At 49.3% G+C, this 142,190-nt stretch overlaps 5 protein-coding genes across 7 annotated transcripts in view; 2 read left to right on the top strand and 3 right to left on the bottom strand.

The window, feature by feature from the left end:
- Window positions 1–56,261: 56,261 nt before the first annotated feature.
- FICD (FIC domain protein adenylyltransferase) lies at window positions 56,262–62,805 on the top strand. Of its 2 annotated transcripts, XM_059895721.1 has the most exons (5): window positions 56,262–56,437; window positions 56,911–57,003; window positions 57,858–58,216; window positions 59,086–60,268; window positions 62,021–62,805. In XM_059895721.1, the coding sequence occupies exons 3-4, from the start codon at window positions 57,916–57,918 to the stop codon at window positions 60,159–60,161; spliced, it is 1,377 nt and encodes a 458-aa protein (XP_059751704.1). In that variant the 5' UTR covers window positions 56,262–56,437; window positions 56,911–57,003; window positions 57,858–57,915; the 3' UTR covers window positions 60,162–60,268; window positions 62,021–62,805. The 2 variants fall into 2 exon arrangements, with proteins under 2 accessions (XP_059751704.1, XP_059751705.1); XM_059895722.1 differs by lacking the exon at window positions 56,911–57,003.
- On the bottom strand, window positions 61,977–95,499 carry SART3 (spliceosome associated factor 3, U4/U6 recycling protein). 2 transcript variants are annotated; one of them, XM_059895719.1, is made up of 19 exons: window positions 95,173–95,499; window positions 86,982–87,108; window positions 85,396–85,500; window positions 83,483–83,667; window positions 82,262–82,367; window positions 80,863–80,987; window positions 76,560–76,715; window positions 75,728–75,866; window positions 75,132–75,239; window positions 74,368–74,445; window positions 74,186–74,244; window positions 73,107–73,216; window positions 70,386–70,498; window positions 69,395–69,471; window positions 68,625–68,793; window positions 66,489–66,949; window positions 65,800–65,952; window positions 64,774–64,964; window positions 61,977–64,098 (listed from the first exon to the last, which is right to left on the bottom strand). In XM_059895719.1, the coding sequence occupies exons 1-19, from the start codon at window positions 95,482–95,484 to the stop codon at window positions 63,936–63,938; spliced, it is 2,937 nt and encodes a 978-aa protein (XP_059751702.1). In that variant the 5' UTR covers window positions 95,485–95,499; the 3' UTR covers window positions 61,977–63,935. The 2 variants fall into 2 exon arrangements, with proteins under 2 accessions (XP_059751702.1, XP_059751703.1); XM_059895720.1 differs by having other exon boundaries at window positions 82,262–82,313.
- Window positions 95,500–96,911: 1,412 nt separating this feature from the next.
- ISCU (iron-sulfur cluster assembly enzyme) lies at window positions 96,912–103,406 on the top strand. The gene is made up of 5 exons (XM_059894684.1): window positions 96,912–97,084; window positions 98,625–98,738; window positions 99,628–99,738; window positions 101,290–101,368; window positions 102,883–103,406. The coding sequence occupies exons 1-5, from the start codon at window positions 96,971–96,973 to the stop codon at window positions 102,966–102,968; spliced, it is 504 nt and encodes a 167-aa protein (XP_059750667.1). The 5' UTR covers window positions 96,912–96,970; the 3' UTR covers window positions 102,969–103,406.
- Window positions 103,407–120,931: 17,525 nt separating this feature from the next.
- Window positions 120,932–127,438, bottom strand: TMEM119 (transmembrane protein 119). Its single transcript, XM_059894100.1, has 2 exons — window positions 127,357–127,438; window positions 120,932–123,074 (listed from the first exon to the last, which is right to left on the bottom strand). The coding sequence occupies exon 2, from the start codon at window positions 123,060–123,062 to the stop codon at window positions 122,214–122,216; it is 849 nt and encodes a 282-aa protein (XP_059750083.1). The 5' UTR covers window positions 123,063–123,074; window positions 127,357–127,438; the 3' UTR covers window positions 120,932–122,213.
- Window positions 127,439–140,656: 13,218 nt separating this feature from the next.
- The window catches only part of SELPLG (selectin P ligand), a 13,072-nt gene continuing 11,538 nt past the window's right edge, over window positions 140,657–142,190 (bottom strand). The window contains exon 2 of the mRNA XM_059894132.1: window positions 140,657–142,190. This exon is cut by the window's right edge and continues 506 nt beyond it. Within this exon, the coding sequence (XP_059750115.1) occupies window positions 141,339–142,190 (852 nt within the window). The 3' untranslated portion in view covers window positions 140,657–141,338.

Below are 142,190 nucleotides of genomic sequence, written 5' to 3'. Positions count from 1 at the left end.
ACACCCTGAGGGAACCCAGTCTTGAGGCCCCAGAGCATGAAAGGAATTCTTTCAGCCAGGCTTAACCCAGAGAAAAAAAGTGACTGTGGTGTTGAGTCCGAGGAAGTGAGATGCTGGCTGGGGTCAAGAAAAAGAAACTTGTTTGAGAGTTTTTAAAAAACAAAGGGGGCTTCCCTGGTGGCGCAGTGGTTGAGAGTCTGCTTGCCAATGCAGGGGACACGGGTTCGAGCCGTGGTCTGGGAAGATCCCACATACCGCGGTGCAACTAGGCCCGTGCGCCACAATTATTGAGCCTGCGCGTCTGGAGCCTGTGCTCCGCGACAAGAGAGGCCACGATAGTGAGAGGCCCGCGTACCGCGATGAAGAGTGGGCCCCGCTTGCCACAACTAGAGAAAGCCCTCGCACAGAAACGAAGACCCAACACAGCCATAAATTAATTAATTAATTATTTAAAAAAGTAATAGCTTTATTGAGGTTTCATTACAATTCCTCTATTAAAGTGCAAAATTCAATGGTTTAAAAAAAAAAGGAAATTCGGGACTTCCCCGGTGGTCCGGTGGGTAAGACTCCACGCCCCCAATGCAGGGGGCCTGGGTTCGATCCCTGGTCTGGGAACTAGATCCCGCTTGCATGCCGCAACTAAGAAGTCCGCATGCCGCGATGAAGATCCCTTATGCCGCAACGAAGACCCGGCGCAGCCAAAATAAATAAAATAATAAATAAATAAACATTTAAAAAGTAAAGGAAATTCAAGTTAAAACAAAAAAGGAGGGAAGTGGTTAGGACTCGGCACTTTCACTGCTTGTGGGCCTGAGTTCAATCCCTGGTTGGGGAACTAAGGTCCTGCCAAAAAAAAAAAAAAGCTTTAAAAAAACACAGAAGGATATCCTTTTTGCCAATCAGATCAACAAAAACAAAGTGGTGGAAACTGCCCTCCGTGGACAGGGCAGAGGGTACCAGGAGTGAAACTCACCATGGTGAAACCTGTACAGCCTTTCCACTGCAACAGCAACTCCCATCAAAATTCAAAGCCTGCATAACCTTCTACCCTCCCAACTCTACTTCTAGAATGTGTCCTTTCTACAGAAACACATATGCACAAATATGTACGGACAAGAGTGCGCATGAAACAAACGCTCACAAAAAAAGCTGGAAGCAATTAAATGTCCATCAATGGGAAAATGGGTCATATTCTATTGGAATATTAACTATCTCCTTAGAAAATGAGCCAGATCTCCTTGTGCTCACAAGACCTATTGATAAGTGACCAAAAGCAAGTCATAGATCTGTAAGTAAATTATAATAAGTAGTATTAACAAGAAAAGAAATGCACAACTGCATAGAGGCACATGCCCATACTCAGGTATATAAGTGCATAGAAAAACCTGCAAGGGTGTGCTCCAAGCTGTTAAGTAGACACCAAGCAGGGAACAGGCAGGTGTGTTGCCAGAGCTGCTCCATGTCTTTGCTCAAAACCCATCAGCCTCCGCCTTTATTTAGCAGGAGTGTCCCTGCTCACAGCCTGCCAGCGCCCCCCCTTTAGCAGGAGTTAGCATAAATCTTTAAGTTCAAGGGCCCAGAGATGAGAAAGAAATCTCCCAACAAAGAAATCCAGACAGAACCAGCTGGGGCCAAGTTGGCCTCCAATCTGACCTCCAACAGACCCCGAGTCGCATTATATGCTGATTTTACTACATTAGCATATTAAGTGACACACCTACCGGCATCCAGGACTGGACATTAAGGACCAAAAAAGGATAAAAAGGAAGTGGCACCCCACTCCCTCGAAAAAGCCCCGCCCCTTCCCCGGTAGACTAATGCCTGCACCTCCCCATCACTAGCCTCACTCCTCCTCGTTTTGTCTTTACTCTTTAAAATTACATCCCTCTCCCGAGGTGGGCAAGAAGTTGATCTGTGAACTTAGTTCCTGGTTCTCCATTCTTTGACCACTGAATAAAGCTTGTGCTATGTCAATCTCAGCTTCCGTTTCCTTATTCACCTACTCAGACCCTGATGGAAAAAGAACCCTCCCCCACCTAGGCAGAGAGCCCAAGCAGGGTCCGTATGACTCAATTCGGTAACAGGAGCACAGAGAATTTTTAGGGAAGTGAACCTATTTTGTATGACACTACAATGCTGGATACGTGTCCTTATACATTTGTCCAAACACCAGGAGTGAACCCGAATGTAAACTGTGGACTTTGGGTGATGATGTGTCAGTGCAGGTCCACCCGTTGTAACAACCGTCCCCCTCTGGTAGGGGGTGTTGATGGTGATGCCGAAAACTCAGCCTCTGTGCTCTGGTGCCGAATCAAATCTCGGAGACAGAGTTTTGGGTGAAGTAGAGAAGAATAGCTTTATTGCTTTGCCAGGCAAAGGGGGACACAGCCAGCTCCTGCCCTTGAAAACTGTGTCCCAACCCAGGAGGATTTGGTGAGAAGTTCTATAGCAATAGTTCAAGGGTGGGGTTGCCGATAAGAATAGGGTGTGTGCAGGGCCTGCACTCCTTTAATCTGGTCTCAGGTAATCTCTTGATGAGCTTCTCTGGTTCCTTTAATCTGGCCTCAACTGGTCTTCTCTGGAATGAAGAATGCTACCTCTTCCATTTGTTGGGTTTTAGTTCTGTAAGGAGCTCAAAGATGTTGTCATGTGTATCCTTTGAGGGGGAACCAGGACCCTGCCCCAAGGCGGCACTATTGTTTCTTGTCTGCTCCCCCCCTTGTCTCTGCATCCTCTCCCTTCCCTGCTTAGCAGCTGTTTGAACCTGCCCTTTGGAAGTCAGGGAAGGTCATGGAGGCTGCATAGAAAGGCTCCTGGACCCAGGAGCCCCCCAGGGTCCGGCTCGGTTTCAGTGGCGGAGGTGTGGAGGCAAGGAGTGTACGGGAAGTCTCTGTACTTTCCTCTCAGTTTTGCTGTGAGCCTAAAACTCCTCTGAAAAAGAAAGTCTGTTTAAATCTAAATAAATATGAAAATATTTCTAAAAATTGGATACATCTGGAGAGAGGGGAGGGAGGACTTGTATTTTGCATCCTATACAAAAAGGAAAAAACCATCTAAGCAGAAAAAACATAGAAATGAGGGAGGAAAATGGTTTATCAATTGAAAAACTTTTCCCTTCCAATGCCACCTCCCGTAATAAGAAGGTAGATTTAGGTCCCAGTTTTAAATATTTGAAAGGCTTTCAGACATGTGCCTTGCTTTGTCTTCTCTGCCCACTCCCCAAGCCTGCATCTCCCTGGCCTGTGATCCATTAGAGCCTCCCTGTGGGGCTGTGCTATTCACCACAAGGAGCCCCAGACACAGAGACGGTCTAGGCAGGATTTACAAATGATGCAGTTACAGTCTGGCACAATTTCCCACTTGTGTCTTGTAAATCTTTATTTAAATTTCGTTTCCCTTTAAATTAAGTGCACATTCTCTCTCCTTCCAGATGTTTTTGCGTTGGCTCTTGTAGCCTTTAAGACGTTCTTGGTTGCAAGTGAAAGAACTAAGTTAGCAAAAGGTGGATTTTATTATAAGCCTTCAGTAAATGTTCGTTGTTGCCACTGCCCCTGCTGTTGTTATGAAAGGCAGGACTTGGGTGGGTTTCAGGAACAGCTAAATCCAGGAACTGGTACCTGGATAAATGTCTTTATCTCTGTCTGTTGCTCATCTCTGCTTCTGTTTCAGTAGAGTCTCTTTCACTTGTAAGTGAAGCCCAAGTCACCAGCTTTAGCCAAAAAAAGTGGTGGGGGTGGGGAGGGGGGTGCTTATTGTCTCATATAACTGTGGCTTCAGAAACTCCTTCATATAGGTACAAAAACTATATAAGTTAGACTCTCACCCTGCAAACAGAGTGTGGAATCAGTTCTACCCAGCCCACATGAACTAAGAGTGGGAAACAGGTGGTTCTTGCCAAGGCAAATCAGGGTGTTATCCCTAAAAGAGGTGGAAGGGATGCTAGGTAAGAAGAAACAACACACGTGGACCACGGCTCATCTCTCTGCTCATTCTCTTCCGTTTCTCACTCTCTCTCATCTCACTCTCTTGCTCTGATAATTGGCTTCTTCAAACACTGATCTTTATGGTGGTAAATATGGCTGCCAACAGATTCCAAATCCACTTGGCCTGACTCTCAATCCCAAGCCCAAAAGTCTCAGTGAAGGTTCTTATATCATTTATCTACTGCTGCGTAACAAGTTATCCCCTAACTGAGTGGCTTGATACAACAACAACATTTATTATCTCACATAGTTTCTGTGGGTCAGGGATCCAGGGCAGCTTAGCTGGGTGGTGACGGCTCAGGGTTTCTCATATGCCAGAAATCATCTCCAAGCTTGACTGGGGCTGGAGAATCCATTTCCAAAATAGTTCACTCTAATGGCTGGCAAGTTCATGCTGGTTGTTGCAGCTCCTCACCACATGGGCCTCTCTGTGGGCTGCTTGGGTGTCCTCACAACATGGCTGTTGGCTTCTCCTGAAATGAGTGATCCAAGACAGAGAACATCAAGCAGAAACTATCCTTTTTATGATCAGTCTCAGAAGTCACATACCATCATTCTATTCATTAACGGTAAGGCACTAAGTCCAGCCCACATTCATGGGAAGGGAAATATTTCACCTTTTGAAATAAGGGATGTCAAAGAACTTGTAGATATATATTTAAACAACCACAGCACTGACTAGTCCTTCTTGGGTCAAGCTTTCATCAAGTTTCATCAACTAGGATCCGAGATAGAGTCATGTCATAACATGGTTGCTCCCTCCGCAATCTTGTGGAAATGGGTGAGAAAGAAGTTTCTAGAAAGGAGAGTTGCACAACCAGAGAAGAAAGGGCTCTTTTCCTCCAGCTCCAGAGAGAAAAATTCCCAGGGAAGTATTCTGATGGGCTGAGCTTGTATCACATGCCCCTCTCAAGAGCCATCAATCACAGTTGTCAGAGAGGCAGGGTCTGGTGCTAAATAAAGGAATAGAAAAGGAGTCCCAGATGGTCATGCATGATGGTGTCTATACTGCATGACCCTAGACAAGCCACTTAATCTGTTTATGTCTTAGTTTCAACATCTGCTAAATAGGGATTAGAAGGCCTTCTGCATAGACAACTCTTATATTAGGTGGTATCTGTAAAGCACAATGGTTAGCCACATGAAAGCCTGTTAAGATCCTTACTGCTGCAGATACCTAAAACTCGTCTCAAACTGGCATCTTATCAAAATAATATATAATTGGAAAGTCTCAAGGCCCACTCTTCATTTCTAATTCTCTTAGTCCTTCGTTGACGTCATCCACAAAAGGCTTTCCTCATAAAAGCAAAATAGTTGTAGCAGTTCCAGCCCTCATGTTTGAAACCCACACAATCCACAAAGGAAGAATGTCTTCCTCCCAACATTACAAGCAAGAATCCTGACATTCACTTTGATGGGACTGACTGAGGTCACATGCCCACCCCTGAATCAACCAGTGTCCAGGAAAATGAAATGGGCCAATCAGCTTAAGCTAATCAAAATCCACCCCCGATGGTTGGAGGTGGAGTCAGTCTCTCAGGAACACAAGGGAGGTAGAAGGAAAATCAGGCCCTGTAGGAAAGAGGGTAAGAGAAAAGGAATGTTGTAGGCCAAGGTCAGCTGGCCTGCCAAATCCAGCCCACTGCCTGTTTTTGTAAATGACGTTTTATTGGAACACACCCACAATCATTGATCTACATATTGTCTGACTGCTTTTGTGTTACAATAGCAGGATTGAGCAATTGCCACAGAGCCTAAAATATTTGCAATCGCCTGCAAAGCCTAAAATATTTACTATCAGGCCCCTTACCAAAAAAAAAAAAATTGCAGGCCCCTGCATATAAGCAAACACAATTTCCTTCGCAATAGTACTCAAAATAATATTCTTTTTATTCCCCCCCAATCCCTCCTCTGTTGAGAGACATCATGACAAACCAGCAGAGCAAGCGTCTGTAGGCGGGAGAGTCCTCCCAGGGTCCATCAGCTCTCACCCCGTTGCCAACGACTAAACACAGAAGCCTGCGAATTCACATCAGGCAGAGGACTGGGTTGTGAAGCGCTTTCACGGCCGCTGGAGCGTAAGGGCTCCAACTCCATTACCCATCGCGGAACTTCACCATTCAAAGGTCAACGGTGTGCAGCCTCAATGGTGCTGGCAGCCCAGGGGCTGCGGATTCCGATTTTTCCTCTATGATAAATGAGGAGCAATCTCCAGGAGCTCTAGCCTGGAAGACAGCCCTAGTTAAATTACTTTATCGCCCAGCTGAGAGATGGCCGGCCTGCAGGGGATGTACTCGGGCAGCACGCTAGCATGCTAACTAGAATCAGCATCAGCACCCAGGCGCTTCCTTAGAGCAACAGAATCCTCCCTCCTCCTTCCCCGCAAAGAGTGGAAGAACTCCACACTGGGCTGGACCTGTGGAAGCTGCTCTCCCTTGCCATTTCTACTGCAAAGAAGACGGGGTGTCTGCATAGTCAATGCTCGCCTTGCATGCACACGTCCAGTAAGATCACTGCCTTCAAGCTTGTCAAGTGGCAGAGAACCTGAACTTCATGGCATCCTTGCAGACACCCGAAATGCTGGTATATCAAGCTTAGAAGAAAGCTTAGAGCTGCAGCTAAGTGCACAGGCATCAGAGAGGGAGGGAGAACAGGGTTCAAATCCCAGCTCCTCAATCTACTACCTATCGTGGGCAAGTGTCTCTGTCTGGGATCCCACAGCAACTTACTCCGAGACAAGGGTTCAAGTGCAGGTAGCTGATTTGGGAGATGCCCTCGTGAAGCGCCAGCAGGGGGTTGGGGAAGAAAAGGAGCCAGTGCAGGGTGTGTATCAAGGAAGTCACCAAGGTAGCTCAGCCAGGGAGCAAGATGGCAACTCCTATAGGTCATTATTCGAGGGCTGCCCCCTGGGGGCATTAACTCCCTGGCACTTCTGGCCTGCTGTGCCTGGGGACGCTGGTGGTCCAGTGAGAGCCTTCAGGCAAAGAGCTGACCATGCTGGGGTTGGAAGACCAGTCCACGAACCCTGACATGGTAAGACCATGTCAGGGTATGTAGAGTGGCACCAGCAACATTTGCTACAGCAAGCAACCTAACCTCTCTGAGACTCGTTTTCCTCACTGATAAAATGCAATAATATCGAATACCCTGGGGTTGCTTTGAGGGGTAAAGACAATACCGTAAATTAAAATATTCAGTACAGTGCCTGGCACTAGTAAACATTCAGTAAATGATAGCTATGTTTACAAGACCCAGCCTGAAAGATCAAATATACAATGAATGTCGTGCTCATGTTTTTAATCCACTCTGAGCCCCATCCTGTGGAGTTGGTAAGAAATTCAATCTCCATATTTTGGGGTGGTTCTTCCACCTCAAAAGGTCACATTGGAATCTGAGAGGCTTAACACAGGGCTCAGGAAACAAAAGATGGGCCTCTGGTCTTCAGTCCCCTACGTGTCCCTGATGGGCTATCATCCAACTCTTACAGAATCAATTAAACTTGGCTGTAGGAACTGAGAGCCCCAATGTCTGGGGTCCATCTTCCTTCAGTGTACCGCGGCCATTCCACACCTCCCCATCCTGACCCCCAGTGGGGCTCCAGCCATCTCCCCAGGATCCCGTGTAGGGTCACGGTACCTACAGAGCTCCAACCGACACCTTTCTGGTGTTGAGGAACCTCCCTCCCACTCTCACTGCTTCTGCCTTTTCCCCACACCTCAGAGTCACTCATCTCCTTCTCTCCCTTTTTGAGACCTCAGCCAAGAGCTGCCAGCCGAAGGACAAACAGAATGGACTGAGTTTCCTCCCTGAGATAACGAATGCCTTCTTGGAATGGGCTGCCAGCATCATCTGAGCTGCCCATCCTTGACCTATAAGTGGTGACGGTCTGTGACGGCATCAGAGCCCCGCACTCTCCTACAGCATCCCTGAAAGCTCTTATCAACCCAGTTCCTCTGCCTGATGTGGATCCACAGACTTTGTATGTAGGTCATTGGCTACGGAGTAGGTTTTGACTCTCTCTGGGACAGTTCTGCCTGCAGACGACCGCTCTTCCACTTTGTCACAAGACAGAAGACACAAGACGGAATGTCTAACAAGACAGAAGAGGAGAGAGAGAAGGAAACGAACCTCTACTGAGCACCTGTAGTAGCGGAAATTGCATGTCTGCCTACCTAGTGCCCATTCTCTTTCCCCCTTTCCTAACAGTTTCCGGCACAGAGGAGAATTTACAAATTACTCTCATGATTCTTTTCCCGTAGCAAAACAAAACAAATTAATACCTCAGTGAATTATCCTGCCTCATAAAATTTTGTGCTAAATCCACTATCATCTCATACCAAATTCTAATACAAGCTAGTAGCAAGAGCCAATGATCTAGCAGGAAAATGATGGAAGAAAAAGCCAAAACTATAAATTCTATTCATTCAGGATTTGGTTGGTTTTTTTCTAAGAGTTGGAAACAAGTTAATTTCTGTAGAGGGGAGTGTCTGGTATACAGTAAGTGCTCAATACATGTTAGGCTCAACGGAGCGGATACATATGCCATTCTGAAGACACGACCCCACTTTGAGAAACAGAGTTGTATTATTTCTCTGAGAGTGGCCAGATCCTGGCTTCTCAAAACAAAGAAAATAATTTGTTTTCCCAAGGGGATGGGAGAGTGATCCAGGAAAATATCACCTTGCCTTATCCCCGTCAAAGGTATCAAATGCATGAAAATTTAATACAGATAATTTGTATCCATTGGGGACTTCTAGCATTTCAAAGTGGTTTCACCTCAGTTGCTACATTATGCAAGACTGCAAGTGTCAGAAAACCAACTCAAAGTGATTGATTAAGCTTAAAGGGGAATTTACTGTCTGGTATAACTTGGAAGTTCAAGTGCGGCTTGATCCAGGTACTTATAAGACAGCATCAAGACGTGGTTCTTTTCTATTTGTGACCTTAGGGAGGTGTTTACCCCAGCATAACCAAATGACTGACAGAAGCTCCTTGCTTACAATCCCACCAGCTAGGGACCCAAGAAGAAAAAGAATGCCTCTGTGTCAGTAACTCTCTTAGAAGTCCTGGAATTCACTCTGATTGGACCAGCTCTGTGGTCACAGGCCTTACCTGAACCAGTCATTGTGCTGGGGGCTGCAATAAGTGCTCCGATTGGCCTGGCCTGCCATTGCCTATCCAAGAACCTGGAATGGGGCTAATCCAGACCCCAATAATTCAGAGCAGAGATGGCTCCCCATGATAAATCAGAGTGCTGTTACCAGAAGAGGGGAAATGTATGCCAGCCAGGCAGGCCCAACTGATGCCCCTGCAGGATCCCCAGCTATCATCTGATTCCCACGGGGATCTATGATCCCCAAAATGATCGTTCGGGATTTTACTCTTTTTAAAACTCAAATTCGGGGCTTCCCTGGTGGCGCAGTGGTTGAGAATCTGCCTGCCAATGCAGGGTACACAGGTTCGAGCCCTGGTCTGGGAAGATCCCACATGCCGCGGAGCAACTGGGCCCGTGAGCCACAATTACTGAGCCTGCGCGTCTGGAGCCTGTGCTCCGCAACAAGAGAGGCCGCGATGGTGAGAGGCCCGCGCACCGCGATGAAGAGTGGTCCCCACTTGCCGCAACTAGAGAAAGCCCTCGCACAGAAACGAAGACGCAACACAGCCATAAATAAATAAATAAATAAACGTGAATTTCTAAAAAAAAAAAAAAAAACTCAAATTCGTACACCCTAGTTGTAATAATAACTTTCATTTTACAGGTGGAGAAACTGAAGTTCAGATGGGTCTAGTAACACTCGAATTCTCAGCCTGTCTGACTCCAAAGTGGGGGTCCTTAAACCGCTGAGCAGATCTGCCCACTGTCTTTTCTTACAAAGTCCATTTACGGGCCCAGGGGTCATTTTCAGGCTTGTCCAGACTCTTCTACTGCATATATAAACCAAAGGAACCAAACCTAGGTCCCACAACCCAGGGAAAGCAAATTCAGGAGCCTGTTTACAGCAGCCCAGATGGGGAACTGATCACTGAGGCAGTAGTTCTGTGTTGGGCTAATGCAAGAGTCACCTGGGCACTTTGAAAAAGGTGACCCCTGAGCTCTACCCCACACACCTGTGAAATCATGCTCTCTTAGGCTGTGACATCCAGCCTCCAAGATGGTCCCCTGTGATTCCTGCCTCCCAGTGAATTCCTGGTATTCACATCCTTGTGTGTAGCCCCCTTCTACCTTGAATAGGCCTGACCTTTTATCTTAGTCAGATCAGGCTGCTCTAACAAAAATACCATAGACTGGGTGATATAAACAGCAAACACTTGTTTCTCACAGTTCCAGAGGCTGGGAAGTCCAAGATCAAGGTGTCAGGGCTCACTTCCTGGATCACAGACCGCTGTCTTTTTGCTGTGTTCTCATCTGGCAGAAAGGAGCAAGGGAACTCTCTGGGGTCCCTTTTATAAGGGCACTAATCCCATTCATGAGGGCTACTCCCTTATGTCCTAATCACCTCCCAAAGGCCCCACCTCCTAATACCATCACACTGGGGATTAGGGTTTCAATATATGAATTTGGGGGGATGCAATCATTCAGTCCATAACATCTGTGTAACCAGTAGGCTATTGTGGAAGTAATGGAGTGACTTCTGAGGTGAGGTCATAAAAGACATTGCATCTTCTGCCTTGCTGTCTCTTGGATCAATTGTTCTGGGGCGAAGTCAGCTGCCACATCACAAGGATTCTCAAGCAGCCTTGTGGAGGCTTCCACATGCTGAGAAACTGAGTTCTGCCAAGAGCCAGCAGAGACTTGACAGCCATGGAGAGACACCTTGGAAATGCATCCTCCAGCCCTAGCCAAGCTCTGACCCACACCTTGACTGCAACCTCATGTGAGAGCCCAAGCCAGAACCAACCAGCTAAGACACTACCTAATTCCTGACCCTCAAAAACTATGTGAGGGGGCTTCCCTGGTGGCGCAGTGGTTGAGAATCTGCCTGCCAATGCGGGGGACACGGGTTCGAGCCCTGGTCTGGGAAGATCCCACATGCCACGGAGCAGCTGGGCCCGTGAGCCACAGTTACTGAGCCTGCGCGTCTGGAGCCTGTGCTCCGCAACAGGAGAGGCCGCGATAGTGAGAGGCCCGCGCACCGCGATGAAGAATGGTCCCCGCTTGCCACAACTAGAGAAAGCCCTCACACAGAAACGAAGACCCAACACAGCAATCAATCAATCAATAAATAAATAAGAATGTGAATTTCTTTAAAAAAAAAAAAAAAAAAACTATGTGAGGCAAAAATTCATTGTTGTTGTTTTAAGGCATTAGGTTTGGGGGTAATTTGTTATGCAGCAGTAGATAGCTATTGCACAGAGTAAGCCTGGGAATCTACATTTTTTAAAGCCTCCTGGGTGAGTTAGATACATACTTCAGTCATCTGGCCCTCAATCCCCAGCTCTTGGGGAGCAAATGTCTGGATAAGAAAACACACCCCATCTATCAAGAGCAAACAAGCACACTGGAGCAGCCCAACTCTCAAGTTTGGAGAATGTACCCAGCCTGCCAGGGTACATTCTGCTAACACACACAGCTAGCTTTGAATACTCTTTAAAATAGTTAACAGTTCCATCTGCAGCTTCAACATTTGGGCTTTTAGCACCTCCCCAAGGACGACAGACAGGTATTTTTCTTTTCTGCTCACACCCAGAATCAAGAGGTGGTCTTTCTCAAAGGTAAACTCCAGGCTCCTTCCTGGAAAGCAGGAAATGCATATAATGTATTAAGTGAAGGTTTTCCAAGCTTTGATTTTTAGAAATGTGCGAGTTGATTCTACTCCAGGTACAATATTAAATATGCATTTATATTTTTCATTAATTCAGCAATATTTACTGAGCACCTACTACATGCCAGACATTCCTATAGGTGCCGAGGAAGTGAGGGCAGCAAAAAGAAGCCAAAACTCTATAAGTATCACACTCTAGTGCACATGTGCATAGAATAAAGCCTAAAGAAGATTTTTTTTAAGTGATAATGGTTACCCGGAGGATTGAGGTAATAGCAGATCTTTATTTTTTTACATTTTGTGTTGTTTAAAATATTTCCATTTGGAAAAAAAACAGTTTGAAAGAATATAGTTGTGGGCAAATGCCCACATGAAAAGAACAGAAGAATATGCAAAGTTCACTATTTTCGGTAAATATATACGTAGTGTGTATGTGTGTGTGTGTGTGTGTGTTGCTAGTGTAATTTTTGATTGGAGAAATTCTAGAGGAATTTTGTATTTAATTTTCTTTTTGCCCTTCTGTGTTTTCCAAGTGTTATGCATTGAGCACACACAACCTTTTATATATGGGGGGGGGGAAATATTATTTAACAACCCGTACTTGCTACCTAGCCCTAAGTTCTTCTATCCCTTGCTTTATCAGAATCCCTGAAATTTCTCCATTCGAGTCACTCATTTGATTCAACATTGTGTTCCCGGAGGCTCCTGTTAGAATACTTAGGACGAATGGCATACTGATCTCTCATCACCTGTGAAATGGAAACATGGACAAGGGAGTCCAAAAATGAATTGTTGTTTTGGGGGAGCGTGTCCTCCCTGGCTTGGGGAGACACAGACAGCTAGGGCAGGTGATGGGCGAAGTCTGGACCAGTGTGGAATCCCTGTGGCGAATGAGGGCCCTCGGCTCTGACAGAGGGAAGGAGGTGGCCAGACAAGAGGTGGGAAGAGGGAAGCGCCCCCATCCATCCACACCCCTCCACCTACCCCCACATCTCAACACCTAACAGTTATTCTGGAGGTGACGTCAGAGCTAATGAACAGACTAACGAACAACCTGTTTGCTGAAGGAGAAGGAAACTTATTTGTAAGAGGGTTTGTCTGTAGCGAACAGCTCTGCCCAAGTTGCAGCAGCTCCATCTGGTAGTAACATCACTCTCGCCCGTCACAGCTGCCAGAGCTGGACGTTACAGCATCACCCAAAGCACTTGCTCACCCATCGCTCCCTCACTATAGCAGCGGAATTGTCAACCGGGGGGACGGAGAGTGGTCACCCGAGGACACTCGATGACCACTTATCTCCAGGCTGCCAGCTAGCCTCGACCTGGACCAGCTGGAGCAGGGGGATATTAACGTGTTGGGTGGTGATGATCTCGGGTGGCCTCGGCCGGCAGTGGCTTGAAGCAGGGTTTCGGTTCCCAGCCAGAGATTGAGGTCAGGCCGAGGTGGTGAAAGTGCTGAATCCTAACCACTAGACCAGGGGTCAGTGACAAGGCCCTGGCCCTTCGGCTTTTGCAGAAAAGAATTCCCACAAAGGCAGAAAGTAGTGAAACAAGTAAAGTTTATTAGGAGGCGAAAGAGTACAGTACGTGTGGGCACACGGGTGGGCTCAGAGAGAGAGTCACGCCCTCGGGTAGTTTAAATCACTTTCACGGGGAATTTCTTCTGGGTTTCCTTTGGCCAGTCATTTTGATTTGCCTGGTTCTGAGTCCGTATTTGGTTTATCTCAGGATCCTCCCATGTGTACATGTGCATCTCTTCGCCAAGATGGATTCCAGTGAAGAGGCCTATGGGTAGCTTGACATCACTCCCCTTTTGACCTCCAAGGAGCTTTTTAGTCAGGAAGGGCTCCTTGACTTCAAGAATGAGGAATATGTGGCCTCTTACCTCTTATCTGGGCAGGGCTCAGCCTCCTCTCCTATCTTCATCTTGGAGTATCGGTCCACAGCTGCTCACCCTGGGGCCCATCCATCTGCCTCAGTGGGACTGTTTTATGTTCAATACGAACCTCCAACGTTGAGGTATCCATTAATTACTGACTGCATCAAGGCTCCTGTTTTATTAAACTTTTACAGACCATCCGAGAAAGGAGATATTGAGCTAAAAATTTCACTCATCTTTCATTCTTGCATCCAGTATCTTTTCGAAATACTTACCAGGGACCGGGGTTCACATTCAAAATTCCTTGGAGCTTTAACGCATCTGAGAACATCTTGAACTTTCGAGAATACACATTTGATTTTTTAATTGTGAAAGTAACACCTGCTCATTGTCATGTGCTAGAAATTTAAAGAAAAAGTCAATAATCTCCCCCACTCCATTCTCCAAGCCCACCCCTGTGAAGTTGCCAACGTTAACAGATTATTGTAGAGTTCCTTTCTCTGTGCCTGTTTTAACTTACAAAAAAGAATCATACTATACACATGATTCTACAACTTGCCTTTTTTTCACTTCATTATGTATTAAGGATGTTCCATCAGGGTGACACAGAGATTGACCTTATCCTTTTTCACAGCTGCATAGTATTCCATAGTGTGGATATGATATGGTTTATTGGACAAGTCTAGACTGATGGGCAGTTAGGATGTCTCCAGATGAGGAGAAGATTCATTAAACATCCTTGGACATAATCATGATTTCACGGATGTCTAAAAAGAGGTTCCCCAGGTGGGACTGCTGAGTCCCAAGTGTACACGTCTCACAGTGACAGAGGGGCCCTCGATGCCCCAGCTCATGGGAAATTTCCTGGAGGCTCTGGTCAGTTGCCCCTAGTTAGGAAACAAGATTACCATTCTCTCCCTCTCCCCACAAGGTTTCCAAGCTCCCTGCCCTCTCTTTAGGGGGCTGGAGAATTGCCAGAATAATTGTATGGCAAATTATTCCCAAAGGATGGGTCAGAAGGTCAGTCCCCCCTACCAAGACTGCTCACCACTCAGCCCCTGGCCCTCTTCTCCCTGGTCATCATGGTGGAAGCGCTCCTCCCTTCCAGTGGCCTCCATGCAGGCCGTTCCGCTCAGGAAGGCTCTCAGAATATCCTCTCCTTCTCCCCAGTGTCTTCACACATTCTTTGAGCCTGGAGATGGGCAGGAAGCATCCACCTATCACTCCGTTTTGGTGCCAACTGACAGGGGAGAAAAGGGTCCTCAGAACCACAGTGAGAAAAAAGAGGGAAGAGAAGGGCCGGCCAGCAAAGAGACGCAGACTTCCTGCTGCAGTCTCACCACACGCACGTCTGTCTCACTGCTTTCCACACTCCAGAAGTTCACGGTACCTGAACTCAAGTTATCCTCGAAGCCTCGCTCTGCTCGACACTATGATCCTGCGTCTTTCACAGGGGAGACACGGGGGCCAAGGCGGGGAAGGGTCGTGGTTCAGCCAATATCCCTTAACAAGTCGTAGCAGAGACAGGGCTACAACCCGGACCTCTGACATCAGTTCCCTCGCGTCTCTGTTACGGTCCGTTCCTCCCGCCCTCTCAGGAATCTGAGGCGTGATAATATTAATCATGATAGAAAGGCTAATATTAAAATAGAATTGGGCCTAAATGAAGACAGACAAGTTCAAATCTGTCACCCTTACCCCAATCCAGTCAACCTGTCAGCAAGTCTCATTGGCTGTTCCTTCATGATACATTGGGAATCCAGCTCTTCCTTTCGACTGAGGCCACCTGGGGCCAAGGCGCCGGGAATTCTGCAGCCACCTCCTCCCTCTCTCCCAGCTTCCACCCTCGCTCCTCCCCAGGCCAGTCAGTGACACACAGCAGCCAGAGTCCTCTGTTTAAAGTATAAATTGGATCATGTGTCTGTCCCCGGCTTGGAGCCTCCAGCGAACGACTTCTGGCTGCACTTAAAATAAAACCCTCATTTCTCACCCTGGTCTGCAGGGCAGGATGTGATCTGTCTACACTCTGGACCTCTCTCCTGCAGTACTCCCCTCACTCACCCTGTGCTTCTTACTCTTGCTGGAAACCCCCAGCTCTCCACCCCACCCCAGGGCTTTTGCACTTGTTCTACTCTCTCCCTGGAATTCCCAGCCCCCCAGGTGCCTGCACAGCCAGTCTTTCTCCCCTTCAGGTCTCAACTCAGATGTCACCTCCTCCAAGAGGCCCTCCCTGATTCATGTAAAATCCCTCCCAGTCACCCCCATCTTATCAGCTGGGTTGCTCTCTCAAAGAACTTCTCACCACATGCAATTACCTGTATGTTTATTTGTTGATGGTCTGTCTTCCCAGAGTACCATATAAACACTACTGGGCCGGGGACCAGGCTTATTTTGTCCAAGCACCCAGTACTTAGTAGGTGCTCAATAAAGATCTGAGAAGAAAAGAAGGAAAGACTGGGAGTTGGTGGGAGGAAGAGAGAGAAAGGGAGACCCATGTGGGCTCCACATGGTAACTAACGTCCGTGCCCAGCACCCAACACCCAAGTAAGAGTCAGTTAACCAAACTAGCCAGCAGGCCCTGACGCTGGTCCCACCTCTCCATCGACCCCCCAGGGGGTGTTGTTTGTCACTTGGCTTGGGCCCCCAGTGAGTCTGGTCCTGGCATATTTGGTACAGTCAAGGCTTCTCCTAATGAGATGGGTGGGGACTCAGCAGCCATTGTCTCTTTGAAACTTCTAGCATCATTGTGAATGCTTCTCTCTGAGTTGGGTTTGTGGCTCTTACCTAACTGTCATAACATGCCATTATAAGTCTGAGAAAAACAGCCAACACTTATAGACTTTCTGTCTCCCAGGGTCTGGCCCTGTACTAAAATGCTTTAAACGTGTCACATACCCATGACTGCGCTGTAAGGGATGTACCATTGTCATCCCCATTTTACAGATGGGGAAACCGAGGCTCCAAGTGCTTCCATAACTAGCCCAAGGTCACAGAGCCGCTCAGTGGGTGAGCTGAGATTCAGACGCAGGCAGGCTGAGTGCAGAGTCGGTGCTTTCACCCACTTCCCAGGATATGTCCTGGCACTGGGGAGGCCACGGGCTGAGTGATGTCTCCAAGAAGTCTCCCAGCTTGTTTCTGCCTTAATTTTTTTGACCCCAGGGCCTTGGGTCCTGGGGTCCACAGGTGGCCATATCACAGTGAGCTGGGGAGAGGGCCCTTCTGCCCTGTGTCAGAAACCTCTTCCCTTTCCTCTGCAAGGAGCAGGGACCCAGGTCAAACCAAGCATGGCTGATGCCCCAAAATCCCACTTTATTCCTCAAGCAAGGAGAAAGCAATATTGATTCTGCAGGCTCCAGGGATGGTAAATTCGCCCCTGTCAGGCAGGCTTTGCCAGGCAGGGGAGCAAGCAAACCACTCCAGCACCTAAATCTAATAAACCTGGGAGAGGTGGCAGTGAGGATTGTTGCCGGGAGGGTGGGGCAGGGGCCGGGAGAGATTTATGGGACAACAGTGGGAGAGAGATGGGGGTGGTTTAGCTCATTCTTCTGCCAACCCCAGATTTATACACTCCAGACCTAGTTCACTGCCCCCGTGACCTCAGGGAAGAGATCTCTCCTCCCAGGCTTGGGAAGATTAATCACACAGAGAGGAGGCGAGTATCGGTGTGTCGTTGTGGGTGTGAGTGTGCCTGTGTGTGCTTGAATGTATGTGTGAATTGTGTGTCTTTGTGTGTTGGCCTCAGTGTGTTTGTGTATCTTTGTGTATGCATGCATTTGAGTTTCTGTCTGTGGCTCCGTCTTTCAAATATATAGCATCAGTATCCCTTTCAAATAATAGCCTTTTAGGAGTTTGCTACAAGGTCCACGTTCCCTCCCCTACTGAATGTCATGAAGCCTCATCTTCAATTCCTGAATGTCAAGGCATCTTCTCCCCTGCTAACCACGGAGAACATCTTGGAGGTAGTCTTGGGTTATATTTAGGGATAAATGAAAATCTGTGATTGCAATATGCTAAGAAAAGGAACTGGGTGGTCCCAACCCCCTAGCTGGTGAATACCCTCCTCCTTCCTTCCTGCAAGTCAGTTCTTGTTTAGAGCAAAGGTGTTTAAATTCTGCATCTATAGTCATTGTTTATAGCACATACAGCCCTTTGATTCTCTCTTCCCCTGCCTGAATGTCCTGGAAGCTACACAATGAAATGGCAGCATCACAAAAAGCAAGCTGAGTCCCTGAGCCACTGCATGGAGGACCACCACCCTGGAGGGTTGACAGACCCTTATCAGAATTTGGGTAGGAAAAATAAAACTTTGGTGCACTAAGCCACAGACGTTTCTGGGTTTGCTTGTTACTACAGCGTTAGTGAGCTTATCCTGACTAATACAACACCTAAATCATCTTATATATCCATGCTGATAGACACAAAAACACTTTGGGATATGTTGGACTTGACTATTTCTACGGTCCTATTCATCTCTGATACTTGAAGATCCTAACCTCTTATGATGTCATGACCCTAATTCTTCCCCCAGATCACACCCCTGGAGTCTCTGCAAAGATAAAATCCCCTCCTAACATCGCCATCCAACCTCTGGAGTCTGAGGAGATAAGTCTAAAGATGCTCTCAGGTCCTCCAAGAATGGCAAAGCGTGACTCTGAGGGTTTTTTTTTTTTTGCTATGACTATGAGGCTTCTATATTTACTACCTCAGGATTCAACCAACTGCATGTCACCCTGTGCTGAGTAACTGTTCCAAAGTGAACCCAACCCTAACCCCTTCTTTCCAGATGCCTTTCTATGATCCCAATTCTCCTGACTATGGAAACCACTTTGAAATTAATCACAGCAGAGCCCTAGAAGTGCCCTTAGGCTTCAAGCAAGCTGAGTTTCTTGAAGGGTTTATCCTGGTTTCTTGTCCAGTTGAACTGGACGCTCATGTGCAACTGGAGTGTCCGTAACCTGGGTTCAAATCCCAGCTCTGGCATTTCCTAGAAGTGTGAACTTTGACAAGTTACTTAGCCTCTCTGGACCTCATGTTCCTCATCTGTGAGATGTGGATAATAATAGTGCCTACCTTGTAGGGTTGTCCTGAGGATATAGAAAACAGTTCTCCAAGGTTACGTGAATAAAAGCAGCTCTTCGTGTAAGCAGAATGGGGAAACGCACCTGGATTCAAAAGTTCTTTTCCTCCACGATCTGGCAAAGTGTCAGTCCTTTTGCCTTTGGAGTCATCAGTTTAGATTAGGATACTGCCTCCAGGAATAAACTTGACCTGAGACAATAGCTTTTCAATTCATTATCGCCCTCTAGCTAAGATTTGCTTCTTAGATGTGTCATTATCAGTGGTGAGGGGGAATGAGACAGAGGACTGCTAGATTTGGATGAAGGGGAGGAGAGTCAGTGCCTGGGCACTGCTGGAGAAGTCCAGTGAAGTGATGAGAAGTCCCAAGCCCTAACGAGACAGCATGAAGGTAGTACATGAATCACTTCTCCGTGTGACATCCCCATTTCCTCCTGAGTAAAATCCATGGGATGTACATACTGAGGGTCTAAAGTGGCTGCCGCACGTTTTAAACTGTGATGGACGTGTGAAATGTTATCATTGCTATTGCCTTTTTTTTTTTCTCGGCCATGCTGCGCGGTATGCGGGATCTTAGTTCCCCGACCAGGGATCGAACCTGCGCCCCCTGCAGTGGAAGTGCAGAGTATGAACCACTGGACCGCCAGGGAAGTCCCTACTTCTCATTATTATGTAGCCTTTTCCCCATAAAAGTCCCTGCAAACCACCGCTCCCCACGCCTTCTCCTCCCTGGAGCCCTACACTGTGTGGCTGAATGTATCAAAAACCTACACTCTCCAATTTGTAGGCTCCTCCTGGAATCATTATCTGTTCTCCAAGAGGGTAGCTTTTAATTCCTCTGTAGGTGAGAGCCTGGCTTTCATTTCCCCCTCTGCTGTCATGGAAACCAGTGCCCTGGCAACTTGGCGTGGAAACAAGAGCACTGTTTTCCTCTTTCACCACGCAAAGGAAAGGCTGGGATAACTTCAGGCAGGAGGAGGAGCCCTTCCTGTTGATGTGATCTCCCTTCGTCAAGAATCAGCCACCCAGAAGATGCCAACTGGGGAAATTTCTGCACAACCCTGGACTAACTTCAGGACCATGGAAAGCTTCCTGGGGAGTTAAAGGTTGAGTGAGAGAGGAGGACAAACCCAGCGAGTAGCTACACCCTATCCTCAGCTTCTACAGAAGCTATATTCTTAAAGGTGCCAACTATGCTATGTTTAAGAGCACCAAACCACAGAGAGGAAACTTTAATTATCATTTATTTCACAGTTCCTCAAAGTGTGTTTCGAGGGCCACGTCGGTAACCTGGAACATCATTTCTTCCAACATCTGAATCTTTCTCTACAGGGAAGAGCCCTGTAGTATGTGTTTTAACATCACCCCCAAACAATTCTGATGTACATTAGGCTTGAAGCCAACTGATCTAGTGCCACAGCCACATTTTGCAGGTGGGAAAATGGGTTAGTCAAGGTGAATTACATTTCCCAAGTTCAAACAGCAAGTTGGAACCAGAACCAAACTCATGTCTCTCAATTCCAAGATTTCTCTAAACCACCCAGCACTGCTTTGGGTCCTACCTCAAAACCCTACCCTAAGGACCTGTGTGGGTGGCCCTGGAGAGACAAAGAGATAGCCATGACTTTGGTCCTCTGTCTCAGAGTTCTCTTCTATGATGCGTATTCTCCTTGGGAGAGGCGTATCCTCTTGTTACCTTATTTACATCCCTGGATCCTAACGCACACAAATACCTGATACATGTTGATGAATTAACTAATCAATTCATGGACTAATGAACAAATGAACCAGTGCTGCTCAACAGTGGAGGGTGATATCTCTTAATGGAGCTATAATAATAACTCACATTTATTGAGCAAATACCATATGCCAATTACAGGGCTAAGAAACTGACATTCATTGGCTCACGGAATTTGCACAACCTGATGAGATAGAAACTATTATCATCCCCAATTCAAAGATGAAGAAATGCAACTTGGAGAGGTATAGTAGTTTACCCATGGGGCACACAGTGTGGCAGAGCTGGGATTCAAACCCAGGTGTGCTGAATCCAAAGACTGAGTTCCAAGCCACGTTCTCTGGCTGCACCCAGGAAAAGGAGCTTGTCCTTACGAGTGGCCCTTGCGTACCGGGAAGAAGGTTAAACAAAAGAACATTCAGACCTCTGTGATGTGTTTGGTCACTAGCCAGAGCCTCTGCTTGGGGTTTACCAAAGAGGGGTTAAATTCATTCATTCATTCATTCATTTCTTCATTCTGCAAATGTTTGTTAGTCACCTAGTATGTGCCAGACCCTGTTCTAGATACCGGGGTAGAGAATTGAATGATATAGACAAGGTCCCTGCTCTAGTTGAGGGGCAATCAGTACACAATGAACTAACAAATAGGTATTTAAATATCAGGCAGTGATGAGTGCTAAGAAAAATACAGCAGGGTAAGGGGCTGGAGAGTGACAGGGCACATAGGGAAACAGCAAAGAGAGCCACTGACACACAGCAGCTGTGTCTGCCAGAACCCCAAGCAACCATCTAAAGAAATAACATGTCAGGGGCTTCCCTGGTGGCGCAGTGGTTGAGAATCTGCCTGCTAATGCAGGGGACACGGGTTCGAGCCCTGGGCTGGGAAGATCCCACATGCCGCGGAGCAACTGGGCCCGTGAGCCACAACTACTGAGCCTGCACGTCTGGAGCCTGTGCTCTGCAGCAAGAGAGGCCACGATAGTGAGAGGCCCGCGCATCGCGATGAAGAGTGGCCCCCTCTTGCCACAACTAGAGAAAGCCCTCGCACAGAAACGAAGACCCAACACAGCCAAAAATAAATAAATAAATTAATTAATTAATTAAAAAATAATAATAATAACATGTCAGGCAACCCACTGTTTGGCATCAAAACCACCAAACCTTCTGAGTGATCTTCTCCACTAGCCTGATCTTATGTTTTATTTTCTTCTATGTTAACAGAATTGTCCATGGACAGATAGAAGTAGAACCTGAGAGCTGGAGGCTACAACTGATGCTCCATTCCGTGGCCCAGGCTGGGGCTTTCTTCTGGTGGAGACAGTGCTGCCTTGGACAGCGAGGATGGGCAGGAATGTCCGCCCAGGTCTCAGAAATAAGAACAGACGCCTGGCCATTGACAGTTGCGTTAGCTGGAGCTCTCTAGATGCAGGTAACAGAAGCCTTCTACATCTAACGTTAGGAATAAAAGGGGATTTCAGTATAAAGATATAGAAGTGTTTCAAGGAACCCAGGGCAGGACGTGCCAGAACCCAGGAGAGACTGAAGGAGAGGCAGAAAGCCCTCAGGATGTCCAGCCCTCAGGCTGTTTCTCTCTTGGCACTTGGGCCACCCAGTTTATGTGACAGAAGATAAGATAGCTGCCTACAGCTCCTGAGTTTCGCTCAAAAGCATCCCTTTGACACTGGGCCTTCTTAGTCCCAATCCCAAAATCCCAGGGAAGAGGATCTAATTGGCCCATCTGGAGCTAGGGACACCCCCTTTGGCCACTCAGCTCTGGCCAGGGAGAGTAGAACTTCACTGAACAAATGTAGCCACTTGGATACACATCCCAGGGATCTCATGCATCAGAGGGGCAGTGGGGGAGCAGTTTTCAGGAAAAAAGGGAATCGGTGTGAGCTGTGCAGAATCTCATATACTTGCCAAGACAATGATACATATTGGATCCTAAAAACAGATGTGTACTCTAAGGGCTGAGCGATTTGGTCGGGGAAGAGTGTGGGATCCACCCTACATGGAAGCCAGTGATGGGGGTGAGAGAGTTAAGCTAAACCCGTGAACTCTGAAAAGTACCCACACCCCACTCGTACTCATTGAAATAGCCTCCATAAAGCTCTGAGGCAAAATTATAGATCATCATTTTAATTGAGTGAAATTGGCTATACATTAATATTCATGATTATTAGAGCAGCCAATTTTCCTCTTTATAGAAAGTGAGTAGGGGATCATTTCAGCTGCTACTTACTTTTCCCTCCCTTAGATTTCTGCGGGGGAGGTGAAAGAGAATAAAAGGCATGGCACTTGGAACCAGCCGTCAATTTCTGAACGTTGGGTAATTTTGAAGGATTTTTAATTACTTTGACCTCTTAGCGGCGGCTGGGGAGAAGCATCTTATGAATATAAAAAACACAGGCACCCATGAGCCTCTAGGATGGGTTCCTTTGGCCAGATCAAAGCAGGTTGTCTAAATGAGAGAAGCCCCCCATCTATTCCACTGCCCCATCAACCCACCAAGAATGATCATAACAACAACAACAACAGTAATAATAATAATAATAATAATTGCCATCAGAGCCCAAGAGTGATGAGGAGGGTATCTGCGTGAGGGTAGGGTGACAAGGATGTCCATGTAAATAGGAGTGGCAGCCGTAATAGAGTTGTTTCATTGATCCAACAATTAAATATATTGAGGAGAATGGCAGTGAGATTTCTCACCATGAAAGAAGGAAGTTATAAATATGGAGAGAAAACTAGAATGAACTCCATGGTAATGGATTAGAATCAGAGGTATTAATGTGACTTTATGGTTTTCAATACATAGAAACAAATCTAGAAATAAATATAGATGTCAGCACACACATACACATGCATGCGCACACACACCCACACATCTCCTAGATCTGTCCATTGAGAGACCCTCAGAACAGCGATACCCCAATAGCAGTAAACACACTAACACAAAGATCTTTATTTCTAGATATCCTCCACTAAATTGAATCAGGGCTCCTTTGAGAAATGGTTGATTCCAGGGGTACCTCAGGGAAAGAACAACAGGAGCCTGGAACATTGTTGTGCCAGAAAGCAAAAAAGGGCTCAAAGCAAAAGGGAAGTCATGTCAAGGGACATGGAAGGCAGCTCTCATGTGCCAATAAGGAGGCTATTTGAGCATCAAAATAAATGACCATAGGAATGGATTATAGCCCACTAAAGAAAATAGCAAAGAGTTAGTTCACACTGGTATAAATAAATGAATGAATAAATAAAAATATGATGATATTTACATCATCTCAAAGAACCTTCCCACAAAAATACTTACTAAGGACAAAGAGGAAAAGGGTAACTAGAGAAGCTTGGCAGAAGCCACCGTAGTCACATGACCACAGAGAACATCACCAGTGATGGGACACACGAAGTCACATGCCACGTGGCAGGACTGGATGAGAAGGACACAGCATCGTTCTGATGCTATTCCTGCCAAAGACCCATGACCTGAATCTAATTGAAAGGGAATGTCAGAAAAACCCAAACTGAGGGACATTCTACACAATGATGGGCCTGTCTCTTCAAAAGTGTCCAGTTCCTGAGAGTCAAAAAAAGATTAAAGAGTGTCCCAGACTGATGGAGACTCAGGAGACAGGACCACCACACACAGCGGGTGATCTTGATTTGGACCCTTTACTACAAAGGACGTCACTGGAACAAATGGTGGGTCCTCAACGGGTTCCGAGGATTAGGTGGTAGTCACGTATCAGGGTTAATGTCCTGATCCTCATAGTTTTATTGTGATTATCTGGGAGCCTTCTCGTTGTAGGAAAATAGGCTACTGTATTCAGTTGTGATGGGGCTTCAGGCTGGCAACTTTCTTTCAAATGGCTTAGAGAAAAAAAGTTACTTGCAAGTATTGAACTTGAAAGTTTTCTGTAATAGTAACTGCCAATTTGAGTACCCACTGTGCTGTGCACTTTTCATAACTCTGTTTCTACCTTACAAATGATCTTAGCAAATTATTTCTAGTTTATTCCCATTTTACAGATGAGGAAACTGAGGCTCCAAAGCTGTTAAGCATCAAGCACTTCTTTTATTCTATAAGACCCTTCTTTTATTCAATAAATATTTTTATTGCATCCCTGGTGACTGTGCCAGACACCGGGCATATAGTGAGGAATAAAATAAGCATGCCCTACCTTCTTGAAGTTTCCAGTCTAGGAGGGGCTGTAGGTAATAACCAGGAAAGCAAACAAGGAAAGATGGTTGCAGGTGGTGATGAGGGCCATGAAGGTACAAATAAGAGGTTGTGAAGGAAGATAATGGTGGGGAGCAGCGGGTGAACCAAGTCACATGGGTCTTTATAGGTCTTAGTAGAATTTGGATTTGATTCTAAATCAATGGGAAATCATGCATGGACATGGTCTAATTCCTACTTTAAAGGAACCCCCCGAACTGCAGAGAGAGATTAGACAGGGAAAGAAGAGAAAAGGTCGGGGCCATAGAGCTAGTAAGGGACGCAGAGCCAGTGTCCCTCACACCCACCCCAGGGTCTGTCTGACTCACTCTCTTGCCGCTTGAAGCAGGCACTCCAGGAACCCTCCCTATCCCCCCACACTTACCACGTCTGGGCACCCTGGCCCAACTTCCCACTGCTGTGCCAGCCCCTGCATCCCTGCCTTGAGCTTCCTCTGGCTGCCCACGGCAAGTCAGCAGTGCCTGGAATTAATGCCGCCCGCAACACCAGGAGACCATCCCTCAGTGGATGACTTGTCAGCATTAGTGGACACATACCACAGCTCCCTCGCTCAGGGAACATTGAGCAAAATAAGCCGCTTTGTAGCAGCCTCGGGCAGTCCAGGTTACACAGGGGTTAAAGATGGCAAGGGGGGTGGGGGGCGGGTTCTGGAATTAAATGAGATCTGGGTTCTTACCCCAGTTCTGCCACTTAGTGGGAGCCAGAAGTGAGAGGTGTCTAGGCTCCTTAAGCTGGAGCCAGTAAAGACCCTCTCCTTTTTTTGTTGCTTGAATATCTTCCATTTTAAGTCTCCCTAACAGTTGACACCAGAGTTACCCAACAGAACTTTCTGTGGTGATGGAAATGCTCTGTGTCTGTGCCGTCCAATATAGTAGCCACTAACCACACGTGGCTATGGGGCACTTAAAACGTGGCTAGTGCGGCTGGGGGACCCAATTTTTCATTTTATTTCAGTTTAACTAATTTGAATGCAAATAGCCACATATGGCTAGTCGCTGCCACATTGTATAGCTCAGCTCTACACGCTGGGACAAACGCTAGGGCACGTCCTGCTGGAACGGACGCCCTCACCCAGCTCCAAGCTCTCCAGAGAAGGCAGCCGGTGGGAGCAGCCCACCGCACACCCAAGGCCTGAGCTGTCCTTTGCCACATGACCCGCGCCCTCTGGTCCCCGGGATCGTCCACAGGGCTCCTCTCTCCTTTGTCCTGTTGAAACAGTGCTATCCCTTTACAACAATGCACAATCATTTTAATGAGAACATACAGTGCTAAATTGCATCTCTCTCTTTCTCGTCTCCTGGCACAAGTCTCACTCTAATAAGATTTTCCCCGGCTAACCCATTTTCTCGGCCGCTGTTCTAAAAAGCCATCTTCTGATTGAGCTGTGTCTTATACAAGGTGGCCGTGGGGGTGATGGGAGAGCACGAGGCACAAAGCCAGAGGGATTTAGGCCGATTTTCTCACCTCTTTGGGGACAGCCAGATAATATAATCAAGCCAAAGTCCATTTCCCTAACACACACTGCGAGGCCAGCTGAGCGGCACCTGCCGTGTTCCGTTGTAATTGGTGATCCTGCCAGCGGACAGCACCTTGGCCGTGTGAGAGGGAGGCCTAGGCCCCTCACCCCTCTGGAGCGAACTTTCTTTTGCCTTCTATGAAAAGTGAAAACAGAGACCCATATCTTTTTTCTTTTTTTTTTTTTTCTGGCCTCACCGCATGGCATGTGGGATCTTAGCTCCCTGACCGGGTACCAAACCCACGCCCCGTGCACTGGAAGTGCCGTCTTAACCACTGGACCCCCAGGGAAGTCCTGAGGGACCCATTTCTTTTTTTTTTTTTTATTTTTTTTAATATTATTTATTTATGGCTGTGTTGGGTCTTCGTTTCTGTGCAAGGGCTCTCTCTAGTTGTGGCAAGTGGGGGCCACTCTTCATTGCGGTGCACGGGCGAGGGACCCATTTCTTAAAAGAGGAACAGAATTTGTTCTGTAATATGAGATCGTGGGAGGAATTTCCAGCCCAATCTGTGGTCTGGAAAGCTCTTCAAGTACAGACCCAGGTAAGCCTAGCAGAAGTAATTCTCTCCTGTATCCCTAATATCCATTTGCAAGTCATGGCCTCTTTAGCTTCAACTTGTAACTGACTCATTCCTTTTGCGGCCTCCCCCCGGGGCAGCTCCCTCCAAGACCGCCCAGAGCAACTGTAGCGGGCAGGACAGGCCACATCAGGCACACAGGCAGAACAAACAATCCCCCAAATTAGTTACTTCTAACAATCCGGGTTTATTTTGTGCTCATGCTCCATTCAGCTAAGACCTCGGCTCCCCAGCCCCACGTGCAGGATTCAGCCTCCGCCTCAAGCCTTGCCAGTTGCAGTGGCCCGAGGCAGAGGGGAAGAGCCATGGAGCATCGTTCACCAGCAATCAAATGCTCCAGCCCAGAACTGACTTCTGTCATTTCCGTTCCCAACTCATCGGCCAGAACTGGTCACATGACCCTGCCCAATGACAAGGGGGCAGGAAGTAAAAACCCTACCCTGTGCCCTGAATGCAGAGAGAACGTTAGCCCTGGACAGCATCTTGGAGATGATCAAGTTCAACCTGTTTGTTCTATAAGCAGGAAAACTGAAGCACAGAGAGGAGAAGTGAATTACTCACAGTCACAGAGCAGGGTAAAGCAGACATGGAGCTTCTGCTCCAAATCCAGGGGTTCTTTCACCCATCGTTAAATATTTATGAACAACCTACTATGTACTGAGCACTGCTGGACAGATGGAAATGAGGAAGACAGACCACATCTCTGCTCTCGCCAAGCTCCCAGCCTAGCCAGGGAGGCAAATAAGTAAACAGTCAGTTTCAGCCCCATGGGATGAATGCTGGGTGTATACACAGTGCATAACCCTGTTTATTGTAACAGTGCCATCGTTTTTGCCAAGGGTCATGTGGACAACTCATGGACGTTCCCCAAAAGACACACAGGTCAAGGCAAGGAGAAACTACACAGTGACCTCCACAGGACACCCATGAGCTATCTGATCTCATAATACCTAGAGTAGGGAAAGGTCCCTAAGAACATCTCACCAGCCAGGCAGGGCAGGGCTGATCCAGCTTCCCTTTAATTCGGGAAAATGGAAGAAATGAGACGTTTTGTGTGCCCTAGTGTCACAGGGTGGATCCATACTCATTTCTAAAGTTGGGGTGAATCACTTTCCCCTCTGGGATTGAACAGGGTGTGGGGAGCAAGGAAGGGGGGGATCACCCCACACCCATCAGCATCCTTTGGTTGCTGGCAGTGCCTTAGCAGGGAACATAGTATATGCTCAGTAAATCCTGGTGAATGAATAAAAATAGAACAGAAGGAAAAGCTGAAACACCAGGCTCCAGAAGGGCAGCTCAGGGAGGGGGAGGGGAGGTGTCCTAAGTGGCAGAAACTAATGGGATACATTTGGGACATCTGCTTAGAGATTAATGAACTCCGGTTGGTTTTTTTGGTCTTTGTGTTCAAGATCCAAATCCCAGGAAGACAGCCCCTGATTGGCCCACCTCCGAACCAGTATCCGCCTTTGTCCTTAATTGATGGTGGCAGCAGATGCTCTCGGTGATCGCCACATCCTCCCTGCACGTGTGCAAGGCCCCACTTCCGACTTCCATCATTTGCCTGTGTTTCCTTGCCTCGGGGGCCTCTAGTCCACACTCTCAGCGACAGAAGTGCTGAGAAATGAGCCATCTGCCAGGTTCCTCCCACGAGAAGCAGTTAATTTGCCCTCCCTCCCCCACTGATGGTGGGCTTGGTCATGTGACTGGTGCCAACGGAATGCTAGTGAACAGGGCACATGCAAAGACCTAAAATGTGCTTCGGCCATCGGCACAAGAGGAGAATGCCCTAGATAGCCTGCTGGTCCCTAGAGGCCAGAGGTGTGGAGGAACCTAGCCCAGCCGAGCCACAGCTGGCGGCACCGCGGGTAATCAGCACGTGGATCAGTGAGACGTGGATCAGTGAGACGTGCACGGTCAGGCGGTAACCACTGCCCTGCAGTGCAGTTGCTTACGCAGCGTTGCTGTGGATATCGCTGAATGATGCTTCAGGACATCTGCAGCAGCACATCTGGGCTTCCTGGAAGACGGGGGCCTTCAATCTGGTTGTCCAAACTCTGGCCTCAGGAGCTGGAGCCACAAGAGTGGTCTCTGGGCTGCAGTCCTGCCCGCCCCTAACACCCTACAGCCCACTCAGTGTGGTGAGGGCAGGTTTCTGGGGCAGCAGTGACCCCCTGTGCATCTTGGCAACATTGCACCGGGGTCTCCTCCCGCCACCCACCAGGAAGGAGTGGACAGGAGACTGAGAAGGGCCATACACCTCCCTTGAGGACTCCAGGTCAGGCAGGAATTGGAGTGGAACACCAGTGCTTCCCAGGGCCCAGCGCTGTCACCTGCTGAGCCCGACAGCGAAGGTGTGGGGACACTGCTGTCAGGGGGCCTCAAGGCTCTCGAAGTTCAGAAGGCAGGGGGCAGCCACCGAGGATTTGCTGAACATGAGCCCAGGTCACGCTGGGCTCTGGGGCACAGTGGCGAGCAAGACGGGCCAGGAACCACCCCTCCCAGAGCTTACAGTCTAATGGGGGGAAGAGCGACCGCAAACAAGTACATGGCAAAGAAGCATTCAGTTCCAGATTTTGACAAGCATAACATCGTTTCCAAGAATACGGGTTCTGCGACCAGACTGCTTGGGTTCACATCCCAGCTCCACCTCTTATTATCGTGTGACATAACCTCTCTATGCCTCAGTTTTCCGGTTGGTAAAATGGGAATTTAACAACCAGTAAAAAATAGCATTTGTCCCATAGGCGTGTGGTGAAAATTAAGAGATGGTACATGTAAAGTGGTTAGCAGCGTGCCTTGGACATAGTGAGGGCTATTTCAGTCTTAGCTATTCTCATCACCATTATTTTAAATGCTATAACGGGAACAAATTGATGAAGGGATAAAGAATGAGGGAGGGAATGTATTTAGTTAGGGTGGTCATGAAAAGCTTCACCAAAAATTTCATTTCAGCTGAAATCTGAAGGATGAAGCTGACACATGGAAAACCTGGAGGAAAGAGGGAACAGTAAGGAAAGAGGGAACGGCAAAGGTCCTGCGGTGGGACAGAGCTTGATGCTTCTAAAAAACTGACAGAATGGCCGAGAGGGGCTGTGGACAGAGCAAGGTCAGTTCCTCCACCTCAGTGCCTTTGCACATGCTGTTTCTTCGTAAACACTTCTCCCCTCCCTGTCCCCATTCTCGCCTCCAACCCAACTCCTTTTGCCAGCTGAACTCCTACTTACGCTACATTTGCCAACTCAAAAGTCACTTCCTCACAGAAGCTGTCCTTGATTTCCAAATGAGGTCGTAATTTGTTATTACACCTGTATTAGTTTGCATGGGCTGCCATAAGAAATCACCACAAACTTGGTGGTCTCAAACAACAGAAATTCACTCTCAGTTCTGGAGGGCAGAAGTCAGAGATCAAGGTGTCAGTAGGGCCCTGATCCCTCAGGAGTCTCTACAAAAGAATCCTTCCTTGCCTCTCCCAGATTCCGGTGGCTCCAAGTGTCATTTGGCCTGTGCCTGCATCACTCCACCCTTTGTCCTTATCCTCACATGTCCTTGTCTCCTTCTCTCGCTCTCTCTTTTTTTTTTTTGGCCATACCACACAGCATGTGGGATCTTAGTTCCCCAACCAGGGATCAAACCTGTGCCCCCTGCAGTGGAAGCACAGAGTCTTAACCACTGGACCACTAGGGAAGTCCCTCCCTTTCTGTCTTATAAGGAGACCTGTCTTGGATTTAGGGCCCACCCAGATAATCCAGAAAAATCTCATCTCAAGATCCTTAATTCCATCTGCAAAGACCCTTTTTTCCCAATAAGGTCACCTTCAGAGCTTCCTAGGGTGAGGACATGGACGTATATTTGTGGGGTCCCCCATTCAGTCCCCTCTACATTTCCATATCATCTTGAGTCTCTCCTCAAACCTTAACCACAGTTTGCACTTTTGTGTTTATTTGTGAAATCATTTGGCCATGCCTATCTGCTTAGTAAACTGCAGACAACAAGAGGGCAGGTCTCATAATCTCTGCTATTCACCACTGACCCCCAGCACCCAGCACACAGTAGGTACCTGCCTACTGTGTGTTGAACCAACGGGCCACTGAGCCCCGAGCTCCTGGAGGATGCCTCTTTTCAAGGACACAGGCCGGAAGCCATCAGCAAGGCCTCCAGCCTGCAACATGCTGAAGACTTTACAGCCTCATAAATCCCATGGCTGGCGGCGTGATTAGGATTGAGTCAAAATGCAAGAAATTTAATTTCCTGATGCTCAGCCTACAGGGCCTTGTAAACTCACCCCTCTAAACCAGTAACCATAAATGTTTGATAAAATACCATGCGGCCTCCTGTTTCCCAGAAATGGTTCCCAGGCCCAGGGAAGAAGCCACATTTGGCCTCTGCTAGGCGTGACTTGAGCATTGTAATTAATGTTTGGTAGAGCTCTTCTTAATGGCCTGGGCTCTTTGTGGCTGTGTCAATACCGATGACATTCACCCAGCCAGTGAAGCCAGAAGCAACTTCAAACATCACAAGGTCAAGGAAGGTGGCGGTGGATTTTATGGCACTTCAGGCTTTCATCCTACATTCATGTCCTTGATCTCACTTGACCCTGGCGTTGGGTCTATGGGAAGAGCAAAGCAAGAATTGCTAACTCCATCTAATGAAATGTGAAGCCCAGAAAGGGAACTTTCCCAACTTGTGGAGCTCATCAAAGCCCTAGGACCCAACCCCGGGTCCCAGGACTCTCTCACACCATTGATGATGATGATGGGAAGAACATTACCATGGCAACCATGCCTAAACAGCAGCAGGAAAGAGGTGGGTCAGGTTCGAGGAATACCTTCCCGACCAAGAGCATCCTACAGTACACAACCGCCTTCAACATCCCCCTCTTCTGCAAGGTTGTAAGGGAAGAGAGAGCCCTTTTCAGGGCTGACTGGAATCCTGGCCAGATGTAAGAATGGAGCATCTCACAGGCACCGGAAAACCTGTTGTCCCTGGTTTAGACGAGAACCTCTCACAATCCTCCAGGGACCTTGTTCACAAGCAGATCCCAATTCAGAAGGTCTGGGGTGGAGCCTGAAATTCTGCATTTCTGCCTAGCTCCGGGCAATGCTGCTGCGGCTGACCTCTGGAGCACATTTGAGTGACAGGTGGTAGGGGGTCTGTGCTAGGATGCGGCAAGCTTGGAAGGGTCGTTGTTGGGTAAGGTTCCGTCTCATGAGGTGTTGGCTATGAGCCACTCAGAGACACAGAGATCAGCGGGAACACTGGCCACACACCCCCTGAGGCTGTGGAGGACGTGGATGTTTCATGCTCAGAGACTTTCGGGACATGGACTTGTCTCCTTGAGCCTCAGTTTCTCATCTGTGAAATGCAAGCTTGGGAGGCAGGGGGCTGAGCTGCCTAGCCCCTGAGTTCTCTTCGAGCTCTGACATCCCAGAACTTCAGGAATAGAAAATGCACAGTAGCCTCTGAAACTCCATCTATAAGATCCCTGCCTGGCCCTGGGGTTGGGCATCTGTTGTTCAGGTCTGCTCAGCACCCATTCCCCAGTCTTCTGACTTCAGAGCCTCAGTTTCCTATGGGGAACCTCTCCCTCTCTCCCTTGGTAGTGTTTAGATGGAGTTGACCCTGCCTCCATCTCCAAGGTGAGCCCATGACCCAGGTCTGGCCAATCAGAGTGATTCGGTGGTAGGCATGCGACTCAAGCTAAGCCAATGAAATAACAGCCGTGAGACTTTTGCTAGAACATCTGAGGAAATGGCTTTCCCTTTCTATCTGGCTTACTAAACTAGTAAGATAAATGTCTGGTGCTACTGGCAGTCATCTTCACCACTGTGTAGGGAGAGCCTGCCTAAGAGCACAAGCCAACCTAGGGGAAAGCAGAGATAAGAGACAAAGAGACTAAGTCACAGTGCCTTCTGGTGGACACCTGGATCCAGCCATGCCTGAAGCTAGGCCCTGGAGTTTTCAGTCCCTTGAGCTAACAAATCACCTTGCTTCAGCCAAACTGAACTGAGTTTCTGAGGCTTTCATTCAAAAGAATCCTGATTCACACACTCTGGATTTGTCCCCAAGATGAAGACAAGGAATTGGAGCAAAATAACCTCTCACACTTAGACACACAGGCAAGGACATTATTGGCTTCAGTAAATTCCAGAATGTCAGAGCTGGAAGAGCCACCTCATTATACAGAGGAAGAAACTGAGGCCAAGAAAGTGGACTTGACTTTCCCAAGGCTACACAATAAAGTGACCAAACCAGGACTCACACCCAGTTCAGAGTTCCTTCCTTTACCTGCCGGCAGTGAAGGCATCCAGCCACATAACACATTCGAGGAGCATCCCAACAGCATCCCCCAAGCACACACCAAATCAAAGTGGGACCTCCCGCTTCCCATCACACTGCCTGAAATGCCACCAGAGAAACGCGTTTCTCTCTGTCTTCTGTCTTCAAGATGCATCTTTTACAAATGCATAAACCCAGGGAAGGAATTACACCTGGGCTTATTTGTAGAGGGATACAGCTAAAGAGATCGTGAATTATCATTGAGTAGCTTTACAGTGGGGAATGGGACCATGACTGGCCTTTCCACTTTCACAGAAGGATTTGCCTACAGCCGACTGAAAGCAGAGCTGACACGTCTTTGGGAATGCCATCCAGAGGGAAGAAGGAGGTAGGAGGAGCCCATGGTCAGAGGGTGCCAACTTCCCCAGTTTGCCTGAACTCAGATGGGCCAGCTGGAAACATGAGGACCACACTCTGACACAGGCTCTAGACTAGACCCGCCTTCCAGTAAGAGTCTGAAGAACTCAGCAAGCCCGAGTCACTCTTTCTCGGTGGTGAGAAGGGAAGAGAACATCGTATTTTGCCCTTAAGAAATGGGCATTGACATCTCTTTACACTATTAGAAAAAGTGCCCAGCCAAGAAATAAACCATCACTTTTATTTACAGTATATTTCCCAGAACTCAGAGAAATGCCGTGCTATTCTGCATAGACCTCAGACCAAAGCATAATTTATCACAATACATCATACGTTACAGTACATAAAACTCCCCCTACCTTATAAAAAACATACAAGGAATTTCTCGCTCTTTACATAAATTACTTAAGAACATTCCTGTTGAACACATCATTTTGAAAGGATTTCCATTACTTGGAAGAGCTGCTTCCATCAGTGGTGATCTTTGCAGAGGCTCAGGGAACAATTAAAATGGGAAAGAGAGAAGGAACAAAGCACTCTATGGGAAACGACCCATCCCAGATCAGCCCAGAACAGAATGTGTTGTTCTAACCACAAAATAAGTCACCTCCTTATTGAATTCAATCTTTCAAGGTGGGCGATAGAAGTAGGAGCAATATTGTCAACAACCTAAGGGCAAGGACTGTATCTGATTTTGTTCACCATTGTATCCCTGCCACATCGTAGATGCTCAATAAATGAGTTGAAGAAGGAGGGAGGGAGGGAGTCTATACAGAATGCAAATGTAGCTGTTATCTACTGCTATAATAATGCTATGTAACAAACATCCCCAAACCTCAATGATTGAAAACAACTATTTTTATTACTGCTCACAAGTCTGCAGGTTGGCTGGCAGGTCTGGCCTCAGCTGAGCTCACCCACATGTCTGGCAGTCAGCTGGCTGTTGGCTGATGGCCAATGGCCTCAGCTGGAAGAGCTGGGCTCTCCCACGTGCCTCTCACATGCACATGCCTTTCATGTTCTGGTCTGGACACGTCTGCCGGCGAGCCCAGGCACATTCTCGTGGTGACTGCAGAAGTCCATTAGAGCAAGTGGAAATAGGCAAGCACTTTTTCCAGCATCTGCTTGCATTATGCTTGCTAACATGCCATTGGCCAAAGAAAGTCACACAGTCAAGCCCAGAGCCAGAAAAGGAGGGGAGTGAGCATTATAAAACGAACTGCATAAATACAGGTAGAACATTAATTGGGACCATTAATGCAACCAGCCTACCACAATATTGATGCCCGAGTCCCACAAACGCCCACCGTCACCCCAAACCCCACCCCACAGTCAGTGATCTTAAGCTCATGAAAAGAGAATAGAAAACAAGATTTTACTGACCCCATTCTCCATATGGAAAAAGTAAGACCCCACAGTCGGGCTCTTCAATTCGAGTCATATTTATTTAAACCAGTAGTTGTAAATCTTAATATCTACGGGGACAGGCAGGTACTAATTGCTGAGCCAGACCAGGCAGGGAATGGGATGAATCAGAGACCATCACCCTGTTTCCCCAGGGGTGGAACCTCTGCCACCCAGGCCAACAAGCCTCACAAGAATACGAGCCTGGGGCCGCAGCTCATCTGATTACTTCAAGAGAAGCTGGAACTAGGCATTTTTAAGTGAAATCCTATTTTCAAATTAGCCACTATTTTTAAAACTTTTAAGCATAATCCGGGCCCCCCAAAAAATATAGCCATGAGGCAGACCCAATTGTTAGGTCTGGGTGTACCAGCTCTGATTTCAAACATTGTATTTTGGGGATCTTAAGCTCAATCTTGAGCTTATTGATTTTGCTTCACCGTGAGTGAAAGGTCAGATATTTTCCAAGGAAATGAAGGCAGGAACAGTGTCTGCCTTGTTTCCCACTCAGTTCCACAACTCTGAACAGGGCCTGGGATGTAATACTGGTCGGGAGGAGGACGGCGGGTGGGGGGAGAAATTAACACGGAGCATCTGCTACACATTATGCAAGCATTTTACATACGTGCTATGGACCGAATTGTGTCTACCCCACCCCCCATCAAAAAAATTCATACTTTGAAGCCCTGTGACTGTATTTGGAGATGGGGTTTTTAAGGAGGTGATTAAGTTAAATGAGGTCATAGGATGGGGCCCTGATCTGATAGGAGATTGGTGTCCTTATAAGAAGAGGGAAAGACACCAGATCCACCTCTCTCTCCCTCTCTCTCAATCTCTCTCCTTTACCTCCCTCCCTCCCTTCCCCTCTCTCCCCCTTCTCCTGCCCTCCCCCCATGCTCTCTGCCCCTCTCCCCCGCCCCATGTGCACAGAGGAAAGAGAACAGAGCTAGAAGACGCCATCTGAAAACCAAGGAGAGCACTGTCACCAGAAACCAACCCTGTCAGCACCTTGATCTTGGATTTCCAGCGTCCAGAACTGTGAGAAAATGTATTTCTGTTGTTTAAGCACCGCCCCTGCCCGCTGCTCTGCCCCAGTCTCTGTATTTTGTCATGGCAGCCCCAGAAAGCTAATACAATACATAATCCCATTTGATTTAAAATATAGAACAAAGGCATGAAATAGATAAATCCTCAACACAGAGAAAGGAAAACACCTGACATTTGTGTCATGTTTTACAATTTACAAAGCCCTGGGGCAAGGGGTGGGGGGGGACAAGTAGTTGCCTCCATTTCTCAGATGAGAAGACTGGGGCTCAGAGAGGCTCAGAGACTTGCCCGAGGTCACACAGTGACAAGAGAACACCGAGTCAGTCCAGAATTTTTTGATGTCCAGCCTTTCCAGTACATCCCGTCATCTCCTACCTTAAACCTGCTCTGTACCAGACTATGTTGGTGCTCTGCTTAGATCCAGTCGGATCCCTTTTTACCTTTACGTTCGCTTCCACTGGCCAGTCCCTGGGACTCTTCTTTGGAGCACCGCCCTCGGCTGCTGGAGTTTCTCTCCTGGCACCTGCAGGGGCCAGAACTGCCCAAGTGTTTCTCCCAGGCAGCCCTGAACTGATGACTGCCAGGTGCATGTGTATGGAAGCCCAGCCCTCTTCCGAGGCATCGGGTGACTCTAGGATGTGACTCACACGCCAGGGCTCGCCTGCGGGATCAGGCTAAGGCTTCCCTCCACGGGACTTTGCTGAAGTTGTGCCTTGTTTGTCATCCTCCCTTTCCCTGCCCTGCCTTCCTCACTCCCCTGGGACACATAAATCCTTGTCTCCAGGTCTTCTGGAAAAACCAACCCAAGACCAAGTCCCCTTGGCTTTATTGCCATTTGGGTGAAAGACCTGGGCTTTTGCCCCAGTTTGGTTTGTTTTGTATATAGATTCATTTGTATTATTTTTAGATTGCACATATAGGTGATATCATATAGTGTTTGTCCTTCTCTATCTGACTTGTTGCACTAAGCCGAATATTCTCTAGGTCTATCCATGTTGCTGCAAATGGCATTATTTCATTCTTTTTTATGGCTGAATAATATTCCATTGTATATATATACCACATCTTCTTAAGCCAATTGTCTGTTGATGAGCACTTGGGTTACTTCCATGTATCTTTTCAAATTAGAGTTTTAATTTTTTTCTGGATATATATCTAGGAGTGGAATTGCTGGATCATATGGTAGTTCTATTTTTAGTTTTTTAAGGAACCTCCATACTGTTCTCCATAGTGGCTGCACCAATTTACATTCCCACCAACAGTGTACGAGGGTTCCCTTTTCTCCACATCCTCTCTAACGTATATTATTTCTTTGGAAAAATATCTATTTAGGTCTTCTGCCCATTTTTTGATTGCGTTGTTTGGGGTTTTTTGATATTGAACTGTTTGTATATTTTGGAAATTAACCCCTTCTCAGTTGCATTATTTGCAAATATTTTCTCCCATCCTGTAGGTTTTTTTCATTTTGTTGATGGTTTCTTTTGCTGTGCAAGAGCCTTTAAGTTTGATTAGGTTACATTTATTTTTGCTTTTATTCCTTTTGCCTTGGGAGACTGATCTAAGAAAACATTGCTACGATTTATGTCAAAGAATGTTTTGCCTCTGTTCTTTTCTAGTTTTATGGTGTCATCTTAGATTTAGGTCTTTAAACCATTTTGAGTTTATTTTTGTGTATGGTGTGAGGGAATGTTCTAATTTCATTGTTTTACATGTAGCTGTCCAGCTTTCCCAACACCACTTGTTGAAGAGACTGTCTTTTCTCCATTGCATATTCTTGCCTCCTTTGTTGAAGATAGGTGTGTGGGTTTATCTCTGGGCTCTCTGTTTGTTTCCATTGATCTATGTGTCTGATTTTGTGCCAGTACCATGCTGTTTTAATTCCTGTAGCTTTGTAGTATAGTTTGAAGCCCAAAAGGGTTACACCTCCAGCCTTGTTCTTTTGTCTCAGGATTACTCTGGCAATTCTCGGTTTTTTGTGGTTCCATATAAAGGGAGGACTTTTTAAGCATGATATAAAATCCAGATATACAAAGAAAAACCCTGACATATATGACCACATCAAAATTTAAACCTCTATGTAGCAAAAATAAATAAATAAGTAAATGAAACAGTGCAAAATAACAAACAGAAAAAGTATCTGCAACATACATGACAAAAAGAGCATTTAAAAAAAAAAGTCCTTCAATCCATATGAAAAATTGCAGAAACCTAACCCCCCAAAATTGAGGAAAGGGCATACAACTGCAATTTCGGAAGTATACAAATGGCTTCTAAACTAATAATCAAAGATCCATAAGTTAAAACAGTGAAGTGCTAGCTTCCCCTTGTTCACTTGTCAAAAATTCTAAAGGTTAATAATATTCAACATCAGGGAAGCTACGGAGTGCAAATTGCTTAGCAGCTTTGAAGGGCAACTTGGTGACAGTGATTAAACTGGTAAATGGGCAAACCCTTCAACCCAGGCATTACACCACAGAAAATTTATTCCCCCGAACTATTTTCACAACCAAAGACTCTTAGGTACAAGGATGTCCACTGCAGCACTGTTCATTAGAGTTGTGATGGTTACTTTTTTAATATAAATTTATTTATTTATTTATTTTTGGCTGCGTTGGGTCCTCGTTGCTGCACACGGGCTTTCTCTAGTTGCGGAGAGCGGGGGCTACTCTTCATTGCGGTGCGCGGGCTTCTCATTGTGGTGGCTTCTCTTGTTGCAGAGCACGGACTCTAGGCATGCGGGCTTCAGTAGATGTGGCTCGCAGGCTCTAGAGCGCAGGCACACGGGCTTAGTTGCTCCACGGTGTGTGGGATCTTCCCAGACCAGGGCTCGAACCCATGTCCCCTGCCTTGGCAGGCAGATTCTTAACCACTGTGCCACCAGGGAAGCCCTGATGGTTAATTTTATGTGTCAAATTGGCCATGGGGTGCCCGGATTAAACATTATTTCTGGGTGTGTCTGTGAGGGTGTTTCCAGGTGACATGAGCTTTGAGATCGGTGGAGCTTTGGGGTCGGTAGAGCAGATTGCCCTCCCTGGTGTGGGTGGGCATCATCCAGTCAGTTGAGAGACAAAAGGCAGAGAAAGGGGGACTTGCCCCTTTTTTCCTGCCTTGCTGAGGGAACTGGGACATCTCATCTCATCTCCTCCTGCCTCGGGCTGGGATTTATACCATAGGCTCCCCTGGTTCTAAGGCTGGATTACACGACCAGCTTGCCTGGGTCTCCAGCTTACAGCTGGCAGATTGTGGGACTTCTCATCCTTCATAACTGGGTGAGCCAATTCTTCATAATAGATAGATTATAGATAGATGAGATAGATGATGGATAGAAAGTTAGATGATTGATAGATAGAAAGATAGACAAATGACAGATAGATGATAGGAAGAAAGGAAGGAAGGAAGGAAGAAAAAAAGGTAGGTAGACAGACAGATAGATGATTTACAGATAACATAGATATGAAAGAGAGACAGCTCTCCTACTCGTTCTGGTTGGTTCTATTTCTCTGGAGAACCCTAATGCAATAGTGAAAACTGGAAACAATTTCACCAAAAGCAGTGTCTTTTGCACATGTAGTTGATTTAGGAACATGATCTCAGGGAGCAGGAGTGAGGAGCAATGCAGTGAATGGGGAAGGAGGAAATCGACACAGGATGCATTATCAAGCTGGCCACTCCCACCTGTGATGAGGGGCTCATCCCCACCTCTACCTGACAAGCTCTTTTCCCTGCTCTCTACCTGGCTCACTCTTTCCTTTTCCTCCTTTAAGGACCAGCATAAATGTCCCCTCGTCCTAGAAGCCCACCCCTCCCTCCATCATCTGACATAAAGCCCATCACCGCATTGTATTCTCTCTCATAGCATCTGGTTTGTAGTAATCACAGGACACCCTCTGAGTTTACTTATTACTGTCTGTTAGTCTCGCTAGGACAGATCAACACCCTGTTCACCACCATATACACAGCCCTGGACTGGTACATATTAGACACCAAAGATCTGTCAAATGAATAAATAGATCAGTGAGGTCATAGTTCAGAGGTCATCAGTGGTGGGTTTTCAGCCCCACCCTGGAGGCTGCCTTGGGCGGGTTCCCTAGAAGCAGGTCCTAAGATAAGAATTTGTGCAAAAGTGACTTGCTAAGAATTTGTGTAAAGGTGATGTATTAGGGAATGTTCCCATGACAAACCAGTAGGCAAAGTCACATGGAAGGTAGCCTTCACTCAATCCCCCAGGGAGCTCTGGGGACATTGCAGATCACATCTTAGAGTTGACCAGGTCAGAGGCGAGGGAGCTGAAGTATTTATCCCCCCTCCCACACATCTCTGTCACTGATTAAGGGCTGCGCACAGGGTAGGGAGCATAAATTCGAGCAAAACGGATTCTGGCAGTCTGAGGGCAGTGTGCTGGCAAAGAGACACAGGTGCTGGTTGTTGGAGAGAGAGCACTGGAAGGCAGTGTGCCTAAAAACAGTAAAGGGATCCAGGGACGCTAGCAGGGCACTGATTATGATTGCTGCAGAGGCATTAGGAAACGGGCAGAGTGTTTTGGGGTTGGCAGTGATCGGGAGGTTGCTGTTAGCATATGACACCCAAGGACCAGGGATGCTAAAGACTGTCCAATACCCCACCCAGCCCCACACGATGAAAGATCGTCCCACCCCAAATGTCACCCCCGTAATGAACATTTATCTACTTCCAATCTCTCATGTGACAGATGAAGAAATTGAAGCCCAGAGAGGGAAAGTGACTTGCCCAAGGCAACACAGCTAAAAAAGACACAAACCTGGTGGCCAGAATGCTGGTCGCTTCACAGTAGCCCTTGAGTCTTAATTCCTCCTGAAACCTAAAAGAGAACATTCTAAGCCCCAAGTGCAGAACCCCTTCTGGAATTCTAGAGGGGGCAGCCAATCCCATGTCCTGCCTGAGGGAAGTGAGGAGAAATCAGACTTGAAGACCTTGGAAGCTAGTGCCCAAAGCAGATGTACAAACACAGATAAGGGAGACAGAGTTTTCACCAGACAAATTCACACCCTGCTCAGTTTAGACATTAAAACGAACTAACTTAATTTCATGCCATATGCAAATCCTTACCAGCTGTCGGCTCTGTAATCACAGGAGACTTAATGTAATAACTAAACAAGAACAAAAACGCAGCAAATACAGGCTCTGGGCAAGTCCATTGACAGCGGGTTTTATGTTCCTGGAAACTAAGCAAGTACAGAGCATTTATGGCGGACATCTGGAAGTAGCTATGTGGCCAAATGCCTGCCATCTCCTTCACAGAAGTGCCTGCAACGATAATAAATAATGGCTAAGGACTGATCTGGCCGTTGTGTACCCTGAGCCCTCATGGACCGTGCACATTTCCATCTAGATGCCACGGCTTCTTTCCCGTTGTCAAGGTTCAGCTCAGTCCAGCCATCTGACCAAGTACTCAGAAGGAGCCAAAAGATGTCTCAGGCTCAATGGGTTTGAGTCCCACCCCCTCCCTCCCGCCCCGGAACCAAAGGGGCAGGAAGATGGCTGCTGGGTGGGACAGGGCTGGTGGTCTTCCAACCTGAGGACCCCAGTTCCTCTGACTGTCCAAGCTAATAATCATAATAGCCAACATTATCAAATGCTCACCGTGGGCCAAAAGCCAAGCACGCCTTCTATGCATTATCTCAGTGTTTCCTGAAGTGTGGAGGATGATTTAAAGTCATTGGTTCATTTATTCATTCAACGAACATTTGTTAAGCACCTATTATGTGCCAGGCACTGCGCTGGAGCTCTATCTGCAAGTGAAATACACAAAAAATTTTGGCCTTGTTTAAGAAGTTTAATTTCTGGTGGGACAAACACTTTTTAAATACAGTTACAACGTGTGTTAGGAAAAAACACTTTGCACCCGTGATGTCACCAACATCATTGCCTTAGGATGAAGCTCTGTGTTTAAAAGTTGATTTAAAGAAAAATGTTAAGTAAATAATAAAACAGGTGATTCACAGGTGGGCTAAAAGCATGATGGGGTTTTTTTTCCCATACAATCCTGATATAGGTTTTATTGTTAGTCCCACTTTACAGCTAGAGAAACTGAGGCTCAGGCAGGTGGAGTAATTCGCCTGAGGTCACATAGCTGAGACATGGTGGAGTCCACATTTGAACCCAGGTCAGTCTTCAGAGCCAGTGTTTTAACCTCCAGGCTGAGCCAAGGCGATCCATCAGGTGGCCCGTGTCACTCTAACGCTCAGCTCCCTGCTGCCAGCTACCCAAAATCCCTTCGCACATGGCTTATATCTCATGAAGGAACAGGAAGGGCCAGGGTTGGGGGCCTCGGAAGAATCTGCTCCCTTCCATCCAGCTCCAACCCCGGGGGCTAGTTTGGCAGCTGCATCTCCAGGCAATGAATTGTTCTTAAAGAGAATGGAGACACCTTTGTTGGAGAAACTATGGAGAACCTTAAGGAAGCAAAGAATAAAAACTCTGAAAGAAGCCAGTCACAAAAGACCACATATCGTGCGATTCCGTTTCTAGGAAATGTCCAGAATAGAGAAATTTATACAGACAGAAAATAGATCACCAGGGGCTGAGGGAGGATGGTGTGGGGAAATGGGAGTGACTGATAAAAGGGATGGGGTTTCTTTGATGGGGGGCGATAAAAACTTCTAAAATTGATTGTGAGGATGGTTTTACAACCCTAAATATACTAAAAACTATGGAATTGTATACCTTTAAATGGGTGAATTGTCTGCTCTGCGAATTATATCTCAGAAAAGCTTTTTTTTTTTTTTTTTAAGTTGCTTTGGCTCTAAACTTATACATCCAATTCCTCCAAAACCCTCCACCATCTGCCTGATTAGGGCTGCACTTATTTCACAATAATTTTTAAAGAACATTTCCTCAGTACCTGAATGAGACCCTTTGATGTACCTCCAAAGCCCTCCTAGGAATTCTTATCTATTTGAAGGAGAGGACTGCATTATTAAAAGCTTGGCTTTCTTGCCTACCAAGGCACCCATATCAATTTCCATGTCTCCACGTTACTATGGCAACAGGAAGTTTTCACGAGAGCTTTAGGGGTGTGTCCAGAGGGACGCTGATCTGCACCCAGGGGGTCTGCAGCCTTCTACCCAGCATCCCCCAGGTGCTGGCTGCCTCGCTGACAGATGCTGCAGGAAGGACAGCCTGGAATCAGGTGACGTAGGGAAATCTGAGGATGCAGGCAGTGGCACCTCAGGGTCCACACTCCATGCTGGCCTAGTGGCCACCCTGAGTCACCATCACCATCACCATGCGGGAAGAGGAGAGGGTGTTGGTCACATCTTTTAGAAGCTGTGATCTAAAGCAGCATCTTGAGTACCGGAGCCGGTCTCCATGTCAACACGACCATATTTTTAGGCAGGAGTAGGCAGCAACTCTGGCCAGTGAGAGTAACATGGCCAGAAAGCTTTCATTCAACAACAGCTGGGGGAAAGGCAGTTGGTAACTGGGAGCCCACTGTTCTCACAGGTGGACAAGGTCACACCTGCAGAAGCCCAGGGGACCTGAAGTCCAGGCTGTCGGGCTGTTGGGCAGACCTCTTGGGACTGAGTAGGGGCAGGGGCAGTGGGATTAGGGTAGGCAGCCTCCAAGATGACCCCCAGTGATCTTCACCTCTTGGTGAACCTTAGGTAGTCCCCTCCCACATTGCACCAAGCTTGGTCTGTGTTGTGACCCAGAGAGCTAGGCAGAAGTGACAGTGTGTGACTTCCAGAGCTAGGTCATAAAAGACATCATGTTCTTCAACCCCAAACTTTGGGAGCACATGGCCACCATATTGTGAGGAGGCCCAAGCAGCCCTGTGGAGCAACATACACGGAGAGGAACTAGAGCCCCTGGCCACTGGCCAGCACCAACTTCCCAGCCCCATGAGTGAGCCACCTTGGAAATAGATTCTCACCCCAGCTAAGCCTTCAGTTGACTGCAGACCCAGAGTGGACATTGTGACTGCAATCTCAAGAGACACCCTGAGTCAGAACTATCCAGCAGAGCTGCTCCCAGATTCTTGATACACAAACTATGTAAAAAATAATAAATGTTCATCATTGTCTTAAGCTGCTAAGTTTGGGGGTTATTTGTTACACAGCAATGGATAACATACAGAATGGATCCAGCTGCCCCTAGGATAGCCAGAAATTGAGAAGAAAAGATGGCTTTTTAAGATATTTCCCTCCTTGCTCCTCATTCCCTTTCCAAAAGTACTTTTACATAAGAAAGTGATGTACTGGGACTTCCCTGGTCATCCAGTGGTAAAGGATCCGCCTTCCAACGCAGGGGACACGGGTTCCATCCCTGGTCAGGGAACTAAGATTCCACACGCCCCTAGGCAACCAAGCCCGCACACCATAACTACTGAGCTCGCGCGCCTCAAATAGAGAGCCTGCGTGCCACACACTACAGAGCCCACTCGCCCTGGAACCTGCACGCCACAACTACAGAGCCCACGTGCCCTGGAGCCTGCGTGCCACAACTAGAGAAGAGAAAAACCACAGGCCACAACTAGAGAGAAGCCCATGCACCACAATGAAAGATCCCGCATGCCTCAATGAAGATCCCACGTGCCATAACTAAGACCTGACGCAGCCAAAAAAAAAAAAAAAGTGATCTACTGGTGGATAAGGAATCTAGAGTTTTGGATTTGTGTCCTGGCTCAGTCCTTCCCCTCTATCAGCCTCAGTTTGCCCACCCATAAAATTGAGGAGCTAAAGTGTAACCTGTCAGCTCTGAAATTGTAGGGTCTCAAAAGTGGTTAAAATCTGAGTTCTGAGTCAGGAGGACTGGTTGTGAACCTTGGCATTGCTACATGCTTGCTGTGTGACTTCAGGCTAATTCCCTAACTTCTCTGAGCCTCAGTTTCACCTTCTATAAAGTGGGTTTAAGGATATCTACTTCATGGCATCTGTTACAAAAATCCAATAAAATAATACATATAAACTACTTAGCACACGGTAAGTGCTTAATGAATGGTAGTTATCACTACCAATAATGAGATAGTGTGACAGCTACAGTTATTTCCACTTATAGTTAAGATCCAGAGAGTTTGAGTGGTTGCTTCTGGGTGGGGGTGGGGGCAGCAGGGTACAGGGATTGATAGACTTGAGGGAACTTTGGGGGTTCCAGTACTCTTCTGTATCTCCTAAGGAGTTTGCATTACACAAGCATGACATTTGTCAAAATCATCAGTGGTAGACCTAAGATTTGTACATTTTATTGTATTTTTTTGTAAGTAAACAAATATTGAGCTCTAGATAATAATTAAAATGCTGAAGTATTAGGGGAATTTTGGAGGACTTTATTGGCCTGGAGCAGCCCAAGGTAGGGGGTATATTTTTAAAAGTTCCCCAGGTGGGGACTTACCTGGGGGCACAGTGGTTAAGAATCCGCCTGCCAATGCAGGGGACACGGGTTTGAGCCCTGGTCCGGGAAGATCCCAGACACCGCGGAGCAACTAAGCCCGTGCGCCACAACTACTGAGCCTGCACTCTAGAGCCTGTGAGCCACAACTACTGAAGCCCGTGCGCCTAGAGCTCATGCTCCGCAGTAAGAGAAGCCACCGCACCGCAACAATGAGTAGCCCCCACTCGCCGCAATCAGAGAAAGCCCGCGCGCAGCAATGAAGACCCAACGCAGCCAAAAATAAAAATAAAAAATAAATAAATTTATTAAAAGAAAAAAGTTCCCCAGGTGATTCTTTGAGAAACTCTGCGCGAGAGAAGCTTCCACACATGTGCCCCAAAAATCATACAAGAATTTCACTACAGTGCTGTTTGTAATAGAGAAAGATTAGACACAATCCAAATGCCCATCAACAGGTAAATGGGAAATTGCTATATATTATTTAGGAATATATACATATGAATAAAAGCAAGAGGCCACGCATGGGTATAATAAGCTTTAAATTCAAGCTAGTGGTTACCTCTGGGAGGGGAAAGGATGTGTGATGGGGGAGGGGATGCCATGGGGCTTGCAGGGTGCATTGCTAATATGGTATCTCTTAAACTGGGTGGCAGGCACACAGGTACTCGTTGTATTATCCATGCCTTCTGGGTGTCTGAAATATTTCTTAATTTAAAAATAGATGTGCAGAGAAAAATGTCTTGCATATTTGTGCATGGGGTTTTTTTGTTCTTGTTTTTTTGGGCCAGGCCGCGCAGCTTGTGTGATCTCAGTTCTCCAGCCAGGGATTGAAGCCACACCACAGCAGTGAAAGCCCGGAATCCTAACCACTAGGCCACCAGAGGACTCCCTGTGTGTGGGTATTTTTTTTCTTGTTGTTTATTTGTGCCTTCTATTACATCTATAATAATCCCATCTTGCTTTTCAGAAATAAAGTCATTGGTTAGTTAATAAGAAAACCAGTTAGGTTTAATTTTTTGAAAGTAAGATATATGGCTTCCCCAAATGACTCGCTTTGAGAACAACACTTCTTTGCATGTCTGAGATCCATTCGATGCTGAAAATCAATTCAACAACACCGAATGACACGAGAAACATCCTAAATCCAGAGCATGAGCCATCAGCCCAGGGACACCTTCACGTGGTCTCCCAACCCCTGTCTCTCGGGGGGATGCCTCAGAAACTGGACCTGACCTTATACTGAGTATGTATAAGAAGAATTGATCAGTAGTCAGGGAGGAGGGCTACTGGAGCCTCTTCTTTGACAGCAGCATTAGGTTAGAAGAAGGGGAAAAAAATCCAGGCAAAGGAATAAGAGGAACCTGCAAGCGAGGAGAGAGAACCAGTGTAGGTGTATTTTCTTTTAAATGAAGGTGAGTCATTTGAAATTCGACTCTGCCAAGAGGAAGCACTTGACTGCTGTTTCTTAAAGACGCATAAGGGGTTTGGTTTTGTTTTGTTTTGTTTTGCATAATGGACACATTTCCCAGGCGGCCACTTTCCAGGTTCTTTGTCAAGTGTCAAGGTAAGCTTTTAGAAAACTCCTCCGTGGACCACGGGGAGGCAATTTCCACCCAATACAGAATGCTTAGGATGGAGAAAGCCCACTTTTCAATATTGCTTCAGGGACCATATTTTGTGCACAGCTGAATGTAGACAAAATAGAGAAAGAAAATTGAGTGGATCTCCCGAGAGGGGGATTGAATGGAGGAAGTGATGACAGGTGAAGTACTGCCCCCTGATGTCCACAGACAGTAGTGCAGCCATTTGCTGAGATGCTCTTTTGTGGTGTTTCTTCCTGTGTTCCCTACCACCATCTCCTGCAAGTTTGAAAAGCCTGCAACAGGGATTACAATCTGGCAGCCCTCTTTAGCCAGTGGGCAGACAGGCCAACTGTTTAAAAAATAAAGACATTTTGCTTTAAAATCTAGGCCTGACACTTCTTTGGAAAAACTGGAAAATCTGTCAACTTTTGGGCTGCACCCCAGCACGATAAATGTAGGCTAGAGCTGAGAAGCCGCTGCCCACTTTGGACAAGTGTTCTCACATTCTCCACGCTCCCCACCTCTCCCTAGTGTCTCACTTCCAGGCAGTATTTCTCATTATCAGGTCTCATATAGCTTCTAGGTTTGCTACTATGGTCTAAGCTCATTCAAGAGTTTACACTTGGCGTTCCAAGGAATGGAGAGAGGATGGTGCCTTTAAAAGCAGGTGATTACATCACCTTATGACTGGGAGGGGACAGAGGTCTACAAGCTCCATGACAGCCCACTCAGCGACGGTAAGTGCCCTGCTCAAGGTTATCCAGCCGGTAAGTGGAGGACCCTGCATTTGAACACACACGTCTGTCTGACCCCAGAGCCTCAGTGCTTTCCACTCCATCAGCTGTCCCCCATAATTAGCTGGCAGAGAAGGCCCTCCTCTGGGGAAGGCGTTTACAAGGACATCACTGCTTGTGCCATCCGAAGTGAAATTCGGGGCATTCCGAGATAACAATGTTCATGGCCTTTGTTCAAAAGATAGAAACAAGAAGCCCCAGAAATAACCACCCTCCTGATTGTGTATCTAAAAACTCCATGGTTTGTCCCACTTCGGATATTTCTTGTTCAAGTCAACAAAATTTCTCAGCATCTGCTAAGTGCTCTGCTCCATGCCAAGGGCTGGGAGTTGGGGGAAGTGGAGGCCAGTTAGCACGTATAAACAGGGAGCCCAAAGGGCAAGGGCCAGAGCTGTTGGGTCCCTCACCTTGCAGTGTGCCCCCTTCATGACAGCAACCTCTGGGCTGGGCCTGGACGCTTCCCTTTGAGCTCTGGGTCAGTGGCTTCCCTAGATTGGAATCAGATTGAGACCCAGAAAAGGACAATGGGGTCTCTCCCCAGTGGTTGGAGTAACCTAGCCGCTTTGACAGTTTCTTCTGCAGATAACAAAGCAGTGATGACTTGGTGTCTTTTCTGGAAATAATTGCAACAGCAGATACTTATCAAGTGTTTGTGCCAGATGTCCTCACACAAAACCCTATGAGGAGGTGCTGTCATCACACTACCCCCGTCTTACAGAAAAGCAAAGGGGAGATGAGCGAGGTCAAGTCACTTGCTGAATGTAACTCAGCAAGTAGCAGAGCTGGGATTTGAACCCAGGACTATGTGGCTCCTTCAGCGACACCCACAACCGCTGCCCAGTACTGGCTCCCCAGGGGGACTGTGTATCACGGAGGAAGGAGGTCAAATCTTGAAGTGTCAGGCCTCCTGCAAATCCCAAACTTGAGGGCAAAAGCGAGGAAGCCCGTTTGTCCCCATTTTGCAGGTGGAGGAACTGAGGCTTGGAGTCACTTGGCCAAGGTCACACAGAGCGGAGGTGACAGAGTCTGAATTTGAGCCCAGGTCTCCCTGACTCCAGAATCTGTACTGCTAACGTCTTAATGCTTAGCATTTCTGGGCATGTCCTGAATGTTTAATTTCAATATTTGTGAATTAAGATGAGGTTTTTCAGCTCTCTGCTTCCAAGAAAAAACCTCTGTCTCTCTAGGAAGCAAGAGAAACAGCCAGGCTCTTCTCGAGAGGATGCAAAGTAAAAAGTCAGGAGGAAAAGAGAGAAGGTGAGAGTTGGGGGAAGAGGGCAGCCCTGGTAGCACAGAGAGGAGGCTGAGAACGCCAGGCTGTGAAGTCAGACTACAGGCTGGACAGGTGTAAATCATCAGCATCCTCATTTGACACCTAAGGAAACTGAGGCCCAGGGGAGCAGCCCCAGGTGAAGCTGTGGGTTAAATCCACTCCACATGCCTCCACTAATCAAGATCGTTGGAAGACTTGTGTGTCCTCCAAGCAGCACGGAGCCTAAATAATATGTTTGCCCGAGTTGTTTTCTAGGAACTTGGAGTCAGCTGTGTCTAGTTCGAGCTGAGCCGGTTAAGACTGGATGGGACCACCCACCCTTCAACTGGGATGGGTGAGGGCCCCTTTGAACTATGCCGAGGCCTGTAGCTTAGTTACAACTGCATAGAATTATCACAGCTATTTCCAATCACCTTGCCCCATGCTCCCCACACCTGGAGCCACCCTGCTGCTTTGTTATTCATCCCATAAACACCCTGAGCCCCTTGCCTCGGAGGAGGCAAATTTGAGATTTGTTCTCTCACCTCCTTGCTTGACTGCCTCGCAAGAAATTGTCGAACCCAAGTTCGTGTGCCCAATGCACAGTGAGGCCAACCAAGCCAGAACGTCGGAGGTTGGAGCAGAGGAAGGTTTGCTGCAGAGCCGAGCAAGGCGAATGGGCGGCTTGTGCTCAAAAAATCCCAACTCCTGATGGTTTTCAGGGAAGAGTTTTTAAAGGAAACCTTTGGGGTGAGGCCTGCAGGGTGCACAACTTTCTTCTGATGGGTGGACAGCGAGGTGGTCCAGGGATCCTGTGCTTAGTGTGAAGCCCCCATCCTCTGCCGTGGTGGGGGGCCTTAGTTCCTGCAGAAGAACTCAGAGGTATGTATCAGGTTGTTACGTGTATCCCTTGAGGAGGAACTAGGACTCTGTTTATTGCACTATCGTTTCTTGACTGAGCCTCCCTTGTTTCTGCATTCCCTCCCTCCTCTAATTAGGGAAGGTCTAGGAGGCTGAAACCTTTTTCCTACACATAAGAAATGGGGGACACGGAAAGGCTTCTGTACCCAGGAGGGCTCTCTCTTTGCTACACATCTCGGCATCTCAGCATTTTGGCTCTTGTGTGTCAGGCAAGAACCTGGTTTGGAAGCAAATTTGGGGAACCATCCAGGAGGTAAGTCCAAACACACCTATTACCTGTGACTCATCAGTCCCTCACTGGTACTGGGAGCCTGTGGGCGAGTCCCAGCAGCTCCTAGTCTGTTCGTGTCAGGGACCCTCCCCCGGATCTCCCCAGCAAGGTGCCACTGACCTTTGGTGCTTCGTTTTGTTTTGCAACAAAGAGATGGTTTGGGGGCTTGGGGGTTTGGAAGACATCTTTGGGGTGAGTAATCTCATTAAAGAAACACACCTGTGCCTGGATTGTCTTTGCAGTGATCACCCAATTATGGGTTGGAGGCCCACCTGGTAGGATTTTGGAGCCAACATAAAAGATTCACAGCTACAAGTTACTCCATACCTGGGTAAAAGGCCTGGGGCTCTGGTATTTGGTCTTGTTTGTTCTGGTCTGGTCTTATCTATGTCCGTCTATGTCTGATTGTCCTGCTAAAGGTGGGCTATTGGGGACTGAGCTTCTTGGTGCCTGTAGCAAGGACCCTTAGAAAGATTTTGTTGCTGTAACCACCTGAAAGCAAAGCCCCTCCAAAATGAGAAATGTTAACTCAATTCCCCTGTGCAGCCCTCTAGCTGCATTCTCCCAAATTGGGAGACTTTGAGTAATGAATCCATGGAAAAGAAAAAAATGGTTTGTTTTGTTTGTTTAGTAACACTGCATGGCCACAATATCCTTTAGACTCTGGAGCAAAATGGCCTGAAAAAGAATCCTTAAATTACAATTCTACAACTAGATTTAGTTTGTAAATGGGAAGAAGAACGGGATGAAATGCATTATATACAGTCTCTGATGTTGTTGTGTCAGAATAAACCTGTGCAGAGGAGATATAGGGTTATGGTCCAACGGGAAGGGGAGACAGAGAAACTTCTTTTGCTTGATTCAGATGCAGAGGAGGACCACTTGCTGTGAAGCCAGTCAGACACTGCGACTGCTCCTTCTCTATCCCCAGGCGATGGTGTTCCGGCTCTTCCATTGCCAGAGCCTGAGCCACAGCCTCAGGCTCGAGTCCCGCCCCCTGGTCTCCAAGAGTCAACAAATAGGAATGGTCTCCCCCTCCCATACCTGCCAGGGAGCTACCCCAACTCGGGTGGGGCAATATCCCTTAAGCTAAGTCCCCATTGGGGGTGTGAATGCTGAGACTGGGTAGCCTATGAGATGGATATGGGTCCACTATCCTTTTTCGACTTCAGATTTATTTAATCGGAAGAACCATATGCCAGCTTACAGAGACGACCCAAAGAGAATGGAAGATCTTCTTTCACCGATCTTTGCAACCTCCAACCCAACCTGGGCAGATGTTCAAAATTCCCTGGTGGTCCAGTGGTTAGGGCTCCGTGCTCCCACTGCAGAGGGCACAGGTTCGATTCTTGGTCGGGGAACTAGGATCCCACATGCCATGCAGCATGGCCCCCCCCCCCCCAGAAAAAAGGTTCAGGCAAAGTTTATGAAATACCCTCCTCACTTCAGAAGGACATAGAATGGTGCTGGATAAAGCCACGGGAGAGGCAGATCAGCTGCACACAGAAATCCTTGGTAACCCAATATGAGCCACGGCAAGCGTAGCTGTACCAACAGCAGACCCCAGTTGGGAGGTGAATGCTGGGGATGGGCTAGAACTTGAACGTCATGGAGACTGCATTCTTGGAGGGTTGCCAAGAGGGGTGCCAAGCCAAAGAAGCCTCAGTGAAATACAGGAGGTAAAAACGAAACCGAATGAGGATCTTCCAGAATTTCTAGACTGGATCTTTAAAGCCTACAGGCAATATACAGGTATAGACCCTGAGGCCCCACAGAATTTAAAGATGGGTATTATGACTCTTATTGGTCAGAGAACCCCTGATATACAGAGGAAATGACAAAAGGTGGAAGGGGCTTTAGGGATGCCTATGTCTCATCTTGTTTAAATTGCCTTCAGAATTTTTCATGGCAGGGACCAGGTTCAGGAGAAAAGGGCACGACGGAGAATAAAACTGGCCACTCCACTGGTGACTGCCTTGACACAGGGAAGAGCCGGACCAAATGGATGACCCCCCACGAGGGACTCAGCAAAAGGTAAGAGGCCTCAAGCTCCCACTTGAATGGCGCATCCTATAGTGGGACCCCACCAGCGTGCATATTGTAAACAGGAGGGACCCTGGAAAAGCGTCCCATCCTCAGTAAGGCTTAAAGGTAAACAGTTGGCATGCCAGGTGATCAAGAATGACAGAGGTTGATTGACATATATATACTAATATGTATAAAATGGATAACTAATAAGAACCTGCTGTATAAAAAAAAAAAAAAAGAATGACAGAGGTTCTTTTAAATCCCATCGAGTACATCAATATCTCCCATATGGAGCCCCGGATGACTAAGACTATGTGGGGAATCAGCTTTTGGATTTTCTGATTGATACGGGGACCACTTACTTTGTCTTAAACACCTGGCCTTCCAAACTTTCTTCTGAGACTGTTAGTGACTGGGGTGTTGGGAGAAACCTTGAAAAAGCCCTTTCTCCAGTCACTAGACTGTCAGATGGGGAAAAACCATCTGAAGCATGGCTTTCTACGCATGCCTGAATGCCCCATTCCCCTTCTGGGACAAGACTTACTAAATACCAGGGTTACCTTTGCATCTGGGCAAATAGACATTAACGTACCCCCTGAGCAGGCTCGCCCACTGCAGACTCTAGTGTTCCAACCCCAAAAGACAGCCTGTGACCATTCCGGAAGAGATACTGCAGAAGGTGAGCCAGGAGGTGAGAGAGGATGGGGGTCTGGGAAGAGAGCAAAGACTGCTACACCTAAGATATTCACCCAGTGATCCCTAACCCATACACCCTGCTCACTACTTTGTCCGGAGATTTTTGTTGGTTTCCCATATTGGAGTCGAAGGATGGCTTTTTTTTTTCTTTTTGCATACCCTTGAGTTCTGACTCCCAAGAGTTGTTTGCTTGCAAATGGGAAGGTCTAGATACAAGAGTTAAAAAACAGTACTCCTGGACACTACTTCCTGGGGGGCGGGGGGATGGTTTAAAAATTCCCCCACAATGTTTGGAGAAATCCTGGCAAAAGATTTGAGGGACCTTCCACTAAAGAAGGGATCTCTGCTCCAGTATTGTGGATGATCTTCTGATTACCAGTAAGACAAACACCTAGGACCAGAATACAGTGTTGACTTTGAACTTCTTGATTGAAAGAGGCTATAATGGGTCCAAGAAAAAGGCAGAGTTCTCAGCCCTCTGTTAAATACTTGGGTTCTGAACTCTCACAAGGATAGAGAGACTTGCTGCCCGACAGAATGGAAACTCTAGACCCCCGGGGATTCCTGGGGGTGGCCGGGTTCTGCCCCATTTGGATCCCCAACTTTGGACTCATAGCAAAACCCCTTTTAGGAAGCTCTTAGGGGAGACGATGAACCTCTAGACTGGAATCTTGGAAGAATAAGCATCCAGAAAACCATATCCATCCTCACTGGACCAGACCTTATGGAGGAACATGATGGGGGAACAGAAACCATGCTTGCTGCCGAAGAAAAACTGGGACCAAGATCATCCAAACCTTGGCTGGTTCCAGACCCCCAACACTGACTTCTCCAAGGGGGCAAGTGAACCTCTTCATGGATCTTAAGTTTCTTTTCAGAAAGAAGCTGCAAGAAAGAAATCAAGGTGAGCGGGATTGCTGTAGTGGTGGCTTTGGTAATTCTCAGAAGGCAATTTAAATAACTTGTTAGATTACCAGAATGACTGTTCTCCTTTGTTATGCCTTCTCTTGGCTTCTAACCTCCCAGGCTTGGAAGGACAATTCAGTGATTACCTACTTTTGCCAAAATTTGAGAAGTGCTAATTCCTCTAGCTGTTGGACTTGTCATCCAAAACCTTTTTTCTGTATTGGATCATGCTGATCCCTTGACTGTGCCTGTCATTAATTTTTTGACTCTCCCTATTTTCAGTGTCTTCAGATGTAACATATCAGATTAGGCTAATAGAATTTCCTGTCCCCTGTTTTTTCTTGACTAAGCTGAAATTTGGTCCTCTCCTCATGTCCTTGGATTTTTAAAGACCTGGTGTCTACCCCTGGTGAGGTTCTACTTTGTCAGGATATTGTAGAAACTGTACTTAATTTTCCCAGGCTATGTCCCTTCCATATATAATATCTAAGAATGTCAGATGTCTGACATTCTGCATGCCCCCCTCAGGGTACATCTTTGTGGTTTCAGTTACCAATCTTGGGCCTATAAGTGCCTTGACAGCTGGTGTGTAGGTAGTAATTGTTTATTAAAATCAAAATGTTAACTTGAATCCAGGAATAAGAGAATATTTTCAAGTGAGTACTAAGCAGTTTGATTCCACAAGCTGCACCCCTTATCAGCAGAAAGTAGCCAGAACGGTTTTTGCCTTTATTCCTCAAGATTAAGGAATGATCAAAAATAGGGGGAACTGTAACCGTGAGTTAAATCCATTTCACCTGCTTCCACTAAGGTTGTTTAAGACTTGCCTGTCCTCCAAGCAGCCCATAGCTAAACAATAAGGTATTTGCCCAAGTTGTTTTCTAGGAACTTGGAGTCAGCTGTGTCTGGTTCAGCTGAGCTGGTTGAGACTGGATAGGACCACCCACCATTCACCTGGGCATGGTGACCCCCCCCCCCGGGCGGGGGTCCATCGGTGACCTTTTGAACGTGCAGAGGCCTGTAGCTTAGTTATGCCTGTGCAGAATGATAATTATCACCCCTTTTTCCAGTCACCTGCCCCCTGCTCCCCACACCTCTGCCCTGCAGCTTTATTCTTCACCTCATAAATACCCTGAGCCCCTTGCCTTCAAGGAGAGGCAGATCTGAGATTTGTTCTCCTGTCTCCTTGCTTGGCTGCCTTGCGAATCAATCCTCTTTGTTGCGAACCTCAGTTTCTCCGCATTTTGGCTTGCTGTGCTTCGGACAAGAGGAGCTTGCTTTGGTGTCAGGCCTTCTGCAAATCCCAAACTTGAGGGCAAAAGTGAGGTAGGCTGTTTGCCCCCATTTTACAGATGGGGAAACTGCGACTCGCTCAAGGGAACACACAGCCAAGGTGACAAAGTCTGAATTTAAGCCCAGGTTTCCCTGACTACAGAATCTGTACTGCTAATATTTTTTTTAAAACTCATGTACTTTAGCATTTCTGGGCATGTCCTGGATGTTTAATGTCAATATTTGTGAATTAAAATGGAGCTTTCAGTTCTCACTGTCAACTGAAAAACAAAACAAAACATACAACCTGAAAGTTGAATTGTTCTTGTTCAGGGACATTACTGAGGACTGCAGAGCCCTCTCAACTCTGAAGAACTGTTCCAAAGAGGTAAGGGAGGAGCCAGGATATGAGTTTTTGCGGGGGTTGGGGGCGGGGTTTGGGGGTGCAGTTGAACACTCAGAAGATTACTGCTAATCACAAAAAGCATCTCAAGTGAATGAGTTTAGTGCCTTTCTATAAGAAGATGGAAGAATCTAGGCTCACTGAAATTATTCCTTTGATATGCATCTGAACTATCTAGGACCAGTATCCTGTTTTTTTCCATCTTGAGTTCCACCTAGGGCACACAAACCCTCTGGGCAGCTGCAACGTAGGATGGCTTGAGGGATGGCCATAATCCATTGTATACCAGAATGGCAGGCAAAGTTCTTTGTTTGCTGAAATGGCAGGCAACATTCTTTGCCCACACCGGGAAGCAAGAGAACCAGCCAGGCTCTTCTCAAGAGGATGTAAATTTAAAAGTCAGGAGGAAAAGAAGGTGAGAGACGGGGGAAGAGGGCAACCCTGGTAGCACAGAGAGGAGGCTGAGAACGCGGGGTGTGAAGTCAGGCTAACAGGGTGGACAGGTGTAAACCATCAGCATTCTCACTTTACACCTAAGGTAACTGAGGCCCAGGGGACGGTGAGAGGGGCCCGCGGAAGGAAGAAACTTAAGGGAAAGGCAATCGGAACTTCGAGTTTCCAGGCCGTACCCAGAGTGACCCAAAACCGCAAAGGCAGGGGTTTTCCGCACCTGGGGCTCCCGCTTGTCGCTCAGGCCCCGCCCCTCCTATTGCTTATTGGTCCTTTCGGGCACGAGACCAATACAGGAGTCAGCCAATGGGAGTGGCCCACGGCGCGTCTTTCCCGGGAAAGCGGAGGCGGACCGGGAACCCGGAAATGCGAGGCGCAGACATATTGAGGAAGCCAATACGCTGCGAAGAGGATGGCGGGCCGACCAATGCAGAGTCGCCGAGGGAGGGGCCACGGGCTGACGGCTGACGGCAAAGGTCCCCGGAGCCGGCGGCCAGCCGAGACTGCAAGGGCTGAGAAGGCGACTGCAGAGTGCTGAGAAGGCGACAGCAGAGCAGGGCCGGGTAGTGGCGCGAGGTGAGGAGGGGGTGAACCGGGAAGGGTGCAGCGGGGCAGTGAGCCCTGGGTGGGGTTTGGAAAGGGGCGGCTCCTCAGAATGACCTTAGTCCAGTGTCCTCGCCTCTTGGAGCCCCTGTTTCCCCCTTAGTAGCTAGTGAGGGCTGAGAGATTCGTGCCCCCAGAACGCACGTCCTCCTCGGAGAAGTCCAGCCCCGCCGAGGAGCCTGCGCCGACCATCTGGACGAAGCAGTGACCCACACCCTTTCGTACCTCCCCATTAGAGCTCGTCCCAAGCCTTTTCAGATGTTCTGTATCAACCAGCCAGGCTCCCCCAGAAACCTTATCAGTCAGTTGTGGGTCTTGGTCCAGTACCAGGAACAGACGGGATCGGGTGCTTGGGCCCTGGTTATGAATAGAGGTGAAGACCTGGGTACTCTGGACCCAGATGCACTGAGAATTCGTTCCCGAATGCCTCTGTTTATTCCCTGTAGGTTGTCTGGGAATTGACTTGCTCTCTGTGTATCAGTTTCTCTCGTCTGTGAAGTGGAGCCTAGGGGTAGCTTTCCTCCGTGAGGTGGTGAGGGGTAAGTGAGATAAGGCATTGCTAGCACTCAGCTCAATGCCCAGCACACCATAGTTGCTTAATAAATGCTTGTTAGTATGATGGTGCTTGCAGACCCGATCCCTCCACTCCCACTGCCAGCCCCAAGCACCTGCTCATTGTCACAGAAGGCAAGTGGTCATCCCTCTGGCCCACAACTTGAGTTCCTCTTGAGATGCTCAGACTGCCCAAACTCTAGGCGGGATGCTTCCTGGACAGGCCAGGAAAAGGCGGCCAGAGCGGGGAACAGCATTGTGGCTAATACCAGGGTGAGGGCAGGAAGAGCTGACTGCCCAGGTGGCAATAAATCAGGCCTCCGAACAGTTGTACTTAGCAAAGAATGAGCCTCAGAACTACCTTAGCTGTTCTGGACATGTGTGTTATGTGTCTAGGGCACCCAGCGTTTGGGGTCAGAGGCCACAGAGATTTATTCTTAAGTGGGGAGGCTTTTGAGCCATGGGTTCCTGAATGCAAGACCGTCACTTGCTCACTGGGTGACTCTGGGCAAGGGCCTTCACCTCTCTGAGCCGGTCTCAGCTCGAGAATGGGGCAGCCTCAGCTCCTGTTGAAGATTGCAGGAGGGTACATGTGAGGTCCTTAGGGTTTAGCACAGGGTCTGGCACGCAGTAGGTGTTTAATAGCAGTTGGGTGGCGGCAGCACTGCTTTTCGCAGCGTCACACTGCCCTGGGGGCGGCACCTAATCCTTGCCTCGCCCCCACCCCTGGTCACAGTGAATTAAGAACCCTGGCATCTCCACACCTCCCCTGAAGCCAGAAATGTGTCATCAGGGTATCGGTTCCCCTGCTTCAACTCCTGCAACTCCTGGTTCCTTGCAGATCCTGCTCTCTCCCAGGCCACTGTGGACATGTGCAAGGGGCCCACCCCTTGGTCCAGATGACACTCATGTCGATGGCTTCAGTGATGGCAGTGACTGAACCAAAATGGGTCTCAGTCTGGGGCCGCTTCCTGTGGGTGATACTGCTGAGCATGGTGCTGGGCTCCCTGCTGGCCCTGCTGCTGCCGCTGGGGGCCATGGAGGAGCAGTGTCTGGCTGTGTTCAAAGGCTTCTACCTGCTCAGGAGCAAGTTGGACAGGGCCCAGCCTGCCATCACCAAGTGCACCAGCCCGTCCACGGAGCTCAGTGTCACCTCCAGGGATGCAGCACCGCTGGTGGTCAAGACCAAGGCCTCTCCAGGTAAGACTGGCCATCTCGCCTCGACGCTCGTTAATCCCATAGGTATTTATAGGGCCAGCTATGTCGTGTGTGCGGGGCACAGGGTCAGCCCTGAGCTCCTAGCTAGACAAGGTGATAGGTGGCTGAGATACATGTGGTGATATGGAAGCAGAGGGAGCCGTAGGAGCACACCAGGAAGGCTCCCTGGAGGAGGGGATGCCTGAGGAGAGACCCAAGGGAAAAGGTTTGAGGGGAGAGTGTTCCAGGCAGAGACCACAGGGTAGGAGAGCCCTGGGCACTTCAGGAACTAAAAGAAGTCTAGGAGGTGTGGCTGGCCCTGGGGGTGGGAGGGCCAGCAGAAAAGGGCCAGATGTACAGCAGGGTCCAGTTGAAAACCATTAGATTAAAAGAATTTTTAAAAGGCCCAGGGATGAGGAGGCCCCCAGGGTCTAGCAGCAGTGAGGAGCCTTTCACAGCCAGGGCCTAAAGGGGCAGGGGCGGAGGCAGGGGGAAGGGACCCGCACCTCCAGAAGAAATCACCAGAACGGCTGCGAGCGGGAGCAGACGTAGGGGAGGGCCACCTGACAGGAGCTGCGGCCGCAGGAGAACACAGCCGCTCAACGACGGCAGGTCCGAGGAGGGGGCCGGGGAGCCCCCGGCTGCTGCCCCCACGGTAGAGAACGGCTCTGGGGCTGAGTGGACAGCGACCAGCACGGGGCCCCACTGGGCTGCAGGGAACAAACATGTCTGCACAGACAGGTATGCGGAAGGGCGTGTACAACATGGCTGGGTCGAGCCCCCGAGGCCCTGGAGGAGACCAGCTGTCGGGCGGCACCTCCCCTGAACGTCCTCTGCCCTCTCTGACCCACGCCTCTTTGGCTCTTCTCTAGCCAGCAAGTTAGAAGCCAAAGCAGCTTTGAACCAAGCCCTGGAAATGAAACGCCAGGGCAAGCGGGAGAAAGCCCACAAGCTCTTCCTGCACGCCCTCAGCATGGACCCGGGCTTCGTGGACGCGCTCAATGAGTTTGGCATCTTCTCAGAAGAGGACAGGGACATCATCCAGGCTGACTACCTGTACACCAGAGCGCTGACCATCGCGCCCCACCACAAGAAGGCGCTGGTCAACCGCGACCGCACGCTGCCGCTGGTGGAGGAGATCGACCAGCGGTACTTCAGCATCATCGACAGCAAAGTGAAGAAGGTCATGTCCATCCCCAAGGGCAACTCGGCACTGCGCCGGGTCATGGAGGAGACGTACTACCACCACATCTACCATACAGTGGCCATCGAGGGCAACACTCTCACCCTCTCAGAGATCAGGCATATCCTGGAGACCCGCTACGCCGTGCCAGGGAAGAGCCTGGAGGAGCAGAATGAGGTCATCGGCATGCACGCGGCCATGAAGTACGTCAACACGACGCTGCTCTCCCGCATCGGCTCTGTCAGCATCGGCGACGTGCTGGAGATCCACCGGCGGGTGCTGGGGTACGTGGATCCTGTGGAAGCCGGCCGCTTCCGCACGACACAGGTCCTGGTGGGCCACCATGTCCCGCCCCACCCTCAGGAGGTGGAGAAGCAGATGCAGGAGTTCACCCAGTGGCTCAACTCGGAGGACGCCATGAACCTGCACCCGGTGGAGTTTGCAGCCCTGGCGCACTATAAACTCGTCTACATCCACCCCTTCATCGACGGCAACGGAAGGACCTCGCGCCTGCTCATGAACCTCATCCTCATGCAGGCGGGCTACCCGCCCATCACCGTCCGCAAGGAGCAGAGGTCCGAGTACTACCACGTGCTGGAGGTGGCCAACGAAGGCGACGTGAGGCCGTTCATCCGCTTCATTGCCAAGTGCACGGAGACCACCCTGGACACCCTGCTCTTTGCCACCACGGAGTACCCTGTGGCACTGCCAGAGGCCAGACCCAACCACTCTAGGTTCAAGGAGACGCTGCCTGTGAAGCCCTAACGCTCCAAATCCTCCCTTGGTGGCAAAGGATGTCCCAGGGGGGAATAAATCCAAGAAACTCAGCATTTCTAGAAACCTAGTCATCTCCCAGAGCAAGAGGAAGATGGGTAAGGAACTTAAACATTCTTTCCAAAAGCATTCTTTCCAAATGCTTCTTTAAAGAAGAAAACTAAATTATTAAGCCTTGTCCCTAAGATAACTTATAATTGAGCCGTTATTTATTTCCCTCTGAGCTGGTAATGTGTGGTGTCAGCTGTCTGTGCTGGTGGCCCCGATCCTTGGGGTGGCCCCAGCAGGCTTTGGGGGCATCAGTGCTCCTTATGTGACCAGAACACAGGTTCTGGAGCAGAATCTGCACTGCAGTGGGGGAGCTGTGGGATGAGGTCTGGAGGAGTAACTCCTTGCAGCCCTTTCTGGAACCGGCCGCGAGGGTCCATGACTACCTGAGAGAAGTCAGCACGGCTGAGGAGAACCCGGTCGCAGCTCTGAGAAGTGACTGAAAGCTTCCTTGCGTACAGGTGTTGGCTCCCCTACCAAGAGGTTAGTGTTGTGACTAATCCTTACCAGCAGAGCAAGTTTCTGAGAGATGAAATGAACGTTTACAATGTATCTAGTTAGACACCTCGCTTATTTCAAGGAAGATTCTTTGAGCCATAGTTTGCAAACTCCGGTACCAGAGGCTGTTATTTTGCCACATCGACCGTTTCTCTAATTAAGAACAGGGGCATGGCTGTCCTGGGTTCTTTGTATTGATGTTTCTCACATTTGCAGCAATTCAGACCAGATGTTTCAGTCTAAAGGTTCTTCTGGGTTTGTCACTTAACAATTAAATCCTGCTGCAAATCAGGCATTAGGACACATCTGAAGACAGATGCCTAGTCAGTACCCAACAAGCATTTGTGAGGAGTCGGAGCGCCAGTTCACAGGAGCCGAGAAACACCTTTGATCGCAGCCAGGATGCGTCCCTTTAATCCACTCACCTGCCCCCACAGCCATTGTCCCCTCGGGGAAGCGGAGCAGATCGCTTTGGAGTGGCCTTATGTTCCTAGCAACTTGTTAAAGGATAAAATGTTACATGTAAGGAAGCCAAGTTTCCAAGTTGGCTGCTGCTGTTTAGTCTGAATGGCTGGAAGCCATTGGGTCCCTTTTCCAGTGACCGAGCTGGCGATGTCTAACACTGTACGCACTTTGTCAGTGTCTGAATGCTGGTGAGTATCCACCGAGTGTTGTCTGATTGGAAAATTCAGATCCTTATAGTAATGAGGACACTATTCTGATGCAGTGTTTATACAGTTATTTAATTGTATAATAAGCATGGAGTAATTTTCTGAAAGATTAATAAGTGAAAAGATGTATGAAATGGCCCCAAGTGATAGTTATTCAAACCTTGATAAAAAATATTTTTGTATTTGTATGCTGCCATAAGGTATTTCTTAAACCTTAACTCTTCTATCGTCTTGCTCTTTATAAGCACACCAAGGAAGCCTGACAGAAGTGCTTGCTTTGTACTAGAGGGAGAAATTTGCACTTTAGCTATGTGAAGAGTATTATTTTAACAAATTACTAATAAAGTAAAGTATTTTGTTACATAAATGCCTGAGACTTTGCTACCTTATTCAAGAGAGAGATGTTCCCATCTATCCTAAGCGTGAGGGAGGGATTCTTTTCAGAACTTTAGCCCTATTCTTTATATTGTTCTGGGAGAAAAACAGATCCAAGATGGTAATTATTTCAACAAGACAACGAGACAGAACTGGTTGGTTATGCTGACAGGGATGTATTGCTGATCTTTCACTAAGACACGAGTAGCCGAAATGGTTTTTCATGTATCTATTTACAATCAGTTTTTTTCCCCCCAGGACTACATAAACCCACTCCTAGGTTCCTGAAAATCTATTTCTACAACAGTCAACACCCTGCACCTAAATCGGGTCCTGTTCGAGTCTGAAAGGTCCACCTCTGTAACAAGCCCCTGTGGACATTTGAGAGGGTGAAGTAAGGTCAGAGGACTGGCAACAGCAGGAGAACAAAACCGTTTAGCACCACATGACCTGGATTGCTAAGGAAAGGTCCATGGCCCCTTGGTCCCCCGACTGACCCACATCCTCTCACCCACGGAATGGGCCTCTCTGCAGGGAAGTGGATGGCCGGCCATCCCAGAGAACACAGTTTCTTCTGACTGCTTCACAGCCGCTGCTTGAATTCAAAAACACCTAACAACAAACGTTCTGTGCAGAAGATAAAGATGAGGTACAGAGAACCTATCAACTAAAAAACTTATTTACAAAACAACAAACAGGGAATTGGAGATTTGCCTGGATGGTTGATAACATTAAGGTATTACTGCTAATGTTTCTAGAAATGATAAAACCACGGCCTTTAAGTCCTTAGAAATACATGCTACAGTGTTATTGGGTTAGCACTAATGATGTCTGGGATATCCCTCCAGAACACAGGGGATACAAGAGGGGCAGGAGGTGGAGATGAAGACGGGCTACGAGCTGAGCAATACTGAAGCTCGATGACAAGCACACGGGGCTTAGTTTACTATTCTACTTATCTGTTTCAAATTGTCCATTAAAAATGTTAAGTTAAAAAATATAGGAAAGCCTGAATGATGCATAAAACCTTTAGAAATAGATAAATGAGCTGATTTTCATGACATAGGAAAGAATTCCGATTTTTTTCCCCAGAGTGCCTTTATAAAGTCAGTTTCCCCACTGAACTGCTATAAAGTCAGTTTCCCTACTGAACTGCCAATGTCACTTTCAAAGCAATAAATACTGGATAAAAGATGTGGGTAAAAAAGCTTGAAAGCTGTAAGCGCCAAACTGCTCTAAACTGAAGTTTAAAACCAAAGATATCACAGCAGAAATGGTTTAAATCAAAGTGCCAAGCGGATTTGACTTACAAAAGTTCTATTTACACACCCATTAGGTAAACCAAGGTACACCCATTTCAAAATACATATTTGAATGCACATCTGGGTACCTTTTGACAAGAAGTTTTTAAGAGAACTTCAGTTTAATAAACAAAGCTAAATGGGGAGAATTTAAGTTTGCACTTGACAATGCTATTTAAACAAAACCAAAGGGCTGAAACTCAACATTTAGACAAAGAACACAGTTCACTAGTCACTAGGCAAAGAAAAACGTCCATAGCAGATGGCGCACAGAATTCCTATACAAAACAAATGTCACAAGTATTTTGCTTTTAGGAAACAAAACAGTGGGTTGACGTGTCATTTACAAATACGTAATATAAAAACGCACAGCCCCCTGTGAACAAAAGCCCATCAGATGTTTTTTATGTGCCCCTTGCCCCCACCCCTTTACTAAAATAGGCCATTCTGGTGAATTACTAACATCTGCCATTTTGTCTTTTAAAAAGAGTGACGGGCACATGTGCTGTGCAGGGTGTAAGAGAAGTGTCTTATAAAAAGGGGACCAGAGGTGGCCAAAAATATTTGGACAAGGGGGTCTCAAAACGGTGTATTCACGTTTCACTTCTGTTTCTCACTCTTTAAGACACATCTTAGGAAACCGCACCCTGCGCCCAGCCTGTGGAGTGACCATTTTCGTCCTCTCGCCCTCAATATGAGGGAGCACTTAAAGCCTCTTTCCTTGGACACCCTTTTCCCGTCCTACCTAAACCAGAGCAAGCGTGTGGCCACGGGCGCTGCACCGGGTCCTGCACAGCCAGGGCGCAGCTGGGCCACCGGGCGTCTTCCCGGCCAGCATCAAGTAAGGCATTTCCCTTCTCGCACAGTCCCACTCACTTTCTCAGAAGCAACTTGGCAAAGTCGGCATTGGACATCTTGGGTACCTCGGTGGCCGCCGGCGGCGGGGCAGGGCCGTTCTCAGCCTGGGCCGCGGTGGCGCTTGGGCGTTGCAGGGCACGGGGCAGCAGAGAGAGCTGGGTCCTCCCCTTCCCCCGCCTGGAAGAGCAAACAACGCACGGACCTTCTGAGGTGACAATTGATGAAATAAGCCAGGACGGTCTTAGATCACCCCAAGGTAAAAGGTGAAAAACAAAAAACAAGAAGGGTAATAAGACGAGCCCTGTTCTCCCTGACTTCGGCTATTAGGTAAAAATCACTTTAACCAACTTTGCCTTTTCCACAATTTTGGCCAGGGCCACGCCTGTGTAATACCATCACACCTAGGGTGGATAAAAAGGGCTGTAACCTTGCAGACTTCACCAAATAACCTCGCACCCTGCTGCCTCATCCCTATCGGGTGAGAACACAGCTTCTATCTGGATTACAGGTGGAGATACAGATTAGCACGGCAAACACATGGCTGTCAGGTTTGGAACCTACACATATGGATTCACCTGCCAAAGGGGACTTTAACGTAATCACTGTGTTAAAAAAAATAAAATAATCACCCGTGTAAACCGGCGAACACGAGAGAGGGTCCCACTTCCAGACTGGCCCTCAGCGTGGACTTGCTGCAGACACCCTGCCCTGGGAACGAGCGTGAGCGCCCCAGGGACGCCAGGCCCTGACCTTCCGTCTGAACTCACCGCGCACTCACCGCGCTGACAGGAAACTCGGTCACCGTGGTGCAGGCCAGGACGAAGTCTGCACCAACGAGCACACAACACTTACGCTCCGTAGATCTGCCGCGGCACCATGGCGCCCCCCGGGGCTTTCCTTGCCTCTGGCTTTTCTGGAGCCTTCCTCTGAGGCGGGTTGCTGATGGCCACTTTGATGACGTTCTCTTTGATAGTCATGCCGTCCATCTTCAGGACGGCCTGAGATGCCTGGGATTCGTTTTCGTACTCCACGTAGGCCAGGCCCTGAAAGTTTGCAAAAGCCCGGCCAGGTGAGTGCTGCAGGGCACAACCTCCTCCCTGAGGTTCCCCGGCCGGTTCAGGGCAGGCCCCCGACCCTTGGGTTCCCTCCCCACCACCACCATCCTTTGTCTATAGGTCTCACAGCCCTAGTCTCCCTCCCTATTTCTCAACTAACTAACTTCAAATAACAAGTTCAGTGCATCTTGTGCTTGCTCCAGCCAAAAAAAGGAAGGAAGGAGAGAGATGGACCAGCATAAATCTAGCAAATGGATGAGGTGTCCTGGACACAGGTGAGCCCCGATGTCCCTGTGCCTTCGGGCCACCCTTATTCATACTCTTCAACTCTCGATTAACCTGGATAAATGGGACGGGGGTTGAGAGGTCAACCAAACTCTTCTTAGACAACTACTCAAAACGTGGTCAAGGATTTCACAAGAGATTGAGGGGACCGGAGAAGGGGAGGACATGGTAAGGGGGAAGCCAGTGCAGGGACCTGGGGAGATGGCCAGAGGCCTAGTGAAAAGAGGGGTCCGGGCAGGAGGGAGGAGACTGCAAAGGGGGGCACCTCACCCCAAGGCTCCACAGCCTGGGAGCTGCACTGGAGCCCCTGCTAATTCGTGGTAGTTTTTCTTCAAACACCCTATTCTTTTTAGTACAATGAGCCACATACGGGTTCATCTGACTCCAAATGGAAAAAGAGCCTCGCGCATCTATCCTTCTGTTAACTTCTCGTCTGCCTCCTAGTAGACAAATCAGAACCCACTCCAGAACCAAGTAATCTCTGAACAGAGGCTCGCCCAGACTCCGGGAAGCGACTGCCGTCTGCTCAGACGCTGACCTTGGGTTTGCCGGCCCGGTTGGTGACCAGCCGGATGTCCTTCACAGTGCCATGGGCCTTGCAGATCTCTTCTAGTTCCTCTTTCGTGCAAGAGAATGGCAGGCCCGAGACGAACAGCTTGTGTTTCTCCAGGGCAGTGCTGTACCTGAACACCTACAGGGAGGAGGGGGGAGAGGAAATCATGACCCGAGGCCCAGCCCAGCTCCCCACGATGCAGGGTCAGGCCTCGTCCACAGGCCTGGCCCAGCCAGAGCCCAGAGCCCGCTCCAGGTGCCGGGAACTGTTAACTCGCCCTGGGCAAGTCACTCAACTTCTCGAAGCTTCCACTTCCTCCTCTGTAAAATGGCAAGTGAAGCCACTTTTCTCAGAGCCTGGGTGACGACCCAATGAGGTAACATACAAAGCACCTGGCACGTCCCTTGTCACTCCTAACCATCCAACGGCAAGCAGCCATCACACAGTTCCTAACTGTATCGTCATCTGTCAAGTAATGCCAGCTCGAAGTGACCCAGCCCCGAGTTGAGACCTCAGCGAACCAGCTCAGAACAGAACTGACCCGGTTAACGCGCAAGTTTCGTTCTTAGCAAATGTTCCACATGTATTCTAAATATGAGCTGCTGCAGGAAAAGAGCGCTTACCCTGTCCTACCGCAACCCTACATAAAGGCGTGCTTTCTTACACAAACCAACCTTGAAGTCTGGGTTTTTGCTCTTGTCCACACAGGGGGAGACAAACATTGGCCGCCCCTCAACGGTCTGCCGATCCAGCTCCAGGGCCCGCAGGGCCACCGCCTCCTCTTTAAACTCCACGTAGCAGTAGCCCCGGAAGTCGCCGCGGTTGCTGAAGATGGGGCGGACCTCGACCACGTCCCCGCAGGCCTCGAAGAGCGGCCGGAGCGTGGCGGCAGGCTCCCGCAGGCCGTAGGGCAGGTTGCTGACGAAGACGGTGACGCCGTCCTTGCTGCTGTCGTGCGGCACCCTGGGCACATCCCTCCTTCGGGCGGCCGCCCGCTGCTCCTGCTGCTCGGAGGGGGGCTCCGCGGCCACAGGGGCGCTGCCCCCACAGAGGCCCGGGCGGGCTTCTGGGCCCGGCTCAGCCTCCCCAGCGGGAGGAACGCTGTTCTCCACCCTCCTGCGCTTGGAAGGCTGCTCTACAGTAGGTCAGGAGAAAAGCAGTGACGATTAGTTAACTGCCCCTTCCTGCCGGTGAGCTGTGCAAGGGGAGCGGCTGGCAGGGAAAGGGCTCTTCCCCCTATACGCACCCCCCCGCCCTCTGCCAGGTCTCTCTTGACCCGCCCGACTCATCCCACTCCCTTCCGGGCCCGTTACATTCGTGTGAGGGGACGAACTCAGGTGCAAGTGATAACCTAAGTCCTCATCGGCCACGCTTAATCATGAGAGGCCAGTGGGTCTCCAAGTTGGGCCGGCAAATCCCAATGACCCCATCCTAGACAGCCCAGGGCAGCAAGGGGAGGATAGAGTCTGGGGACTGCGTGTGAACAAGCACCTCCGGTGACACTGAAGTATGTGCTCCCCAGGCCACCCCTGGAAGCAGTACAAAGTGCTACAGTTCCTACCCACGTTCACGATTGTCTCGTGTCCTTCAACAGAACTTAACAACATTCTACTCCAACCCGCTCTTCCCACTGCCTCCAGGGGGACGAAACTTGAAACCCAACTGGTGAGGGCCCCCTGCTTCCAGACCTTCCCATCAGTTTCCCACTGCCTTCCCAGTGGAGCCTGACCGTGGCACGCTGCATTCCAGGGTGCCCTGACTGGGCCTGCTGGCCTGCCTGCTGCCCCAGCCTCACCCACCCCAGCACCCGGCCCTCTGCCATGCATCAGGGCCCAAAGCCAGACACTTGCTGCTCAGAGAAAACGCCAGGCTGTTTTGTGCCCTGTGCTTTGCTGACCCTGGCTGGCTGGCCCCTTCCCTTCTTTCTCACTTGACACTCACTCCTCCCCCAGATGCCAAGGTGCAGCGTCACTTCCCCACGAAGTCTTTCCTGCAGGCCGCTGACCCCCTAGTGCTTTCCCTGGCCTCCACCATGATTCACACCTACATCTCCCCGAGTCCCTATTACACGTCACTGCGGTCACAGGTCCCGTTTGCCTTCCCCTGCTAAACCAGAAGCCCTAAAGCGCAGTGAGCTACCCACGGTCATTTCCGAAGGCTCCAGAAAGACTCGGGGAGAAATTCTTGGTCAACTGAACAATGACTCCATTACTATTTCCCTCTGGTTGACAACTCTGAACTAGAAAAATGTTTAGCGTCCTTTAGTGTCTAGAGACAGTTCTTTACCTTGACTGATTTTGTTGAAACAAATCTGACCCACACCTGCCCACGCCTGAAATAGCAGGGGTGACAGAAACACTGGCTGGAAAATTCTACCTGTCAAAACCATCAGGTGGGGACAAGTAAGGCTGGTGTCACTGCAGGGCCCGGCTGCGGCGGCAGTGAGGGGCGCCGGGGCCTGAGGATAAGGCAGTGTCCATGCTCAGGGAGTGACGGTACAGGGTGGGGTGTGGGAACCCACAGAGGGAGAGGAGGCACCACTCAGGAAGGGGGCGGTGGTGTCAGCAACAGGGTAGGGAGCGAAGCCCAGGGGGTATGGGCAGGGGTGTGTCTACACGGGGTGGCGCCTGGCACAGGGCCTTGGAGTCAAGCCGGGGAAGAGGGCACCCACGTAGAGGGCAGGCAGGGACAGGGAGGGTGGTGGGCACCTCGCAAGCAACTTATTCTCAAATGCAAGAAAGTTCTCCGTGCTGCTTTGAGCCCTGTCTGGGGCTCCGGGACGTCCCAGGTGAAGTCCTACCAGGCCTTACCTTCCTCATCGTCGCCCCACTCTTTCTCATCATCCTCATCAGCTTTGCTCTTGTCCGAGCCTCTGGTCTTCTTCTTCTTTTTCAACGCTTTCTTCTCTGCCCGGGCCCTCTTCCGTTGTTCAACCTTTTCTTCCTCTTGCTGGGCGAGGGCTGCTTCCTTCTCCGCAGCCTGGAAAATCGGGATATGACACATCACTGGATGCGGCGATTACATGAAGTCTACTGACTCGTGATGGAAGAGGTGGGAGCACAGGGAGGATGGCCACCACCCGGGAGAAGGGAGGAGACCAGGAAGAGGACGAGGAGGAGGGCTGCTCCCAGTCTCCCCGGCTGAGCCCCAGCCTCTTCAGGCTTCTTGGGAGCCGCATCTCAAGTCTACGGTATGTCTCACAAGATCCCCACGAATGACTCGCCAAAAGAAAGAAAAAAAAAAATCTATAAAACTGAGGCCCTGATTCATTTGGGGGTGTTCATACTCCAATCGCTAGGCTAAGTATGTCAGGCTCCTCTTTTAGGTTGTTCGTCTATTCCAATAACCTTTAGGGCCAAAAGTCCTGTTTTGGATTTGTATCTATCGTTGGGGCTAAAGTTTTAAGCCGATCTAAAAAGATGACAGGCTTAAATGTTGATTCAAACATTTCATAGTTAATACTTTGAGTAAAAGACATTTCTCAGGACGACCCCAAAGGTTCTGACAAGGAACATTCATACCAAACACAGTCAAAATAGTTTTCAGAGGTTCAAAGACTTGAAATAAAGAGCATCGTTACCTTAATTCTCTGCTCATTAACGCGAGCCAGTCGAGTTTCGGTTTTCTGAACGGCTATATCCCAATCTTCTAAAGTACCTTGAGAGGAAGAGAAGCAAACTTTCACTTCTTCGGATTTTGAAGGATATAATAATATAAAATTTTCTTACTGTCCCGCACCTCCAGAAGAAAGCTCTTCCATCAAACAGTAACAACTGGAGAATTGGCTCCCCATTTTAAGAAGATTTCATTTGTATAGGTTTCAAGTTTCAGAATTCAAACAGTCCTTCCAGGTGTGTTTAGAACATCCGTTCTCTTTTAGAAAGGACACTTGAAAACCAGAATAGGTTCTATTATGGGCTCTCTGTGGCAAAGATTATGAAAACATTCTAATGCAAAAGGTACAAGACATCTGTACTAAGACCGAAAGATTTTAAGAGCTCCTCAAATGATAAATGCTGGGGTGTTTTTCTTACTGTTGTTGCTGTTTGGGTGTCTATCTCCAGTTCTGAGGGGTTCATACCCCAAATCCAGACTAACGGCCATGGAAACTGAACACTAAGGCTCTGAAATTCACAAGGGAGGCACACGTGACCAGAGAGCGCGTTTTGCCGTGTGCCTCTCGGCGCTGTGCTGGAGCACAGTCTCTCCTGAGTCCCAGAGAACCCTTGGCAACGCCTGCAGACGGTTCTGGTGGTCAGCACTGGGGGCAGGAAAAGCGCCACTGGTACCCAGCGGGGAGAGGGAGGCCAGGGATGCCGCACACAACAACCCCCACCAAAGAGTCTTGAGAGGCCTGCGCTAGAGCATCGTCACGGGCCCCCTCGCACCTGGAGTCTGAGGAGGGCTGCAGGACTCCCCCCTCACTGGCGAGCACCGCGTGACGGTCGCATCAGAGAGGCCCCTCGAGGGGCTGAAGCCGTAAACACAGTCTGTCCTTAAGCCTACAGACCTGAGACCAAATGGCAAAAGGGACAGACCCCAAGCCAGAGGCAGCGCGCCGAGGTCCCCACCTTCTGTCCTCTCCATGGTGAGCAACACCTCACAGACGTGTTCCGGGTAGTCGCTGGTGCACTGGACAGCCCGGTGCAGAGCCTTCCTGCAGTGCTGAGTGTCACCGTGGGCCCTAAGGCGGAAAACACACAGTTGGCGCCACCAGCACACACAGCGGAAGGCGCAGAGGGAGGGCTGCCTTCACACAGCTAACATCACGGCATCAAAGCCCACCGCCAACTCCAGCTTCTGAGGAGATGCCACGCTCTGTGTGCTACTGATACTTTTAATGCTTTCTCCTTTTCCCAGAGAGCCCCTCTAGTCAAAAATGAAGGCTTTCTTCTAAGCCACTCTTTCCCTTAGCAAGTCGGTGCTAGTGGAAAACGCACCTGGGGACAGTGGTCCTCAGCCAGGCGTTCTGCCTTTACTGCATTCACATGTGCAATGCATGGGGGGATCCAAGAGCTGTGGGTGACTTGATAAAGTCCCTAGAGAAATTCTAGGACACGGTCCCACTCGAGGGGAGAGTCACTGACACAGGGGGCTGTCAGATTTCATGCCTAGAGTCAGATCTTCCTACACTGACATGGAAATATATACTGCTCATCAGGATAGTATATCTAAAACAACATTCTGTTCATCCCAGCAGTTATGAGATGCTATGTTCTCATTTCTGTTTTAAAATTTTTTATAAATATAAACACTGTAAATACGTATTAGGATACTCAGAAAAAATTCAGAGCAGCAGTTCAGACCCCTGAGGGTCCCTAAGACCCTTTCAGAAGGTCTGCAAAGTCAAAACTACTTTCATAATAATACCGAAACATTTATTGGACTTTTTCCACTGTGTTGACATTTGCACTGAGGGTGCAAAAGCTACAGTGGCTCTTAGCACAGATCAAGACAGTGCACACCTTGTTAATATTCTGTGTGACAAATGGGATGCACACATCAAAGCACCTCTTTATACCGAAGTACAATGGTTGTAGGAAAGAAATAATGGGTTACTGTTTGAGTTGCAAGCTGGACTAGTTACTTTTTTTCATGGAACATCATTTTCACTTGAGAGAACAGCTGAGTGACAAAAACTATGGTGATTCAGACCTGGGTATTTCCTAGACATTTTCAAAAATTAATGAAGTGAGGCTATCACTTCAAGGAAAACCACTTAAGAGTTTTTGTTGACGGTGATAAGACTGGAGCTTTCAAGTGAAAATCAGAGCTTTGGAAAATCTGTATCTGTCACCGTGAGTCTGACAGCTTCCTACATGTAAGGCTTTTCTACAAAGATCAGTGCAGATGTAACAAATGGGATAATGAAACGCGTCAATATTTGGAAGAGCTGCAGGACTTAATGAGTCAGCATTTTCCACACACACAACGCATGTCACGGGATCATGCGTGGGTAAAAGGTCTGCTCAGTGCAAAACAGACCAATGGATATTAATGCAACAGAGTGAAAAATTCATTGATATGGCTTCAGATTCCAGAATGCAAATGACTATGACTTGTTAAATTTTGCTGTAGTGTGAAAGAAGAATATCTGCAATTATCTGAAAAATACCCCCTTCTCTTTCCTAACCTCTTATTTGTGTGAGGCCAAATTTCCTTCATATTCTTCAATGAAAACATCACAACAGAGGGGACGCAGAAGCAGACGTGAGAATCGAGCTGTCTGCTACTGAGCCAGACTAAAGATACTTACAAAAGTATAAAACCAGCCCACGTTCTCACTGCATTATTTTGGAGTTTGGAAAGCAGTCCTTTCTCATAAAAATGTTAAATGTAATGAATTTATTGTGAATTTTAAATGAATAAAAATATTTTTTAATTTCTCAGTTTTATTTTCTAACATGGTAAATATTAATAAATATACCTCATATAAACAAAAGCTTTTGTGGGGGTCCTCAAATTTTAAGAGTGTAAAGGGGGTCCTGAGACCAAAACATTTGAGAACCGCTGATCTAGAGGAATATTCAAGAAGTTTTAATAGTGATCGTCTCTGGGGAAGGATTTTAAGACTTTCACTTTCTAGCTCACATTTTTTTAAATGTTCAATTTTAACTTGAGCACATACTATTTTTTAAATCGGGGGTAAAAAAAACAAAATGTTCAGAACAGAAAAAAGATGTATTTATATAGACATGCAATGTCCAAGATATACTGAATTTAAAAGCTAGTCATATTCTTTATACCTTCTCCATGTCATAAACATTATTTAAAATAATTTTAGAGGTTTAGAAAATGTATACTATAACTGCATCATCATTTCTTAAAAATTTAAGCACAGGAAAGTCTCAAAGAACATACCCAAACCATTAACTAATGGTGGTTGTATGTGGGCCTGTCACTGCAAAAAAACTTGGGTTTTTTCCTCTCTGCTTTTTATTATTTCCTACTTTTATAGACAAAGCAGATACAAAAAATAAACAGCTCCCCTGAAAGTCAAATAAAACATTCATGTCCAAAAATCAAAACAAACCAAAATAAATTGAAAGTAATGAATTATACTCCAATAAAGATGTTAAAAAAAAAAAAAAGTAATTCATGGCTATAAGAGCCCAGGCACAGAATATTATCTTTGGTTCTCTACAGCCCTGCCCCATAAACCCCCAGCCACCGAGGAGAGACAGGACGATAAAGAGAAGCAGTGTGCTGCAAGGAGCAGGCCCAGGCTGCAGAAGGCAGGGGGCACTGCGGGTCACACCTGACAAGCACCGCCCCCAACCCCGGCCGGTTACCTTTCCAGGTTGTAATACTCAAGCCACATGTTGGCATACTTGGCGTTCCCTTTGGTCATGATGCTGTCCCAGAGCTCCCGGGCTTTCTGCATGTTATTGCACAGTCGAGCCTGAACGCATTAGCAGACTGAGTTAGGAGAGGACTCAGACCTTATGATGGTGACACTCGCTACAAAACACACTTCAGACGCACATGGCTAAAAACCTCCCACCCCAAAACTCACCCCAAAACTATCAGCGTTACTTAACTCCCTAGACATTCCCGGGCCACCCCCCATGATAACAGCCCGGCCCAAGCATGTCAGCCTTTTTGCAGCGACATGCCTCAGGCTGTCTGCCCATGCTCACCTCGAGAACCACACTGGGGAGCCCACAGGCACTTACGACAGTACTGGCCAGGCGTTTTTTATTTTTAACAAGCTTAACTGTAAGTGTTTTATTTGAAGGGCAAGGCAGAGAAAGAAAGATGGATCGAGGAGCAGATGCCGGCTCTTAACTTCTGAGCCGCAGCTGCTGCATCGTTAACGTGGTCTCAACACAACCATCCCATCCACCAACTACCTGATACCTGACTCTCCCCCAGAGGAGAAAACGTTAGCATTTTACAATCCTATGAGCTGATTAAGGGCAGGGTTCACGTCTTACTCACCTTGGGGTCCTTGGTTCAGCAATAACATTCAACTCATTATACCCTCTGATTATCTGTGAAACTGTCTGTCTTTCACACTAGATTAAAGCCTTACTAGCACAGGGACAGGGTTTCTCTCGTCCCCCGGCACACAGCGAAAGGCCTGCAAACTGCTTATGCTGGGGACGTGCTCATCAATGGGGCGCAGCGCGGGAGGGGAAGAGGTAACACACAAGTGAGCGCCTGGCATTCAGACAGCTGCTGCGCAACTTCGAGCGGGGAGCTAGGATTCTCCCTAAGACAGAAACGAATGTGTGTCGAGCAAGGAAATAAACATGAATCCTTACAGGGCCTAGACCGTCACCTGGGATCCCGACTCAGCTTCGGTCACACTATCGGACAAAGGTCCCTCAAAGGGGGATGAAACTGACAATGTGTCAAAAACATTTACCTCAATCCGAGCCCAGTTCTGCATGATCAGGCAGCTTGGATCTCCACTCTCACTGAAACCTTGAAAAACAGAAGCAGACGAAATCAGAAAGTAATTGAGAGGCAAATCGCCTCTGACTGAAAAGGTACACCGACCAGAACAGGAAGCACGAGCGGACAAGGCAGGAGGGGGGCCCCACTTACGCTCCTCCACCTCCTGCTTCAGGTACTCCAAGGCGCGGGCGAACGCAGACCGCAGCTCCTCCAGCTCTTTACTGGAGTCTGTGAGAAAGTGCAGAGAGGTTCGGCTCGAGGAAACCACATGCCACGTCTTGTTTGTTCTTTTCAATCCTACACTGACGCTCCCTGGCATCATGCTGGGGACACGGAAATAAAAGTGCCAGTCCCTGCCCTCATCACACAGTGGGGGGAGGCAGATACAGGAAGGCAGCACATCACAGTACGAGGACAAAGGTGACAAGGGCGCCATGTGCGGGACCACAGCAGAAGGGGTCTCCCTGAGCCGGCAGAATGGCTAAAAGCCCCCTGCATGAGGAAGCAAGCACCAATTAGGGGTGGGGGCGTGTGGTTCTGGTCGCTCTTTTTTTTTTTTTCCTTTTTTGAGGGAGGAGAGAGGAAGGCAGGGGATCCCATGGAGGTTCAATGATTTAAAAGGAACACAGCAGTCCCATGTAAAGAACTATTTAGGATACACAGAAGGGAGAGAAGGGAGAAATGAGACTAAAGAAGTTGGCAGGAGCCAGTGTAAACCATTAGGACCATTACTCTCTCCCTTTACAATCCACGGCATGATTCGTTACAAACTGAAATAGCTAAAATTTCTGAGAAAAAAAAAGTTATCAATATCACTTGCCCCATCATGAGATATTTGGGCAACTGGGACATCCTACCAAAATACATGTTAAGGAAAAGCTCAGTTCTGATAGGAAACACATAAACTTCAATACCTTGTTTGAAATCGACCCTTCTCCTCAGGTAATCAAGGTACGCCTGCCAGATCTCCACATAATCAGTGGCCTGAATGAAGCCAGCACTCAGAGCTTTCTCGAAGGTCACTGGAGTCGAAGAAAAAGCCAGGATTTGTTGCCAATTCAAAAAGAAGTTATCAAGATGATTATAAAAACTGCTACTGACTATAAAATTCCATATGGCTTAAACAGTAATAGTAATAATGGGATGCAACAAAGTGAAATGAGCTAGAGAGAAATGTTCAAAAGAAAGGCTACCACAGTGGTGCACAAACTGTGTTCTAGAAAGGGCACATCCCACAAGGTGCCCTGCATTAAAGTGCTCCAGGTCAAGTAAGTTGGAGAAAAGACCATGACTCCCTGGAAAATCACAATGAATATTAAGACGTTAAAAAGGTCTAAGAAGTCAAAAATACAACTACTTCGTATCTCCCATTTAGAGCCCTTCTTGTCACTAATACCCAATATCCCAAAGTAACTGCCTGGGGAACGCTGATTTAATGACTTTTGTCACAGCTCAATGTTTCTGACTCGGGGCAAAAAGCTTAGGAGTCTTCCCACAAAAACATCCGCACCCGAAATCACTCGATGATCAACTCCATGTCTTTCCATGGCCAAGAGGTACCGACTCCACAGGGCAACTGTCCACGGGCAGTTTCTAACAGCGCGACTGTGTACAGATAAAACCAAATCCTTTACTTTCAGCTGCCGATCCTATGATAAAGAATGCCAGGGTCAGGAAAGAAAATTTTATTAAGACTTCACCATCCATGAGACATTCCCAGCACAACCAACAAAAGACATTTCCTTAATATGACTGGTTTCTTCAACAAAAAAATCACAAGGGGTTTTGCAGGAAAAGAGGACAGAGGTGGAGAGGGGAACCTACAGATCAAAGAGCTTTAAGAGACATCAGCCAATCCTAATGTATGGATCTTGTTTAGATCCCAATTCAAATCTTTTAGACATACACATTGAAATATTTACCATCAAAATGTGATTTCTGGATTTGCTTCAAAATAACATGGAAGGGAGGAAAATAGGTAAGGAACCTAGTAAGATTATAGATGAAACTAGACTAGTGCCATTAGTTAAGTGTTGAAGCTGGGTGATGGTTAACTGCAGCTTCATTTTACTTATCTGTCTACATTTATGTATTTACATTTTTCCATGATAAGAAGTTAAAAGAAAAATTAATCTGTTATAAAGTCCTCAATAGTAAGGCTATGCAAAAATTTTTTTACAGTTATCAGTTTAAAATAACTTAAAACACCAGGAGACTTCCTTAGTGAGTCAAGCAGAGAGGAGCAGCATGCAGCTAACTACTGGCACTCTTTCTGATTTTCTTTAAATGGAACCTAAATTGGTAAAAAATAAAGTGAGATTAGAACAGGTAGGTTATCTTACTAGGTACTGACTGTAACGGATCCACAAGTCTGGGACAAGGCAGTTCTCGACCAGAGCGCGCTCAAAGATCAACTGAATGCGGGCGGGGTCTCCAATTTTCATCTCAAAATCGATGTATGCTTGATATTCAGCCAGCCTGGGCGCTTCGGCTTGCAACTGGGGCAAAGGATAATGGCAATGAAATTGAAATGAGCTATGTGACACTGTCAGAAAGCACACACAGCTCCACAGTAAATTTTGGTGAGAATGGCCACACCAAGAAAAGAATCACCAATCCCCACTCTCAGAACCTCTGCATATCAGGTCTATAAACTGATTAGCAGAAAGTGAATCCAAAGTGCCTCTTCATGGCAATAGTTACAAAGGCTCTGTGAACCCTTTTTAAACTCCATCCCTAGACCACAGGGAATTTAAATCTCCCATCAATCAGAAACTGAATGAAAGAGAAACACCTTTGCCAACTACCATTGCTAACCATCCTTTCAAAACAGATATCACTTTCTTGGCCTACTAAGTGGGGTGAATGCAACCATACCAGAGTTACTTGGTGCCCTGTGCTATTTCAGGTTCGTCACTCCAAATACCAGCTCCTGCCAGAGTACAGGTACATGCAGGAGATGGAGGAGGCTATGCTCAATGTTTACTGATCCAAAGACGTACAATTAAAATTCTTTTTAAACAAAATCCTCTTATTCAACTTGTTTTCTCCTCAGCCACACTCTGCTGACGGTCAAAACAAAATTCAACTGCCTGAGGATTTCATGAATGAAGCTTTGTGAAATGCAACTAAATACCAATCATTTACATGTGAAAAAGCGAGAGGGAGCACATGCAGACCAGAGAGAGAGCACGCATGCTCTGAACTTATTAGAAAGATGATATTGCAGAGACTCAGTTTCTACTAATAATGACAAAATCAGTTACCCAGACACACTGTGCCACTGAAAACTGAAAATACTAGATTAAATATTTTAAAAAAGCTTCTTGCAAATCAACAACAAACTGGCCAAGAAACAAGAAATACTGCCAACAAAATCTAAGTGAAGGTGGTTAAGGCTAAGGGAAGGTTAAGCTTTTGCCAGTTTAAGAGATAATATTAATAATTTGATCTTGGGACTTCCCTGGTGGCACAGTGGTTAAGAATCCACCCGCCAATACAGGGGACACGGGTTCGAGCCCTGGCCCGGGAAGATCCCACATGCCGTGGAGCAACTAATCCCATGCACCACAACTACTGAGCCTGTGCTCTAGAGCCCGCAAGCCACAACTACTGAAGCCTGCGCACCTAGAGCCCATGCTCCGCAACAAGAGAAGCCACCACAATGAGAAGCCCACACACTGCAAGGAAGAGTAGCCCCCGCTCGCCACAACTAGAGAAAGGCCGCGCGCAGCAACAAAGACCCAACGCAGCCAAAAATAAAATAAATAAATAAATAAATTTAAAGAATTTGATCTTTACAACAATCGTAGGAAGCAGCTATCATTTCTATACCCATCTTACGTTCGAGGCAACTGAGTCACAAGGAGGCTAAGTACTAGCCCAGAGCTAAAATTCAAACTTGAGGCAGCCCACCTCTCAGAGCCTGTGTTCTCACTCACCAGGCCGTGAAAGATACCAAAAACAAAGCCAAGAAGCCCAACAAACCTCAAGCAGGATAAATACCAAAAAATCCACATCTGGACCTACTGCAATGAAATTGCCAGACATCAAACCAAACCAATGAGATCTTAAAATTGGCCAGAGAACAAACAAGGATTTCCTTCCAAGAAGCAAGAGTTAGACAGCTGACATAGCAGCACAACAGAAGCCGGAAGACAAAAAGATATATTTAACTGCCAAAAGAAGAGAACTGTCAGCCTAGAATTCTATATCCCGAGAAATTAACTCTCAAGGAGAGCAAAGTAAGGACCTTTTAAAACAAACAAAAACTGAGAAAATCTGTTACAAGCAAATATCCAGTGCAGGAGATGCTAAAGGGCAGACTTTAAGCAAAAGAAAAGTGATTCCAGGTCAAAGATCTATGATGTGAGAAGAAAGAGCAAAGAAAATGGGAAATGCATGCAGTAAATGTAAACAAACTGGAACTGCAAAATGCAGCGTTAATAACGATGCCTTGGGGGTCAACTAAAAGACAAGAAACACAAGAAAACAAAGCGTAAGTCTGAGGGTGGTAAATGAAGTTAAAAGTATTCTAAGACCAAGAAAGGGGAAATGCCATTTACAAATAGTATTGTGTGTGTATTGTCAACACATAAAATCTCCCCAAATCTATAATATTAATAAGGATTGAGCAAGTTTGATTAAAAAATTAATACTAAAAAAATTGCATTTTATATACCAGGAACAAACAATTAGAAAAGAAAATCTTTAAAAAGATACCATTTATAATAGCATCAGAAAAACACTTAGAAATACATCTAAAAATGTGTTCAAGACACTGGATAAATTTATAAAACTTTACAGACAAGACTTAAAATAGCAGAGGTCTATACCATGTTCACAGATTGGAAGATTCAATACTTAAAAGATACAAATTCTTCCCCAAACTGATCTACAGATTCAATACAATTCCAATCAAAAATTCAAGGGAATTCCCTGGCAGTCCAGTGGTTAGAACTCCATGCTCTCACTGCCAACGGCCCGGGTTCGATCCCTGGTCAGGGAACTAAGATCCTGCATGTGGTGCAGTGTAGGGGGAGAAAAAAAAAAAAAAAAAAAAAAATCAAGTTGTTTTTTTTTTTTTTAAGTAGAACTTGAAAAGCTGATTCTCAATTTAATGGAAGTATTAAGAGCTAAAGAACGCCAGGACCCTCTTGAAGGAGAACAACATGGATGGGACTCATGCTACCAAAGACTGAAACTTAATTATAAAACTATCATCATTATGACAGTGTAATATAAACCAGTGGGGCAGAACAGAGAGCCCAGAAATAGACCCACACAGAAATGGAAAGCTAATCCATGACAGACGTGGGGCAGCATATGAGTGAGGGTGGATGGAGTTATCAAAGTCAGCACTGGAACAACTGTTTCTCCATATGGAAAAACGAAACTGGACCCTGCCTCAGACCATACCCGAAGATCCATCCCAGAAGAAAACCTAAAGATGAACGACAAAACTATAAACTTTCAGAAGAAAAACAAAACTAAGTATATTAGTGACCTCAGAGTATGGAGAGATTTATTAAGCACAAACCCTAAGGGAAAGAATGACAAATCCAATTAGATTAAAATTAAGAATTGGTCATCAAAAGATGCCACTAAAAAAAAAAAAAAAAAAAGGAAAAGACAAGCCACAAACTTGGGAGGAAAAAACTGTAATACATACAACCAAAAGTATGGATTAAGACCCAGGACTCCTACAAATCAATTAGAAAAAAGACAAACCAAAAGAAAAATAAGCCAAAGACTTTAACAGGTACTTCAAAAAGAAATTTTTTTTAAGGAAATCTGAATGGCTAATAGGTGTGAAAAGATGCTCAACGTCATTAGTTATGAGGGAAGTGCAAATTACAACTATAATTTCAGATCCATCAGATTGCCTAAAATTTAAGTATGTCAATACCCCAGGTTGGCAGAGCAATGAGAACTCTCAGATACTGCAGGCGGGAGTAGCAACTGATAGCCTGGAAAACAGTTCCGCATCACCCTAGGACCCAGCAATTCCATTCTGACGTAATGGAATGAAACTCTTTTTCACGTGTACCAAGAGATACGTCCAAGAACGGTCAGAGCAGCACTACTCCTCCTAGCAAAACACTGGAAACAACCCAACCACCTAAGAACAAGGGTAAATAAATTGTTTACACACGACAACTTTACAGCAGTGAAAACAAATGGACTATAACTATACTCATCAACGCGAGTAAAACCCAAAAAACATGTTGAATGAAAGAAAATATACAGCATGATTCCATCATACAAAAGTTCAAAAACAAGCAAAATTAAACCATGTATTAATTAAGGATACGTTCATAGGTTGTAAAACTATAAAGAAAAGCAAGGGAATGATTATCACAAAAGTCAGGAAAGTGATTACCTCTCGGGAGAGGGAAGAGGAGGCAATCGGAGAGGGGCACATAGGAGACTTCTAAGGTACTGGCAATGCTCTATTTCTTAACCTGGGTGGTGGGTACATGGATGTTCACTTTATTATTAGGATGTAAACTGAACGTACACATTTATACACTCTATAGTATATTTCACAATAAAACAAATGTTAAAGATACTGTTTTACTTTCAACTATCAATTAGGGAAAAGTTTGTAGAGAGACGTTTACTGTAAAAGAGACCAACACTTACCAGTGCTTCTTCATAGGGTTTGTATTTCTCCAACTGCTGTAGTGCTTTGTTATAGTTCTGAATTACTGACTCTGGTATGGGGTCTTCTGACCATTCTTCATACTCTGCAAACGTTGCCTCCATATCTATTGAGAGATGGATTCAGCCCCATGGGTCTTGCCATTGGGTTTTATCAACTCAAACAGAGTAAACCCTGAGACTCAGATGCCACTGGCCCCTCCCACATCTGTGGCCACAGGGCTCTTACTGATGGAATCCTGAGATCTTCTGCTGAGCCCTGACTTGGTCTTAGACTCTGTCTCAAAGCACCATCCTGGGCAGCCCTACCACCTAGCTAATCAATCAGAGTAAATGAAACTAATAGCAACGCTCTAACCACACTTACCTACTGCTCCCTATGTTCTAACACTTCACATCCATTACCTCATTCGATCCTCACCACTCTACGAGGGAGGTTCTACCATGATTCCCATTTTGCAGTTCAGGAAACATAAGCAGAGGGTTACATCAACTGGCCAGTTAACAGCAGAACAAGGCCTTGAACCCCGGCAGTCTGGCTCAAGTTCATGCTCTGTTCACCATGCTGTACTGCCTCACACTGGTACGTGAGTGAAACATAGAAGCCAGCTCAGCTCTAGCCTTTTCTGTTTGTCACCCAAGGATTCGACTGGAGAGCCACTTCATAATTTGTCAAATCCAATCCAAATAAACCAGGAAGTAAAAAGAAATAACACCTGGGCTCAAGTAAAGTTGGCCAGAGGTTCTGAGGGTGTGCAACGCATAACCACACCTGGGGAACAAACAAGATGGCAGCACCCAATTCTTCCCATGCTCGGAAGTCCTCCCAGAGCTGCTCATGTTCAAGCTCAAAGGCTTGGCTGGCCAAAATATGTTCACACAAAAGGAGACTCCTTCCCAAGCCCCAAGAAATTCAGATAGGAACACTTCCAATCGACCGCGCTCCTGGACCACCAGCTCACCTCCACAGGAGGAGGCTATTAGCCCACGTACAAGCCCCACACTGTTATGGAGGTTACTTCTGAAGAGAAAATGCTCATAATGGAGCTCTTACTCAATGAAGTTCCCCCAGAAAACACGGGGGGTCAGTTTCCCTATTCCTTTCAGAGACCCTCTCTCTGCCTCCCTGACAATGTCTTAACATAGGAAACTCGGGGTCAGGAAGTCTGCTTCTAGTCCTGTCCCTGCCCCCCCTTGAGCATGAACAATTCAAGGTATGTTTTTCCCCAGGGCCTCGTCCACAGTGATACTGTCCAATGAGAATACAAACACCAGCCACGTTCACCTCACGAGACGCTGGGAAAGGCCTAATCACGTGACATGCTCCAAAGCGTTCTAAGAACGACGAAGGACTGGCTGTGGATTGGTCACTTTCTCTTACCGTAGAGTGGGATCGCCAACTGTCGCCGGAAGAGACTGTGGACTTTCTCCAGCTGTGAATCAAAGGTTTGTTCCCGGTCAAAAGGGGAAAGGAAGCCAGCTATGGGCTAAAGAAGCAAATTCGTAGTAAATGACAAACTCTGGTTCTTCCTACTTCAAAAAATATTTCAGCACATCTTTAGTTCACACTAAAAAAATTCACAGGACCTCTCATACACGAGGTATTGTGCCAAATGCTGCATGAGGCTCAAAAGTGAATGTTTTCCCCAGCAAGTGTTTATGAGGGGAGAGCAAGAAGGAATCTAAGAAATGTACCCAAATGACTACAAGATACAGCATAAGCATCACAAAAGCGAAGCGTCACAAGTATCAACGGATGGCGGCTTGCTTCAAGCTGGTTTTCAGGGCTGAGTTTGTCGTTATGAAGGGAGGGAATCAAGGAAAGCCTCCTGGAGAAGCTGGCACCAGGGATGCCCCTACAGGCTCTCCGGAGCTGGCAAGAGAGGAAAACAGACTCCTAGCTGAAGGGAGGGCAGGAGTACAAGTACAGTGGCCGGAAAGTACATGAACACCGAGGGGAGCGTGGGAGCGGACTCCACGCGGGGTCACGACTGACACTGGAGACAGCCGCACGTGTCGGGCAGAGGCTCAGCCCCAACGCCTTAGTCCGGGTAGGGGGAGAGCACCACCGCACATTTCTCAACAGGGACACAATCAAGACGGGACTGGGCTACTTTAACCACAGTGATCTAACTTAAGGAGAGGGCTCCACGGTGTACCAACAACAACTTTGTGGTCACACACAGAGTGGAAAAGAGACACTAGGGAGGGGACTGTAAAATTCTATAAATCATAGTCTAGTCTAAAAAACGCAATTATAATGGGATCAAATCTCTCACAGTTACTATGGGACACGATATATATATGTATACACACACACACACATATAAAATCTTTTTTTGGAATGACTTCGTTATCCTTGTACTCTCACCTGAAACCAGTAACTAAAACAGTAGTATGTTTAAATATCAGGAAAAAATTGTAGGGTCATCTGTTTTTCAGTCAAAGAAGACATTCTTGCTACTCCACAAAGACTCGTGATTTTATTTACTTTACGGCCCACCCACTAAGTGACGGGTGAAGACCGTTTTGTTAACTATGTTCCTCCAAGACCACTTACGAGGACAGCCCTGGGTGGCCAAGGCAAGCACTGGTCACTCACCCGGGCAGCTTCCACGATGGCACTTTCGAACTCCCGATAAGCCTCCCAGATGGCGAGTCCCTTGGTCATGTGTAACCCGACGGACGAGAGGGCCCTTTCGAACACAGAGCGGACTTTATCAAGGCCACCTTTCTGACCAATCCCGCCGACTGAGTACTGGCCGTACTCTAGCCAAATGTTAGGACCTAAAAATGAGAAGTGTTCTATTAGTTCAGGATATGAAATGCCCAAACATCAAAACTTTTGTTCTGATGAACAACAGAAGAAATGAGTCCACCAAAAAAGTACTCATTCATGGAGAAAGGGAGGAGCATCACCAACAAGTATCCCAGGTTTCCTGTACCAACACTGCAGCCCGAAAAGAAAGTCTATCTTAATGGCCCTACTAGGTTAACCATTGAGATCTGACTCCATAAACAGTACATGCCAAGTGGTAATATGTAATACGACTGATTATAGAGCTCATTTGTTAAAACTGAAGAAACCCAGTAAAGATTTCAATGAAAATAGTTACAAATCTGAGTGACTTTTCAAAAGACTGCAAAGCCTAGAATTTTTCAACTTTTAAATCTTGATTCATTTTTAAGCCTTCTGATCAAAGTGAAAAACAAAATTAAAAGCACCAATCCTGTTACTAGAGATTTTAAAACTCTAAAACACAACAACAAAAAAGACCTGGTTGCCTTGTTTCTTTCACTTTTTAAACTTTCTATAGTCTCACTCCTGCAGCATTAAGACCAATGAATTAAACTCTTTATGAATGCATCAATTCTTACTGTACATATCAAGTCACTTTTCAGAGATCTGAAAATAATTTTTGATGCTGATACACTAACCTTGTAAAATAAAAATACTAAAAAGATAAAGCCAACATGAGAATTACTGTATGTTTTCCTTAGGCTTGCTTTTTCAATGAAATAAGTCATTTCCAAGAACTTAGCTAAAGTTTGTGAGCTACTCTGTTTTTGCTCACCAGTACAGAGCTGCCACATGGGCTGCAAAATGAAAATGGAAATGAACTAGCTCTTGGAGCTGAAGCCCTTAGTGAGGGTTAGTCTAGTTTACAGAGGGTCTATGCTTCTCACTAGGGGAAATGCCCACAGAGGGAGTGAGGAAAATCAGATAGGAAAAAAGGATATTTAATTAAAAATGGGGAATTTTTAAAATAATTTTTAAGAACACTCTGTCCATAGCATTGTCTGATACAGTCCTCAATGTATGTAGAGAAAATATTTAGAGACTTTTACCACCAAATGGGATTTTAAGGGAGGGAAGGTGTCCACACTTCACTTTCACTGGTAAAATGTCAAGACCAGCAGACAAGGGATCTCTGTGGTAATGGAAGATTCTGCATCTCGATGCAGTGGTGGGATAAAATATCACAGAACTATATACACACACATTGTACCAAGGTCCATTTCCCAGTGTTGAATTTGTACTACAGTCATAAGATACTGGGGGAAACTGGATCAAGCAAGTACATAGCACTTCTCTGTACTATCTTTGCAATTTCCTATAAATCTATAAAAATGTCAAAATTAAAAGTTTAAGTTTTTTTTAGTACTGGAAAAAAAAAAAGCCTTCCGTCCAAAGCTTCTAAAAATCCAATCAATGTGTAAAAGGTAACCTTTAGTCATCTGGAAATACCAGGTAAGTTCTCCCTGCCAGATAAATGGTGGGGGTGAGTATATTCACCTCCTTCCTTCAAATATTTCTTCTACTTGTATTTTAAAACCTAAAGCCTCAATTGAAAACCACAGACAATGACAATAATAAATGAACTCCAATCTTTCCAATCGCTGGACGAATGCTCTTTTCTGGGTAGCAACACCTCACAGTACAATCCACGGCGGCAGAGAGTGATGCTAGATGAGCCCACCTGACACACTCGGAAGAGCCCGCAGGGAACTTACAGATGTAATCCTTCACCGCTTTCTCGAAGAGGTCATACACGTGCTCTCTGTCCAGGCCGTCCAGGGCCATGCTGATCTCGTCATGCAGCCACTCCAGCCAGAGCTCTGCAAGACACCAGAGTCCCCTGCATTACCGCCCCCCGAACCAAAGGGCGGGCTGAAAGCAGGGACTGCACCATGAGGCATCAGCACGAGAACGTTTCATCCACCTTATACAACCTGGCCCAGTTCACAGAAACTCAATTCTTAAAACCTGCACCAAGCACATAGAAGGCTTACGCTTCCAAAGAAGATCAATCACTAAAGTCATAATATCCCTAGAGTGGCTGGGCATTTTATATTTTGCAAAGCACTGATATATTTTCTCATTCAATCTTTGTCAAAAACCTATGAGGTAGGTGACAGGGACATTAATAACAATGGCATCTATCTAAGCGTTTACAACATGCCAAGCATGTGTTAAGTGTTGTGCACAGAATGCCACTTCCAATCAATGTACTACAAGGCAGAAACTACTGTTATCCCCATTTTACTGCTGGCAAAACTGAATCTTAATAAATTTGTTTGCTCTTTTAATTATTTTTGGCTGCGTTAGGTCTTCGTTGCTGAGTGCAGGCCCTCTCTGGTTGCGGCGAGCGGGGGCCACACTTTGCCGCGGCGCGCGGGCCCTTCACCGCGGTGGCCTCTCCCGTTGCGGAACACAGGCTCTAGGTACGCAGGCTTCAGTAGCTGTGGTGCATGGGCTCAGTAGTTGTGGCTCGCAGGCTCTAGAGCGCCAGCTCAGCAGCTCTGGCGCACGGGCTTAGCTGCTCCGTGGCATGTGGGATCCTCCTGGACCAGGGCTCGAACCTGCATCCCCTGCACTGGCAGGCGGACTCTTAACCACTGCACCACCAGGGAATTCCAAAACTGAGTCTTAGAATGTTTATATAATTTGTTGAAGGTCACACAGCTAGAAAGACATATAGCCAGGCAATCTGATTTCAGCTTCTACGCTCTGCAGTTATGCTTTGTGGGAGGGAGAAGGGGACAGAACTGGATCTAGGACCTGTGTTTTCCGACTTGTCCCTAAAAGATCAATTACGTATATTCACGGAGATTTAACTACAAAGATGCTTGGTGTAATTATGTTTCAAATAAGCAGAAATAACCTAAATGCCCAACTATTGTGGAACAAATAAGGTACGAAACATTTAAATTAAAAATTATTTATGAAAGTTTAGTTATAATACATTTACAGTTATCTGTTTCTGAGAATGGATTAAATACACAAATACTAGAACAGGAAACAGAAAGGGAACGGGGGAAACGTTTAATTACACAGAAATATTTTATCATAAAGTTAGGATAAAGAAATTAGGATTCAAAACATGAGTCAGTATTGCACGACCACAACTATGTTTAGCAAAAACTAGAAGAGGATAAACTAAAAATTGCTGACTTTAGATGATGGGTTTTCTTCTTTCCACTATACTTATATGTTCCAAATTTTCTATAAGGAGCATATCCCACTTTCAGCACTGAAGAAAAAGGACACTCTTCAATTCTCTGTGTTTATAAAAGCAGCCCAACTGTGGAAGCCTTACCTTCGGTCAAAGGAAAGATCTCGCTCATCTTCTGGCGGGCCATCCTCACTTTGGTAAGCTCCCCTTCCAACCGAAGCAGCCGGATCAGGTCCACGTGGCAGTTGTAGTCATAGACGTTGATAGACAGCTAGAAGAAAAAGGAACAGACGTTGAAATTTAGAATGCCATCATCAAAATAACTCAGCTTTTTTCACCATTGGTGACGACACATGTCTGCCACAAGCACAAAATATGTGCAATGTGGGAGAGCCACGAAAAGAGCAAGGCAACACTTACCCTCAGGAAGAGGGAGAAACATCCACAAGAAAGAGCTTTTTATAATAAACTTAACACTCTCTCAAATATGTTACAATTACTGTCAGAACACACGTGGGTTCTCTCTGAAATACAGAAAACATTCTAATGAAGCAAATAAACACAAGGTATGACCTCAGGCAAGTTATTAACTTTTCTAAGCCTCCATTCCCTCATCTGTAAAATGGGATACACCACTAGGTTCTAGCTCGTAAGGTTCTTGTGAGGTTTGGTTTTTTTTAATAGAGCTTTATTGGAGTATAATTGCTTCACAATACTGTGTTAGTTTCTGTTGTACCAAAGTGAATCAGCCATATGCATACACATGTCCCCCTGTCTGCTCCCTCTTGAGCCTCCCTCCTATCCTTGTTATCCCACTGAAAGGTAATTTAGTATCACGCTGTAGCACGTGCCAGGTACATCAGTAAGAGCTCTTTTCTTTTACTAAACAAACAAATGAAAATCCCTATCGGGAGAAACGAGAATGGCAACAGACTGATGAAGCTGAGTGATAGGTACAAAAAGGTTTATCTTTATATTTCAAGTTAAAAGTTAATAAATTAAGATAATTGCTTCCAAAGCTATCGTACATCTGAGACAAAGGAAAACTAAAAGAACTTGTCACTAGCAGACTTACTCTTAAAGAATAGCTAAAGGAATTTCTTCAAACAGAAAGCAAATGATAAGAGAAATCTTGGAGCATCAGGAAGGAAGAGCAGAAATATGGGTAAATACAATAGATGATCCTTCTCTTCATGAATCTTCTAAATTGTATGATAACGGAAATAAAAATTTTAAGGCTATCTGATACCCAAAACAATGACATTTCAAAGGAGGAATGGTAAAGGGACCTAAATGGGAAGACTTCCACACTTCACTCAGGGGTAAAACATAGATACCATGTAAGTCAAATATACTGAAATACCCAAAGCAACCACTGAGAAACTATATAAAGCAATACTCTAAAAATCACTATAAATAAATCAAGCTGGAATCCTAAAGAATGTGCAAATAACCCATACAAAGGCAAGAAAAGAGAAACAGGAGAACAAGCAACACAGGAAACAAACAGAAAATGATAAAATGTCAGGCTTTAGACCTAACATGCCAATAATTACCTTCAAAGTATATGATCTAAACATACTAATTAAAAGACAGAGAATGGCAGAGTGGATAAAAACACAACTCATCTCTATGCTGATTACAAGAAGCTCACTTCAAATTCAAGGATGTAGGTAGGTTCAAAGTAAAAGGATGGGGAAAAATATAGCATGCAAACATTAAACAAAAAGAAGCAGAAGTGACTATATTAGTATCACATAAAGTAGACTTTAGAGCAAAGAAAATTGTCAGAGATAAAATGGGACATTACATAATGACAAAAGGATCAGCCCACCTGGAAGACAAAACAATCCTAAAAGTGCATGCACCAAACAACAGAACCTCAAAATAGATGAAGCAAAAACTGATAGAGCTAAAAGAAGAAACAGACACAACCACAATTATATTGGGGATTTCAACATCCCCCACTTCAGCAACTAAAAGAATTACCAAACAGATAATCAGCAAGAATATAAAAAGAATTCAACAACACCATTAACCAACATGATCTAACTGCTATATATAGAACACTCTACCCAACAATAACAGAATAACACATTTTTCTCAAGTGCCCAAGGAATATTCACTGAGACCATATCCTGGGCCATAAAACAAACCTCAACAAATTTTTAAAAACTTAAATCATACAGAGTATGTTTTCCAATAACAACGATCAATTACTGTAGGAATATCTCTCAACGCTTGAAAATTAAGCAATACAGTTCTAAATAATCTATGGGTCAGAGAGGAAATCTCAAAATTTAAAATACACAGAACTGAATGAAAATGCAAACACAGCAAATAAAAATAAGTGGACTGCAGCTAGCATAGGGTGGACAGGAAAACTTACAGAACTAAATTCAATGTACAAAAAGAATTATACACCATGACTAAGTGGGAGTTATTCCAGGTATGCAAGGCTAGCTCAATCTTTGAAAAGCAATCACTGTAGTCCACTATATATCAAGCTAAGGAACAAATATCATGGTATCAATTGATACAGAAAATGGATTTGACAAAATCCAACAACCATTCACGATAAAAACACTCAGAAAGTTAGGACTTTATCAAAATTAAAACTTTTTGCTCTGTAAAAGACTATGTTAAGAGGATGCAAAGACAAGCTACAGAGTGGAAAAAAAAAATTTACAAACCACATATCTGACAAAGGACTAATATCTAAAAGATATAACTCCAAACTCAACAGTAAAAAACAAACAATCCAAATAAAATAAAAAGTAGGCAAAAGACATGAACCAACATGTACTGGGTTGGCCAAAAAGGTCTTTTGGGTTTTTCCGTAAGATGTTACAGAAAAACGCAAATGAACTTTTTGGCCAACCCATATATCCAGAGGACACAGATGGCAAGTGAGTGCACATGAATAACGGTCAGGGAAATACAAACTAACACCATAATGAGCTATCCTTACACACCTATCAGAATAGCCAAAAGGAAAAACAGTGACACCAACAAATGCCAGAGAAGATGCAAAAAAACTGGATCACTCATACATTGCTGATGAGAATATAAAATGGGTATAGCAATTCAGGAAACTGTTTTTGGCAGTTTCCTACAGAATTCAACACACAAGTACCATATCACCCAGCAACTGCACCCTTGGGCGTTTTTCCAGAGAAACAAAACCTATGTTCACACAAACATCTGAACAGGAATGTGCATAACAGCTGTATTCCTAACAGCTAAATCTGGAAAGAACCCAGAGGTGCTTCAATGGGTGGATGGGTAAACGAACCATGGAACACCCACGCCACGGAATACTACTCAGCCATAACAAGGAACAAATAAACACACAACTCAGATGAATCTTGAAGGAATTATGCTGAGTGAAAAAAGGTCATCCCCAAAGGTTACATGCTATATGATCCCATTTACATAACATTATTGAAATGATAAAAATGTAGAAATGGAGATCAGATTAGTGGGTGCTAGAGGTCAGGAACTGTGGCTCTATCAGGGCAGCAGGAGGGATCCTGAGGTGACAGAGCCGATTTGTGTGCTGACTTTGTCAACGTCAATACATGGGTTGTGAGACTGTACTATAGTTTTACAGAAGGTCACCAGTGGGGGAAACTGGGTAAAGGGTACACAGGATCTCTCTGTATTATTTCCTGCAACTGGAGGGAAACCTACAATTACCTCAAAATGAAAAGTTTAATTTTTTAAAAAAGCTTTCAGGGACTTCCCTGGTGGCGCAGTGGTTAAGAATCCGCCTGCCAACGCAGGGGACACGGGTTCGAGCCCTGGTCCGGGAAGATCCCACATGCCACGGAGCAACTAAGCCCGTGCACCACAACTACCGAGCTTGCGCTCTAGAGCCCATGAGCCACAACTACTGAAGCCCACGCCCCTGGAGCCCGTGCTCCGCAACAAGAGAAGCCACCACAATGAGAAGCCCACGCACCGCAAGGAAGAGTAGCCCCCCCTTGCCACAACTAGAGAAAGCCTGCGCGCAGCAACGAAAGCCCAACAGAGCCATAAATAAATAAATAAATAAATAAATAAATAAATCTTAAAAAAAAAAAAGCTTTCAAACAAGTTGGGGTGTGGGGTTACATTAAGTCTATACACCAAGACTAGACTAGTATCTACTCTTCCAACGTCTGCCACATTTCAGCAATAAATATTTCCCTCTCCAAAGATGACAGATGACCTATAATTCATTCGACTAACACTGCCATTTGACAATGTACTCTTAGTAATCTAGACCCTAGTTATTGCATTAAACTGCACACAGGAGGATCTGTCTCAGCAGGTAGCAAGTCTCAGCAGTAATCAGTCAGACCACGGAATTGACACGGGACAGACAAACTGACGAACAGAACACTAGAAAGCGCCCAGAAACAGACCCACGCAACCAGAAAGTATATCACAGAGGGGCACTGGGTGTATCCACTAAAATGAATTCATGACCCATGACCATGGCCCCAGTTTGAAAAATACTGACTTAAAGAAACTCTTACAGGGTTTGAGACTGGCACAGTTTAACAGTAACAATGTTCCTTGTAGCTTGTTTGTAATAGGGAAAAAAAAAAACTGTAAGCAATTCAAATGCCAGAACAACCAATAAGCTGTGGGCCACTCACACCCTGGTGTACTGAACACACAGCAGTCAAAATGGATAACCTGCAACTGCAAGAACACGGCTGAATCTTAAAAACACACTGCTGAGTGGAAAGCAGTCCCGGATGGTTACACATTGCATGATACACTTTTTTAAAAGCTCAAAAACAAACAAAAGTGGACAATATATGCTTAGGAATGCATACTTAGAGGATAAAACTATACATGTTTTAAAAGAGAAGGAAGCACTCAAGATTCAAAAAAGCAGTTACCTGGGTTTGAGGAGGGGATGGGGTCAAGGCAGGGCACTGGAACCGGGGAGAAGCTGTAGGGACGGGCAGCAGTACTGATGAAGTCCCCACTCTTAGAGCAAGGGTGTTCATCTCATTACCATCCTTTACAATTTACAGATGTGAACTGCTTTGTATGTATCAAATTACACACAAATAGATAATAAAGAAGAATCAATACCAGGTAAGCCCATGACCTATAATTTAAAAAAAAATCTTTTAGCAATGTTCTCCTGCTCATGACTTATAAAACTTGACAGGCTGAACCCACCCCATGATTATGTGATAGGCTGAAAAAGGACAGGACGAGGTCAGGACAGAAGTGTTCTAACGTCCAGGGGTTCTGTTTCCCCGTCTGTACCGGAAGGCACTGGCGTACACCTCTGCATCTCAAGTGGACTGCCATGATGCACTGATGTCTCAAAATTGGCTGTCAAGTGTGTCACGCAAGTAACAATAGTGAAAGAAGTGAAGATCGTGAAAGATGTACTTTCCTCATGAAGGAGCAGGCGCAGTTCTCCCCATCACTCGCAACTCACCTGGGTCTGAATGTGTTTTCTGAGCATGAAGGGGGGTGGGCAAGTCCTGCCTAGCCAGCCTGAATAATGTCTATGCAAGCGGCCCTCCCGTGAACACCAGAGGGAGGTCAGAAGAGAAACGTACAAAACTCACTGAAGTAAAGGAACTGTCTCTAGGATGGTTTTTGATCTAAATTTCTGACTTTTAGGCCCAAATAATGAAGATACTATATATGGAGAGGTGCTCTGAGAGCATGTACATTAAACGCACACTGACATGCATTTAAGAGACCTTCCAGAGTGTTCAACCAGCACTGACAAATGAGCACATGTGCCGGTCTAGTCTGGTCTCAGAACACTGTTAACGACAAAGGATGCTTTAAAGAAAGAGTAGGCTTGCCCAACGTGCAAGTGCTCTGCGAACTGCTTTCCTGACTCCCTAACAGCACAACCTGGCCCTGGACTGGGGGCGGAGAGGTGACAGAGAGGCCTGGTGGAAAGGACACTTAGCTGCAATCACAGGAAAGGGGGGGGGGGGGGGGAGGAGATGGGAGCAGGTCCCATCACTGCATCTACTGTGTGTCAAACTGTGCCTGGAGCTTTACACACCTCTTGTCACTTAAGCTCCACAACAGCCCTGTGAGGGAGGCACTACTACAACCCTCCCTTTACCAATTGGGACAGCAGGCTCAGAGCGCTGACATGACCTGTAAGACACCATGAGGTGCCACTTTCAGTTTCAGGCCACAAACACAAATGGTGGGAAATCTCCGCTTTCGTTACACGGACAGATACTACTAACTGCGAGCTTTCATAAACACACTCAGGGCGACAACTGTAATTTGCAAATACGACAAGGCCGAGGGTTTCACAGGCCTCTCTGGAAGTTACTGACCATCATGCTCCACCAGGAGAGTCGTTACAGCAGGAACTAGAGGCTGTGGGATTAGGAGGAGGTGGGAGGGAGTTTTGGAAAAATTGGAGAAGTCCATTTCTAGACCCCCCCGGAAAAGAGGATAAAGCCAGAGGCTCTTCAATTCACCATCACCTGCCAGATCCCATCCTGTGTGGTCACCTTCGGTGGCCTGAGGCAGGGCTGGCAACTGCACAACACCAGTAGGCCGGTGGCCTCTGCCCTGACCCATCCTCTTCTCTAGTAAGCTGGGTACCCTCATCAACAACTTAATCACTCTGCTTCCAAGCCTCCCCTTCCCCTAAAATGGTAATCCTCTTTCCCCTACCGAGTAAGCTAATGGCTCATTGAAAGGCCCAAGGCCAGAAGAACAGATTTCCACCAGGACAGGGACACAGTCAGCCTAGCATCTCGTATTACACTGCTGAATGAATAGAAGACTGAATAGACTTTGGCACGCTTATTTATAAAAAAGCAGAAATGGTAACCACCTGCCTACCCCCAGTTGGTTCAGATAGGATGACAAGTGGGACAGGTATAGCAAGAGATAATATAACTGTTTCACAATTTAACAAAACATCACCTCGAGACAGGACGTTATAAGGAATGTCACACCCAGCAAAGTTAAGTGAGAAACCCAGGCTAACAACCTCACATCACTAAGTAATTTCATAGCCAGTGTGGCATTCAGTCCACAGACAACCTTGACAAGTTCAAAACCCCTTACGAGTGAGTCTAAGCAAATCATTTCATCATTCCTTCTGTGCCTCGGTTTCCTCATCTGTAAAATGAGAATGTGCTCCATCTGTTTGCCCCTCCAAATCCACTCTACCCTCTCTCCTCCCCGTCCTGTGACCCACTGTGTGGACCACACTGATGAGGTCTCTGGCTGTCTTGCTTCCAGCAGGGTTTGCCCAGCAGACGGCACCAGCAGACTGTTTGGAGAGGGGCAGAGCGGTAGGTCAGGATACTTCTTCCCCACCCCAATCCCTGATGGGAAACTGGGGCCGCACCCCTGGAACGAACGTCTCACCTCCTCTCAGGTGTTCCCTCCACACAACTATTTGGAAAACCAGTCCCTCCCATCACCTCTTCAGGCCTAAAGGTGGACACCTAAAGGTCCTGCTACTACTAGCCCTGGGGTACCGAACCTTCACTCCTGATTTCCCTGCCCTAGACACAGTAGTCCCTTTACTGACCTTTTGTCAAACTTTCCTAATTTTAATGTGCCACCTACTTCCTGCTGGAATCCTAGATTACACAAGAGATACCACCACCTGTATCTCATAAGGTTACAGATTAGAAATCACGTAGCTACTAGTGCCAGGCCCCGAGCTTTAATTACCATTATAACAAACCTATGTGCGGAAATCGTTTCTCCCAATTTACAAATGAGGTAGCCAAGGCTGAGAGAGATTAAGAAATTCGCCCAAGCGCACGCAAGGGTGGAAGAGCCAGAACTGGGGCCTTAGGCTCCAGATGCTGAAATCTCTCCCTTTCCATTTCTATTATCACCGTCACGGTCAATATTTTCCCGACCACGCCATAGTTCATCATCGTCGTCATTCTTACAGGCAAATAACTCTCTTTTAGAAATAAAAATTTATCTCTCGTGCTGGACAGCTGAACGGTGTGGCTAAGAGCGAGAGTTCTGGCTGGAGTCGATTCAAAGTTCAAAGCCTGTCTCGCCAAAATCCTGTCTCACCATTTACAGGAAGTGTAATCTTGAGCAAGAGAATTCCCTCCACCAAAAGCCTGTTTCCTCCCATAAAACGGGAAATACACTACTCCCTTCAGCGGGTTCTGGCGAAGGTTCAATGGGATAACGGTTGCAAAGCACCTGGCGAGCAGTAAACGCTCGAAGGACGGGAGACGCGCTGATGAATTGCGCTTTGGCGGCCTTGGCGGCTTTATTACCGCCGAGGACAAGGCAGGCGGGCCGGGGCCTGGGAACCTGAGGGAAGGAGCCCGCCGCCCACCCCCGCGCCCACCTGCTCCTCCAGCCGCTCGATCTCCAGCTGGTTCTTCTCCTCTTCGTCGTACTCCCACTCGTACTCCCCCGGGGAGCTCTCGGCCGAGGAAGCCATGGCGTACTCCTCATCTCCATCGCTCTCACTCACGCCTTCCTCCTGCTGGTCCCACTCCGGCCCCACCGTCTTGTACGTCGCGGTGGCCACGGCCCGCGATAACACCTTCCTCCTCGTCCTAGCCTCCTTAGCTTCAACCTCCTCACCCTCGGCCTTGGGCCCGGCCTTGGGCTCAGCCTCCGCTTCCGAAGCCGATGCTGCGGCCGCCGTCGCCATCTTGCGCCTCCAGTGACTCCCGGGTCCTCACTCTGCTGCCGAAGACCCACTGAAGTAGAAGCTGCCCGCGGCGCGCGCCTGATCAAAACCCTGCTCTCCTGCCACCTAGAGAGAAACTGTGAGCCACGGATGACGGCGAAACCTCGTAATACACGGAACTCATGTTATTTTATATACTTTTAATAGTTCTCGTCGGAGGAAAAAGAACTCACTAACAGGGCATGTGTTCCGCCACAACTTCGGACAGAAGTTGGGTCCTTAGACAGGAAGTGGAAGCCATAGAGGAAGTCATGGAGCGAGCGTGCTGATTGACATTAAGGGTTTGGCGCCATCTTGAGAAGGTCAAAATGATTCTTGGAATTAATGCCTTACTTACCGCCTATTCTGACCTGGCGCGTGGTTCAGTCTCCCTAGTAACTGAGCCTCAATGCAGAGAAAAGTCCAAGTCCTCGGGGAAGGATCGATTGCACCATTTATGAGAAAAACTCATTTCCCAAAGAGATTCCTCCCCTTTATGTAATGCCTCGTGCCTAGCAGTTAAATACACATGTGCGTTTTCTGGTTTTATAGGATCGTATTCTGCAAACCAATATTAATAAACTACATTAGTAAACATTTACTTAGAATCTCTTCATTGCCATGCCTTGTCATATAAATTGTGACAGTTTGCTTTTTTACAGAGAGAGAAATAGAGACATAAACATAACACACTTTTTAAAATCGGGGCGAAGTATTCGTTTAGCTAAGCTTTCCACTTTTGAGGTAGGAAAGCCTTGGTGTGTTTATTTATTGCCTTTCTCCCTCATTAGCAAGCTTAATTATGTCAGAAATTATGTTTTTCTTTCCGTTGTATTCCCAAAGCACCCCGACAAAAAGTAGATACTCAACACATATTTGCTCAATGGATGAAAGAATTGTCCTTGAATTAGTACAAAAGAGAAGATCGAGGTTTAGAAAGACGCTGTCATTCACCTAGCATCACACAACCAGTTAGGAGCACAAACGGGATTCCAACTCAGGATTGTTCAAGTTTGAATCCCAACTGAGTCTAACTCTCCGGGCAACCTAGGACAAGCTACTACACCGCTCTGATCCTCAACTTCCTAAGCTGCAAAACAGGGCTAAGAAAGGTGGACTGGTTGATCCTCTGCGCATTCCGGCGGTGGACTTTGTGAACGCAAACTTGGGTCCCGAACTCCAGCCCGAAGCCCCTCAGATCCAGAAACCATCACGGAGGACAAAGCCTCCTGCGACTCCAGACCTTTGGGCTCTGTGTCCCGCCCGGGCTCCGCGCCCCGCGCCCCGCCCGCCCCGGAGGGGCGTGGTCAAGGCGTGACCAAAGCGCGTACACGTGCACGGAGCGGGAGGGCTCAAGCGCGAAGTCGCCAGGACGTTAGAGGGAGCGCGCTCCAGGCTAGGAGCCGACTCGCGCACGCGCCCCCCGCCTCGGTCTCGCACTCGGCCTGCGCAGGCGCAAGCCCGTAAGATGGCGGCGGCTGGAGCTGGCCGTCTGAGGCGGGCGACTTCGGCACTGCTGCTCCGGGCCCCGCGTCTGCCGGTCCGGGAGCTGTCAGCTCCGGCTCGGCTCTATCACAAGAAGGTAGGAGCGGGCAGGAGCGGGCGGGAGCGGGCGGGAGTGCGAGGACAACCGAGAGTGCGGGCGTCGTAGCGGAGGCCCGGGCCCAGGAAGGACTCTGCGGGGCCCGGGCACTGCGGGGCCCGTGAGGCCCCACTGCGACCCAGGGTACGGGCCGCCCCCGGCCCCAACGGAGGCGCCGCCCCTCGCGCGAATCCGCCTGGACTAACTTTCCCTCCCTGCGCAGGGGCACTAACCGCGCCTGAAATAAAAATGACAGCTTCCGCTCATCTAGTAGCCACTGCCCGTGGGCCCGGCCTCTGGCCGCCATCTCGTGCATCCAGCCTTTAAACCCCCAACAGCCCAGGAAGCAGGGTCCTGCAGTGACTTGCCAGCCCGACACACAGCGGCGCGGGGTCCGGCTTCAGCCAAGGCCACCGCCCTGGCCAGGTGACCTTGGGCAAGTCAGTGCCGTGCGCTGAACCTGGTTCCCCACTTGTCAAATGGGGTCTTAGCAACCCCCCGTACTCGAGACCATTCCTGCGGAGTCCTCGGCAAGGTGCCTGGCACAGGGAGGCCACTTTGGGTGATTTTTATTTTTTCAGGAGCTCAGAGCCTCCGAGTGGAGATGGACATGTAACGAACAGCCATAACGTTTTTATTTTTGTTTTGTTTCTGTTTGGAGTGGTGGTGAGCTGTGAGTAGAGACAGGTGCATACTTTGCAGCCCTTACCTTCCGGGGGTGTAAAGTCCCTAAACATGAGACTCTCTCACTCGGGAACCGGTTGACTAAAGAATGCGGTGAATCAACCCGGGGCAGAAAGTCCAGATTGGACATTATCTTGTAGGTCCTTGGGCTTGGAGTCAAAATCCGTGCTGGGGTGGAGGGGGGGGGGGCTGGAAAGATCGGGATACTTACTGCTAACTGGTAGACAAACCTCAAGATTTTTAAAGCCTTCCGCGTGCCAGTTTGAATAGATGTTTATTCTGTTCTGGCTTCCGCTCATTTCCCCACGGACTTCACTCCCCGACCCAGGGTTGTGTGTTGTTGACACGAGCCTTTCCACCACCAGGGTGCGCTGCTGCACCAGAGAGATTTCAGGGCCTTGCAGTACAGTAATGAGATATTTATTATTTATTTTCGCACACAAAGGGACGTATTCCATAGCCTTGTTCCTCCTGTATCAGTCTCCTTGAGGCTTCTGGGAAACCCTTCCATTTCTGGACCATACTTATTTTTAGGATTTTCGAATAATAATCATTATCCTTTAAGAATGGATTTTCTTTGGAAGTTACAAAAATGCTGTTTGAGCCCAACTCTGGTGACTTGGGTGGTTAAAGGTCAAGTAATTATTTGTGGTTCAAAACCCTGCGGAATTAAGACATGATTTTGCTGATTTTTCGCCACTATCTGGAATCTCTGAATTCCTTCCCAGGTGAAATTTGGTATTTAGTGATGGCCTGCCAGGTTCAGCTTGCTGACTTCAAGGACCTTGCCATCAAAGTCGGGGAGACCAATAGCAAAAAAGAGTGACTGTGATTTCTGTTCACCGTCTCGTTTCAGGTTGTTGATCATTATGAAAATCCCCGAAACGTGGGGTCCCTTGATAAGACATCTAAAAATGTTGGAACCGGACTGGTGGGAGCTCCGGCGTGTGGTGATGTCATGAAATTACAGGTACCGCTGGTTCCCATCTTTACTGGTGGTAACAGTGACCCCTTTGCTTGTACAGTGCTCCGTAGTTGACAGAGCATTTACGTGTACAGCATTGCATCTGGTCCCCATCTCGATTCCTGTGAGATGGGACAAGTCGGTGTTACAAATGACTCAAGCAGGGGCTGAATGCTAGTCACACTGGTAAACTACGCTGACCCTTTCTGACATAGTGAACTGATCTCACCTTTGTGCTCACTGTACCAGCCTAAATTCCAACTTAGCTAAGTGAAATCTTTTGTGAATTTTACCAATCAAAGGAAAACCACAACTGTTCAGTTAGCAATCCCCAAAGAGACAGGAAACGCAGTAAATCAAACCTCCTGCCCGTTGGAGACGACATGCAGGTAGTGCCTGGCACTCTGGGTGAACCATAGCTTTCTCCACCTCTCCTTCGTCACCGTGGTGGGCAGCTCGCCAGACAGCTTCATGCCTATCTTGGAAAACAGAAACAAGGCAGGAGGGAACTACTGCATGCAGTCTGGCGCCAAAGGAAAAAGCATTATCCAGAGACCTTTATTGCAGACTCTCCCAGTGTTTAAAGACGCACATTGACCCAGCAGCTGGGAGGAGAACCTCATAGCCAAAAATCAGGCTAGGGTTGGGGGCGGCAGGAGGCATATTTTTTGGTTGATCTTTACTAGCTAGGCCTGTATAATTCTGTATAGTTGTTCCTGCTTTTATCTTCTCATCACTGAGCTCTTTGGAACAGAGGAAACTCAGTAATTAGTGCCCAAACTTTTAAGTGTGGAAAGCAGGATCCAAGCTCTCAGGGAGCGCCCCGTGGGCCTCCATGAGCGCCAGGTTCTATGGGGCGCACCAGAACCTCTGCTAACTCCTGCCTCTTTTCTAGATTCAAGTGGATGAAAAGGGGAAGATCGTGGACGCCAGGTTTAAAACATTTGGCTGTGGTTCTGCGATTGCCTCCAGCTCGCTAGCCACCGAATGGGTAAAGGGGAAGACGGTAGGTTCCTGCAAACTAGAATTAAGTCACATTCTCCACAAACCTGGCTCTCAGTTAAGGGAAGGGTCTAGTGAGTGTAAACAAACAAACCAAAAACCTATGATTTTTTTTTCTAAATATGCTAAGAATTTTCTTTTTAATTTTGCTTACCGAGGTTTTTGTTAAATTCTTCTCCACATTGGGAATTACGGATAATTTTAAGTGTTTTTTAGTTTGGGGTTTTTTGTTGTTGATCATTTTTATTTGTTTGGGGGTTTTGGTGGTGTTTTGTTTTTAACTAAATCGAAAAAAGATCCTCACTTCCCCCTCTAACACAATAGAAGTGAAAAGAAATCTTTGGCTTTCTCCAAGGTCACTGCTGTTATCATTTCTTAGAAGTCTAAGTCTGCTCAGGGGGTGGTTCTATTGTGGTTTGTTTTGTTTGTTTCCTCCCATCCTGTTTCAGGAGGGATTGCAGGTGGCTTACAAGGATTCATGAAATAACAAAGTAGCCTTTCTAAAATCCTGTCGTCATTAAAACCTCTCAGAAAAGCCAAACTGCAGGTGCTCATCTTTGCAGCCCCAAGGGCCCAAGTTCTGGGAGCTGAGTCACAGAGGCGTGTGCCAGGCCACGTGCCGCCGGCTCCCTGTGGCTCAGGGCCTCCTGGCCGGCAAGCTCCTCAGGGCCGGGGAAGCAGAGACCTAACCTGTTCTGGCCGGAGGTGGCTGTGAAGTGATTTGTCCAGAACTATCCTCAGGGAAAGAGGAAATGAGACAGGGCACCTGTGCTCCCAGGGCCTGGCCCCGTGAATGTGATCAGAAAGTGGGGAGAGGGCCTTTCTCTGACCCTGAGAGACTCCCATCTGAGTTTCCAGGAACAGAAGTTGAAGCATAATTCAGTGGAGTTAGTGGACTTGGGAGATTGGGGGGCAGGGGGGGAAAGTCGCTTTCCTTAAGGCAGCGGGGCTCCGTTCCACAGAGGCCTGCCTCCTGGTATGCCCCTGGGCTCTCAACAAACCCCAGGCATCCTTTTTAGTCCGCCTAGAGGAGAAAGGTTCTCCTTGGGGCAGGGGATGAGCCCCAAGAGCTCTCCTTCCAGGAGCTGTCTGTGCCACTGGCCCGGGTGCTGCCAGCCTGGGTGCCACCCCTCCCGCCTCCCTGACACTATCTAGCACTTAGAGTTGATGGGATTTATTCTGAACATTTAGTATAAGGCACCAGAGAAGTTGAGAGTCACAAAACCAGCGTAGAAAATCACTGCCTTTTAAAAAAAAGGCTCAAGTTGCTGGCCTCAAGCAGACCCCTCAGAGGCTCCTCCCGGGGTCCGCTCCCGGCTCGTGGCAGCGTCTCTGCGGGCCTGGCTCGCCCCAGCTGAGCAATGCAGGTGCGTATGCTTCGTACTTGAGGAGCCCAGCTGCAGCCGGGACATGGAAGTGGGAGTCCTCTGTCTGGGGTTATTAAATGGAAATCGTCCCCCGCCACCCTGTCGTGGGGCCTCTTTGGCCCTTTTTATTTTCTGTCCCACCAGACAGAGATCACTAAAACTTCCCGTCTGCCCCACGTGCCTCTCAGGTGGAGGAAGCCTTGACCATCAAAAACACGGACATCGCCAAGGAGCTGTGCCTCCCGCCTGTGAAACTGCACTGCTCCAGTAAGTGTCCCCTCCAGGATGCCGGTGGGCTCGGACACTTAGGGCAGTTTTGTAGTGGCACCCACTTGATTTGTGACAGGGGAACGGCGAGTCCTTTTGGGCCGTGGAGTCCACCTTCACAGCCTCCGAGGGTTAGAGCTCATGGAGTCCGTTTTCACGATCCCCAGAGGGTTAGAGCCCCAGGGCCTCACTGCGGTCTCCAGGGCAGTCCTACGGGGGTGGTGTGGGCGAGCATCGTGCCGAGCACGTTGTGGCCTCACTTCTAACCCTCAGGAACGTCCTCCAGTCCCCAGAGGCGTCATTACCTCTCCCCCTCACAGAGGAGGAAACGAGGGCTCAGGTTAAAGCCCCCCAGTCACACAGCTCCTCAGTGGGAGGGCCAGAGTCTAAACCCCAGTCTCTGATTCCAGAATCTGTGCTGTTCACCCGGCTGTGGTGAAGTTGGGACCAGTAAAGGAGAAAATGCCGCTTTCACCATAATCCTGTTTGTTGAGCGTTTCCTCACTTCCTTTCCAGATGCCCTCACTGTCGGGGTCTGCATCTGTATATGAAATGACTAAGCCCAGTTGTGCAATATCCCCCTCTTCATTCTCCCTAAGAGAAAGTCCAGATGCCTTAAGGCTTATACTTGGCTTTCCAGTTCAGTCTAAAGCTTTTCAAATCTCAACCTTCTAGGGGAAGGCGGTTATGGGAAACAGTAGCCTAAACTTATTGATGGAGATTTACTGACCAAATTAGTTAAAAATCAGCAGAGGGCCAGGCCTCCTGCCAGGGTAGGACTCATAAGAGAAGAAGTGAGTGCCGCGGCAGGGATGGAGGTCTGCTGAGACCCGAGTTCTTTCCGCTTGCCCTGGAATTTCAAATACCCGTGAATAAAGGCCATAGCTTGTAAACATTTTCACATGGTTTCAGAGGAACCCCCCGCCTTTTCATTAGGCCTTCTTGGGTACTGAAATCTTTAGCCAACGCTCTCTGCTGTCATTCCAGCTCTCTCAATGTTTATTTTCCCCAAAGCCTCCCTTTTAATATCGACTCCAAAATAAAAGTTTCCACACTTGGGATCACTAGAGAGTGCCAGCAAATGCCATCCCAGCCACAAACTGGCACGACCTAAGTTATGCCAGCCAGCGTCACCAGCGTCCACTGCATTTATCCTGACTTCCCTGAGAGCAGCTGAGAACTAACATTTGTTGTGTCCCTCCTGTGCATCAGACCCTTTATGTATAAAGCCCTCACCCTATCCCAGCAAGAAAACATGATCGTCCAAGAGGCTAAGGAACTAACCTAGAATCTCGGGTATTTGCAGCACAGTCTGTCCCCAGAGCCACCCCGCAGGAGGGACCCAGCTCAGGAAACAGCCATCGGCCTGCAGGCCTGCTTCTTGCCCAGCACCCTGGAGAGGTGACTGTTAAGCCTGTCCCAGCACCGCTACCTCAGCTCTTAAAGATTCTCTTCCTAAGACTGTTCCTGCAGATTCTAGAAACTTAGGCTCTCTTTCGTTCTCTTACTTCCAGTGCTGGCCGAAGATGCCATCAGGGCCGCCCTGGCTGATTACAAACTGAAACAAGAACCCAAGAAAGGAGAGGTGGAAAAGAAATGAGCTCCCGGCGAAGCTTCCCGCAGGTCACGTGGGCTGCTTGCCGCCCCCCCCCCCCCCCCCCGCCGCGCAGTCATGTAGGTGTTCAGAAGCCCTCGCACTACGATATAAAGCACTATGAGATCCGCACAACATTTGCTGTTCACGTTGTGACTCTAATGCAAGCAAAATACACAGTCTAGTTGTTCTGAATCCTGTGGTTTCCTGCAGCTCACTTTCATCGCCTTAACCTAGTGTATGTCTATTTCGAATTATGCATATGGCCCCCAAACTGAAATCAGTAGGTTTGGGTAGTCGTGAAGTGCACAAATATCTAATTTTACCTGAATCTATTTTGGGGAAGATTACCAGTAGAATGCCTTGGTAAGATTATTTGGTAGGACCAAATATTGTACATAAAACAGATTTGCATATATATAATAAATAAAGGAATATAAGGCAGTGCTTGTCTCTGGTAAGCCTTGTCTCTTGGGTCCCTCACTCACCTCACAGGGCTGCCCTCAGCCCCTTGGGGTTTGTTCACAGATGCTGGACAGTGATGACTCGTGCACCTTTCCCAGCAAACTGGGCAGTAAAGACCACGCACGGAGATTTTAACAAAGCCAGATGTCACTAATGTTTTCTGAAACAAGGGGGAAGATGAAAGGAGATGGCCATCACTTTTCATTCTTTACAAAATAACAGGCTGACAACTCAAAGTCAGTCCAGAAGATTCTGTTTGTAATTTCACTGGTTTGTAAAATCCTGAAATCTGAGCAACGCTGGCTTGGACGCTACCCTAAAGCTGTGGACCAAATCCACAAAGAGGCCTGAGGGATGAGTTTTAGATGTCGATTCCTAGACCCAGGGTTCTGCTGTAGGTCTGGTCAAGTAGTTCCAATACCCGACTCTTGAGAACCTCCTGGGTGGTTCTGTGTGGAGGCGGGTTGAGCCAAGCCATCGGGAAGAACCTTCTTTTGTCCACACCTGCACAGCTGTGATACTTAAATAGTTCACTGTGAACTGCCTACGTGTACAGTGACCTCAAGTTGAAAAACATACCTCCCTGGCTCAGGGACAAATAACAGCTGTTCTAATCACTGTTCCTCCTGCCCCATCTGGGCCGGGGGGAAGGGCAGGGGGTGCCGTGCTGGGGCGCCCACAGTCACGCACCAGCTAAAAGCCCCACTAAAGGAGGCCCAACTTTCTAGTGAAACATGATCTCAAAATGCCAGCTAAGACTCTCAAATCTCCAACTTCAAAAGTAAGATGCTTTTGTTTTTCCCGATGTTCAGGCATAGGCTGGCTGCCTCTTCTCTTAAATATACCTCCTTTGTTTAGAAAAAAAAGCAAGAAACAAAAAACTCCTCTGGGTTCTGGGGAAGGACACTGAACTTCAAAGGCCCCTTCCCCCGCCCCCCAACCCGCGGGGAAGGCCACAGAGCAGGGCCTTCATCAGAATCTCAAATTAGAGCTGCTGGGTGGAACCATGTCACATTGTCCCATGTGGCGTGTTCTACTGTTTAATTCACCGTCCCTCTAAGGCTGCGCTTGTCTCTTTATTATATGTGGCCGCCCTGCAATTCCCCACCGCTGTTCTTTGTGACTTTTTTAAATGAGACATTTTTGTCCCGGTTACATCCTCTGAGAGCTGAGGCTAAATTCTACACATCAGAAGCTGCTCGTAAACAGCCACAGCAATATTACCAGAATAGCCCAAACCTCCAAATATGTGGTCGTGCAGCTAAAAGAAATGAATATTTTGTTTGAAATTGCATTGAGAACACAGCTAGTTTCAACCACGCGAGGGCACCGTGTCCCCTTCCTTGGGTGAGCTCAGGTCTCGAGATCTTGGCATCCTATGGATCTCAGCACCTCCACATGAACTCTTCCACGGGGGACCCGCCGTGTAACTTACAGCAGGCTCACACACCCGTGCTCTGAGCCAGACTCTTACATTTGTAATCCCGTCCATTCTCAGGCTGGCCCCCTGGTGTGGGCATTATTTCAAACAAGGAAACTGGCTCAGGAGGTCAGCTACTCCCAAGCCACGAGGTTGGGCTTGGGCTGGGTGACCCCAAAGGCCATGCTTCTGCCTCATTTCCTTCTGGCAGAACTCGACACCATCCGAGGCTCACCTGTGCCTTGAGCATCGGCGGGAAGGTGAACGCCCACACAGAGTGAGCCCTGATCCTTTCATTTGGCCAACTCACCTCCATGCGCCGGGCCCTGGCCGCGCCTCAGTCATCCAGGAGCCCAATTTAACCCCAACGCCTGATTAAATCTGATGCTGTGTGGGTGGGGCCTGGGCACTGGCATTTTGTCAAAGCTCCCCAGGAGTTTCCGGGGTGCAGCCCTGAGTGAGAACCACTGTGAAGTGCTCTGCACTCTGCAAAGCAGTTTGCCGAAATGATTTCCGTGGGGACTCACGGTCCTGTGAGAAGGTGTCACTTCCCATCTCCAACCTCCCTCTCTGCCCCTCCCACCCCACACATCTGCCTTAGTCTGGGCCTCCATCGTCTCTCTCCTAGCCTCCGCACTGGCCTCCCTGCCTCCAGCCTCACTGCTGGGATCCATTCCCCACTCTGACCCTGTCCCTCCTCTTCTTGAAACCTGTCCATGGCTGCCACTTGCCCTTCCGACAAATTCCAAACCTCCTACCACATCGATCACTTAGCTCCAGCCACACTGAACCTTCCCTTCAGGCCCTATGCTGCACCCCCTGCCCGGAATGCCCTCACCAGGCATCTTCCCTTAACCTCCACTCAGCCTAGGAGCCTCATCTCAGATCCCACCTCCCCCAGGAAGTCTCCCCTGATTCCCCCAGGCTGAGCTAGATGCCCTCTCTGTTCCTACAGTCTCTTGTCCTTCCCTGAGCCCGTAAATATCATGGATGGGTTTTGTACTTTGCTCTTTTCTTATATTTCTATATCATTACTCAGACACTCTTTTTTTTTTAATAATTTTTTTTCAATTTTAAACAGGTAATATACTATTTTCAAAAATTCAAACAGCCTGAAAGGGAACAGAATGATATATAAGTTTCCTTGCCACCCCTACTAATTCCCCAATTTCCCTCCTCAGAGGCAATCTCTGGTACTTGTTTCTTAGGTGTCCTTCCGGAAATTTTCTAGGCATATCCAAGTATACATGTGTTTAAATAGACCCTCTGTTTTTTTCTTTTTTACACAAATGGTAGCATACTACATATACTTCTATATCTTTCTGTTTTCCTCTTAGCTGTATTTCTCCATATCAGTTCCTATAGACCTGCCTCATTCTTATTAATAGCTACCCAGCATTCCATGTATGATGGTTCATAATTTAGTCTTCTACTGATGACAGCAATTCAATTATGGGACCCAGCTTCTGGTACAGCTCTTGACTTACTAGGGGCTCCATGAATACTTACTGAGTGGATGGATGGATGCATGCATGGATGGATGGAGGGTATGTGAGTGGATGGATGGGTGGGTAGATGGATGGGTGAGTGGGTGGGAGGATGGCTGGATGGAGAAACAGAAGCTCAGAGAGGTGAAACGGCTTGCCTCAGATGACACAGCAAGGAAGTGGTAGGTTAGAGCTCCAGCTGAGGTCCTCTGCCCACCTCCCAACCCCACCATGGCTATGACCACATCTCTAATTTAACCTTTCCTAGATGTTATTCCTGGATTCTGGCCACTTGGGACCACATCAAAATGCACTTTCACAACTTCCCATTAAGAACTGTCCTATCAAAACCAGCTGTCTCTATCATGGCATCTTCTTAAAAGGCCAAGCAAATGAGGGGTGACTTTTGATGATTAAGGCCCCTTGAACTTGAGACAAGAGGGCAGACTCTGTGTCCATCCTCGTGATGGGACAGAAGACTTCCGGGTCCCACTGAGTCTTGGCAGAGTTAGGGGGACCCTGCAGATGAGCCCCAACCCCAACCGGAAGATGGATGTGGAGCACATCTCTCATTGGTGGCTTTGGGGCCTGTCCGCTTGCTTCCTCCATCCCTCAAGATGACATCAGCCAACCCCTCAAAGAGCCACCTCCCCAGAGAAGACCGTCTCTGCCCAGCAGCAGGGCACAGCAGAGTGAGCTCGGCGCGCTGGTGTCAGACCCGGTGGGTTCAAACGCCACCTACCCCGTGTGACCTTGAACAAGAGACTTCAACCACCCCAAATCTCCGTGTATTCATCTGCAAAATGGGATGATAATAGTACCTACCTGGTCTGGTTAACATGACCATTAAATGAGATGAAGCATGTAAAGCATGTGGCATATAAAAAAGAGTGCAGGGCTTCCCTGGTGGCGCAGTGGTTAGGAATCCGCCTGCCAATGCAGGGGACATGGGTTCGAGCCCTGGTCCGGGAAGATCACACATGCCACGGAGCTCCTAAGCCCATGCGCCACAACTACTGAGCCTGCGCTCTAGAGCCCGCGAGCCACAACTACTGAGCCCACAGGCCTAGAGCCTGTGCTCCGCAACAAGAGAAGCCACCGCAATGAGAAGTCCGCGCCCTGCAACCAAGAGTAGCCCCCGCTCGCCGCAACTAGAAAAAGCCCACGCACAGCAACAAAGACCCAACGCAGCCACAAACAAAATAAATAAAATAAACAAATTTTAAAAAAAGAAGAGTTCATAGACGTTACGGTGATTGTCATGATTACGCATGACTCTTCAGCCCCAGCTACACACCAGACACAGTTGCTGGGTGTTTTATATAGATTAGCTCATTTATTCTGCACAAAAATGCTAAAATTCTATGATTATCCCATTTTACAGATGAAGAAACTAGAAGGTAGAGGGATGTGTCCAAGATCACAGAGCCAGGAAGTGGCTGCAGCAGGATTCCAGCCCAAGCTCTCAGCTTGCGACTGGTCTATTCTCTCTACTGCTATTATCATTATTACTATTAGCATTGGTCTTATTATTACCATTCCTCATAGCAACTGTTACTATTACTACTATTGCCACTACTACAGCTACTATTACTGTTTTTCAAATACTATAGGGAATTCCCTGGCGATTCGATGGTTAGGACTCAGCACTTTAACTGCCAGGGCCCAGGTTCAATCCCTGGTCGGGGAACTGAGATCCCACAAGTCATGCAGCGTGACAAAATAAAATTAAATTTAAAATTAAATGAAATTAATACAGTACAATAAAATAAATGTAAAGTAAAATACTATACCTTCCAGGCTTCCAATCTATGATGTCTTTGCCTTGAGACGCACCCTCCCAGCAAGGCCTCCAAAAGTACACAAAGTCGTGGTCTGGCTGCCCCTGTGCAGGGGACACAAAGACGTGACTTCTGTCACACGTGGCTTGATGGGCAAGCTCACTCCACAGTGCTTGGTCAGACACAGGGCACGGCCTCAAATACCACCAGCACCCTCCCCGCCCAGCTATCTTTGGAAATGTCGTGTTAGACACTCCAGTCCCTGGCCTCACCTCAGAGAAGCCCAGATCCCAGAATAACTCCGGAAGGCCCCCCAGGTGAGGACTACCCTTAATGCCCCAGAGCTGCTGGTGCAAAAGAGGTTCCAGGGGCCTCCATCCTGCCCCCCGGGGGCTCAGGCTGATGGATCAGAGGGAGCCCCAGTGGGGAAATCAGGCTGGACCCCCCCCCAAACACCTCCCATCACACACAGCCCCTTTGAACCGAACCACAGGATATGAAGGTACAACCTTGGATGGGGACCTAGGGACATGGGTTCTAATCCCAGCTCTGCCATGAGCTCCCTATGGGACTTTAGGAAGGTACCTAACCTCTTTGAACCTTGACTTCCCTTCCTGAAAAATCAGCAGGATACTAGCTCCTAAGTCAGAGGTTTGTTGTAAGGATTAAAAGAATGATCCCATGTAAAGTAAAAAAAAGCACAGTGCCAGGCATGTAATAAGCACTCAATAAATGTTAGCTATCATCACCATCATCATCAGCCCTGTCATCACCACCATCACCCCCATCATCAACACCACCCCCATCATCATCGTCATCACCACCACCATCACCACCATAACCACCACCACCATCATCACCACCACCACCACCACCATCATCACCACCACCACCACCATCATCACCACCACCACCACCACCACCATCATCATCACCATAACCACCACCACCATCGTCATCACCATCACCATCCTCAATACTATCACAGTTGTCATTGTCATTATCATCACCACCACCATCGCCATCATCATCACCAACATCAGCAGCAGCAACACTGTCACCATCGTGGTCATTGCCATCATCATTGTCACCATCATCACTGCTATGGACTACATTGCACCCCCCTCCCCAAATTCATATATTGAAGCTCAAACCTCACTGTGACTATATTTGAAAATAGGGTCTTCAGGAGGTAATTAAGGTTAAATGAGGTCATAAGGGTGAGACTTTAAAAGCAGAGGTCTCTCCACACACGCTCAGAGGAGAGGCCACGTGAGGACAAAGTGGCCATCTACTAGCCAGGAAGAGAGCTCTCACCAGAAACTGAGCCCTGTCAGAACCTTGACCTTGGACTTTCCAGCCTCTAGAACTGTGAGAAAAGAAATTCCTACTGTTTAAGCCGCGCCATCTGTGGTATCTTGTTATGGCAGCCCGAGCGGGCTGATTCATCCACCATCCCCATCATCATCACCATCGTCATCATCACCAGTAACAACATTATCACCATCATCATCAACACCATCGTTATCACGGTCATTATCATCAGTATCAACTTTATAAACACCATCATCACCAACATCATCACCTTCATTGTTACAGGTCAGATTCCCCAGAAAGTTGACTCTTAGATGGAGTTAACGTGCAGGGTGTTTATTCAGGAGTGTTCCTGGGATCAACACCTGTGGAACCTGGTTTGGAAAGCAGGGTTGGGCAGAGGGAGAAGATGGGCAGCAGGGTAGCCCCACCAAAAGTCTCCACTGACCCCGTGGGGAGCTCTAAATCTGATGGCCCCTCGGACTTGTCCAGCATTCGGGCCCCTATCACTTACTATCTCTGAATTTTATCACAATATTGGGTTTGAGACTTCATCTTCTCACTCTTTTTTCCAAAGGAGATTTGCATCTTACAAGAAGAGGAGCCAAAAGCAAGTCTTAGTGTAAATCATTAATGGTGGAATTCCAGGCATCTGCTGGGCTTACTATCTGGCAGCAAAGGAGCTTTGGGGGAGTTTCTCACACTGTCCCATTTGCCCTTCAGCCCCGGATTCTCACTCACTTTCCCACCACAGCAGGGCCCCTGGGGACCATCTCCCTTCGAGTGGGTGCTCATCCCTTCCAACCCCGAAGGCTCGGGCCAGCGTGGCCCTGCTTCCTGGCAAGTCTTCTGGGGCGGCCGCCGGGATCTGAGTCTCCTCTCAACCTTTCCCACTCTTTTTCCTAAGAAGCTGAACCAAAGGACAAGCTGCTCGTGCAGGCCAGTCCTTTTCTGGCTGAGCAGAGGGCCTCAAGGGACAGAGCCTGGGTCAGCGAGGCCTGCACAGAGCGGCTACGGGCAAGTGTGGGCCTCTCCCATTTGTCCTCCTCCGACGGTCAGCCTGGGAGGGGCCGTTGCAGGGTGAAATGAGACCATACAGGCGAAGTGCCCAGGACAGCCGGGCACACAGTAGGTGCTTATTAAATGCTCATTAATCCACAGGACAGGCCCTTAGCAGGCACCACAGGGCAGGAGAAGGAGTCACGAGGGGGATCACGCCCCCTGATTAATGTCAGGCAACAGTTTCCCATCAAGCCTCTCTCCGGCCTCCAAGGCCCTGCCTGTCCCCCCTTCTGCCTCCCTCAGCCCACTGGCCTCCCTGCTGTCCCTCAAACTCACCAAACTCATTCCCACCGCAGGGCCTTTGCACTGGCTGGTCCCTCTGCCTGCAGCCCTCTTCCCAGAGCTTCCCAGGGCTGCCGCTTGCATCCAGGTCTCACTTCAAATGCCACCTCCCCAGACAGGCCTCCCCCATCCACCCTAGCATCACACTGTTCATAGCCGTCCCAGAGCGTATCGCTCTGGATTTCTCTCGCTCAGGGAAAGCATGCCTGAGGATTCGTGAAATCTCGGACGCCTAGAACGGTAACCGCGCACACTACAGGAGGCGGTGCCAAGGCCTTCTTCTGGCCACGGTCCCTGGAAAAAGCGAGGAGGCAAGACGCCCGCTCCTTACTCTCTGGGCAAACCTTTCTCCCTCTCTGTATCTGCGGTTCCTCTGTCTGCAAAACCAGCGGGCTGAACCCAATGCATCCATATTCCCTTCCAGCTCAAACAAAAAGATTCCACATCCTTGGATAACTTCTCATTTTAGCCCATAACCAGCTCACGCCAGAACATGATTCATCTCTGCCGCTTTTGCCTAGCAACCCAGCCCTTCTCCCCACACCCCGGACCAACCCTGCCCCCACCAAGACAAATTCCTGCCTCACCACACACCCGCCCCGCGCCCACCCCTCCTCCGGCACCCCAGAGAGGAATGTGGGGCTTCAAGATCCTCCCCTGTCTGTCTGCCACCAGCATTTTAATGCACCCTCAGAATGTCTCGAGCTATGTCTGGAACCAGATGGGGAGGGGGGCTGGCCCCCCCTGGGATTAGCACAGGAAACGGCAGCAGAAGTCAGGCAGGCGGAAAGCGCTGACCCAGCACGGGGAGATCATTTCTATTCTGATGCCTCACCCTCCTCTACCGTCAGGCACCTCCGGCCTGGAAAAGTGTCTGTGTTTAGGGAGAAAGAAAGAAGGGAACAGGGAAAGTGGACGAGAGAGAGCAAGGTTCCGGGCTTGAGGCAAAATCAGTCCACCCAGATTGTCCCAGGGATGTCTCCATCCAGTGCCCCACGGTGAGAGAAAAGAAGTGTCTCATCTTCGGAGAGACTGGAAAGCATCTGATAAACTTCAATACCCATCTGCAACTCAAATATCTTGGCAATCTAAGAATAGAAAGGAATTTCCTTAACTTGAAAAGAGGACGTTTACCAGAAAACTACAGCAAAGATCATGCTCACGGGGAAACTTAGGAAGCACTCCCGTGAAGATGATGAACAAGGCAAGGATGTTCACCACCATCATCACCTCCACCATCACCTCCGCCACCTCCACTGCCGACATCTCCACCCACACCCACCAACATCATGACCACCTTATCACCATCACCTCCACCACCCCTTCCCCACCGCCATCATCTCCACCTCTACCACCAGCATCACACAAAAAACAAGTGAAGGGCATAGACAGGAAGTGATGAAACTGTCACTCATGGATGGATCATCTACCTAGAGATCCTTCTTGAATGAACACTGACAGAGGCAGGTGATCTGCGCTGGAGACCAGACTCGGCCGTTACCTTTCTGCGTGGCTTTGGGTCTGTTTCCCCATTTGTAGCTGGAGTGGTAGTACTATACCAATTGTTTGCAAACTCTACTCCACTGAGCCCTAGGGGCCCCTGCAGAGGGGGAAAAGGGGCAAACAGGTGCCCTCTGGGTATCCCACCCCCCCTTCCAGGATGCAGCTCTGCTTTCATTTAACTTAGTTAGGATTCCTAGGAAGAGTTTGTTCAAACAAAGGATTCTGCAGCTCAAAAAAGCTGAAAATCAGTGGGTACCCAACCAATACACGTGGAAACTAAGGATAGAAACAGGTAATTCATAGGAGAGGAACTCCGTGAGGTTAACAGTTCCTCTCTTACCTGTAATCAGAGAACCATAACGAAAACAACAATGGAATACCACTTCTCATCTCTTCGACTGGAAACTCACACTGTCGTCAAGGAGAAACGGAACCACCCTTAGACCAAGATGGGAATGGAAATTGGTGACGCATTTTGGAAAAGCCATTTGGCAGCAACTCCGAAAACGCGATGCTTGTACCCTTTGCCTCGGCAAGCCCCCCAGTAGGACCTGGTGTCTGCAAAGACACCCACGTGCAGGATGGCCTGGGAAACATGTGATGACTCAAGGGCTGTCCAGCTCTGCCGCCTGTGATCCCCGTTCTCGAGCTCGCCCAGGTCCCACTCTGCCCGACACCTGACCCAGAGGCACCCTGAACTGGCTCTGTTCTAGGGATGCCTGAAGCCCGGGTAGCAGAAGTCTGGGCTCACACTTCAAACAGGTGACTCCCAGGTGTGAGTCCCCCACGCCAGGGCCGCCCTTTCCCCTCACGTAAGATAGAACACGGACCACAAGGAGGATGAGCTGCCAGGCCAGACCCAGGACCTGAGCCCTCTCCCAACTCACTCGCTGTGAGACAAGTCCCTTCGCCCCTGGGGTACCGCATCCGTCAACAATTTTACTGCGCAGGGATGTTCCCTCGTTGGTTCAAGGAAGCTGATCAAACCGATTTCGTAGTGATTTTTTACATGAAATCATTTATGTGAAAAGCAAACTGGGAAATGTTGACGATAGTTTTTATGTCCAGACCCTTTCCCCAGAAGCGAATCCTCTCTGAATATCCTCTCACTCAACAGGACTACCGTCTCCTTAACCCTCCCGCAGCAATGGGCACATAAGCGGTTCCCCTTTTTGTCACTTATTCTAAACAACGCTGGCACCAACATCCCATCTCAGGGCCCACACACAGGTATTTCTGTAGGCAGGTTCCAGAAGAGAATCTCTGGGGCAAAGGACAAGGGCATGGACAACCTTGGTAGATGTTGCAGTACGACCCTCCAAAAGCCCCCCCCCCCCTCTCTCCCCGCAGTCTACTCAAAACCAGACAGTGTGGAGATCAGATCCGGACAAAGGTGAGATGTTCTTCTCTTGTGAGAGGCCAGGGGAAAAATTCAGAAGAGTCTCTAACTGGCTCCCCAGTGGCTGGCCCGGTCCTTCCAGCCAGAGCTCGTGCTACGGGCCAGGCTGCGGGGAAATCGGCCCTCGGGCCCAACCGGCTCAACTTACCTCAGATGGAAAAGGGCTTCCTGAGACTGAGGGTTTGCTCAGATGCTGGAGAGACAGTCAAAGGAGCTGGGAGAACTCGTCCAGGGGTCTCTTAACGTGGGGGGAGGTTGATCTCCCTGGGGATGGATTCGAGAGGGTAAAAAAGCCAGGTTCTTCCAAGATCTTCTCGTCCAAGAATTGAGTGATTCTTTTTACTTCAGGAAAAATGGCGTCCTGCAGCCCCTCCCCCAGCCGCTGACAATAATGGCTCACACGGGAACAGAGTTCGAGGCCCGCCGCTGGGTGGAATCTGAACTCCAGATCAAGCCTCCTTCTTTCCTTTGTGGGAGAGGCAGCTGAGGTCCAGAGAGGGTGAGCAACTTTCCTCAGGCGGCACAGCCAGGGAGTGGGCGGAGCTGGACCTCCACCCCGGGGCTCCAGACCCAGGGCCAGTGCCTGCCTGGGCCCCCACCTCCAAGTTCACGTCTCCAGAGAGCTCAGGGCTGTGAGCTTGACCCTGGACCCGGTGGCCTCTCGGCGTCGTCCCCATACAGCGTCCGGGGCAGGAGCAAAGCGTTGGCTGGCGTTCGACAGACCAGCTTGGTCATTCCCGGGCCACGTGGCCTCGCAGGCCCCCTTCAGCACACTCGGTAGCAAGGGGAGACAGGCCGCCTGCCTGGTGGTGGCGCAAGGGGCTGGGGTGCCACCCTCCCCCCAGCGGAGTGCCCGCCCCACGCAAGGCGCGCGCAGGCGCAGTTTCTGAACAGGAGAGGTCAGACTCCGCGGCCCGTGGAGGTCAAAGCCTTCTTTCCTGCCTTTCCCCCTTGCACACCACAGTGGATGCAGCCCCCGGCAGCTGTGATGACGCCCCTGCCACCTGCTGAGCTGTGGGGTCACATGGAAGTCTGGACACATTGGCTTTGGGCCCCCTCCTCTAACCTCATTATTCTGCATTCATGCGCTCATTCATTCATGAATAGGCTTGTAGGCCGTGTGGAGCTGTGGTTAGAGCACTTCCTATGGGATACGAAAAGCGCAGGACGTTCAAAGCCTGGCTCAGGTTCTTTCTGGCTGCGTGACCTTGGGCGAGTCACTTGGCCTGTCTGAGCTTCCGTGCCTCCCTCTGTAGAGGGTGGATAATATCTGTACCGTCCTCAGCTTTGTGAGGACGCAGTGTGTAGAAAGTGCTCAGTGCCACACTTGCTACACAGTGCGTGCTGAAGCAGTGATGGAAACAGGCCCTCGTGGTGGGATTTAAACCCTGAGGAAGGGCACAGGTGGGAGATTTGGGGGCTCAGGGGGTCTCTCACGTGGGCCACATGCTCAAGCAGCATTTTCTTATCTGAGTCTCACAGCAGGGCAGGACTTGTGGTTTCACAGGTGAAACACTGAGACTCCGAGAGAGGGCAGAAGTTGCCCAAGGTCACGCAGCCTGGAGGTGGGATTTGAATGCTGGGATTCGAACCCCAGTCTTTCGGAGATGTAGACATCTTCTGCCCTTCCCCCACGGTGCCTGAAGGAGTTTCTGGCCAGTCTAAGCATTTGGTTTGTTTTATAGAGGGAAACACAGCAGAGAGGGGAGGAGAGATGTTCCAGGTCATCTGGCAATTAATCCCACTGGGTCCCCCTCCCCTTTCCAACCTAGAAATAGCCCCAGTGCCTGCCCCAGATGGGCCCCAGTCCCTGGGGTCCCCAGCCCGTGTTGCCAGCCACGCCTCCAGCCGTGCCTGCCAGACAACGTTCAAGCCCTGGCTGGGGCCACCGCACCCCAGAGGGATAGGGGGAACAGCTGCAGCATGACCCCTAGCCCCCACTGGTCGCCAAACCCCTGCAGAGGGGCCCACAGGGTGAGGGTGACTTTTCTCCACCCAAAGGGCCACAGCAGCCTGTCTCTGTCTCTGGCCGCGTCCGTCACCCCCTCCCTGGAGTTCACGGGACTTCCCTGGCTGCTGGAAGTGCTCAGATTTCACCAACCCTTCTAGGATCCTCTGCCCTGCCCCCCAAGAATAGATGTTTAGACTCTAAAGTTCCAAGCATCTAGAATCACTGATCTTATGATTCTGAAGCTTCTAAACCTAGACCTGGAGAGAAGAGGTAACTTGCAGAACAGCCAGACCTTTAGACACAGAAGTTTCCCTGTTTGCTCTTTGTGGGGCACCGCACTTCACAGTTTACAGCTAACAAAAGCTCACATTCATTGAGCACTCGTGGGGGCCTGTTCTAAGCCCTTTAAGGGAATGAACTCAACTCCCACCAACCCTCCAAGGTCCCGTTTCACAGATGAGGAAACTCAGGCCCAGAGAGGTTAAATGACTTGCCCAAGGTCACACAGCTGGGAGGTGGCAGAGTTGAGATTCCATCCCGGGTCATCTGAACCCCTAACCATCAGGCTACCCTGCCGTGCACCTAGTAAAGTGTATTCACATCTATTAACCTAACAGTATTGTGGAGAGACAGGGCAAGGGCTGTGGCCCCAGCTTTACAAGTGAGGAACCCATAGTTCAAAAAGGTGACATGCCCAAGTCACACAGCTAGGAGGACCCTTAATTGGGTCTCCTGGTTCCTTATTTCTGTGTCCACTACCTCTCCCTTCCGTCACTGTCCCCAATCCCCCGTGTGCAACCCCAGTCTTTTCCCCTCTCCAGCCCCTCCAGCTGAGTCGGGCTCCCCAAACCCTAAGGGAGAGGCTGCAGGTAGACACCCTAAGCCTGGACCCTCCGGCCTGCCAGGGCACCCTCAGTGTCCCTGCAGGTCCCCAGCAGTTGGTGGGACTCCATGCTGAGCATCGCAGAGGCCTCTGGCATCAGGGACCCTGGCAAGAGCAGATTTACGAGCAGGACTATTTTATACTTTGCAGCTGCCACCATAAACCCTGCCACCCGCCTGGGGAGGGGGAGCAGCTGCGGGGGAACCTCCCGGACCCTGGAGCCAGCACCAAATCCTTCCTGCTATTTCTGAGCAGCCGGAGGAATCCTGAAATTAAAACCTCCTGAAAAAATGTCAAATCCCTATCCCACTCCAGACAGATCCTTCCCCCAAACCAGATGAAGAGCCAGGATAAAGCAGAGCAGAGCCAGACACAGCACAAGACTGCCCACTTGAGCCCCAAATTCTCACCCAGCTCTGGACGAGACCCAGCCTCAGATGCCCAAGTATAAAATGAGGGGCTGGTCTGAGGCTCTCTGAACTTTAGAGGTTCCCTAAAGTCACGTAGCTCAAACATTCTCACTCTTTAAAAGATTCCAACTACTGGCTGTGTGACCTTGGATAAATTACTTGAACTCTCTGAGTCTCCATTTTTTTCATCCGTAAAATGGGGAGAACTAACAATCATCTCATTAAGAAGGTTGGGAGGAAGAGGTAAAATAATATCAGTAGTTCATAGCTGTATTTGTAATAGCCAAAAGCTGGAAACCACCCAAACATACATCAACTGGTGAACAGATAAGTTTTCATACATTCATACAAGGGAATACTACTCAGCAATAAAAAAGAGGGAAATATTGATAAATACAGCAACATGAATGAATCTCAAAATATTTATGCTGAGTTAAAGAAGCCAGACCAAAAAAATAATAAAGAGTACACACTGCACTCTATGGTTCATTTATACAAAACTCCAGAAAATAAAAATGATTCATAGTGACAGGAAGCAGATCAATAGTTGCCTGGGGACTGGGGTGGGAGATGGAGAGGAACAGTAAGGAGAGATTACAAAGGGTGACGGATATGTCCATTATCTTAATTGTGGTGATGGCTTTATACACATATGTCAAAATTATCAAACTGTACACTTGAATATGTGCATTTTATTGTGTGTCAATTATACCTCGGTAAAGCTGTAAAAAGTAATATGGGTAAAGCGCCAGAAGTGAATAACTGTCCATTTTTAAATGGTGGCTATTCCTGTTATTAATCATTGTGGTTGCATCTGGATGATTCTTTCATGAAGTTTCATCTCCTCCACTAGAATATAGCCTCAGATCTGTTTTGTTAACAGTTTCTCCCCAATACCTGGCACAGAGTAGGTGCTCATTAAAGAATTACGGTTGGAAAACAAAAGATCTAGGACCCTGCTACTCGCTCCTGGGCCACCTTGGAATCCAGAGTTTTAATTAATCCCAACGAAGGAAAACTGGATGATTCCAAGTGTCTATGAATGAAAACAGAGACAGCCACTGGGCAGTCACCGTCATCACCCCGGGAGGCAGGGTGGGGTTAGAACAAAGAAGGGGGACCCAAGATGAAATGCAATGGATACAAAACGCATGTGCCCACCCTACCATCAGCGGAGGGGCTCTACTTTGGGACCACAAAGTTCTAAAATGAGGCAGGAGCCTCAGCGCTGAAGAGTCCAGGCTGAGAAGCCAGACAGACCTGGGTCCGAATCCCAGCTATGCCCGGCTGTGTGACCTCAGGCAAGTCACTACACCCCTCTGAGCCTCAGTTTTCTCATCTGTAAAATGGGGGTAATGATATTGCTCCTCTCTCTGTAAAGAGTGTGGCGAGAGTTAAATGTGGTTATGGATGTGCGGGCACGATGCCTTCCTTCAGCCTTAAACACATGCACACACACACGGAGCACTTGCTATGTGCCAGGCACCGTGCTGAGTGCTAGGGAGACAGTGGTGGACAGACCCCCAGGTCCCTCTCCTCGTGGACTGTGAATCTTGGCTGTGACAGCTGCCTGGCCGCACCCTCAGACATAATGATTTCATCGGTCCAGGTGGGGTCCAGGAGTCAGGATTTTTAAAAGCTCCCAGGTAATCCCACTGTGCAGGTGGAGAGCCCTGCCAGGTGGGGTAGGATCATCCTCTCTTTACACACACGGAAACAGAGGCCCAGAGAGGTGAGGTGATTCACCCAAGGTCACACAGCCAGGAAAGCGTGGAGCTGGCATTGACCCAACTGGTCTCACCCCAGAGCCCAAACCACTCTGAGCACCCCAGAAGGTTAAGGATGATGTGCTCAGCACACGACGGCCTGGGAAGTGTGGGTTCTGCCCCTCCTGCCCACACCCCGGACATGACCTCAGCCAGATTATGCCCAGCCTGTCAAGCGATCAGAGCAGGGCAGGACATGGGAAAGAGGGCTCTTCAGCAACCCCCAACCCTACCACACGTCACCAGAAGCCCCGTTCCAACACGAGCTAGGGTTCATGTCTCGGGGTGGTTTTGCTCTCCCTCCCTCTCCCCCTCGACAGCGGCAGCGGGCCTGGCCCCAGGACAGACTCCCAGGCTGGGGGCCGCTGTGTGGCTTCACAAGCCCTGGGACAGTGGGGGCCTGGTCGTGCCCTGGCAGCCTCCCGGATCCCTGGGAACACTGGAACCCCTCACCCACACGCTTAAGCCCGTTCTTCCCCCCCCCCGCCCCCCCCCCGCTTGGCCCTAGCCACACACGCTCCCACCATGGTCTCCCTCCGCGGCTCACTCCCCGCTTGGTGCCAGCCAGATGTGTGCGCATAAAAGGCCCCTCCTGGGTACCTCCATCACAGAGGCGGGAGCAGAGTGGAGGGGCGCTAAGCCTCAGTGGTAGTGGGGCCCTGCTGTTCCCTCCCGAAGCGCTTACTTCATTCAGTCACTCGTTCATTCATCAGAAAAGCAGTAGAGCCCAGCAGAGAACTCAGACTCCAGAATCAGACTGCAGGGCTGGAATCTTGGCTGTGTGACCTGGGCAACTGACTTCCCCTCTCTGGACCTCAGTTTCCCCATCTGTGACATGGGGATAATAACACTGCCCACCTCGTAGGGTTGCCATGAGTTAATGATGTCCCCTGCTTAGAGCAGTGCCTGGCACATAACAGATGCCCCTTAATTGTAAGCAATTTTTATCATCCTTGAGCCCAGGGGACTGTGGAAGAGAGGCTGGGTGCGGGGTATCCAGGAAGACTCCCAGGAGGAGGGGACATCTAAGCCAGAAGCTAGAAGATGAGAGTTAGCAAGGCAAGGAGGGGGGTGGAAGGGTGTCTTAGGCAGAGGGAATAGTAGCTGTAAAAGCTCAGAGGTGAGGGAGAGGTTGACTCCTGCGCTGGGGCTCAGACCACCTCCTTTATCCCCCCCCAGCAGTCCCTGGGGACACAGGCTGTGGCTAAGGCCACACACTCCACGTTCTCTGGAGGGCCCACTGGGCACCAATGGGGAGCCACTGACCAGGAAGCTGCTGATTGGGAGATGCCGCCCTGCCTGCTCCCCAGGGATCGCCAGTGTCCGCTTCTGTCTTACCTGGGTTTTGCCTGTCATGAGGAAGCTTCGTGCACTTCCCAGCCACACCCCAGCGCTTAGGACCCCCGCAGGAGTTCAGGAAGAAGGAGAGAGCTTGTCCCACCCAGAGAGGTTGAGTGACTTGGTCCCAGCCACACAGCATCCGGGTATTCAGTATCTGTATTTAGATTCTCCCTACATTCTTGGGCGGGAGCCTGTCTGGGCTGAGAGAAGGAGGGCCCTTCCCTACTGAGCAAGACAGTGGCCATTGTGTGTTATGAAACCCAAACCCCGGCCCCCTCTGGATGGATGTGGGGTCGGAGGAGGAGAGGGGCTGCAGGAGGATGGCCTCCCTGCCCCCATCACCCCAGGGATCCAGCACGTGCTCGCAGCCCAGCCGCATCTGGATTCCAGCTGGCAGCTCCAGCACGGAGGGGGAGCAGTGGCCACAGGAATGGCCATCAAAGGCAAGGAGGAGGCTGGTGGGCGAGGAGACACAGGCCAGGGCTGCCTCCAGCCCCACGCACCACTGGCCAAGGGTGCAGCGAGTGTGGCATTTTCCCTAAGACCCGGGCCAGTCCTTAGCCACACTGCAGGGTCAGGGGAAACTGAAACCTCAGCCACAAGCCCCTCCACTGCCCCGTGGGGGAAACGGAGAGGTGGTGGTTCTCCTGCAGACACAGTAAGTAGCAGAGGCACGTGTGGAACCTGCCTCTGTGGCCACAAGCCCAGGGCTGATGGGGCACAAGCTCCGGCCCCTGTTCCCATAGGGCATCCATCCCTCCCTCCGTTTCCCACACCAATCTGCCCATTCAGCCCCTGGCCCCAGAAAGTTGCCCCACCCCCATAGAACAGCCCAGGGGAGATGCTCCCCACCTCCCAGCAGATTCATTCCTCCCCCGCTACCGCCCCAAGAAAACCAGTGACGCTCAGGCCAGAATAAAGGTTTATTGTGCTAGTTTGTTATATCCCAGCACCTGGAGAGTTGTGCGGAGGTTGGGGGGAGGGCGGACGGAGGGATGGGGAAGAGGAACCCCCCCCCCCCAGAGCCTCCCCAAATCAGGACGGAGCTCAGGCTCCCTTGTCGAAGACTAAAGAACGCTATGGGCATAGGCTGCCAGATATGTGTGCGTGTGTGTGTGTGTGTGTGTGTGTGTGTGTGTGTGTGTGTGAAGGGCAGGGGGTCAGGGCCCCCCTGCTCCAGCCTGTTGGAAACCCTCCCTGATCCCCTCAGATTCCCCCAGAGTGGGGTCCCCTCACACACAGCCCTGCCCCCACCACTTCTCGGTTGCCTTGGGGCCCTGGCAAGAAAGTTCAATTCATTTGCCCCATGCCCGCAGTAGCAGGATGAGAGGCAGCCCCTGAGAGGCTGAGCCTCCATCTCCACAGCCTTCACCCCGGACCAACCAGGAACTGGGGAGGGGGCGCCCTGGAGAACACCTGGAGCTGTAACTTCCAGAGTGTTCTCTTCAGGATTTTACTCTGTAGCTGTAAAACAAAAACAAAAGTACTCCGCGGCCAAAAGCTTTTTGGGAAAGGCTAAGCGAAATCAGATTCCATGGGCACCTTTACTGCGGGACTTGTCAGAGCCTTGGGGGGCTCCAAGAGGGGTACGCAGAGCAGAGAAGCGATGTTTCCTCAATTCATTCACTGGACCTCAAAATCTTTCTTCCAGGGAACCCAGTTTGGGAAATGCTCACTTAGGAACCTGTCGTGATCGGTGCAGGACCCCTCACGGAAGCTTCCTGACTGATCTTCTGCGGTACCTCTACCTGCTTCAACCCCAGGCCCCTCTGCATCTCCCATCTGTTCAAACTCTTCCAAAACTCCTAGTTATTCTGTTTCTCTTTCCTACCTCAATGGAAAGCAGCGATGTTTGCATTGTCACAAGGGACCTGAGACATATGTTTCCCAGCGGACGTGCCTGTGACGGGGACACATCCTCAGCTCCGTCTCCCCAGAGGAGCTGTACTTTGGGATGTAGCCCTTGGGGCTGCAGGGACAAATGTTCTCGAAGTCGATGAGATTCCTGAGGGTGCAACAGAGACCAGCATCTCTGCCTGCTGTAGTAGGATCAGACATGCCGGGATTTGCAGCGGGGAGTGGCCGAGTAGGGGGTGTCAGAGCACGGTCAGGGCCGAGGACCTTTCTGTGCCCAAAGAGGTGACCACCAGGGGTCCGACAATCAGGGCCGGCAGCCCTAGAGGCCTGTTAGATGCTGGGGGGGACACTGCCGCAAGCACAGGGGTTTTCGAGGGAACCAGCTGGGCCCCCAGCTTCGAGGGCTAATGAGAGAGCTGCTTCTGGCTCCCCTTGACCTTCAGCGGCTGCCAGAGCCCCATCCGCCTGCGCTGAGCAGGGCTCCTCTGGCGGCACCTCTGGTTTCTCTGCCGGGACCCCATGTCCCTGGGCTTCCTGGTCTGCCTCCTGGCTGCCTTCCTCCTCTTCCTCCAACTTGCCCTCCATCATCCTGGCTCCATCTCCCATGCCCGGGGCGGCCCTGGCGGGAGACTTGAGGTTCTGGGTGGCGGCGAGGATGTCAGCCTGGAGCTGCTGGGAGGAATCCAGGGCCTCCTCGGGCCGGCCGTCAGGGGCCCGGTCGGGGACCTCGCTGAAGGCCCGGGGGCCCCCGGCCCGGTCACTCTGGTCCACGTACTTCTTCTTAGGGAAAGATGAGGGGTAGTAGGCAGAGGCCTTGTGCTTCTGGCGGGTGATAAGAGCGGCACAGATGATGAACATCAGCAGGAACACCAGCGAGCCCACCACGGCGATAAGCATCACGTACTGGCGGAAGAAATCCACGATGCCGTCCAGGAAGTTGGTGGGGGGCTTGGGGCCCGCCAGGGGCGTGAGCTGGGGCCCCACCGACGTGAGGCTGAGGGCTGGGGTCCGGGGCGGCGGGAAGCTCGGGGAGGAGGCCGACGCGCCCTCGGCCTCCCCGCTGCCCCCTGTGTCCTCCAGGAAGGTGGCCTGCAGGGACACGGAGTAGGATGCCGCGGGCAGGACCCGCAGGAGCAGCAGGAGAGACACAGTGAGGCTGGGGGCTGCTGCAGAAACCATGTTGCCTGGAACCTGTGGGGAAGCGAGGCAGGAGAGACGTCAGGCTGGGACCCCAGGCTCAGGGGACCCTGAGGAGGTGCGGCAGACACAGAACCTATTCCAGCAAGTCGCTTCCCTTCCCCGGGCCTGAGCCTCCCCACCATACAATGGACCCCATCCCGGGGTTTACACTGGTCCCCCCGACTTCACTCTGAGCTTCCGGAGCGCAAGGGCTAAATCTTATTTATCTCGGCACCCTCAGGGTTTTGCATCATACCTGGTATACAGCAAGTGCTCAATAAACACATCTTGATGGAGTTGGCTGAATGAATAAGAACTTACCCTTTCATTGCTTGCCATGTGCCAGGCACTATTTTACATTTCTTACATGGAATTTCTCATTGAATCCTGAGAACTGCCCAATAGGGCAGGTACTACATTCTCCCCATTTTCCAGGTGAGGAAACTGAGGCTCAGAGGGATTAAGTGACTTGCTAAGGAAGAGCTGGGGTTTGGATGCAGGCACGGAGGGAGAGAGGACGGTAGGGCTCAGTGAGTAACTGAGAGAGCTGACCCCCTCCTCTGGGAAGCCATCCTCGCTGCTCCCAGCTCCTCTGCGGTCCCGTCTCCGGAAGATTCATAGGTTTTGAAGCATCCAGATTCTGAGCTCAGCAGAGGCCTGTGGGAGCATGTGCCCCATGGCTAACCCCCACCTCAAGGCTCAAAGCAGGGCCTGGAGGCCCAGAGGGAACCCTCGTGCCTGGAACAAAGCTGGAGCCTAAGTCCTATGGCCGCCACCAAATGGGATCCAGATGAACCCCGCACCTCCCTCCCCCCGCTGGAAGGTTGCTCCCGACGTGAACCCCCCAGACCCTCCCCGGCCCAGACAGCCTGGCTGACTAACAATAAATTCCTTATGGCCCAGCTTTACAGAGGAGTCCGGCTTCTAAAGCAGTACATCTCCCAGCCAGTGTGAGTCAGCCTGGCCTCTCAGACAAACCCAGGAACCCCTTCCTGCGCCCCCCAGGCTACCCCTTGAGAGCCTCTGCCCGACCCAGAAGAGGGCCCAGGACTCTGGATGGGGCTACAAGTGCCAAGATGGAAAAGCCTCACGATCCCCTGACTGAGGTGCCCTCTCCAGGGGATGGAAATGGGGAGACAGAGGCCCAGAGAAGGCAAGGGGCAGGCCCCAGGCCACACAGTGAGTTCCTGGGCTGGAGCAGGAAGTCAGGTGCCCAACATCTTGACGGCAGGTCCCCTTGAGTGCCCAGGCCTCAGGCCCAGCTCCGTAAAGTGGGTGATAGTACCAACTCACGCTGACTTGGGGATTCAGAAGATGTTGTAGGAATGACACGGGGCCACTGAGTGGCTTGTTCCAAGTGACCTGGGGCCTCCTGATGTGACACGAATTTGGACAAAGTGGCTCAGATGGCAAAACACAAAAGATAATTCCCAGGACATCAAATGAGGCAACACTCACCCAGGGGTTCATTTTAAATGAGTTGGTCACCGTGTACTTTTATCATGGGTTACTCATCTGAGCCCCTTTTGTGGGTGCAATTCCAAAGAAGCCCTGGGCACTAACACTGTCTCCATTTTTCAGATGGGGAAACAGAGGTTCAGAGACAGACAGGCACCTGCCCAAGGACACACAGATGCTAAGTGTCAGAGCTGGGATTTGAACCTTCTTCTTTGTGACTCTGAGAATTCACACACACACCCAGCACACTCTCTCTCATGTGCCTAAGGCTGGCCCAGGAATGGGCTCCATCACTGGTTGACATCACTTGTCAGCTGGAACCAGGATCTGAGATGTTCCACAAAGTTTAGGAGCCTTCCTGGGCCCTCCACTCTCTGACACTTGTTAGCAAATGTTCCTACAAACAGCTTTGATCTTGGGGGTTTTTGTCTCTTGCCAGTCACCTCCCTGCCTTCCGCCTTGTGTCAAGCCCGGGAGAGACCTTTCATGGCGGCAGCTGAAACTTCTCACCATAGACGGCAACTCTGACCAGTGGGGCCTGAAGACCAGGGGCCTTTCCTGGGGGGACGGCTGTGAAGTTTCTGTACTGAAGCTCCGCAGGCAGCAGAGCGATAAGGCCGGTTAGGCCAGGATTAGAATCCTAGCTCCATCTGGGTTTAGCTTGGCTGCCCGGCCCCTCTGGGCCTCACTTTCCCCATTTGTAAACTGGGGGCAGGGTGAGGAGGTGAGCACAGGGCCTGCCTCCCTGAGCTGTTAGGACCGGATGAGATCACGTTCAGAAAGTGCCTGGTGCAGAGCAGCTGCTCCCCGAGGGAAGGTGAAATTCAGAAGCAGCCAAATTTCTACCCCAGCAGAGATGCAGGACCAGCCAACATTCTCCCACCCCAAGTCACAAATGATGATTATCCTCACCTGATGTGTAAATTTGCTCATTGTCTCCCGCCATTCTCCAGGAAAGAGCAACTTTTTTACCTCGTTGAGTGAAATCTCGTTGAGTGGCCAGTGAGGAATCCAGGACCAGACATGTGCGCACACACACACACACGCACACACACACACGCTCACACACGAATGTGCGGCAGTGAGTCGGACAGAGAAAAGTCCTCCTTTCCCCTGGATCCTTGGGGGCAGGGGCAGAGGATAAGGAAAGAGGCCACACAAACTACCTCTGGATCTTAAAGGCTGAGACCCCGACTCTCAGAGTCCCTCACACCCACCACAACCCTCCCCTCAGGGCTCCGGGGGAAAGGTGCAGGCAAAGTGCGGGGAGCCGGCCGGGCCTCACAGGAGATGGCTGTGTGACCCTGCTTGATGAGCCCCCTGACCCTTCTGGGCCTCAGTCTTCTATCTGTAGAATGGGCACCCTGGCCTGGGCTGCTCTGATATGATCGTTCTGCCCATCAGCTGCCCCCACCTCCTCCCTGCGTCCTCATTTTTTCCAGGATGCGGAAACTCACAGGCCATTAAGAGGTGGGGTCAGGCCATCCCCTCTTGTTTAACCCAAGAGGAAACCCAGGCCCAACACTGGGAAAGGCCTGCCCAGGGTCGCACAGCCAGTCAGGGCAGAGCCTGACTGGAGAGGCGGCTCCGAATACCTGGGAGGAGGTCATTTCCCAGCTGTGTGTCTTGAGGCCAGGCAGATCACCTCTTTGAGCCTCGGTTTCCACATCTGTACAATGGGGATAAGGCCACCTTCCTGGACTATTGTTAGGACAAGAAATAGCAGTGGCTGGCACAGTGTAGATGGCAATTAGTGGCACCACGTGACTATCCAGGACTCCTGGCTGGGAGCAGGGACTCTTCAGAGCCCAGCTCACTCAGAGTTTATTGTTTTCAAATGTGATATCCCCACTTGAGGTCAGCAATAGGCAGATGAGGCAAATCCATCCCTAAGGCCAATTTCCCTAGAACCTGAGACTGATGGGCCAGAGTGGCTGCCCCACCCCCATTCAGAGACTGGTGGCCAGGGGGGGAGGGGTGGCCCACAAAAACCTGGCTTCAATTAGTGGCCTTGTGGAGAGGGGTTCTGGCTGAAGCTCTGCACCCCTGCTCCAGGGCAGCCGAGGACAGGGACCTGGGCCCCTTGGATGGGAGACCTGGGGAGGGACGGGGGCCCTGAAGGCTCAAAATCCACACACACACACGCACACACACACACACACGCGCGCGCGCACACGCACACACACGCGTGCACACACACGCGCACACACACACACACGCAGAGCAGCAGCAGCACGGGCACACAATACACAGACACAACACAGGCACAAAGACACAGACGCATAACATCTCGACACCCCAGATTGCCCACCAGCACAGATACACAGAGAACACACGTGGACACACAACGGGCTGGTTCTCTGACAACGTGTGCACATGTGCACCCCCTGACCGCCCCCCCGTGTATCCCCACGGACGGGACCACCCCCATCCATAGCACCCGCCCGCAGACCCTGGGAGCACCTACCCTGGTGCCCACTCTCCAAGAACAACACATCCCCTGCAGCAAGACCCCAACTGCCCACACACAACTGCACACAACCCACACTCCGGCCAACCCAGCACGGCACTCGGGCGGCGTCCAGGGTGCACACACATCCCGCCACCCACACAACCCACACTCCGGCCAACCCAGCACGGCACTCGGGCGGCGTCCAGGGTGCACACACATCCCGCCACCCGCCCCCTTAGCGCAGATCACGCACAAGTAGGCAGCATCGAACACAGCCTCAAAGCTCACACATACTTAGAGAAGCCCCCCAAGCACTCACACTGGTCCCCTAAACTCCAAGACACACCAGGCTCCCTGGAGAGAGGAGGGGCCCCCAGGACTCACCAGTGCCTCCTCACACAGGGTGTCCCGCCAGGTGGAGCAGAGCAAGTCCGTGGCAGTGCCCTGTGGCCGCGGCTCTGGCTGCCGCCCGCCCGCCCCTTCCCTCCCGCCTCCTCCCGCCTCCTCCCGCCTCCCTCCCTCCCCTCAGCGGGGCCAGCTTGATTTCATTAAGTGGGTTTGGGGTGGGGACAGGGGCAGGGGCGGGGCCAAGCTCGGCCACACACAGTCCCCCCTTGCTCACGCCCGTGGGCGTCCCCTCCACGCCCCGGGGACACCAGATGGGGCACTTCCTCCCTGACCGCCTGTCCCCAGGGCAGTCTGAGGACGACAGACACACAGACAGGGCCGTGCTGTGGAGCGCCCACGGCCCAGAGAGCTGGGATCCTGCCTCCCCTTCTGAAGGGGATGAGGTCAGGGAGGTTCCGAGGTCCCTGAAAATGAGGAGGAAAATTCCCCACACTTGGTTCCAGCTGTGACTCAGGTTTTCCGAGGCTCAGAGTGCAGAGTGGGAGCTGGGCTGCGTTTAAGGGATGCATGGAGGGTCAGGCCTGAGGCAGGGAGCGAGTCCTGGCACCCACTGTCTGGCCCTGGTCAGGCCCTTTCCTTCGGCAGGCCTCTGTTTCCCCATTTGCAGGGGTGGGTGGGAAGCCCTCTGGGTTCCCTATGGCTCTAACATTGTGAGATCTGTGGCCTTGTGATACCCCAATGGAATGGCCAGAGCAGGAGTCGTGGCCCCATTTCCCAGATGGGGAAAGTGAGGCAGGGTGAATTCAAGAGGCTCACCCAGGGTACCGGGCCCTCTGGCAGACCTGAGGAATCCAGTGGGACAGTAGTCCTTTGCATTCATTCATTCCTGCACCATTCATTCATTCATCCATCAAATGCTTAATGAACACCTGTAGAGCACCAGGCCCTGTGCTGAGCAGATTTCAGAGGTAATCAGACACAGCCCAGCCCTCAAGAAGCTCGCAGACTTCCAAGGAGAAGCACACGTATGTAAATTATTTTTTTACAAAACAGAAATGGGTCTGTGGCAGGAGAGAGGCCAAGGGCTCAGGGAAGCCCAGGACAGAGAGAGATCCCCTGAGAGAAAGAGGCAAGGAAGTCGCCCTAGAGGATGTGGCCGTGAATGAGGAGAGTCCCAGCAAGAGGAGACCCAGGAAGGGCATCCCAGGAGGAGGGACCAGTGTGGATAAAGGCAGGTGGCTGGGAACGCCACGCACGGACAAGGGGCTGTAATTAAACTGGGCTAGAGCATGAAGTGGACGAAAGGGAAGAGCTGATGATTAGGGTGGGAGAAGTCACCAGGGCAGGGCTAAAGTCTCAGAATGGCATTCATCCACGAGGCAGTAGGGAGCCAGTGAAGGTTTGGAGCAGGGGGAGTGCGTGAACGAACAGGTCATGACCACCCTTTAGGAACCAGGGCCCTAGGTTGTAACTATTCCCTTCTGTGGTCCCAGCAGCCACGACTCACCTGCTCAAAGAAGGGGTAGCTGTTTGGAAAATAAAACCAGAAAATTTCCCATCTTCTCTGAGATCACCCCAAACCTTGCATCCTAAGGGAATGGGGAACCATCCACCAATGGACACACACACAAACACTCATGTGCTCACATGCCCCCTGGGGCAAGTGGCCGCCCACAGACATGTTGTAACAGCTGAGCCCTCCTGAAGATGGCCAGGGGGTGTCCCAGCCCCATCTTAGACCAGATGGCAGGTGAGCAGGAGCGGCCAGACCTGCCCCAGGGCCCACCGCCTGAGGAGGAGCCCCTGCCCCAACAGTCTGCGGGCTGAGGGGAATCGGATCCCAAGAGATCAAGGGGCAGAGGTACAACCAACCTGAACAGGGCCTGCTTCCAGCACGGGTGGCCCAGAGGCCCCAGACTAAGTTGCGGTCCCATTCTGTGTTCCTCCTTTGGGGCCAGAGCAGTCCCAGACCGGAGACAGAGAGCCTCAGGTTCTAGGTCTGCCTTCACCAGGTCCTGCCCCATGGGGAGCCTCTTTCATCATCTGTAAAATGAGGATAGAGAATTTCTTCTGTTCACAAGGCTGCTGGGAAAATCAGGAGTCAGAGGGTGTAAACGTGCTGGACAATACAAAAGCATTGGCCAGGTGCCAAGTGTATAAGTTTCCTACAGCTGCTATAACAAATTATCACAAACCTGGTGACTTAAAACCACACACCATTATTATCTTAGCATTCTGGCAGCTGGAAGTCAGAAATGGGTCTCACTGGGCGAAAATCAAGGTGTCGGCCGGGCTCTCTTTATCCCAGAGTCTTCACAGGGAGAATCTGAGTCTTTGCCTTTTCAACCTTCTAGAAGCTGCCTGCATTCCTCAGCTCACAGTCCTCTTCCTCCATCTTCAGAGTCAGCTGCAGGGTCTGAGTTCTCACGCTGCCACCTCTCTGGTTCTCTCTTCCAATCCCTCTTCCACTTTTAAGGACCCTTGTGATGATACTGGACCCACCCAGATAATCCAGGATCAGTTCCCTAAGAGCCTTAACTTAATCACACCTGCAAATCCCTTTTGCCAGGTAAGGTGACATACTCATATTACAGTTTTGAGGGATTGGGATGTGGACATCTTTGGGGGGGTGTGTGCAGGAGGGCATTATTCTGTCTCTCACACCATGGTTGCCTATGATTACTTGTTCCCTGCAGAGCTGGCTGGAATCCTCCACCCTCCAAAGCACTGGGTTTTCCTCCCCCCATAGAGCCTATCATTGTGCCTCAAACCCAGCGGGTTCCAGAAGACCTTGGGGGGAGAGAGGTGAATGAGTAAGCAAAGCCCATTCAACAGATGTGGGAACTGAGGTTCATGGCAGCGTGACCTACCTGGGATCCAACAGCATGTTGGGGATCAGAGCCCTTGCTTCTTCACCAGTCCTTCTGTGTCTTAGCTGGAAGTGAAATTGCCAGGCTGGTGACCCCGTTAAAGTGCTATCAGACCATGTTTCTCACACACACACACACACACACACACACAAAGACACACTTAAGTCAAACATCTCAACTTTCTACCTGAGTACAGAAGAGGGAAATGTCGGCCACTGATGGCAGAAAGAAGGATCCCTGAGTTCCAACCCCCCCTCATGCATCAGCTGTGGGTGGCTGGGCAAACCTCTGCCCCTCTCTGGGCTGCAGCTAAATGTGGGGTCAGTCTAGATGCCCACCACAAGCCTGCCAGCGGTAAGGTTCCAATGCTGTAACCTTCTAAATTTTATTCATTCTACAAACATTTCTTGAGCATTGATTTTACACCCAGCCCAGTGTCAGGCCCTGGAAAACAGTGATGAGCAAACACAGGCACCAAGAGAGGAGACCTGCAATAAGCAAGTAACCAAAGAAATGAATATCTGACTGCAAACTGACCTAAGAGTTGGGATGGGGCATTTCTGGGGCTATGGGAGGCCAGTCTGGGGGGACTAGTCTGGTCCTGGAGCTCCTGGGGACCTCCATGAGGAGGTGAAAGTAGAGTTACTCATGAAGATGAGGAGGTATTTAGGAAGGCAAGGGTGTGACAGGATTCCTAGCAGTGAGAATGGCACATGCAAAGGCCCTGAGGTAGACGGGAACCCAGCACCTTCAGAGCAGTTCCTGAAGATTATTGAATAGATGAACTAGGTGTATGGGGTCCAGAAACTTTGCCTGTTTTGCATACCGCCATAACTCCAGCATCTAGGATAGTGCCTGGAACACAGTAGGTGCTCAATAAATGCTTGATGCCATGTCAATGACCATTCTGCCCTCCACTCTCACATTCCCAGGTTCCAGCCACTCCTCATCCGTCCTGAGGGACTCACGGTCCACATTCTCCAGCTCCAGGACCTGTTGCGGGGTCTGGCCCGGGTGACCCCCACAGCCCGCAGCACCATGGCTCCAAGGCAAGGGCAGGCCTGGGGCATGGAGGGGGCCGGGCCACTCGCTTGCGACCTGCATGTTCAGAGGCAGAGAGCAATGGGTCGTCTGCCCAGCCTTGAAATGATTCAGAGACCCCACCTGTGCCCACCGTGCCACCCCCCCCCCCCACCCCGCTGAACAGCCAGGGCCGAGGAGGAGGGAAAACCTCACCCGGACTTGAGTCTCTGCCAGAGTCCTCCCCGGGTTGAGCCTGGGGCGGGCCGCCTGGCCCACCGCAGCCCCCAGCTCCAGCCTCTTGTGGGCTCAGAGCCACTTCTAATTATACAGCCCCCAAAGCCACTGGGGCCTGCTCTCTGGGCAAAAATATCCCAAGCCTTTCATGTGGCTGAGAGGCCCAGGCTGCAGCTCCATCACAGCACAGGCCTGGCCTTCAGAGGGACACCCATGGAGCAGAGGCCTCCAGTCGGGGGCTCCAAGGAGGCAGAGTGTGTGTGAAACCTCCCCGGCCTCAGTTTCCCCATCTGTAAATGAGACATGTTCTTTTATTCCCTAGCTCTTTCCCAAGTGTCTCCATGTGCCAGGAACTGTGCCGGGCCCAGAGAGAGCTGCGAATGAGACAGATGCTGATGCACCTCCGCTCGGGCTGTTCCCTCTGCCTGAAGTGCTGCCCTCCACGGGCCCCCGTGCCTGACCCACCTGCACATCTTGTAGCTCAGTCATCACCACCTCCACGAAGCCCTCCCTGAACCCCAGCCTCTGCGGAGGGAGATCAGCAGCTTTTTCTATGCTCCTGCACCCCCGGTTCCCTGCCTAGAGTACACTGGCCTGTAAAAACCTGTTTCCATGTGCCTCTAGACTGTCAGCTTCTCTGGTCCAGAACGAGGGCTTTTTCTGTCACTGTATCCCCAGCACCAGTGCCTGGCACACAGTAGGTGTTCAGTAAATGCCCCTCCACTGGCGGAATGACTCTAGTCCAACCCGACCATGTTATAGATGGGGAAACTGAGGCCCAGGGAGGGGATTCACTGACATAATTTTGCTCTGTCTCAGGGAGCTCCTATCAGGGGAGACAGCTGAGAAGCAAGTCCGCTGGCAATTCAGAAAGACAACCTAACACTGCAAAATGCTATCAAGGAGATAAAAAGGCCGAGGAGACAGGAAATAGCTTGGGAAGGGGCAGGGGCAGGTGTCCGGGCAGCTATTTTAGCAATTGTGGTCGGCGCTGGCTTCCTGGAAGAGGTATCAGCACTTACATCTGAGGATAAGAGGAATCAAGCACTCAGGGAGCAGGAGGAACAGCTTCCCGGGCCAAGGAAACAAACAGCACATGCAAAGGCCCTGTGGTGGAAAAGGGCTTGGCACGAGGCCTCTTCCAGGGAATCCAGACGGGGTGTTGATCGGTTCTCACCAAGGAGTCATTCGAGCTTGGAAATTGAGAGACCTGCCTTCTTCGCTCCTGGCTCTGCCCCTCATGCACTGTGTGACCTGGGCCTCAGTTTCCCTTCCTGCACCAGGAAGGGTCAGTGGAGGCTCCTCCAACCTCTCTCGCTCTGTGATTCTAAGTGAATTTCCCACTTGTTTGCCCACCCCAGCGAACAACCTACCACCACGGGGGGAGAAAAATATCACAGCCACTTTGGAAAACAGTCTGGTGGGTTTTATCAAGTTAACCATGTGCTTGCCAGATGAGAGAAGAAGCAAGCTCTTCTTCTCTCGGTATTTCCCCAAGAGAAATGAAAACACACATTCACACGAAGACAAAAATGTCCATAGTCGTTTTATCCGTAATAGCAAAAAAACCTGGCAACTACCCAAATGTCCACCAACAGGAGAATGGATGAACAGACTGTGGTCCATGCAGTGGACACTTTCCCCCAGTGGAAGGAAAAGATGGGAGGTGGACAATTTGGATGAATCTCATAGACACACCAAGCAAAAGAAATGGACCCAGTCGAACACAGACTGGGTGATTCCATTTACAGGAAGTTCTAGAACAAAGGCAAAACTAAGCTATGGGGACAGAAGTCAGAAAAGCAGTTACCCTTGGGGGGTGTTCACTGGAAAGAGACACAAAGGAAACTTCTGGGGCTGCAGAGGTACAATGTCTGGGTGGCAGTTATGTGGGCACGTGCACACAGAAAAATCAAGCTGCGCACTTCAGGTGGTCGTGCTTTACGTAGGTTATGACTCAAAGTTTTCTTTAAAAATTAAGAACACTGCATCTCTCTCTTTTTTGTTGGGCGGGGGTGGGGGGGACACCAGAGCCGGTAGGATCCTTGGCTTCCCGTGGCCATGGTGGCCTGGCCAGCTGCACGCTGCCTTGTAAACATTTACATTCCCCAGGGCCCTGTGCAAGGAGCAGCTCCGCGAACCCCACATGGGAGCCATCTCGGAGGGCAGGAATGTAAACACGCACCACCGGCTGCAGACCTGGCCTTGCTGTCCTGCTCTGCCAGCTGCCCACGGGGTGCCCTCGGGCGGGCACTGCCCAGGAGCCCCCGCTGCCCAGCCCCACCCTCCATCACGAGCAGGAATTGAGATGATTCTTCTGAGCTGCCTTTGCAGCACCGTTGGAACTGGGTTGAGGGAGCTGCCTGTCTTTGAGCAGAGGGGCAAAGTGGGGAGGGCTTGGAGCTGGACTTCAGGGCCCCTAAGTCACTCAAACAGTACATCATCTCATGTGTCTCCTGCTCTCTGTCCCCTCACTTTACACTGAGGTCGTCTGTCGCGTCTTCCCTCTCTCCCATCTTTCCTCTTCTCCCCTCCTTCTTTCTTCTTTCCTATCCTCCCCTTCTCTTTCTTCCTTCTCTCTCTCTCTCTCTCTCAGCAAATCCTTATTGAGCACATACTATGTGCCAGACACTTTCCAAGCACTGGGGCTACAGCAGAGAACAACACAGATGAAAATCCCTGTCCTCACAGAGCTTGCATTCTAGTGGGACTGGAAAATGATTAAAAAGATAACTTGGTAATTATATACAGTATGGAAGATGCTGGTAAGGGGTATGGAGGAAAATAAAGCAGGGAAAGGCTGATGTTCAAGCAAAGACCTGAAGGATGTGAGAGAGTGAGTCAGGGAGATGATCAGAGGAAGAGTGGTCCAGGCAGAGGGAAGAGCAAGTGCAAAGGTCCTGAGGTAGGGGGCGCCTGGCATTTTCAAGGCGTGGAAAAGAAGTGTCCGATGAAGCTGGAGCAGAGTGAGTGAGCGAAGAGAGAGTAGGAGGAAGTGAGGTCAGAGGGCACCAGGTCCAGATCGGGCCCCCCTGCATTTGCAGGGGCTTTGGCTCTATGAGTGAAGGCCAACCATGGTTCCCCATGTGTGTGAAAGCCTCTCCTCCCCCTGCATCAATCCCCTCTCCTCTTTATCCCCGATGCCACACGCACACACATACACACACACACGTACCCTTTCTCTTGAGGACCCTCGCCAAGAGAGGGCTCTGGGTCCCGCCTCTGGGGAGGGGAAGGGGCTCCACATAAAGCCCCAGCTCGCCCCTGGCCACTGGCTTCTGACTCAGCTGGGACCAGAAACTTGGCTCCCGGGGCTCCCTAATGAACCACCTCTCCTGGCAGCTGCCACGAGTCAGCCTTCTGCACCTGAGCCCATGGACAGCCTGACAGAGAGGGTCTTCCACACCCCCCAGATGCAGCCACCAGGAGGGACAGGGCCACATGGGGGTGACAGCAAGGAGGCAAAACACACCTAGAGTGAGCTGAGACCACCTGCCCTTCAGGGACCTCTGGGTTCTGCTGCTTCAGAGCTGGGTGACCTTGGGCTAAGTCATCCCACCACTCTGGGCCTCAGTTCCCTCATCTGTAAAATGGGGGTAATAGTAACACTCACTTCCTTGGGTTACTGTGAGAATGCAATGAACCTTGGTACCTGGCACTAAATACATACACTAATAATAACAACAGCAACACAGGTGGCACCTCGGACTGACAGTCTTCCTCACAGCACTGGACAGCAGCGAATACAGAGGCCTGGCATACAGCAGGTGCTCCATACGTTTCCTGGATGGAAAAGGGCAGAGCAGTTACCCACCCCCGCCCTCACCCACCAGCAGGTCAGCCGGCGAGGAGGCCCCCGTCCTTGGAGGGGTGAGCCCAGAGGCCCAGGCGGGTTCCCGCTCCCGCTGCCCTGCTGCCGGGGCCCCTGAGTGCGTGTCGCGGATTGATCTCTCCTGGGTAGGGTCCGACCTCCCCGGGGCACACGCAGGCGCTGGCCATGGGGGAAGGGCCCCCGACAGCTGGAAACATCTGGTTTGAATTGTCGGTTGGAAGCACCAACCAGGCAGCCAAGGAATTTGTGAGCTAATTTTAGGCCAAAAGACGGCAAGCTCAACAGGGCGGGAGTTGCTAGGCAAACCACAGGGGCTGGGGGGACAGGCCTGGGGGGGACGTGGAGGCCCCACAGTTCCCCTCAGAGGGTCCACGCCTGCCCCATAGCCAGGGACTATCCCTCCAGGGTGTGCCCCAGCTGGGCCCCTGCAGTGTGCCAGCCATGTCAGAGCCGTACGAATAGCAAGGACTGGTCTCCCCATTTCTCAGGTGTGCAAGCTAAGGCTCCAAGAGGTTAGAGTTGCCCAACGTCCAGCAACTTGTAAACAGCAGAGCAGGGATTCGAGCCCAGCCTGCCTGACTCTGAGCCTCAAACCTAAGGCTCCCTTGATTTCCGCCTTTGGCGCTTAGATTTTTGCCAGGCACATGGCCTTGCTTCCATTCTCACACCCTCGCCAACCTTCCTTTCTCATTTGTTCATTCAGTAAATGTTTCCTGAACCCCTACTGTGTGCCAGGCTCTGTGCAGTGAAAAGGAGAGAGTGAACGTGAGGGACAGAGGCCCCCGCCCTTGCACAGCAAAAGTCCATATATCAATAACGTCTCTCCAGATGGTCATCTGTACCTGGAAGGGGAAAATGGGGTTGTCCTCAAGAAAAACTGGGGGCAGGGCTGCAGAGAGGGCCCCTCTGAAGAGGTGACATTCAAGCTGAGACGTAAAGGATAAGAAGATGCCAGTCACACAGACATCTGGGAAGAGGATACCAGGCAGAGGAATAGCAAGTGCAAAGGTCCTGGGGCAGGAGCATATGAGGAAGAAAGAACAAGAAGTCTCATGGGGCCGGGGCAGAGTGAGAATGAGAGGTGACAGTTTTCTTGCACTCATCCAGCCAACACGTTTGTCAATAGGTGATATGGGGGTCCAAGCAGGGCAGGAGTCGTGTTCCAGAAGCTTCAACTGGTGGAATTAGGTATCCCACTGTCCTACAGATTCATTTGTATCCAGTGATTTGCTGAGGGGCCACTGAAACTCTGGGGGAAATCCCTTGAAGCCTGTCCCTCTAGGGGGCCTAGAGGCCAGACACAAGGCAGAACAACAGGGTCTCCTGGAAGGGCTTCCCCAAGGGAGGGGGCAGCCCAGAAGCAGTGCTGAGACAGGAGAGGACCTTGATTCATCTGCCCATGCCCCACCCCCCAGCAGGGTTCATGTGCCCGGGAAAGAGACTAGTCTTTGCCCCTTTGGTTCTCCAGTCTCCTGCCCTGGGCCTGTTCCTCTCTCTTTCTTTCCTAGGAAAAGCAGTTCCAAGGCTGTCCCCCTGCCAGGCTCAGCGACAGCATCCTTATTTTGCCAGCCTCAGGCATGGGGCACTGGCTCTGCGGGCCCCCCAAGTGGCAAGAGCCTGGGCAGCTAGGGCTACAGCTTTCCAGCCACCAAAAGGACGCTCAACAACCAAGTTCATGGCCACACAGAGGCCCCTCTGGGTTTCCAAAACCTTCTGAGAAGGGGAGCTCCGTGCGGCTCTCACTGTCGAGCGGGAAAAGCAAGGTTTCTCCACCTCAGCACCACTGACATTCAGACAAGACACTTCTTTGCTGTGTGGGGCTGTCCTGTGCACTGCAGGATGTTTAGCAGGGTCCCTGACCACCTGCTAGATGCCAGCAATGTTCCCCCAAGTAGCGACAATCAAAAGTATCTCCAGACATTGCCAGATGTCCCCTGGGGTGGCAAAGTCGCCCCCAGGTGAGGACCACAAGCTCAGAGCCTTCCTGTGTGGGCATTAATAGCTAAAGAACGATGGCTTTACTCACTAGCTGGGGAGACCTGGGACCCCCAGACTTCCTAAACACTTACGGTTTTGTTCTGTCCACTGAAAAGTATTAGGAAAACACAGAAAAGTCGAAAGAAGCAAATAAAATTCACCTATAATCCCACACTCGATGGCTAATCTCTCAATAATTTGGTGTACTTCCTTCCAGTCTTTTTTCTGCATTTTATAATCCTAATAGCTATGGCTTATGGAGCACTTACCCCATCCCAGGCATCGGGTAAGGCTTGGCTGAGTGGCAGGTGGGGGTGGGATATGGAGGGAGGGTCTGGGGATCCTTTGCCCAGATCAGCTGCCAGATGAACCACCCGCAGGGCTGGCAGCCCCCACTCCAAAGGGATAAGGGACTGGAGTAAATTTAGCATGCCACCTCCTGACCCCCATATCCTGTCTACCCTCCTTCCTTCCCTGCACCAGAGCTGAAGTCAGCAGAGTCTGGTTTCTTAGCAGTGCAACCTGCTAGAGCCAATGGTCCAGCTTTCTGAACCTCAGCTTCCCTAGCAGTAAAGTGGGATAATAATTGTCCCAACATCACAGGTTGTTGTGAGGCCTGAATACGATCAGGCTGATAAAGCATTTGGCGTGGGGCTGGGCATGGACTGAGTGCCCAGTAAATTCCAGCTCCTTGCCCCAGCCATCTCTCTCTGTCCTGGGTTCCAGCTCTGCTGTGTCCTTGCTCTCTGCAAGCTGGGTTCGGCTTTATCACTCTCCCAAGTCCCAATGCCTTCCCTCAGCTACCAGGAGACACAAAGGGTGACTGACAGGGGACTTCCAGATGTCAGGACAGGTCAGCAGGGGTGGGAGTTTGGGGCATGGGATTCCCCCAGAACCCCGCTGTGATCTCAAGGATAGCGTAACTTAGTGGTAAGAACGTAGCTTTCTAATTCAGGCCTGGGTTCCAACCTCAGATCCTCATGTAAGACCTGGGACAGGTGACTTCACCTCTGAGCCTCAGTTTCCTCTTCTGTAAAATGGGGGAGAATCCTAGTTCCTCCTTCCTAGGCTGTTTGAGGGGATCCATGGAGATGTGGCAGATTTTCATGCTCAGTGGATGGATGGGGAGATTCAGGGGGTGATGTTCAAGGGCAAGGGGAGGTCTGAACAAGGGAAAGGACACACTGAGATGCAGGAGCCAGCCTATACCAGTTTCTGAGAGCCAGCTGTCAAATTTTCATAATTTTGTGAGTCAGTTGTTTCACAGTTAAATTACATTATATTAAAAACCAAGGTCCTCAATACTCAAAACTCATCACTTCCTCATGATTTTACTACATCCTACTATTACCTACCCTGTTGGCATTATTTACCTTTTTGTATCATCTACCATATAAATGGTTGGTTTCTCAAAATCAGCCATGGGAGCATTTACAGCAAGGAAATTGGCAAGCACTGCAAATCATACCTTGGGCACCAATCCACCCAAGGAGCCAGTTGTTAAATATATACCAGCACCCTACTGGGTTTGGAGCTGGGTCCTGTTTGAACCATCCCTCCTTCATCCTCAGAGACTGGACCAAGGGAGCTCCAGGCTGCCATTGGCTCCAAGAGCTGGTGGCGGGCGCCCCCTGGTGGCTGCTTCAAGCACCCACCATCCCTGCTGCTGACAAATCCTGCACCTTGAAGAGAGGGAGGCAGAGGGGTGGTCCTCTTCCAGTAGAGATGGAGAACCAACGTCCTGGAGCAGAGGCGCTCAGGGAGCCCTCAGGGGAACGTGGAGACCTGCTCCCTGCCCAGACGGACGGGGAAGCAAGACCCCAGAGGGACTGCCCAAATGTGCCCCCAAGTCCTTCAGCCTCTGGGTCCCCACCGCCGTGATGTGGAGCTCCCCCCCTGACTTTTCTGATCACTGCCAAAGGCGAAGTGAACTCCCGTTGTTCCCTTAGGAACCGGCCTTCTGCAGGGTCAGCTGTTCCCGCCCACGGTAGATAACCCTCTCCACCAGCGCCCCTGCCAAAGCACCTTGAGCACAACTTCCTGTGTATCACACTTGTTCTAGAGGTTCAGGGGTGGGGTGGGGGAGGGTAGAAGCAGACAATTCTCCGCTCCCTGATTCTGTCCCCCACGGCCCTGCTGCCTTTCGTGTTCCTCCTGCCTTTCCCCAGTCTCTCCTGTTCCCCCAACCCGTCTCTCTGAGCTGCAGCCAATACCCCTCAGATTCAACATTTTCTCTGAACTCTCTCTCTGTGTAGGTAATGCCCTGGAGTGGAGGGGTCCTGCATTCCCAAAGAGGCCCCTGGAGGTATTTTTCTAGAAGAGAAAAAGTCCCCTGAGATGAATGTTTTAGAAGGTAGAAGTGAGTGTGTGTGTGTGTGTGTGTGTGTGTGTGTGTGTGTGTGTGTGTGTGTGTGTTGTCCTTCTCCCTGTACAAAAATGACTAAAAGGCGTTGGGAAGCAAAAATCAAGAGTTTGAATCCCAGCTCAGGCACTGTCAGGAAGTAAGCCAGGCTCTTCACTTCTCTTAAGCCTTTGGCTCCCTGATCTGACCCTCAGGGTCCACGTGGGTTTCAGTGCTTAAGTAGGGCCACCCGCTGTCCTGATTGCTGGAGCTGAAAGTCTTATATCCCACGATATAGGACTTTCAGTGCTAACATCAGGGCAGTCTCAAACAAACCGGGACATCTGGTCACTCTACACTTAAGTCGGGGACAAGCTAACTTATAGAGCCTAACCCAGCCTGCTGCCTGTTTGTAAGCAAAGTTTCAATAGAATTCAGCCAAACCCATTCATTTATGACACAGAGTCAATCGCTGCATTCATGCCACGATGACAGAGTCGAGAAGTTGCAACAGAGGCCACGCAGCCTGCCGAACCTGAGATATTTATGGTCTGGCCCTTTAAGAAAAAGTTTACTGGCCCCCAACTCTACATGACAGGTGGTCAGTTGTAGGAAGGCCTTGCAGGGTGTGGCCAGGCTCCCCCTGTGAGGAGGGGCCGCTGGGTGTTAACGGGAGATGGGCCCCATGTGGAACAGAGGGGTCAGGGTGGGCTTCTGGGGAGGATGGCATTGGTGTTTAGAGGGGTATCTGGCTGAGATTTGGCGGGGGGAACCAAATTCTGTGGGCTTGAACTGGGTCACGGGAGGTGCTGAAGAAAGTGGTTCCCGAGGCCAGCACCCTCTGTCCTCCAACAGCCTGAACCCCGCCTCCCAGCTGCCCAAGGGTACAGCAAGATGTGCCCTGAAGTAACCTCAACGGCCCGTGCAGGGGTCTTCCTGAGGGGCCTGGGGCTGGGCGTGAACAGCAGAGGACCAACTCCCCACCTGAAGGAGGCACCTTGGTACCTTGATGCATTCGTTCAGCCATCGCTTGTTTACCAAACATTTACTGAGTGTCTGTGCTCTCCCGGGCCCCGAGCTGGGCCCTGGGAGACTTCGGTGAACAAGGCAGAGCCCACCCTAAAACAAGGCCACAGGGGGAGGCGAGGGAGGGCGGGACGGGGGTCACTCTATCATCAGATGGAAGCTCATTGGTCCACAAAGTCCCAAAGAAGCCTGTAGCCTTGGGCTTTCCAAGCCTGCCCAGCCCTCACATACCCAGCCCTCACCCTGGGCTCCTGGGAGAGATACCCCAAATGGGGAGTGACAGGAAATGAACTCAGGAATGCCGTATTCCCCCCCAAAAGTGCCCCCTTCCTGTGCGGTGACCATGGCCACCAGAAGAAAGTGGCAGTGGGGGTGTGGGCAGGGAACCCTGAGTCCTCCTGGGCACATGGGGATGGGATTCCAGCAGCTGTGGGAGGCGTTAGAGGGGGCCAAGAACACATGGGAGGCAGGGAGGTGGGGGAGCCTCTCCAGCCTCCACTGGAGGTTCCGTTTGTCAGGCCTGCTTTGGTGCCTGGACCTTGGCTGCTCTCAGTCCCGTGTAGGGTGGCCAGGGTTCCCACCCTGAACATTCCCATTCCCAGGGGGCTCCAAGGAAGCCCGGACCCATGGCACAGAGCCTGGGTACGGGTGGTGGCCCAGCAGGCTGTGGAGGCCGCTTGGGGGGCTGGTCCTGCTCAGGCAGCCGGGCCGGGAGCTAAGGGAGGAAGCTGTGCAGGGTGAGGTCATCCCCCTCGCGGTCCTCCCCGGGCCCCGCCTTCAGGCCCTGGCTCTTGGCCTTGGGCAGGCGCCCGTTGGCCATGGCAGCTGGCCCCTCACCCCCCTCGGGCAGCAGGGACGAGATGCAGACCATCTCAGTGGGGGAGTAATTGCGCACGGGGTACAGGTGGTTCTTGCGGGACAGGCGGATGGCCAGCACCACGGTGCACACGAGGAAGACGGTGGCCACCAGGGCCAGGATGAGGATGGCCAGCAGGCACTGCTTCACTGAGCTGGGGTCAAGCAGGCCCTCTGTGGGGCTTGGGGCCACGGAGCTCCGGGGGAAAAGACTCTGACCATTTTTCCATTTGTGGATCAAGTCATCAGATGAATTGCCAACTGCCACAATGGTGCTCTTGGGAGGATCAGAGGGCACAGGAAGGGCTGTGGTTAGGCCCCTTGTGGTAGCAGGTCTTGTGGGCAGGGTCTTCACAGTGGCTGGATCTGTGGGCAGGGCCCCTGTGGTAGTGGGCTCCATGGAAAGAACTGCTGTGGTGGCCAGTTCCGTGGACAGAACCTCTGTGACTCTGGGTTCCATGAACAGGGCCTCTGTGGCAGTGGATTCTCTGGACAGGGCCTCCATGGCAGTGGGTTCTGTGGACAGAGCCTCCGTGGCAGTGGGTTCTGTGGACAGGGCCTCCGTGGCAGTGGGTTCTCTGGATAGAGCCTCTGTGGCAGTGGATTCTGTGGACATTGCCCCTGTGGACAGGGTCTCCATGGCTGTGCGTTCTGTGGCCGGTGCCATTGTGCTTGCTGGCTCCGTGGGCAGGGTCTCTGTGGACACAGCCTC

Source organism: Balaenoptera ricei, chromosome 14 (assembly GCF_028023285.1).
Source record: "Balaenoptera ricei isolate mBalRic1 chromosome 14, mBalRic1.hap2, whole genome shotgun sequence".
Taxonomy (NCBI): domain Eukaryota; kingdom Metazoa; phylum Chordata; class Mammalia; order Artiodactyla; family Balaenopteridae; genus Balaenoptera; species Balaenoptera ricei.
The sequence above is the reverse complement of the archived record's forward strand: the minus strand, read 5'-3'. Positions and strand labels throughout refer to the sequence as shown.

Excerpts from the sequence above, each read along its gene's own strand:
- SART3 (XM_059895719.1), bottom strand. The coding sequence starts at position 95,484 with ATGGCGACGGCGGCCGCAGCATCGGCTTCGGAAGCGGAGGCTGAGCCC. Across the intron at positions 85,501-86,981 it reads GATCTTTCCTTTGACCGAAG|AGCTCTGGCTGGAGTGGCTG; the intron begins GTAAGGCTTCCA and ends GGTGTCTTGCAG. Across the intron at positions 74,446-75,131 it reads AAGGGTCGATTTCAAACAAG|ACTCCAGTAAAGAGCTGGAG; the intron begins GTATTGAAGTTT and ends ACTTTCTCACAG.
- FICD (XM_059895722.1), top strand. The coding sequence starts at position 57,916 with ATGACACTCATGTCGATGGCTTCAGTGATGGCAGTGACTGAACCAAAA. Across the intron at positions 58,217-59,085 it reads CAAGACCAAGGCCTCTCCAG|CCAGCAAGTTAGAAGCCAAA; the intron begins GTAAGACTGGCC and ends GCTCTTCTCTAG.
- TMEM119 (XM_059894100.1), bottom strand. The coding sequence starts at position 123,062 with ATGGTTTCTGCAGCAGCCCCCAGCCTCACTGTGTCTCTCCTGCTGCTC.
- ISCU (XM_059894684.1), top strand. The coding sequence starts at position 96,971 with ATGGCGGCGGCTGGAGCTGGCCGTCTGAGGCGGGCGACTTCGGCACTG. Across the intron at positions 98,739-99,627 it reads GTGATGTCATGAAATTACAG|ATTCAAGTGGATGAAAAGGG; the intron begins GTACCGCTGGTT and ends CCTCTTTTCTAG. Across the intron at positions 101,369-102,882 it reads TGTGAAACTGCACTGCTCCA|TGCTGGCCGAAGATGCCATC; the intron begins GTAAGTGTCCCC and ends TCTTACTTCCAG.